General features: G+C 32.1%; 12 protein-coding genes, 2 long non-coding RNA genes and 1 pseudogene across 16 annotated transcripts; 10 read left to right on the top strand and 5 right to left on the bottom strand.

Annotated features, from left to right (window-relative positions):
- Positions 1-6,942: 6,942 nt before the first annotated feature.
- On the bottom strand, positions 6,943-10,314 carry LOC122606341. 2 transcript variants are annotated; one of them, XR_006324859.1, is made up of 4 exons: positions 10,156-10,314; positions 10,010-10,057; positions 9,805-9,893; positions 6,943-7,138 (listed from the first exon to the last, which is right to left on the bottom strand). It is a non-coding gene; the product is annotated as an uncharacterized LOC122606341 (long non-coding RNA). The 2 variants fall into 2 exon arrangements; XR_006324860.1 differs by lacking the exon at positions 6,943-7,138 and adding an exon at positions 8,805-8,833.
- A 548-nt stretch (positions 10,315-10,862) lies between these two features.
- On the top strand, positions 10,863-15,031 carry LOC122604916 (glycosylinositol phosphorylceramide mannosyl transferase 1-like). Its single transcript, XM_043777775.1, has 7 exons — positions 10,863-11,005; positions 11,565-11,627; positions 11,720-11,856; positions 13,820-14,083; positions 14,198-14,331; positions 14,439-14,509; positions 14,584-15,031. The coding sequence occupies exons 1-7, from the start codon at positions 10,999-11,001 to the stop codon at positions 14,736-14,738; spliced, it is 831 nt and encodes a 276-aa protein (XP_043633710.1). The 5' UTR covers positions 10,863-10,998; the 3' UTR covers positions 14,739-15,031.
- Positions 12,110-13,413, bottom strand: LOC122606342. Its single transcript, XR_006324861.1, has 3 exons — positions 13,294-13,413; positions 12,737-12,801; positions 12,110-12,171 (listed from the first exon to the last, which is right to left on the bottom strand). It is a non-coding gene; the product is annotated as an uncharacterized LOC122606342 (long non-coding RNA).
- A 1,634-nt stretch (positions 15,032-16,665) lies between the features above and the next one.
- LOC122603522 (nematode resistance protein-like HSPRO2) lies at positions 16,666-18,425 on the bottom strand. Its single transcript, XM_043776247.1, has one exon. It carries the CDS (start codon positions 18,322-18,324, stop codon positions 16,891-16,893), a length of 1,434 nt encoding a protein of 477 aa, XP_043632182.1. The 5' UTR covers positions 18,325-18,425; the 3' UTR covers positions 16,666-16,890.
- A 20,557-nt stretch (positions 18,426-38,982) lies between these two features.
- On the bottom strand, positions 38,983-41,585 carry LOC122605732 (60S acidic ribosomal protein P0-like). The gene is made up of 5 exons (XM_043778690.1): positions 41,204-41,585; positions 40,991-41,059; positions 39,895-39,993; positions 39,409-39,801; positions 38,983-39,328 (listed from the first exon to the last, which is right to left on the bottom strand). Exons 1-5 carry the CDS (start codon positions 41,294-41,296, stop codon positions 39,194-39,196), a joined length of 789 nt encoding a protein of 262 aa, XP_043634625.1. The 5' UTR covers positions 41,297-41,585; the 3' UTR covers positions 38,983-39,193.
- Positions 41,586-60,855: 19,270 nt separating this feature from the next.
- LOC122602720 lies at positions 60,856-65,076 on the top strand (annotated as a pseudogene).
- Positions 65,077-68,889: 3,813 nt separating this feature from the next.
- Positions 68,890-70,539, top strand: LOC122604915 (receptor-like protein 30). The gene is made up of 2 exons (XM_043777774.1): positions 68,890-69,038; positions 69,088-70,539. The coding sequence occupies exon 2, from the start codon at positions 69,169-69,171 to the stop codon at positions 70,537-70,539; it is 1,371 nt and encodes a 456-aa protein (XP_043633709.1). The 5' UTR covers positions 68,890-69,038; positions 69,088-69,168.
- Positions 70,540-71,380: 841 nt separating this feature from the next.
- On the top strand, positions 71,381-73,613 carry LOC122604914 (receptor-like protein EIX2). The gene is made up of 2 exons (XM_043777773.1): positions 71,381-71,805; positions 73,199-73,613. The coding sequence occupies exons 1-2, from the start codon at positions 71,381-71,383 to the stop codon at positions 73,248-73,250; spliced, it is 477 nt and encodes a 158-aa protein (XP_043633708.1). The 3' UTR covers positions 73,251-73,613.
- A 20,728-nt stretch (positions 73,614-94,341) lies between these two features.
- LOC122602603 (receptor-like protein EIX2) lies at positions 94,342-99,150 on the top strand. Of its 2 annotated transcripts, XM_043775201.1 has the most exons (4): positions 94,342-94,446; positions 94,496-97,209; positions 98,663-98,753; positions 98,878-99,150. In XM_043775201.1, exons 2-3 carry the CDS (start codon positions 94,529-94,531, stop codon positions 98,712-98,714), a joined length of 2,733 nt encoding a protein of 910 aa, XP_043631136.1. In that variant the 5' UTR covers positions 94,342-94,446; positions 94,496-94,528; the 3' UTR covers positions 98,715-98,753; positions 98,878-99,150. The 2 variants fall into 2 exon arrangements, with proteins under 2 accessions (XP_043631136.1, XP_043631135.1); XM_043775200.1 differs by having other exon boundaries at positions 98,663-99,150.
- Positions 99,151-102,724: 3,574 nt separating this feature from the next.
- LOC122606058 (inverted formin-2-like) lies at positions 102,725-105,721 on the top strand. Its single transcript, XM_043779023.1, has 4 exons — positions 102,725-102,793; positions 102,883-102,975; positions 104,660-104,800; positions 104,914-105,721. Exons 1-4 carry the CDS (start codon positions 102,767-102,769, stop codon positions 105,433-105,435), a joined length of 783 nt encoding a protein of 260 aa, XP_043634958.1. The 5' UTR covers positions 102,725-102,766; the 3' UTR covers positions 105,436-105,721.
- Positions 105,722-106,385: 664 nt separating this feature from the next.
- LOC122603901 (30S ribosomal protein S31, chloroplastic) lies at positions 106,386-107,149 on the top strand. Its single transcript, XM_043776748.1, has 3 exons — positions 106,386-106,634; positions 106,717-106,781; positions 106,851-107,149. The coding sequence occupies exons 1-3, from the start codon at positions 106,478-106,480 to the stop codon at positions 106,986-106,988; spliced, it is 360 nt and encodes a 119-aa protein (XP_043632683.1). The 5' UTR covers positions 106,386-106,477; the 3' UTR covers positions 106,989-107,149.
- A 1,689-nt stretch (positions 107,150-108,838) lies between these two features.
- LOC122604053 (pleckstrin homology domain-containing protein 1) lies at positions 108,839-109,582 on the bottom strand. Its single transcript, XM_043776948.1, has one exon. The coding sequence runs from the start codon at positions 109,475-109,477 to the stop codon at positions 109,043-109,045; it is 435 nt and encodes a 144-aa protein (XP_043632883.1). The 5' UTR covers positions 109,478-109,582; the 3' UTR covers positions 108,839-109,042.
- Positions 109,583-112,954: 3,372 nt separating this feature from the next.
- LOC122605386 (UBP1-associated protein 2B-like) lies at positions 112,955-116,676 on the top strand. Its single transcript, XM_043778327.1, has 2 exons — positions 112,955-113,059; positions 114,923-116,676. The coding sequence occupies exon 2, from the start codon at positions 114,966-114,968 to the stop codon at positions 116,523-116,525; it is 1,560 nt and encodes a 519-aa protein (XP_043634262.1). The 5' UTR covers positions 112,955-113,059; positions 114,923-114,965; the 3' UTR covers positions 116,526-116,676.
- Positions 116,677-117,672: 996 nt separating this feature from the next.
- On the top strand, positions 117,673-118,835 carry LOC122604913 (putative receptor-like protein kinase At3g47110). The gene is made up of 2 exons (XM_043777772.1): positions 117,673-118,745; positions 118,832-118,835. The coding sequence occupies exons 1-2, from the start codon at positions 117,673-117,675 to the stop codon at positions 118,833-118,835; spliced, it is 1,077 nt and encodes a 358-aa protein (XP_043633707.1).
- On the top strand, positions 118,765-120,938 carry LOC122605647 (receptor kinase-like protein Xa21). Its single transcript, XM_043778603.1, has 3 exons — positions 118,765-120,262; positions 120,346-120,724; positions 120,894-120,938. Exons 1-2 carry the CDS (start codon positions 118,873-118,875, stop codon positions 120,717-120,719), a joined length of 1,764 nt encoding a protein of 587 aa, XP_043634538.1. The 5' UTR covers positions 118,765-118,872; the 3' UTR covers positions 120,720-120,724; positions 120,894-120,938.
- The last annotated feature ends 2,774 nt before the right edge of the window (positions 120,939-123,712 follow it).

The raw sequence follows: 123,712 nt of genomic DNA, 5'->3' as shown, positions 1-123,712 counted from the left end.
CAAACTATTTAACATATATATATTAAAAAGAAATGTACGGGAAAACGTGTAAAGAATAATAAACTTTTTATTTATTTTATTTTCACCACAATATTTGAACTATTTACACTTTTAGCACAAAACTTTTGTACTTTTTGATTTCTTTTATTTTAACCACAACATTTTAGTCTCTTATACTTTTAGCACTAAACTTTTATACGAATACTTTCTTTCACACAAAAATTTTACTGTTTGTTTTTTAACTGTCGCGTGCAAAGAATAGTACCTTTTTTATTCTTTTTATTTTGACAGTAACATTTTAATCCCTTACACTTTTAACACTAAACTTTTATACTTTTTTATTTTCTTTTATATTCACCAGAACATTTTAGCCTCTTACGTTTTTAGCACTCAACTTATATGCGAACTACTTTTACTTTCATACAAAACTTTCACTGTTTTTTTTACTGTAAAGTGCAAAGAAGGGTAACCTTTTTATTCTTTTTTTTTCACCACAACATTTTAACCCTTACACTTTTAGCACTGGATTTTTGTACTTTTTGTTTTTCTTTTAATTTTACCACAACATTTAAGCCTCTTACACTTTTAGACTAAAATTTTATGCAAACTACTTTTACTCACACAAAACTTTTACTGATCATTTTCTAACTGACAAATATCCATTTTTTTTATTTTTAATTATTTAAATAAAATATGTTTTCTTCAAAAAGTTTGTGGTTTTTTAACCTCGGTCCATGAACGCATACCTATTTGTAACGCATTATCTTTTGAATAATTCTTTTCTATTACGAGTAAATCGTTAACAAATGTAATATCCCGGGACCACTATTGTAAAACTCACCGAGTAGAGCCGAGTACTCTCCGTCTATTTGCTACAAGGTAGGGTGTCGAGTCGGTCGATTACTCCGAGTACTCTCCGACTTGGCCACTTTGACCCCCGAGTAATCACCGCATACACTCGAGTACTCCCAACTTGCTTGTTGACCGACCTGGGAACGATTAGCGACTTTCGTAACCTTGCCCGGGTGACATATCTCGTTTTTTTTTAAGTTAGTTTCGATTCAGACGTGTTGGAGTAATTTTAACCAACAAATCGCTGGACCTCTAACCCTTTCCTCATGGAAAATACCTTAAGATGAAAAACCCAATACTCGAATCTAAGACCTTGGGGAAAACTCGATCACCTCCGGAGCCCACATAGTAGATTTAGAAGATACCCCTGACTAACTCACTTGGTTAATCATATGGATATCTAATGTCTTTTACTAGTACTGGAAAAAAAATAGTTTGTAAAATAATCATTTAAGACATCATATCATAAGTTAAGTGTTAACTACAACGTACTTATTATAATTATATACAAATTAAAAATCGATCAATGTGAAATATACAACTCTGTAAAAAATAAAATAAAATTTTACTTTATCAAATTTTCATTTTCATTTTCACCTTTTAAATTTTTAATCTTTTAATTTTTGTTTTCGGCAAATTTAACTCTATGTATACGACGTATAGCAATCTTTTAACTTTTTAGTTTAACCATAAAGTGTTATCTTTTAGGCATTTAGCTTTTGATCCCTATCAAACTTTTCACTTTCAGTTTTCTTACATCTAACTTTTTGATTGTGATATTTTTATGAAACTAAGTTTTACATATTTACGATTTTATTTATGTACAATTGATTTTGATTATTTTCATCTATATTTCGTATATATATTGTGTTTTAATATATAATAGTTTTTATCATTATTACGATTTATATTTATGTAATATTTAAAACATGACATTATATTACATTATCATCATCATAGTGTCACTATTTGCATTAATATATTCATTATTTTGTTATATGTTTTTCATACATCATATCTTCTTGTGCTTCTTGTTTTTATATGTGATTTTTATTATTTTTACATCTTTTTTTTTTTTTATTAATATAGGTTCAAATACTTGACATAAATATATTTGCATCACACTAATACTATTATGTATTGTTAGTATCCAAAAGTTGTCATGTAAATAACATGTCCTGCATCAACGCGCGGATACAATGGCTATTTCTTTTTTAAACTAAAATCTTAATTAGTAAATGAGTAGAAATAAAATAAGAAATTAAACTAATATGAAAATTGACAGAAAAATTAGTAACTCACAAATTTAATATCACAATGCAACATTCTTGTCTCACGGTGTAATTAAACCTATAAGGCTATAACTTATACAAAACCACTAACAGAATAGTCAACAAGATTAACCTAACAATAAGTGACGAGTATTGTCTAATTGTCGTTGAGTTAGTCTGAATGATTATTGTCGGAAAAAAAAGCCAATATAAGTTTGTAAGAAATTGATCAGTGATTATATATCTGTTTGTTTGAATGATCAACTTAAAAGTGGGTATGATTAAAACACATCAGCACATGATAATTTTATTTAAAATTGAGAAGAAAGAAAATATGTTTAATCTATCTATACTCCCTTATAAAACATTTTGAAATTTTATTTATGGTATGTTTTAAAAAATTAAGCATACTTTTTTTTTTCTTCCAAAAAACCCCTTCACTATATATATGATTCTCAAAATGGTCCTCCGTACACTACAACACTGAATTACCGTATCTATCCTTATAACAAATTGTCACTCCTAAAACAAAATTCCGCCGCAACGTGCGGGTAGTATGCTCGTAAGTTAAGTTGTAAACACCATCATTAATGCATTATAATCATGATATTTGATGAAATTCAAATACTTATTTTACGGGATGTATTTTTAACAGGGGATAATTATCATAAGAAAAATAATTAATTCTTATAATTCATCCTCCTACAAATCCTTTTAAAAATATGATAATTACACATAACACAATAAAAAGATGAGATCAAGAGAGAAAATTAGTAGGTTACTCTTTGACATAAAGTTGATGCAAAAGATTGTTAGGACTTAGGAGGATGAGTTGGGAGGATCAATCAATTTCATTATCATAGTAGTCAAATTTGAAGGTCCATATCCATTTTATGATATTATATTAAAAATGTTAGTTGAAGGTTATATGGGGATAACTTGAATGATGTTAACATTATTTTGGTTGGATGATGTTGCTCTCACAAATCATTAAAATCATGGGGGGCTTTTTGACATGTGTAGAAATTCATTTAAGTGAGTTTGTGAGAGCAACATCATCCAACAAAGATGATGTTAACATCATAAATCATTTTCCCATATATATATATATATATATTAGGGGTGAGTACGGTTCTGTTTGGGTCGGTTTTTGACTAAAACCGAAACCGAACCGTTATAATTCGGTTTTTAAAAACTAATACCATTGGTTTTCGGTTTTTTCGTTTTTGGTTTTTTCGGTTTGAGTTTATTTTGGTTCGGTTTTTCGGTTTTAGTCAGTTTTTAACCACTTGTGGTTTGGGTCAAATTGAGCTTGAAAAGTTTACAAGTTTATACCCTATAATTACACCATAATTAGTTTCAACAAATTTTCAAAGCAATATTAGCAACAATAACACTACAACAATGACAACAAATCCATAAAAATAAGTTGTACAAACTTCAAACGAATTTTATATATAACTATTTATATCTTTTACGCGTTGTTTAATTATACATTTATTAAACTAAATCAATCTTGTTGTGTATTTTCACTTAAACATATAAATGATGTTATTATATACACCTAAAAATGCGAATATATTAACATATTTACTACAAATTAATAATAAAATGATATAAATATAAAATAAAATAAACAATATATATTTTTGGCTCGGTTTGGTTTTTATGTTTCGGTTTTTCATTACAAACCAAAACCGAACCATACCTTTCGGTTTTTAGAAAACTAAAACCAATGATTTTCGGTTTTCAGTTTTTTCGGTTCGGATTTTTCGATTTTTATGCTTTTTTCGGTTTTCGGTTCGGTTTTTGCTCACCCATAATATATATATATATATATATGGGGGAAGGGAATATGAGGCTGTTAGACACCCAAGTTGGGTGAAAAACCCCTCACATACCTTTTTTTAAAAGGTAAAAATCATGGGGGGCCATGTATTTATTTAAAATATTAAAATATTAGTATGTGAGGAGTTTTTTACCCAAGTTGTGTGCATAACAGCCTCATACTCACTTTTCCCTATATATATATATATATGTTAGTAAATAGATTTTAAAAGTTTTTAATCAGATAAATTGAGAAATATCAAACCTTTTGAGTTTTGAGTTTTGAAACTGTACAATAGTAATAAGCTATTTAAAGTTTTTTTTTTTTAAATTTAAAAGGCTTTTTAACAAAAATGTTTTTTCTTATCAAAGGTGAGATTAAACATAAACCGTATCATATATAGTACAAAAAAGTGTGAGTGACTTTATTGTTCTCCGGGATGAAATATGATTATTTGAGTAAATCACAAGGACGGAGTTGTGTCAATAACTCTTTGCCTTGTATTAATTTTTGTTTTATAAAATAAAAAACCAAAACCTATATATATCTCACCGAAGAGCCGCCTGCAATCAATTGTGAGAAAGGAAGGAAATAAACCCTAGGAGCGATGTCGTGGTCATCAGATACGGAAGAAGTTCCCAAGTGGTTATCTTTAGATCTTATCAAGCAAGTTCCCAAAGCCAATCAATGAACTAACCCTTGATGAACGACGTACTTACTGTGAGCTTCATAACATCGAATTGATCGATCCACATGCTATTACTCGTAACCGTACGTACTACTAATCCATCGCTATATCTCTTTATATATATATATTAGTATTAATACTCGTACGATGTACGAATTGATTATAAAAATAATGATTTGGTCTTTCAAATGTTAATGTAATTATGTAACATTGAAAAACATTTTAGTTTGATTAAAAATTGATATATGATTAATGTAACATTGAAAAACATTTTAGTTAGATTAAAAATTGATATATGATTAAACTTGATTTATAAATTTTTCAATAACCAATTAAGTTAAACTCAAGGTTTGTGATTTCAAATAATTATAATAAAAAATAAAGTTGTCTACCCTATTCTTACGATGTGCACATAAAAAGTATGATTTACACGTCTAGCCGATATCAATATTCCATACCGAAAGATTAAAAGTTGTCATTGTGTATCTTTAGATAACATATATACTTGAAATAAACGATTAAATAAAATACGATTTGAATGTATAACATAAGAGAATAAAAACTATATATAAGGATATAACAAATACACATATCAACAAAATGTATGTGTGTTTCACATTAGTATTATAACTATAATGTAAATGTAAATAGTTGGATTGTTAGACATTATATGTTTAAATATTAAAATTATATATCACTTATATAACTAAGAGAGGATATGTTTTTGCTTAGTTGGTATTATAAGAACATGCCATGTAGGATTTTTTATGAGTTGTCATTTTTTTATTAATTTCCTAATTTTAAGGTGTCATATGTTTATCTATGTACTTTAAATTATTATTAATCATTCATCCTAATCATCATTATAATTATTAAAAATAACTTCTTATGTTACTTGTTATTCACGTGAAGTCGGCTGCATCATATCATAAACCTACAAAACTAATATATAATAAGTTGCACAAATACTGAATCAGTAAATTAGTATATAATAAGTCGGTTGCAAACCTTTATCATTTTGAATCAAATTAATGCTATCATATAAGTTCTCTTAAATCTGTCATTAAGATATATTAAATTTTAGTAATTATTCAAATTTAAATCTTTATATATAACTAAAAAAAATTATATATTTTTAGGTGTCATCTTTGCATATGATTTATAAATATTTACGTTTTATTAGTCATGTTTTAACATATTTGATATATATCATATAATTATAAATTATAATTTTATTATTTGCATCAGTTGTAATTTAACTAAATATTTATATTATCATAAATCATGAATAAAAATGTATTTATCTGTTATCTTTAAATTACACTTTTAGTCAGCCCTACACAATGTGCGGGTTTAATCTAGTAATAAATAAATTTATACATAATAAAACTAAAACAAATATGAATTTGAACTATGCATACCTGTAAACGCTCTGAATGTGACCATTTAGTTATGTGAATTTGTCGACTACAAAAATCTAATTGTAAGGTATAAAATCCCAATATGGAGAGGCATATATAGTTGAATAGATAAATTAACAATCCTTTACTAATATTAATTCATATTATAATGTTTTACACATATCTTAAATTATTATTTTAAATTATCACGAGTTGTTAGTTTATAAGTATATATGGTATAACTATAACTATTTGATAAAAAAAGATATTTATATTTAATATATCAACTAATTAAGAGTTTTAATTATTATTATTTATGATATCTAAAAGAATAAAATAAATTAGAATTAAAAGGACATATGTTGTTTGAATAAAGCATCATGTGTCGATAAAGGAATACGTCAATCCTATTTTAGTTATATATATATATATATATAGGGGTTAGGTATTGTAAAACAAGTATTAAAGTAAAACAAATAAGACAAAATCTTGACCTTTTGATCATGATTAAATTGATGCACGAAGATTCACAAAGCAATTGATGCACGATGATTTTCAGTGAAGAGAATCCTATTGTTTTATTTGTTTTACTTTAATATTTGTTTTATTTTACCTAAAACCTATATATATATACTAGGTATTTTACCCCGCGCGATCCGCGAGTTGTTATAATCTTTGTCTAAAAATGTATAAAAAAGGCAACATATATTAAATAATAATATATGGATGATATATTATATTATAAATATTGCACAATGGAGATTTTTGTTGCCAAAATTTACACATAATAAAATGAATACAAATGAATGACGTTGTGAAGAAAACTGTCATACCCCACCTTAGGCGGAAACGTAGAATATGACGAAAAGATATAGCAATAATACATGGACTTTATAATAGAGTCATACTAAATGAAATTCAAATAATTGTGATTCCCACAAGCGGGATATGTCTAGACAACACGCCTCAAATAGCAAAAGAAATGTAGCAAGTAACAAATAGCGTTCAATGTTCAAATGCAAACTAGGAGTCCATGAAGGATCTCTTTATTGGTCTTCCTAAAGCCCATATGCTCAGTCTTCTTAAGCATTATTATTACCTGAAAATGAATGCTCGAAAATGTCAACATAATGTTAGTGAGTTCGTAGGTTTAAAGGAATACAAATGAATTTGTTGTGCATGATAAATGAGGTTTGAACAATAGTGTAAATATAAACATGTAGTAGCATGTATGCATACCAAATACTGATCATTGCCATCATAGCTATCCAACCACATAAACTCACAACTTCTTGCCAACAACTCAATCACATCACTTGCCAACAACTCAATCACACATTGTTATACCAACAAACTACCAGCTGGAGTATAAAGTTGGTTATTTGTTATCATTGTTATCCATTGCCATAAATTGTCTTAAATAGATATCGACAGACATCTATTGCATCATAAAATCACGCAAACAAGCTAACATACACATTTCATAAGTACACGTATATGTCCAATAAAGCAAACTAGTTTTCGCACAGCTGGTAAAGAAATAAAAAATGTTTTGAGCATCATTTTTTCCCAAAGAAATAATATAAAAAGGGGCCACGAAACTCACCTCAACAAGCAAGTAGTTATGCAAAGTCCAACAAGGTCGCTAGAATCTACACAACATATATATGAACAAGTTACAATTATGGACATGGTCAAAAACCGTCCATTGTAACCCGTATTTGATGATATATATATATATATATATATATGGATACTTTGAAAATATTCTCAACTGATTTGTCATATATTATTAAGTTACAAGTCACATAACTTAATATAGAGTATTTGTTTTAATGATTTATGATTTAATTCTACAAGCTCTTATTCACTGAAATTTTTGCTAACTTTATCTATTTTTTATTAGGATGAGACGAACAATTCAAGTTTTCAAATATTAACTACTGTAACCTTAGAGTGTTATAAACTTACATGATTTTTTACTCAATTTATTTCGCACGTTAACTATTTTTAAAAATTCCATAATCACAGACTAGTCAGAAAATTCACTATTTGCGCACAGAAAAGTTTTATAAAAGTTAAGGGTCTTCGAAGCTTCAAAAAAAATCCAAATTTTTATTGTACACTCGTAACATCTTAGAATGTTTTTGTAAAAAAAATAATCTTTCAGTTCATAAAATCGACTAAGATATGACTATTTGAATTCGACCTAAATCTGTTCGGAAAACTTAGCTTTGTGCAGTTTTGTTATAAAATTCGTTTGACAACCTTAAACTTCATATTTTGACACGAAACTACTTCCACCAGAAAGTAGACTTCCTGAAAATAATTTTAGACACCAAAAACGTGACTTAACCATCTTCCATGACCAAGATACGACCTTTCAAAGTTAACAAACCGAATCTGTCCAGATTCTGAAATAACCCAAACTTATTGTTTTAAGGACTACTACAACTAATATTCATATATAAACTTTCAAATCTTTCCAACACCTATTTACATCTGTTATTATGATTTTCATGCCTTCATAATTGAATTTCTCTAATTACATTAATTATTATGCTGCAATAAATACGTAAACTTTTAACATTAATATGATTTATACTTCAAGCTTTTGATTTAACCTTAAAAAAAACCCTTTCATTCATTATTATAAATTTGCCATAATATATATTCATCAAATAGGCTACTTATAATAAAAGATCAATAAATAAAATATATATATATGTAGTTATATATATGAAAAGAAAAGATAAGTAATTTACCTTAAGATTGAAGATCACTCCTTAGATACCTTGACAAAATAAAAAAATAAAATATAATCTATAAGCTAGGATTTTAATATAAATTGTATTTTAAATAAAAAAAAAATTCATAAGGATCATATTATTCTTACCAAAGCTTACTTTGACAATGTTGATTACAGAAAAGTTGATTTTGTGATGGTGTTTTGTGTTTTGTATTCGACGGCAGAGGAAAGCACAGAATTTGTGTTTTGGAATTTGTTTTGATGACTAATGGTACATTTATTTTATATGTGTAGAGATAAGGGTTGGAGTTAGTTTACAACTAAACTTGATGCATCATAAGGATTTTAGTAGAATTCGAATTCCTTCTGACCGACCTCTCCATTGTGTTCTCATTGATTATATAATTCTTATTTTTAGTTTAGTATGTGCACCTTAAGGATACTAAGTTATTCCGTAAATTTACTTAATGAAAATTATTATTGTCGTTATTATTGTATCATGAACTAAAATGAGGATTTAAGTTTCCTAGTTGGCCAAACCAACTAACAGGAGGTTATCCTCCATATTTATATATAGTATTATTTTTTTTCTATTATATAATCTTGTTAGTCTTAGATAATTTTTTTTATATAATAATTTAGTATTATCATTATTATTAATTCACCACATATAGTTATTGTAATTCACTCGGATGTTCATAGACTTCATCGCACTATTAAGTAGTATATAACGATTTATTAATGTCTAGAAATAAATATGACTAACAACTACACATCTAGAAATTATGGGGATAGTTTTAGTCATCTACGTTTAGGAAGATCAAATATCTAAATCCTAAACTATTGGAATTCAAGTAATAGAAATACCATGTTGGAAATGATCACCACATTTCTATGCTTGTTATACTATATAGGCACATTGACTAGTCAAGAAATTTGGAATGTAAGTTAGAGACTAAAATAAATTACCAGTTTTGTTGACGGATGTCACAAAAACTTACTGATGAGAAATTTACCATGTTTTTGAGTTAACTCCGTGAATAACAGATAACTACTATATGAACTCCATATGCATCAAAGTCTCCGCCACCTTCCATGTAAGTTTCTGCATATTTAATGACAACCCAAGGTGTTAGAATGTTTGTAGTTGCAATATATTGCAACTTGTTTAAAATCTGTTTAACTTGTATAGTAAAGGCATGAAAGAAATTAAATACTTACTAATGTTGAAAGCATGATAACGTGAGCTACCTCTGCCCATTTTTATACCTTAAAACGTTAAAGGTTTGAAAATATTCAAATTATCACATCAATCAATTTTATCTAATTGAGCTTATACTATAAGAATGTACTTAAAACTTAAATACCTCGCCATGGCTTCTTCGAATCATGGTATAGTGGCCCTTTCAATTTTCTTCTCAATTTGATCCAAAAACCTTGTTTTACTAATAAACATCCCATGATTATTTTATTAAAAACAAAGATAGAAACAATTAAGATTAAAATGATTAAGCATGACAACATCCAATATATAAAACAAAAATAGGTATGAATGTGAAGAAAGAATCATATATACCTCAAATAAAATAATGATATAGGAAAGAATATAAGCAATTTCATATAAACTTGAAATATTGTTGAAATAAAACGGCAAAGCTACGACATAAAGAGATGATTTACTACCAAGAGGAAGAAAATGTAAACAAAAAAAAAAAAAAAACCAAAGCACAATACACAAGATTCAAACAACATAGGGACACATTAGCTAGGTGAACAAAAATTACATGTATATTGAATGGAATTGTATTAGTATAAGATATGATAATATCCGTATAAAAAATCTTTGCCAATTAAATTTAAATGTAATGGATCAACCTCTCCATATACGGTTTTTATTTTGATACGATATTTTTTTAATAATTTTGTATAGATTATATATATAAATATCTTTAAGTCACGTAAGATAAATCTTATATGACAAATTTATAAAATAGGCTTGAGTTTTAGAAGCTCTAAAATCGATAGGTTTCCTACTGTTGTAATAATTATATATATATATACATAGATATATAAATATTATACTGTATGTATTTATTCCTCCTGCTAGCTCTTTGTTATTGATTAGTTTTATTGGTTTAATTTATCTTTGGCGCACACCAGAAGAGAATGAAGCAATCCGTATATTTAATCAAGAAGTGTTGATCCCGCGTATGGAAGGTAATTTCCTTTACTCTTTTTCTTTTCCGCATCAGCTTCAATTCAGTTATATATAATTCTTTATAGTTTCTTTGTTAGATTTTGCCGTTTCTTCATCCAAGTTTCGTTCAATTAATTACTTTCCTTAAAAAGCAAATTAATTAATAGATTATATTGGAACCTTTGAAATAAGAACAGAAATATAGATTTCCATAATCATGTAGTCATAGATTAAGATTAATTTTGTGAAAGACTTGGCCTGGTTCCATCCATATGGATAGAAAGAAATTACTAGTAGGAAGTGTCATGGCCGGCTTTCAAGAGTTTTTTTTTTTTTTTTTTATTATCTGTTACAGTACGTGTCAAGAGGTTTGTTTTTTTTTTAAGAGTTTAAAAATCTCTTTAATGGACGGACTTTGATCATAAGCGAGTTACCTCTACTAAAACCTTGCTGATCAATAACCTCCTGCAACCTCACTTATATTCTTCAATAAGGCATGGGGTACGTTCTCTAGGACCTATGTGATCTATCACTTATATCCTTTTATCTCATCTTTGTGCGTGTTGTTTGCATTACTAGCTTATAAACAAAAATGGGAAGAAGAAATTACTGCTCGCGCTGCTGCTGCTGATATCCATCAATGTAGTTTCTTAACATCAAATTGCATATCTTTTTTATCCATTCCCACTTTGCACTTCTCCGCCTGACCAATTAATTTGAATTCTTGATGATAGGTACCGATGCTGATGTGATCGAAGGATATCTTCTCAAGTACTCCCGTGGCGACTCAACTCCAAAGCCTGAAGAAGAGGAAGTAGCATCATTCCCCTTTTCTCCTGACAACATTTATATCCCCAGTCAGCTGGGTATGGTATGGACTCCATTAAATTATCATGTTATTACCTCTATGTAAGAATTCAATTTTAGGATGTTATTGTCACTACTTTGATGTGGTTTATCTAAGTGACTGCAATATTAGGATTTTATTATCATGTATGTGCTTTGATGTGGTTTATCCAAGTGAATGGGAACTTATATGATGATTTTCTTGTCTGGTCTCTCATTCTTAAGCCTCTTCCTCCTCCACCGGGCTGCTTTTGATTTTATTAGCTTCAATCTCGTCATGTCATGTGTCACATAGATCGTGTTTCTTTTCTTTTTTGAATAATCAATATGAAAATACACCCTGTCCAAAATATACGTTACTTGGCGCAATAAGATAATATCATTGTGATTTACTATAGCATTTCCCGTAAACAGCATGGCCTGTTAAATTAGTATGTACTTCATTTAAACAGCTCAATTATAGGGTTAAATCCGGAGATTGCAAGTCTTTGGTTTGAGGGATTTCAAGGGCCTTCAAAATTGGAATCCCATCAAATTTTATGTTTGGTTGGCTTGATAAAAGGGATTCAAGTCCCCCTCAAAAGTCCCTTGAATGTGTGATTTTAAAATTCATTTGGGAAAAGGGTGACGGAATTAGGACCTAACGCTAGCGGGAATTCTTAGTTTATGTTATGCACTAGTGTTCAAGTCATCTTGGTTTCATTTAAAGTCAGCATCATATTTTCCCAAAGCCATCTTAGTTATGAATTTACAACAGACATTGTTTATATTCCTAGAGTAAACCACAAACTGAGAAGATTATCAGAGGCAAAATAATTAAACCTGAAAACCTATGACTAAATGTAGCTAGAAAATATTATAAATACCGAAATGTTGTGTAAGTGTGTATATAACATGGTGTTCACCTTAAGGATAGTAGAAGCCATAAGGAATTCTTGTTTTCTAACATCTCCAGTACCATGTGCATTACCTGCAAACAATATATAACAGCATAAAACATTGAACTTATGGTACATTGGCAGCCCATTGGAGTAGGAACATTCTGAGATGAAAATTACACCCTACTACTAAAGAGATATGTACATTGAATCACCAGAATGGCAGAATGTGGTATTTTAAAAACAATTGGAATTGCAAGCTCCATCTATAGACAAGACATCAAATGAGACGTACTAGGGTGTCAAAGAAAGCTAATTTTTGGTTTATTGTTTTCTCTAGTTTTTTTTAGTGTTGTGAAACGGGTCTTTTGGGCAAGCTTATTTATAACAGCGTATGCATTTTCACGAACAAGCTTTTGAACTTAAACATAATATTCAAATAAGCTCCTCAAATGAGCCAACCCTTCCGAATGTATATGCGTGGACAAGAGCCGGTTTGCGGTCCTTTAACTGGTGGTATTATACTGATATCTAAAAAGTTCATTAACCTGAAGCAAATAAAAAGTTTCAGGAAAAAAAATAACCATATGATGTCGCTTAAGAGCTTCATGATCAACCTCTTTTACTTGATAAACGACTCTATTGCTTGAGACTGCAAAAAAAAAAATACGAAATGAGCATCCAAAGATACTCATTCCACCCTTTTATCCCCTACACTAAGCAACAACGTCTAGAACATATTTAATGAAAGTATCTCGTAGCAGAACAAAACAATGAGAGCAACAAACAGTGTTGACAATTTTTTTCATCTGAATGTTACTTTGCGTCAATTATCTCTTTACTCATTTTATTTTTTGTTTAGAACCAAAAACTTGTTTGATACACATTGCACATGACATTATACTCGAGTCTTCGTGTGGCTTTATGCGTATTTAAACTTTACATGTTTACTGAAAATGTTATACATTGCTGATAAATACATGGAAACGATATGATCTTCTCAAGCAATCCATTTCTCATTATGCATCATGTCCTGGACTAGACTCCATTCACATAGTATGGAGCGAGCCTAATCCTCCTTCGGATACTCTTGTGAATTTTCTGAATCAGGCTGTAATGTCAAACGCTAAAGATGGTCGATATGTAGAGTTGGCTTTCGAGATAAACAAGGAACATAGTCTGAACAACATATTTAAAGAAAGCAAGGATCTAATTACAGATCCTGTTTTTTCAATTGATGATGATATTACATTTTCTTGCTCTTCCGTTGAATTTGCTTTTAGTGTTTGGCAAAGTGCACCAGCTACTATGATGGGATGTGTACCTCGAATCCATCTGATTAATCGATCGGCATGTCTTTGGTATATATCATTCGTTTAGTTACAACTTCTATAATTATAATATGTATTGCTTTGTTAAAAAGGTTTTGTGTAGGGAACTTTCCTGGAATTAATTATGATTTGTTATTGTATTAACAGATATGCTTAGTTTATCATATTTGCAGAAAGTGAACACAATTCCTATATATATGGTGGATGGTGGACTGGTACATACAGTATGATTCTCTCAAGGCATCCTTGCGTATGTAGACTAACGAAATGCTCGCATCACTCCTGGAATATGTAAAGAGGAACCTTTAACCTTTCAGATTATTTGTAATTGTAATTGTCATTTTTTTCTATTTTCAACTTTGTAGATATCACCAAGTTATAATGATTTAATTAAACAGGAATTGTGAGGACATTGCAATGTCGTTTTTGGTTGCTAATGCAACAGGTGCTTCTCCTATATGGGCAAAAGGTAATATCATAAGTTCATTGTCATTCTAAGCTATAAACTACTATCCTTCACTAATACCTCTTGCCTAATTGTAGCCAAGATCTATGAAATCAGGTCGACTGGGATCAGTAGTCTGGAAGGTGATAGCAGTAAAAGGACAGAATGTGTGAATAGATTAGTATCTGAGTTGGGCAGGATGCCGTTGGTCAATGTGAAGGCCGTGGATAGTCGTGGCACGTGGTTCTGGTGATTCTTTCTAACTTTCACAGTTTGTATTATTTGCCCATTTTAACGCTACCACGTAATCCCCTCTTTACATCAAATGCATATCATTGTAGAACAAGACCATGTGGCTTATTTGTTGTATCAATACAGTTCCTGTTACGTTTCCAGATTATACAAAACGAATGCTCATTCCTTTTCAAGTTTATATTCATCTGATAGAGGCAGGGTGCGTTGTACATGGGTTTTCTGTTATACTTTTTAATTGATTGCTGTATATGTAACAAAGATAGAGAAGAATACATATCCATTTAATAGTTAGGCTATATGACCATACCTGAAACTAAGATGGGATTGGAACTTATCTGTTGGGGACTTGTGTGATTGAGTAGGTTTTGGTACCATCCAACCTCCATACCCAATTAATCTTATTTTTTGTGTTTTTGTTTTGTTTCTTTATGACTTGTTTATATGCAAATTGCTGCTGTTGCCAAAAACATGCCTCCTTCAAAGATTTTGTTGCATGTCATGCTCCATATTTTCATTTTCTTGTGGGATATGTTTTGATATATTTTAAGAGTATTATAATATTATTTAAGGATAAAATGGTGATAAGATCAAGCCCAGTTGTAGCTTATCTTCATTCGTTTCACACCAAGGTCAGTAAATGTAGGAAGAAAACTGGGGCAAAGCATCACACCATATTTTGAATTTGAATTGTTGTCTTCTAAAAGTAAAACAGTCTAGCTACATTGATTGTAATTATCTTTTATCTTATTTTGATAAGTGATAACAACAAACAATTCTGTCTTCATCGACTAAGACGTTTTCTTCACACTTCAAAATGGGTCTGAAAGGCTTTTTGAAGAGTTACCTTAGCTCAAACAATCACTGTTAGATTTTACAATTCGTACGTTCTGCTAGTTACCTGGAACTTTTTTAATAAAAATGTTGCGATCATGTGACTATTAATCAGAAAACTTCGTTGGACTACTTGTTAAAAAGTTGAAACTTGGTATGTAAATTCAATTTGAAAGGAAAAACGCAAAGATGATTAGCAATTAGTTAATTCAATAGCATGAGGTATTTTGTACCCAAGATTCTTCAAAGAGCTCTCATGTCTTATTGCTTCAAATTCATAACAGAAGACAAATATAATAAACAATTAAAAGACATAAGCCTGCAATTACATCATCTTATGACGGGTCACGCAAAACAATTGAAAGAATAAAAAACAGAACGTTGTTACTGTGACAGGCCACCGAAATTTCATTTACTTGATTTGATAGGAAGAATGTATATAAAAAGCTAAGGTGAGAACTTAAATACTTCCTGAAAATCTTAAATATGTTATATGAGTGGATAACAATCGAAAACTGTTGAATACAACAACCATCTAGTACAAGAGGAGGAGGATAGTTTCAATATATTACTTTCAAGCATATCCAACTCATTTGCTTTATAATTAATTGGTTTGGTGTGCACCACCAATGAATTTTATTTATTGTTACCTAAACAATGACTATAACTACAAAAAGGAACAAACGTTATTAAACAATTTAAGTAGATAGCGACACAAATGGATAGCTTGCCTTAGTTTCTTTTGTAACTTATCTTCTTTTTTAGGTACAAGAATTGAACATTCTACTTTGTTAGTCTTTATTTACATTATAAAATTGCTATTATAATATAAAGTATTTATTATTATCTTATGAATGTTGCCTAATACGAGTATAACACCTTGGGTATATAGAATGTTAAAATAAATTAAACAGTGACATTTTTATAGTCATCATATATACTGTATTTTTTACGGAGAAATGTATAAAGTCTATATGATTTTGGCTATCAAAACGAAAATTAATTGTTAAAATATTTCAAATATATGTTACTCCGTATGTCATATCATAGTTTCTTGGATGTTCTACACGTAAAGACGAAGAAACCAAAACATCTTTCTATAAATAAATCAGAATATATATATCGAATTTTGAATGGAACACATGAAGAATTTTAGTACAGTATACAACAAACATCAACTTTGACCTTATCCACCAATTATCTTCCTACCGTTACTTTGACTTTCCAATTCTTTTCAAAATTCCGCCAAACTAATCCTGTCTGTAAAACACGAACGAGTCTCAACTCACTGCACCGAGTCAAACCCGTCAACAACCTGTCTACATGGAACCTTTTCCTCTATTTTTCCAATAATCACCCAGAAACGTCTTGGCACCATCCAAACTCGGAAAATAAGTCGGTTCCAGAAAGATCGGAGCCAACGAATCGTTCGAGTCAACATTGACAACACCCAACCCGCCTTTGGCCTCCACACTTCCCATAACCATCACCAACAACTGTTTATACGAATAATAGAATTTCTTCACCGCTCCTTCTACCGCTTGCAATCCTTGTAACAAATGTATTTTGGCAACATCGTGTTTTTTGTTATATAGCTTCATTGCGGCTTCTTGAACCCGTGGCCCGCCCATTGGATCCACTTCCACATCCAAAATGTACGGCACCTTATGTCTTAAATTTTTGGATCGTTTTGTAATTTCGACCAACGCTATTGATCTAAAACATAACGGTTCCGATGCGGATGTCGTTTTGATATCCAGCTGGTGTTTCAGCTTCAAGAAATCATCAGGGTCCATTAGTAGATGCAGATCTTGTATTTCTGTTAACAGCTTCCATATCTTTTCCATAATGTAAATATCATTTGAAGCTTTCTCAAACTGATTTGAATCGATCTCCAGCTCGACTCGTTTAAGAAGCTCGTGCCCGACACGAATCCATGACTCAAGGATCTGGTGCGTCGCGAAAAGTGTCTTGTTCTCGTAATTGTTGACGTTAGCATGATCGGGTGGCGTTTTTGTAAGGGAATGAAGCTCGGCTGGCTTGCAAACGGCGTCGAAATTAAGGCTAGGCTTACCGTTTAAATTCGGTTCGCCTAGTCCTAATGTGTACGGACATCGTCTCATGTGGCATTCGATGGTGTACATAATCTTGTCCGCTACATCTTCGGATTTCCTCCACGTGGCAAGCCGAGGCAGTAAGCTCTCCTCGCTAATTTGCGTGACTAAAACATTCGTTTCTTCACGTTCGCTCAGCTTCCATATTTCAGCGGAACTTCCTTCCCGTGTCAAAACGCCGCCGTTTTGGCCTATATCAACAAGAGGAACTTTTTCAATCTCATTATCATCTTCACAGAACATCGAAATAAGCTCGATTTGGGTTGTGGCCAACGACTCGAGCCTTCGTTTCCATTCCTTCTGATTCGTATACGGTCTTGGATCAGATAAGACAACTGAAACAAACCGAAAGGTGAACTCTAGCGCGTGTAAAGCCGGTTTTAACACAACTTCATTTTTCCAGTCTAGAAACTCGTTTCTGTTCCATAACTCGGTCATCTCGGGAAGGCGTATGTAATTCTCGTATGCAGAGCAGTCGGATTCAGGCGCGGGCGATGGTGAAACTACGGAAACATTAGTCGTCGATGGTTTGTTAGAATTACTTGTAGGAGGCCTTGGTGATCTGTTTGGCATGTTATCTGTAGCAGGTGATACGATATTTGATTTACAGTTTAAATCGACCATTTTCTTTGAATACATATATATATTTATAACAGGTAAAATTGAATTTGAATATTGATTTGATTTTTGTTGAGAAGTTGTAGTTTGAAATGAAGATTGTAGTTGTAGTTTGGGATCTATATAATGGATGAGGTATTTATAATAAAGGGGGGTTATGCATATGGTAAAGGGATATGGGTAATGCACAGCTAGAAATAAACGCGTGTTGAAACGAGGGACATAGAATTTGAAAGTCGTTGTAGATTAATGAGATTAATATTACACATTTTTAATCTAATTTTCGTAAAAATAAATTGGAATACATTATATCACGGCTTTACAATAGTTAATTACTATATTTTAGACCCGAGTCCAACACTAGACACAGGATTTACGATATTAATAATATTAGATCTTCATACATTTAAGTCATAAAAGTTTACAATTTTAAAAAAACACGGTTTTATGTATTATATTTTGCAAGTTGTAGTACAATAATAAAGGTTCCTCACTGTCATTATTAGCCTAGACATATTGATGGAATTTTTTGTCGTAGTCATTCCACAAGACACATGTTATATATAATAATTTCTCCATTATAGAATATTTTGAAACAGATGTACTCATAATGTGATATTATTAGGAAAAATAACGAAGAATTAAAATATAAACATATTTGTGATCTTGTACTTGACATTCAAGTATATGTATTTAATCATGATGCGCGTTCATAACATGCATATGTTTATTTTCAATCGCTTGTTCTATGATAATATGATAACAATTAATATTATTATATATTTTTTGATAACAATTAGGACCCTTTTAATATTTGTTAATAGGTAATTAGGTTGTCAAATTATTTTTTTAAAAAAATATTTCATATGTTAAATTTTTTTTTATTTAATTAAATGATTATAAATTAAAAAAATTCTCTCAAATTGATGGCTAAAAATAAAAAAAAAATGAAGTATTCAGGGTTAAAAAGGGTAAATTATTGATAGAAAACAAAAAAAGTATAAATTAATGATAATTTTTCTACAAATTAATATAAATATTAATATAATAATATATTTGGATAATGATTATTAGGATTTTTAATTTATAGTTTATCTAAATAATTACATCATCAAAAGTCAATTTAATGAAATCGAACGATGTGATTGGTTAATTAATCATTAATTCAACTTTCTTATAGTATATATTAAAATTAAGATATTACATTTAATATTTTATTATTACGTGGAAATGAAAACTATATTTAGTAGTACCGACTGAGAAATCTCAAGTAAACCGTTTTATTATAAAAACTAAATAAATTTTTTAATTTTTTGTTTTTGTGTTTACTTTATGCTTTAAATAAGCAACTTAATTGTTTAGAATTGTTTGTAGAGAAAATTACATTTTTGGTATCCCAACTTGACAACTTTTGCACTTTTAGTATCCAACTCAAAAAATTACAGTTTTCATACCTAAAGTTTTGTGTTTTTTTTCAGTTTTGGTACCATGTTCATACGGCGTTAAATTTTGTCGTTAACTCCCTCACATACGGTCATACGGGTATTTTAGTCTTTTGACCCTTTTTTTTTATAGAAAAATTACAGTTTTGATATCTCAAGTTGTCAGTTTTTTCACTTTTGGTACCTCAAGTAGACAACATTTTTTATAACACATTAACAATTTATAATTTTCATATCACACATTAGCATCTATCAAACATCACACACTTAGAAATCAACAAAATCACCCGTAATTACAACAATAACATATAATATTAGGGGTGAGAAGATTCAGATCTCTTATACGAATCATATACCACCAGAGAGAATTTTCCAGCGACATGAGTTTTTTCTGGCCATCGATCCACCAATGCAATCAGTTCATCCACAATCACCCGAATTACACCAACAATATATAATATTTCAAGAATAGATACACACCATTGGGTATTTTTTTAGAAGCCGTAAAAAAAATTAAAAAAATCATGTTCGTTGATTTTTGAGTGTATGTTCTTTGATAGATGTTAATGTCTGAGATGAAAACTGGCGAGTAAAATAAAAATATGTTGTTTGCTTGAGGTACCAAAAGTGAAATGACAACTTGAGGTATCAAAACTGTAATTTTTCTCAAAAAAAAAAGTCAAAAGACTAAAATATCCCTCACGTGCTTGTCACATGAGGGCGTTAACGGCAATATTTAACGCCGTATGAACATGGTACCAAAACTGAAAAAAAAACACAAAACTTTAGGTATGAAAACTGCAATTTTTTGAGTTAGAGACTAAAAGTGCAAAAATTGCCAAATTAAGATACCAAAAATGTAATTTTCTCTTATTTGTATTGTTGCATCCAAAAAAAGTTTCATTCGTTTTATTTATATTTAAATTCTTACTAATATCAATGATTCATACAATTTTTTCCCAATCCAATTCACATTTTTTTTATTGTTTTCATTATATTTTATACCTTCTACCATATTTGACATTTTGTATAAATAAAAGTTCATTTTGTGGTAAACTTTTTTAACAAAAAGTAAGTTAGTTTGATTCAACATCATGTCAAAGGTATAATTTTTTATCAAAATGATGATTTTTGTCAAATTAGTGAGTAATTATTAAGATTTTTATAACTTATGTTCTATAGGCACCCGTTACAATGTTATGAGCTTAGGGGGGAGGGAGCCGAAAGGTTCAACCCTCCCATCTCCCTTTAAATACCCAATCAAATTATTCCACCTCATTCCAACCCTCCAACCTTTTTTCAATCTTTTTTTAGTGGCAACCGAAACTCCCAACCTTTCTTCACACTTTAATAATTCATCTTTAACATTTATAACCTTTACATAACTAACCCTTTTTTTAATTTATATGTTTTATTAAAAACAAAACACATTACATAATACTTAAAACACATTATATATTAAAAGTAAAACATGACATAATTAAAAAAAAGTTTATATTATGCCAAAAAAAATGTTGGAAAAAAAAGAAAAAAAATTATGTTAAAATTTCATTTTGTTAAAGAAATTAAGAAAGTAAAAGGTTAGGGGAAAAAACAAAACAAAAAAAAAACAAAAAATGCAAACAACAGCTTAAAAAAAAAACTTTCAGCATAATTGCAATTTGGTCCCTGCTCTTTTTTCCTTCCCCTTTCTGGTCCTCCAACGGTCATACCCCAAGTTTGATGGGTTGACACTTCCGGTCCCTTTCCCCTTCAACCTTCCGCGAGTTCTGAACTCGCTCCCCCTTTCTCACTGCCATCTCCCTTCCGTGGGGGCCGAAGCTCGCCGATCTCCCTGCAGCTCGCTCCATCTCGTCGGCCAACTCGCCTTCGGCTTCCTCCCCCTTACTTAGATCAAAGCTATTTTATTTTCTTTTGATTATCGGCAGGTATCCTTAAGAAGAAAGGCTAAAAATGAAAAAAAAAGTAAAAATATATATAGCTTATTTAATGTTTATTAATTTAGAACTTAAAATTATAAATAAAAAACATTAAGATTAGTTAGTAATGTTTAACAACTATAGATACTTTTTAAGTGTCCGGCCACAAGACACATATTAAGATCATTAAATAAATTAAAAACTTGTATAAATAAATCTTACTACATTTAATAGTTATTAATAAAGTATAATTCAAATTTACTATTTCAAAATGAAACTTTTGTATTTTCAAAAATATTAACTTTGTTAAATGGCACAAGCACATATCAAAACCCTTATTATTGACTCAACATAGTTCTTTATCTCTTTTAGTTAAATAATGGTAGTTTAAATGGTACGCCGTATTATAAATTGATTAATGGATGAAGTAGTCGGTACTCGGTAATAGTTAGAACTGAAAAGCATGGAAGAAGAGAGTAAAGCTTATCCATAAACGGATAACATTGATTGGAACGGGTCGGACTCACGTTAATTTTCCTCCATTGGATCTGAAGGCTTCCTAACTAGGAACATTCGTCATGCTTCATGCGTTGAAAAATTTTAATTTATATATTGGTCCCTGTATTCTAATATCGCTATCAGCCTATCACGCCTTCTAATTTTGGAGATATGTAATATTACTTTTTTTGGTGAATTGTTAATTTTCACCCCGATAAATTTGATATGTTATATTATTATCATGCATATGTATATGTATTTGCATATACCAACAAACTAAAACAGAATTGTAACCTATATTTAACGATATGTGGCACCGTCTTAGAGCGACAAGTGTTCTTTTAGTAAAATAATTTAATTAGAATTTAAAGAATATAATGTTTCCTCATTATGATCTAATTATAGTTATAGCCTACATCTAAGTTATATTTGTTATATTTATTTAAACATATATATCGAATTTGTATCTATATATACTGATATAAGCTACAGAAATACATAATTAAAACCTTTGAGATTTGTTATTATATCTTTCCGAGGAATTAAAATTTGCGATGAGATTTTCAGTTTTGGAAGTTCCGTTCTCGGTTTGCTCTTTATTATTTAACTAGCTAATTAACCCGGGTTCAACCCTGGATTTTTAATAAAAGTTTTACAAGTAATGCTTATTAAAAAATAACTAAAGTTTTTTTTTTTTTATGTTTTATGGAATTTAGCATGAATAATAATGAATCAATGCAATAATAATTGTATATAGTTATATTTTTTTCCTTTAAACTTAAGAAATAATATAATATATTCAGTTATCTATTTAATGAGATATATCTTTCCTAAATTATTTTTAATATATAATGTTTAAGGTTGAATAAAATTATAGAAAGCAAAAAAAATAAATAACAAATATGATGTCATAATTTTTCAAAAGCACTTGTAGGAAGAGATATGAGTTTGCCACATAGGAAAAAAAGTTCTAGAAACAATTCTCTTTTATTAATATAAGAGATTCAATTCAATTTAGTATTTGTGAATTTATTTGATGCACTTCATCATCTATATTATATATTAAAACTAGATTATTGTCCCGCGTAATATGCGAGAAAATATAGTTTTATATATATGTATATATCAAAAATACAATTTTCTTAAGTAATAACTAAAGAATTAATAAAATTTCTATTTCATTTTATTAATATTTGTTTTTTAGACCTTGATAATTTCACAAAAATTTATTGTGTTGTTCATTAAGTCTTACTGATTCAATGCCAAAAGTTATTACTTATTCATGTCATCACAAATATCTCGATGTCATTCGGATTTTCATGTCATATCATAAAAAATATTACACATGACACATTCTTTAGATGGTGCCTAGGCATATAACCTTCTAAACCGAGTTGCAAGATTGTCACCATTAAGCCAATGATCATTCCAGAATCTTGTCTTATTTTCACTCCCAACTATTATCTAATAGCATCTTAAGGGGGCTAGCAATCGAATGTGTCTCACAGAATGAAGAACATATATTTGCCCAAATATTATTACCATTTGTTTACATTTTAAAGTACTAATCCCTTTATTCTATAATAACTTTGCAAAATTTATGAAATATAACCATCAATGGAGTCTGATTCCAATTTTGGTACAATGTAAACTTTTTTAAGGGTATATTAGTAATTTCGTTCCTACAATATTTTAATAAATAAATAATACATTCAAACGTTGACTTTGTTATCATAAGCCTCTTTTTAGAAAGTACATCACTTGTTTGAAAACATTAGTCTTAAGATAAACCTCTTTGTTGGAAAAGTAAAAATTTTGAGTTGTTTTGATTTTATAATAGAATAGGAAAAAAAATAAGAGGTTGGAAAAATATTTTTTATTTTGTTTGTTTGGGTAAATGTAGAGTACATTGAAAATATAGTTGTACGTTAATATGTTATATTTTTTTTTTCAAATTCTTTTATAATAGTAATAAGAATAGTCACGCATATTTACAAGATAAATTATATATCATTAATTTTGATAGTTTATTTCATTTTGTTTAATAAAGTGCAAATTTTCTGTCACCACATTCTCCAAATTTGCATATCAATGTTAAAGGTTGATGTTCTCAAAGTTGTCACTCACATAAGTTAAACTCGGTCTTCTCAACACTATATCACTCTTCCCATATATATTAATATATATATATATATATATATATAATATTGTAGATACTGTGTGTTATGACATATTAATATTCAGTTTTAGTTTATTATGGTTTAAAATATAGCTTAGTATTTTTATCAATAGAAAATTGCTCTATGTATTTTAAATGTAACATATCTTAAATATTTCAATCAAAATATGTTTTTTTTATATGATACTGACTGTTATTCTATTGGATAATATATAAGATAAATAGTATTATTTTATTATCTCAAAATATATATTTAAAAGAAACCTTAATTCATAATTGAATAAGTATGAACCCTTAGAAGAATTTTAACTTTTATTTAGATGCATTAGATCGAAAGATGATGTCATATATCTTATTTAACTTTTATAGATTTAATTTAATTATATTAATTTTAAGTTATTATTACTTTCTTCTTTAAGTTTGTAGACATTAATAATTAACGTATTTAAAGATATAATTATGTAAATTAATATTTTTATATTTTACATATTCTTTTATCTTATAAAAATTATTTTTAATGTTATTGCAATATAATTTTCCTTTTATTAGGTTATACTTTTGTATAGGATTTTTATCATATAACAAATAAGGATTTTTGTATAGGATTATTATCATATAACCCGACAGAGCATTTCCATTATTTCAATTATAGAACCAACTGCTCTCTCTCTTTCCGGCTTAGCCTACCGCTCCGTGGGCTTTTATCCCCCTGGTGTACGAAAGCAGCGAAGGAAGAGGCGGGCGCGCTAGACCCCTCTCTTCTAGCCGAAGTTCTCACGGATTTACAACTTCCCTGTCCGTTTTTATTAAATCAATGTTTTGAAAACTGGACCGGATTCAACCCGTCCTTGTTAATAAAAAACTAAGAAACAAATATGGAGTCTATAGTAAGCTATCACAATTATATATCAGAAAAATATTTGTATAAAAATTGCAATGATATTATGCATAATTTTAAGTTAGATTAACACAACATGCGATATATCGATTGATAATTAAATTGCTTAGCAATTTTAGTGTATGACTAAATTATTCGAGCAAAACGTTAAAACAAAAGTGAAATGACAATGCAGACATATCCGGATGAGTGAAATACATCCAAAAAAATGAAAACCTTACTTAGCGAGACTTCTGATAGATGATGTATCCTTTTTTCAAAACTATGGTTAAATAACGCACAAATTTATATGAGAAAAAATGACTACGGTTTTTTACAAAAGCAAACTTCATGCCTAAAAGCGAACTGTGTGGTCACTGTTAAATGGAATCTAATCAACGACTAATGTAGCTTCATGTGTTTTAGTGGTTTAATTGTTACCTGGTTAAATGTTTGTCAACTTATGATATTATAAAAACTTAAAATGTCACTAAATTATTATTTTTTTGAACGGCATGTCATTAAATATATATGTTTCTAGCGTATTACGCGGGTATTAATCTAGTTAGGATATATATTAGCTATTAATATATTGAATATATAATATTAACTATTATTCTATTAGATATATATATATATATATATATATATATTACAGCTATTATTTTTGATTAAAATTATATATATATATATATATTAGCTACTATTTTTGATTTCTTGATTAAAGTTGATGGGTAAAAAGTGTAAATTTATGATGGAAAACCAAAAAGTATAAATTAAATTTAAAGAGGTATTTTTTGTATAATCATAAAAAGTATAAGTATTAATATTGTCATTTAAGAAAGATGAAATAATTAAATTTGATCTAATGACTCTAAATCAAAGATGAAATTTATCAAAGAGTTCTTGTTTGTTTAGGGATTAATTTAGCACCTTGTTATATATATATTGGTAGATTACAAAGTTGTATGTTATATAATTGTATAAAGTTCAATGACATTGTGTTTTTTTATTGATTTTATTGTTTATTTTATTATGGCTTGATATTGTTAAAAACTATGAATTTACACAATTTATGGATAAAAGACATTACTTGATATGTTGATCCAATTATGTTGTAGGCCTTCGATTATGAGAATTTAGAAACACTATCTTTTTCAAACACATTAATTCATCATGAAGAGATATGTTTTTAATTAATTATTATTATTATTATTTTATTTTTTAGTATTATTTTTATTATAATAATTTTATTGAAACTTCAAAAATTTACAAGAAATTAGTGTGGAGCCGCGATACTATCTAGCCCCCCACTCTTCTAGGTATAGCAAAACCAATCCTACTGAATATATAAGCAGCCGAACGTGTTCCAACGTCTTGAGTTACAGAGAACTTTCGAATCTGCTTCAGGATAGTCACAACATCCTTTTCAAGTTCCCCAAAAGAAAAGAATGAGAAAGGAAGAAATACAAATTATTATTATTATTATTATTATTATTATTATTATTATTGTTAGGTCATTATCGTAATTAGTTTCATTGGAAAATTTGGAGTGTTCAACTTTTTTATTTTAATTTCAAAAAATACCATAAATAATTTTATTTTTAATTAATCAATATAATAGTATAAAACCTTTATGCGATTAAAATTTTAAATTTATATATTTTTATTATTATTATTATATTACTACTACCTAATTATTATATTAAATGTTTATATATAGTATATATCCGTACATCGTGCGGGTATCAGTACTATGTTGTATATATCATTCCTGTTTATTGTAATTTAGTTTTAACCATCGATTTACTTTAAGCATAATTTATTTTATACCCACGAATCATGTATGAGGGAACTCAAATTTATTTATGATACAATATATATATATACCGTACATCGTACGGGTATTAGGACTAGTTTATATACACATCCTAACATCTCTTTATGATTTCCTATTTTTATCTTTACACCAGTTAACCTTTCTAAAATATTTAAACTTATAACAATGAAACGTATGAAAAATAAAAAAAAATTGTGCATATATCTTTAATTTGAAGTAGCTAGCGTAAGATGGTAAAAATAAGTAGAATATTACAAATTTTCATTCATAATTAATTGTACTTTGCATATTGAGTTCTTATGAATTATTATATTTTAATAAGTAAATATGGGATTCTTTCTCATATAAACTTAGTTGAAAAACACTTCACATATTAATTTATTAATTAATTATAAAAATTATAAGGGTCCAAATATTTATAAAAATACAAAAAATATAAAATATTTATATGGGGATAACCCCAAATTCATTTTTACCTATTTCAATTTATAAGTTAGACTTGTAGCTATCTTATCACATATCAAGTATATTTATTAATTACTCGTATAACAAAATTGCTACTCAGACATCCAATGAGTTTTATCAGTTATTAATTTATTATCTACTACATAACATAAAGAAGATAATTAACACGAATTTAACTCGATAATAATGCTCTCTATTTTGGTCTAATTTAATTAAATATTTAAACACAAGATGAAGGAGACAATCCGAATATCAGTAGTGGCTTTGGAAGACCAAATCCGTCATTTTCATCGGTTTCCCATTTTCTTTTCTTTTCTTTTTATATTTAAACATCCTTAAAACGGATATGGATCAAACTATTATTTATACAAAAATATTAAATAAACAGCCCCCCTTAAATCCAGTAATCACGGTATTGGCATTAACGGCGTATGTGTGGGCCACAAGTTTAAACGAACGTGCCCGTGTCTTGTGCGGCGATAGACCATGGCCGAGAGATTGGATTTGACGTTGGTTGGTTTCTATAACTCTTCTCATGTTCATATGTTGTATGTTTGGCACTTTGGGCTTGAGACCATGTGAATATGTAATTTGCGACATCCCTTTCGTCTGTTATAAGCAAAAACTAAAATAACCAATATTTTACCCCTTCATTTTATGTGCAAATTTAGAAAGCTGGTGTGTTTGGTGAAGAGAAATTTGATGAAATGAAATGCATTAGAGAAATGAAATGTAAAGAAATAAAATTGGGTGAGAAATTATTAGAAAGGCTGAGAAATTGATTTTTTCGTGTCCTACTATTTTACCTTGAAAAACTACCTTGAAATTGATTTTTCTATGTCCTACTATTTTACCTTGAAAAACTCATTTCTTCTCAAAAGGTGAAAAAATCATGGAACATGTATTTAGATATCTCTGAAAAAGCATATCTCTGTGTCCTAATTTCCTACCATCCACCAAACAAGAGAATGAGAGAAATGAAATTATTTATATTTTTTTAGTTTCATTTCTTTCAACCAAACATACCCAAAACTATACTATCAATTTCGTTCAACTGCAAAATATATGAAAGTATCAATATGAACGATGACATTGGTTTTGATTAGTTGTTGGTAGCCCTAGTCAGTTATTACTGCTGCAGTTATTTTTTTTATCGTTTATCTTAAAATCTGTTAATATGTACCTAATACAGCTTTCGTTTTAAAACTTTGTAAGAAAGCTACACATAACATCCGTACAGTTAATCGTTCGTACTTCAAAAATACAAGTAGATTTATTTTCATCTATAAGATTGTCTTGTCGTAATATATGTGCCACGATATCCTAAAAACCATTAAAATGATCAGTACCATACTTTGTTAATAAATTGCTATCAAGTTATCAATGACGTTGTTTGAGCTTGACATCGTTTAAAATGACTTTGTTTTAGGCGTAGGTCCGTTTGATCAGTTAATGTTGTATGTTTTTGTCCAATTTGAATCACATAACTTTCGCAGGAGTGTTGTCGGTCACTTTCAATTTGGGCTACTTCTATAATTTGTTTGGATTTTGTAACAACCTCAACAATTCTAAATTCGGACACAATTCAATCAGTTACATATCAATGACAACATGTTTAAAAACCACTTTATTAAATTCCTTATCCAATAAAGTTATATGAGGTTAATTTTTTACAAGGTTAAATGAATTTTTTAGATAGTTTCCTGCTTAATCTTTAGATACAAGGTTAAATGAATTTTTTACTAGCTTAATACTGCGCATAAATTTATATATCTTGAATAAAAAGGGTATATGAGGTGTAATAGGGATAATTAAAAGTAAACGATATATATATCTATATATGGAAGATTAATTCATCAATTATTGTATTTAAAGTTATAGATGTTGATAAGTTTATGTGAAAGAGTAGTAAGAAAAAAGTTACTTAATTAACAAGCCTAATTAATAAGGGTTAAAAAAGCAGCGATATAGTTGTCCTAAGTGGTTTGCTAAATACAGCCCTTAGGGCTATATTTAAGGTGCATAAATTGTTTGTACATTTAACATGAAAATCAGGAGGCAGACTTTTAATATGGAAGGTACAAATTTTTTTTTGCACGTTAAATACAACCCTTAGGACTGTATTTAGCATTTCCCTTGTCCTAATACTGTTTCAATACTTCATATTACGTACTACTCGATATATATGCTTCACGTTTTATGTTTTATTTATAGGAATATGGATATGAATATGATCACTTGATTAGATAAGGTTTGGTATGTATGTTGCCTACCATTTAAGTTCATCAAAGGTATGAGTCGACATCAATTTAGTTTCTTCTTTTATTATCAATAATTAGCAAATCCCTAAATATCATTGTGGTCTTAAAAAGTTAACCTAAAACCTCGTCACATATAGTAGTGATTCACCTAACAACCTCCTCCTATCTAATCATAAGAAGCTTTTTCTTAAAATATTTAAAACATATTAGGGGCTGCATTACGTAAGACTCGTCTTCATGGGGACTAGTTCTAATCAGAGTCACATCAACAAAAACCATCCAAGGACTAATCTTCCTAAACCAACCTTGTACCAAGACCTAGTCTTGGACCCTCCTTTTAATTACTTATACACTCACAAATCTAAAAGAAAAGAAAAGAAGCTTAACAACTCATCCCTAAGGGAACGAGTAATGATAGACAAATTCAAGGACGAATTGAACCCCGTGGTGTTCATTCGTTCTTGGACGAAGGACGAACGGAAAACTAATCCTGAACGGGGGTATAAAACTACCACTTACAAGCAGATTTGGGCATTTGGCATACTGTAACAACTGCTAGTGACATTTGAATTCCCCCCACCCCCGCGCCCAAAATATCACCACAAGTCATTTTGGGTTTTTAATATAGCTTTTAGTTTACTATAAAATCTATGTTATATCATACAGAAAATAACTTTTATGTTTAATATTTTAAGTTTTAAATTTCTATCAAAATCAAATTATACCAATAACTTACATTATTCGCGCCGCCTCCACCTCCACCATCAATCGCCGCCGTCGCTAGCAACAATCTCCACCGCTGTTACCGTTATCAACGCAACCGCCGACATTACATCACCACCACCGCTAATACTGCCACACGCCACCACTACCACCACCGTCATGACAGCGTCGTATTGCGCGGTTACCGTTCTATTTATAATAATGTGTTCATTGATATTTCTTAATTTCTTATATATTAGAACTCTAATATTATTATTAATGTATTGAGAAAAATTACTCCTAAAGACTAAAAAATATATTTATATAAATTATTGGAGCGTAAAGTTATATTCATATCTGATTAATTTCATAATTCTTACATGCTTATTAACTCTTGATCTGAACCAGGGGTCTTCGAAAATAAAAACCAAAACAAGGATCACATATAATATTGATTCTGAGTTGTCTTCAAAGGTGGAAAGTTCTATTACAAAACAACTAAATCTTTTGAGAAATAACTCTAACATCAAAATCAAAATATACTAATATTGTACTTACAATAAATGTAGGATAACATATTTTATAGAAATTTGAAAGCATTTATATTATCTTAAAAATGTAACCCATCAAATTCCCCATATATGGAGAGCATGTTCGTTTGCATATGTTTCGTGTAGGGATGAGCACGGGTCGAAACCCGGCCCAACCCGTGACCCGCGAGAGCATGAAAACGTGAACCGTGACCCGGCGCGTGAAGACACGGTTCGGTTCGGGCGTCACGGCTTTCCTTCACACTTTTTCGGTTTTTTGCCTTCACCCGACCCGTCCAACTCTTGACCCGCGAGAACACCAAAAGCTTGACCCGTGACCTGGCTCGTTAGGGCTTCGGGGAGGTTCCGGGTCGGTTCTGGATTGGGCGTGGGTCAACGATTTTTTTGCTCATCCCTAGTTTCGTGTATGGTGACTTGTTTTTCTCTAATCCCCAATGATATTTTTCAAGGATAATGATAAATCAACCTAATTGGTATGCCTAAAGATGTGCATAATTGTAAAATGATGACATGTGGAAAAATCAGGAGGCAAGATTCGGAATGAGATTTAGTGGAATCCACATGTCAAATTCTTAAAGTTTTAGACACACCAATTAAGTTGATTAATCATTTTTCATTTTTCAATGAATTAATGTTTGAGTAAACAATCTTATGGGAATAATTTTATTCCATATAATACCCCAACATTATGATATATTTTCCATATAATACCCAGAATATTGTGATATATTTTCCGTTTGATCATGTCACACATTCATTCATATTGGAAGGGTATAATATATTTATCGTATTTTACGATTTATCCATTATTAACTTGTATAATATGTTATAAAAATGTGTATTATGGTTTAAAATTCAAAGTTAAAGATTCTTGGTCGAACAAAGTTTTGGCTACAGCAAAAGTATAAATGAAGAGCATGAAGTGATAGATTGTGTTTATATAGATTGAAAAGATAAAAGTAAACATTTTAGAAAATGTAGCCAATGCAATGCCAATTTTGGTGCTATCAATTACATCTACGATCTATCAAATATCAGAGGTGTACTATCTTGTCTCTCATAATAAAATATATATGAACTATAGTAATTCTACTTGTCGTGCTACGGCGATATACGCAATGCTAAATTTACGCCAATTCTTTTTTGCATCCATCAGATGCAACGTAAAAACACTGATCTTCTTGGAATTTGTTATATGAAAGGAAAAGATGAGAGAGAAAAATTTTCTAAATTTTTTTTTTAAAGTAAAGTATGTATAAATAAGGTGGCCAACACAAATGATCTACCAAAATTTTCTCTTACTATGTTGTCGTGCTTTTGAGCGGACTATTAGAGTGTTTTCCTCATATTAGGTATTGGATGAAGAAGCTCTATAGCATGGTGGTCAAAATCAAAAGCACCAAAGATTTATTGTATGTAACCGGACTTTATTTGTGATATTAATAAAGTTATTTCCAAAATTTAAAATACGTGAAAAAGATTAAAATGTTGTATTTATTAATTAAAGTAATATAATCTATTACCTATATACTAAAAAGTTATATGTCTTTTACAAATACTTATGCATAAAATACAATTTACATATGTTTATGCATGTTATACAACTTCATTATAAACATTACTCTTTATTTGTTTTTAGTTTTCATTTACATATGTTTATGCATATTATATAACTTCATTATATACAGAAATATCTAGATTATTCTTTAGTTATTTTTAATTTTTTATTAGGTCTTCTCTTTTCTCTTGCATCTTCTTTTGTCATTTTCTTCGGATAATATTTCTTCCTTAAAACTATATCACTCTCCAATCTATTACTAATAGTGGTTTAAGTTCAAGGTATGTTCCTATTACATGTTACTTCCTCTAAAGTGTAAACACCCGTGCATTTTGTTACGTGATGTCGTGATATATGAATTTCTGTCATTGTTGTATAATCTATTAAAAAGTTTAAAACTAATAAGAAAAGAAAAACAAAGAAAAAAACAGCAGAGTGGGATTGAAGCCCACGCGTTCTCCACTACACTTTTATTACCGCCACATTTGGACACCGTGTTGCACCGCCATTGGATTAATTGCTCTTATCTATGTCCAGCTAAGCATTCACTTTTAACCAGCTAATCACGCGGACCCCTCACGTGACTTGCTTCAAAAGCCAAGCCATATAATACGTCCTTCGACACGTCTCATGATAGTCACGTGACCCTCACGCCCACTAATTTTGAACTCTGCTAACGTGTTCACTTTTCATTGGGTGGGCGGTGCCATGTCACCGATATTGCACGTTGCCCACATAGTGGTTAAACAGTTGAACATCCCAACCGTAATTTGGCTTGTACGTTCAGATCAAATTTACTTGTTTATGTTATCCTTTACAGCCAAATACCAAACCCATGTCTTCTTTTATTTGCATTAGTATTCGTTCAAAACTGAATAAATATCATCCATCTAGTTAATTAGTTCTTAAAGTCCATGTAGATTTTTAAAACTTTACCTTTAATTTCAAATAGTAAAAGGTTTTTTTTTGTGACAACTAAATGATACCATATTAATAAAATTTCGATAAGATGCCTAAGTAAGATAAGAGATTAAATCTTAATAAAATTTCAGCAAGATGCACAAGTAAGATAAGAGATTACATCAAGTATGAGGGACTAATATGTGTAAAGAACATGACAACTTAATTTTGTTACAACGAGATAATAACCATAAAAAATTAAATGAATAATTGAATTAAAAACTTCTTGTTATTGTCTCCCTCTCAAAAACTATGTTGTTCCGATATTTCCATAACGGCCACCACCAAATAATAAAAGTTACAATTACCTGAGTGACATGTGGGAAAAATTAAATTTACCCAGGTAGACAATGAAATACTGTAATAAACTACTATTTGCACTTTTAAACGAATGTTATTACGAGTACTATTTTTAATCGTTTGAATAGAAGTTGTATGAAAATACAATTGATAATGTGGCCTTTCTTTACATGTCAATTAGGGGATGTTGGTTTTTCTTTTCATGTCAATTTATGATATAAAATCCTCCTTTATTTCAATCCATTCATCATAAGAATGTGATTTGATTCACCAAATTGAAAGACTGGTTCGTTCTAGCTAAGCTTTAAGCTGAATGGTAATAAATCGGCTCAATATACAAACAACATATTATAGTTTGGGACCTATACAAATGACATAGAATAGATATATAACATAAGTTTGACTTTCTCGAATGAATCGAGGCATGACTAGCCCCGCCCCTGTTTAGCAAGCATTATATTGCTTCCGTTAAAAAATTACACTAGTTACATTGATAAATAAAATGTTGTTCAATAGATTAAACTGTACCAATGTACCATCTCGAATGTATGTAATTCCGTCTCTGCTTACCAAGCTAGTTTATTAATGATTAATAGTAAAGTAAAAAAAATTAATTAACATATTATTAGCCCATTATAAAAAGTAATCTGAATTAAGGTGGTTGGATAACAGGCAAGGTTTTTGAGTCGAAAGACATGCCGAAAAGAAGCATGTTTGTGGGTCGCATGTTTCGTCTTTATTGTTTGAAAGTTTGACTTTTATTTTCATTCATTTCATGCTAAGGTTATCCAAAGTCTTGACACGTCAAATCATCCAAATTTCTCACAATATTTTATATCTTCTTTTTCCTACAATATATAAAGACTAGTGACTAACACATAATTTTAATACGAGTAGCATAATTACAGATATACTATTTGCTGTTAGTTGTTAGGGTAAAATAATATGTAGCTTTTTCACTAGTGGGGATTGCCAGGTTTTCACATCTTGTCGGTATAAAAGTTAATAATTAATGATATGATTATTTGTATAGATGAATATATATATATATATATATATATATATATATATATATATATCAAATGAAAACGAAGTTAAAATAAGAACAAATAAGAACATTTAAAAACTATATTTTGATGCATTAAAAGTCCATAAAACTGACATAATGAATAACTAATTATCATTATTTAAGTGTTTAACAACACATTGATCCGTCTAAATAAAAAAAATCTCGTTTTTTGTTGGATGCATCATATTGATTAATATACATCCAAGATGGATGCACAAAAAAACGTAATTTTTTCGATTTTGACGGATCAATGTGTTGTTAAACACTTAAATAATGATAATTAGTTAAGCACTATGTTAGTTTTATGGACTTTTAATGCATCAAATAATGTTTTTAAGTGTTCTTACCGTTCTTATTTTAAAATTGTTTTCACCAAAGTATTACCATATATATATATCGTTTTTGTAGTGATGGTTGTTAAGGAATGAAACAAAGAGATAGTCTCAAAAAACATAAACGACATTTCGTACGCAGTTAATTGTTTTTCATATATTTAAAAAAATAATAATAAATTAAAAAGCATATTACTTGATAAACTAGTTAATATCAAAATGGAGGATGAGAGAATTACATATAGTCTTTTATTATCAGATTATACAGGATTTGATAAACAATTTGTTAGAGATTAGTTATTATCTTTTAAAAGTTATTACAAATTAGTCATCAAATGAATATGAATTAGGTATCATATAACTTATTGGTTGTATTAATGGGCTTACACACTGAAATCGGTATTATCAAGATTAATTTATATGAATATATAGATATAATAACTTGTTACGAGTTACAGGACTTGAAATGACAAGCACTAATTTTAAATAATTAACTTATATATATACCGTATATACGTACATTTGATTATGTATTGTTTGCTATTTTCAAAATGACTGTTATTTAAGTTGAAAGATGCCAATTCAATAATATTTCAGAAAAAAAATAAGTTGAAAGATACCAAATGCACAAGACTGGTGAGATTCAATTAATCAATTTATTAGTAGTCAACACCTTATCCGTAACAAGTATTGGTTGTAACACCAACTAATTCGATCCATAATTTTCAAGAGCTGATATATTTGTGGTTCTGTCTTTTCGATGGAGATTGTAGTAAATTAGGAGACCAAGATATATAATAGGATATTAGGATTAAACAACCATATCTTTAAACTATCAAATAAATTTTTTTAATGGAAATAGGAAAAGCTTTTGTATATATCATGATAAATCATAATAGTACAATACAACCTTTTTTACATATTTTTTTTTTCAAATATATAATAAACAATATACACGTGCAGAGGCGGTATCAGAAAAAAATCTTAGAAGGGGCAAAATTAAAAAATCCGTGAAATATAAATATAAAAGGGGTCAAAATGTTAAAAACCTATACGAAATTTTTTAAAATCGATGAAAAATTTGAAAATACATGACAAAATCTAAATTTTGAGGGGAGCAATTGCCCCCTTTGCCCCCCATGTGGTACCGCCCATGTACACGTGTATAAATTTAATATGTATACAATACTTGGACATAACACAATTACACAATAATTCAAACCATTAATGTTATTTGTGGGATTGAAACCAAATATGTATTGATTGCTTTGTTGGGCTACCTCAAGTACGATAAGGCTACAACATACAATAATACCGTTTATAATAGGTGTCTATTTTATTATTTTTGTTTACTAACAACTAACGGTATTTAATCCTAGCAAAACGGATTATGAGGAGGTAAAAATAGACATCGCTATATCTATCTAAAGGTAGACAGACTGCTACAAAAAGGCTTCCGGCCTAAGACTTTATCCTTGAAAAAAATCTCAACAGTAAAACAAAAACAAAGCCTAATAGGAAAACACATGAGTTTCTGAATCTCAGATCTTGAGAGAAAAAAACAAAAAACTATCTCCCTATTAAAAGAAAACAAAAACTCAAATTTTATTACTTTTATTTGTTTTAACATGAGTGTTGATTTCTTATATCTAATTAACTAATTAAAAAAAGGAGTAAATTTAACATTTTATTGATTGACAAACACGTTTATTTTGATTATATAAAACAACTCCACTGTTACAATTGTTTTTATAGTGGATTGAGCCCCTTGGGAAGAGGAGGGGTACCGGTTGGCACACCGCACCGATCCCCCGGTACCGGTAGGGTGGGGAGCATTTTGGTGACCACCGTGCCGGTTTTCACTGTTGATTAATGAGCGTTATATTTGACCGTTGCTTTTGTTTTTTTTTTGTTAACTAGCTGCCATTTATATGTATATATACATATACATATTTTATATCTATATGTTGCAGACTTGAAGGGGAAAGAAGACAGAAGCACAACCACGTATCCATCTATTTATATATTATTAGTTAAATTCAGTTTTACAACTTATACCCCTAAAGTTTAAACTATTTATAATATTAGTTCAAATTTTTTTGTTTTGTTTTCTATACATTATATTATTATTATTATTATTATTATTATTACTACTACTAATTTATTATTTAAAAATAGTTTTAATTATTATTTAGAATAAAAATAAATAGATTGTAAATTAAAAAGAAAAGGTGGGGTGGGGAGGGGAAGGAATGGGTGGTGAGGCATTTTTAGTATTAGGCAACGAACGGAAAAAAGAAACAAAACCGGGGAGGGGAGGGGGTGGCGAGCACCCTTAGTAATACCAATTATCTACAAACTTGTTTGGTTGGTTTTCACTTATTCTATGTTGTTCCAACTTTCAACGTCTCATGCTTCTAATTTGGACTTGGTCATAGTATGTTAATTTCTAGAAGAAGTTAATTATCATTTTTATTGTACCAAAGAAACTCATTAATTCATCTAAAAGCCACCAATCAAGCTTTACTATTTGTCATGTAATTGACATCATCTAACGTTGAAATTCTAAAAAAGAAGGCAAAGATTTGTATCGACAAGGAAGCACCTTTGACCCATGTCGACAAAATTAAAATAAAATTACAGTGTTCCAAACAAACATGAGCATCATCTTGTCTAAAGATCCATCAACATCATCATCTTTGGCAGAAAACTCCAAAAACTTCGAATACCCCCTCTTCCACAAGCCAAGTAAAAAGGGGGACTAAATAGAAACGTATAGTAGTTTATCGCATCAATTATTTGTCACCCTATATATTTTAGAATTTGTGATATTTGGTCAGTAATTTGTTGCAAATGGCATGGAAGAGACTAAACGTTAAATCATCTATTGTTGATGCTTTATAGTAGGTGTGGAACACGTTATATATGTATAGATATAGATGTAAGATAAGACATGTGTTTATGGTGAATTGCTTGCAAGAAAAGATCACAACTTTCACGATTCAGAATCAACAATTAAGTGCTCAAACGGAACATGCTAGCGATTGATTGATATGATAACTTTCAACAACATGGGCTCCACGAGACCGGTAGTATCCAAAGAAATTATTCAATGAATTTTCTAATGAAACTGTATATGTTAATCCAATTTGTATTAAATCAATAATCTAAAGCCCTACTACTATTGATACCTAAAGAAACTGGAATTGAAAACTCATGATTTTAAGCTTGAGTATACTACCAGCTACTGAATGATAGTACTAGTAAATTTGGTTTGACAAACTTGAGTTTTCGTTCAAACAATTGAGTCAAAATAGGTGGAAAAGGTGCCAAGCTCAAGATTAACTGGATATTAGATTAAGTCCAGATATAGTACCACTTCACCTCACCTTCAACTTTGATCATCAGTTTTGGTGTAACAAGTATAGTATATATGACTCTCAGACAGCAATATTAACATAGTAATAAAAGTATCTGCACGAACAGTACAATTAGTATCCCAAGCTAGTTACCCAGATCAAGTCTGTTTTCAATATCTTTTGCTATCTATTTTATAGATGGAACTCTGTTGTTTTACCAAGATAATCAGGTAGTAACAAATGGGATTCCAACTAACGTACTGTTAAAAACTCTGTTGTTTTAATAAAAAGACCAAAACATGCGAAAGCCTCTACAAAGATGGACAGATAAGCCTCTGGAAAACGCAATGTATAAATCTCACCATCATAATAGAATAATAGAAAATGCATAAACATGGACGATGAAAATATCATGCACCAAAGATACTAATGTTATGATTCATAAAGTAGTAAATCAAGCTTGTAATAGTAACAAACTGACATTAATAGTAGTAGCAAATCGAAAGCTAATATTAATACTAAACCTGCAGGCTGATATACTAGTAGCAAAAGCCAATGTATTAACTAGAAAAGACCAATTACTCATCATCAAACAAGGTAAAAGGCATATCATCATCTGATTCTTCAGCCAGCTCTTCTTCAACAGGGGCAGCTTCTGCAGCAGGTCCACCTCCAGCAACAACAGGTGCCGCGGCTACAAACTTGTTTGGATTCTGCAATGGTTTATTTTACATGTCACATTATTAGAATAGTTAAATTGTAAGATCCATACCTCAATAGAACAAACAATTACCTCAAGGTATTCCTTCATCATGTCTGCCAACCGGAAAGAGAAATTAGTCTCCACAGCAATTGCAAGAAGATTCTTGTAGCCATTGATGAGAATGTGAGGAGCAGCTGCCAGGGTTGGATAATGGATAGCCAAAGCCAAGGAAGTAACCATGGACACCCCCATGGCAAACTTGTCAACAAGGTCATCCTCAGTCAAATCAAGCACATCCGGGCTAAAAACAGACCCTTTCTCATAAACAGAGACAACAACAAGACCAAAAGAGAATGGCCTAATGCCAAGTTTTGCCAACAGAGCAGCCTCGGATGAACCCACCTTGTCCCCCTTCTTGATAAGGTCAACAGGAGTGACGATTTCAACAGTACCCTTGTTAATCTTGGTGGGAATGTTAAGAACCTAAAGTGTCATACATTAGGATTAGAAGTCTAAGCAATCATCAAACTAACAAGTAACAATAGTTGGAATGATAAACCTTTAAAATGTACTAACCTGGAAGAAAGAGGTCTGAGATGGGTCAAGCCCAGTATTGCCAGGGGGAACAACCACATCCATTGGAGCAATTAGACCAACACGAGCTGGAGCTCCGACCTACATAAAAGAACGACAAAATGCTGTTATACAGCAATACGTAACATATACAGACTAATTTGGTAGCTAAAACAACTACCAAGAAGCTACATTGTTAATACATATCACGCCACATTCACAAACCAATGATTACTTACTTTTAAGCACATGAAAAATTAAGAACAAAGTCTTTGGATACAAGGTAAGCAATAAATCTACTGCTACTTTTTGAGTCACATTTTAATGTTAGTAGTTATTGTTGTAAATAGTGTTTATTGTAGGACTCTACTGTGATTTGCATACAGATAGAAGACTAAGTACTTTACATCTTAGATGTAGCAAGTATTAGGCCACAAACTAAAATTATTTTTGTAAAAACATTTTCTATAACCATATAAGTTTACTATATATCTAATACAGATAAAATTCAACAAAGTAGACAAAAAACTGAGAAAATGCGAAAGACTAAACAATACCACCAATTGGCACCCACAATACCGAATTTTATGATTTTATCAAAAACTGTCATACTCAACACGAGAGTAGAAGGACATAACAATTGAAACATAACAATAAAATCCAAAATATAGAATAAAAACAAACAATCCCAGGTAAATCCAAACAAATATGTAAAACTATTCATTAAACAATTCCATATACACAAAGTTCCCTATCCAAACATAAATTCAATTATATATCTCAATGACACAAACAATGAAACAAATTCACCTATTACTTTATGAATACAAAACAAATACTCGTATTAGGCTTTGTGGTACAAGGCGTTACCAAGTACGCCTAGAAGTGGTCCCACACATAACACGCCTCCTTCATCCGTCCATTTTATCATGCCCATTCAGTTTTTTTTCAAAGAAAACCCCTCGGGGCACTGTTATGAGCGTTTCCGGGGTTCCAAGGGAGAAAAAGTGAAATTGAAGGAGAAGAAACGCCTTGCTCCGTTCAGCCTTATATACCACATAGGGTAAAAAATATTCGTATAAATAATAATTAAACTAACCTTATACTTGGCAACTTCCTCTTTAACTTCCTTCAAATCACCCTTTGTAAATATCAGTCCAACATTACCCTTCAACAATTAAAAAATAAACTAAACATTAAGATATAATCAATTCCAACATAAATTATTTTTGTTAAAATCCACCAGCATTATAACACAAACTAAATTAAAATAAATAAATATAACTAAAAACATATTATACAAAATACTTACAACAAGAAGAGGGATGAGATTAAGGATCTCCTTATTTCCAGAGTTATCAGCATGGATCCTAATAGTCCGTTTCATCATAGTATTCTTCCCCATCAGAATAACAGAATCGCCCCTCAAACCCTACCTGATGTTCTGCAACTGATTTGATCCAACATTGTCAGCCGCCACCACAAGAACCTGAGTATACTCATTTAGAAACCGGCACAGCTTTGCATCATACGCAATTTTCTTATCAGCTTTCGACACCTTTCCAACCATTTTTCCTATCCTATATATATATATATACAGCTAGCTGAAAGTATATGTTATATGTTAGATATATATTTATCTATAAAACTGACTGAACGAGCGAGAGGTAGTTGAGGGCCAAACGTAGCAAAGGAATGCTATGCAAGGGTTTTAACCTCTCTGACAAATTATGGGGAAACAAAATGATCCTATTTATAGGTTTGTAAAAATGGCTTGATTACAAAACCCTAGGTAGATCGACGGCTGAGATTGAAGCTATTATTGGGCCTGGGCTATTTTTATTATCATAGGCTTATTCTTGTTTCGATGTTCTCTCTCTTTTTTTTTCCGGCCCAGCTATTTGTTTTCAGTTTTATTCCCACATATTTTAAGGTGACATGAGAATAGGCGGACCCAAAAGGTGTCCCAGATATAGGTGAACAAGACAAAATAAAATTTATAACAAAAGTTATTTATTTATTAACATCGGGGAACAAATACAAAGTAGAACTAAACAATCCGATCGACACTAAAATTGTAAACACAAAAGTTATTTATTATACCAGCGTATGTAATTATACTACTTTTTTTTTTTTTTTATTATTATCAAAAAGTAACATTAATCACAGGCCAGATTTTTTTAAATATATCATCTATCCATAGCATTAAGAAATAATCTTAATATATACTATAAGACAGTTGAACTAATGACTAATTAACCAATCATATCGTTCGATTTCATCAAATTGACTTTTGATGATGTCACCATTTAGATAAACTACAAATTAAAAATCTTAATAATCATTATCCAAATATATTATTATATTAATATTTATATTAATTTATAGAAAAAGTCTCATTAATTTACACTTTTTTGTTTTCCATCAATAATTTACACTTTTTAGCCCTGAATACTTAATTTATATATATTTTTAGTATTTATATTAATTTGTAGAAAAGTCTTATTAATTTACACTTTTTTGTTTTGCATCAATAATTTACACTTTTTAGCCATGAACACTTATTTTATATATTTTTAGCCATCAACTTGAGAGAATTTTTTAAAATTTACAATCATTTAGTTAAATAAAAAAAATTTAACATATGAAATATTTTCTACAAAAAAGTTATTTGAAAACCTAATGACTTATTAACAAATATTAGATAGTCCTAATTGTTATCAAAAAATATAATAACAATCCTAATTGTTATCATATTATCATAGAACAAGTGATTGAAAATAAACATATGCGTGTTATGAACGCGCATCATGATTAAATACATATACTTGAATGTCAAGTTCGGGATCACCAATATGTTTATATTTTAATTCTTAATTATTTTTCCTAATAATATCACATTATGAGTACATCTGTTTCAAAATATATTATAATGGAGAAATTATTATATATAGTAATAATGACAGTGAGAAACCTATGATTATTGTACTACAACTTGCAAAATATAACACTTAAAACCGTGTTTTTTTTTAAATTGTAAGCTTTTATGACTTAAATGTATGAAGATCTGATATTGTTAATATTGTAAATCCCGTGTCCAGTGTTGGACACGGGTCTAAAATCTAGTGTTTCATTTATAACTTTTTGGAAAACTGAATACAATAGAAACTCTATAAATTGATACACTATAAATTGATAATTTCGATAAACTAATAGTTTGTCCGGTCACAACCTGGGACCAATACAAAATTAGACCCGAATCGGTAAAATGATAAGATAATTACTTTTTATAAATCACGATATATTTATATTGTTCTCACCAAAACTATAAATTAATAATTACTAAAAACTTTTAAATTTTAGTAGAAAATGATGTATAGCCAATTGTGTTTTTTTTTTTTACTTTAAAACTAAGTTTATCATTAAATCTCATCATTGGACTCTTATCATTTATTTCCCCTATCACATTTAAAAAAAAAAAAAACTTAAGAATGCATAAGAGTTTGGGCAATGTATACTCGTATTGCAATAATAAGTTGTAAAGAGTTCTATCCCTAAATCATCTTCAACTTTGTTATCAATCATATTTTGAAAGGTATACGTCTGTTTTGTGTTGATAATGCATACTCACAAATGGTTTTTTCAAAATTCACATCATAAAATCTTTTTAAACGAATAAATTATTAATTTATTGATATAATAATATTTCGTTAAATTAATATAATGTGTTAGTCATAACATTATTATTTTATAGAGGTTTCAATAATTACTCAAAAGGGTAGAATGTTTAAAAACAAAGTAAGTTGCATATATTTTTTTATTTTTTTTTGTAATGTGTGCTATTTTAGAGGATAAAGTATCGTTACCATATTGGTGTCTTTTTCACCATGTGATCAAAGAGTTGGACTAAACATACAAGTTTACCATTGTCTTCCACCCATGGTGCATACGGTTGGCATATTGGCTCCAAGATTTTAAGATTCAATCTTCTTGTCAAGTCACCGGCTGCTGGGTGGGATTAGTGACTATTAGATTTATCCAGGACCACACCTATATCTTCATGGGTCCATTCCTCAAGTACACAATGACTAGCATTATATTAGTATTATTTAACTATTGATTGATTGGTAAAAGATCGTTTTAAAGTTGGGTTAATTCAAAAGAGTTTTAACTAGCATTTTGTAGGTTTGACCTCTTTTTTAATAAAGCCCGTTTTTATCCTGGCTTTTAACTCAAAAGAGTTTCATGGCATTTTCCTTCGTAACTTTCCTAGCAAATCATGTATCTTTATTCTGAGCACGCTCAAACACTTGTGAGGTTGTAGGGTCGCTAAAAGATCACACCTACCCATTAAACAAATGCAAATCGAAATCAAAAGTGAAAATTTCCCCCTTTGCTTTTTTTTAAAGTTCGATTTTTGCAGCTGAATTTAGTCAAACTAAATGGAAACCATAATCTATCATATGTTGCCAACGCCTATATATAACGTATTGGCAACAAAGTCTTTGTTCATATCCACTATCACTAAAAGTCTTGATCTTTTCCACACTTTACTGTAAGTGTGAAAATGGTTGTGAACCTAACCTTTAAAATTACTGGTGCATGGTCAAATGTGTTTAGCAACCGTAGCCCAGTCCTGTCGCTGTTGATTTACGACACCAAAAGAAACTTTCTCGGTTGCAAAGCTTAACGATTTATGACATGTATGTTTATTCACATAAAGTGTTTACATATACTAATATAGATTTTATTACAAAAAGAAAAATGTTGAAACATATGTAAATATATTTAGGATAACATTAAGATTCTGAAAGATTTAGTTGAATCGCATCTCTAATTATTGTTGGGCATCATTTCTTCTTTAAGAAGAATATAAGAAAGTTTGAAAGAGAGATCAATTCAAGGAGAACTATTTAATTTGGAGTGCTACCATGTCGATTGTCACATCCCATTATTCCCCATTTGGGGTGCATTCCATTGATTTCCTACCTAATAATAATCATCAATCATACTATACAAGGTGTTAGTGACATAAACATGACGATTTAATTATATTTTGTATATATCTACTTCTTTTATACTACTAAAATTCTAATTAATAATACATGGCGAAACTATATATACAAAACTGAATGAATGAATCACATGAGTATCGATGCAAAATGTTTAATCGTACATGACCTTCACAAGATATTCTACCTTGAATGTATTTTTTTGGAAAGAAATAACATAGCATATATATCTTACTAATTTAAGTGTACAGTACAATTACTAACTTATTGTGTTATATATTACTAGCTTATTTTTTTACAAATTAAGGATAGTGTTTATGTATGCTTTTGTAAAAGCTACACCTGAAGGAAAAAACGCAATAACAACTATGTTTGTCGTATATGATAGGCTTTAAGCGTCTTTCATTAATTGGTATATATTCCCAGCTATACAAACAAACAACATTTTTATCCAAACTATGTTAGGATTGTAAACAAACTAAACGTTTGAAAAAGAGTTTATAAACCGTTTGGAAAAGAAATCATAACATATAGATTGTATTCGAGACAAAATAGGTTACCATATTGTTTTTCGAACATTCAGTCAGAACACTACATCAAAGAAACCTCACCGTATAATGGTGAAGCCTTGCACGTACACTAGACAACGAGATATTGACCATGAGCCGTTACAAATATTCAGAGGGAAAACCCCAAAGCTTGTCATCCATTAGGATCGAATTCAAGACCTTAGGTAAAACCGGAAATGTCTTTGACCAACTGTGATGGCCATCGTCGTTTCTCCTTTTACGATATTAATTGGTTCAGTACCGAAGACCATTATAAAAGCCAGGTTCAATTAACACCAACTAAAACGGAGTAATTTGTTTATCAGATAACCAATATTGATCTTTTATAATCACTTTAACCATTTTTATAATTTTGATGATATAAGTGGACAATATAATATGGATTCCTCATACCTGAATATATTTTAGCTTTAACCACTTGCTAGATTGGTGTCCGCACGATGCGGCGGGAATATCGTTATTGGCGGAGAAAGGTAGTTATAGCAAGAGCGAGCAGTGGTGATTAGCGGTGGTGTTGATTGATGGTGATGGCTTGGCGGCCGTATAAAAAAGTGGAGGGTATGTGCAGATGGTGAGAGAGAAATAGAAGCTAGAATGAGAGGGCGTGTGTTTGTTTGATGACGAGATGAGGATGACATTAATTTTAGGTATAATTTTGATAGAATTCGAGTAGATTAAAAATTAGAAAAAAAAGGAGATATTTTAGGGATAAAAAAAAAAGTAATTAAATTTTTAAGGGAAGTAGTTCTTTTTATAAAGTATCATAGGATATAAACGTGATTGTGTGTTTGTGTTTTGATGTGTTATGAGTGATTAGAGATTTTGGTAATATTAAAAACTAGGTGAAACCCGTGCGTTGCACTGGACTAGTTAGTTATCTACGTGATTCATAGAAAATGACCTACATATAATTAAGCACATTTTGTTAGAAAAACGAGCTACATATAATTAAGAACGATCTTATACGTGACAACCAAATGTTCAACAAATTCAACCTGTATGACTATTCTTAATTAGCTATAGCTCTAAGTACGTATTTATCAAACATCATTTTCCACTAATTGCGAACCTCTAAGATAAAATACTTCACAGCTAGTGTACACAAGGACGTAGCATGATAGCAATATCCAATAACAATTTAAAACACCAAGAGGTTTATTTAATCCAATTAGAAATAACGATAATCAAAAGCCTCAAAAGTCTGCAAGTATCTGATGTCAAAACATAACATCAAAACCGAGGCAGATAAAAACAAAATTCAAGTTTAAATGGCAAACAAACTGCATTATTTGATAAGCTAAGTACTCCAGGGCTGCTAACAACTCCTCCATCTATACTACCCTTCATCACTCTCAATGGTTAGTCACCTCCGTATCTTGTTTGTCGAAGACCTGCCGGATTCAGGGGCAACATCAGTTTCATTTTGAACTTCAGAATCTGGATGGGGGCGCTTACAATGTGGACTATCCGTGCGTTGCACCGGTCTATTTTGTTTTCACGTAATTTATCGTAAAATTTTTGTTGTTTGATTTCCGATCTCATATCAAAGAAACTTCTTAAGTACACACTTTCCGTTTCAACTTTGGGAAATGTAAATGTAAGCCCGTAAACTTAAACTTTATAATACAATTTTCAACTAAATGTAAGTACTACCCTACGGTTGCTCCAGACAACAGATTAGACAAACGAAACGGATCCGTATTGAAGGTGACTGTAGTGAAACAAATCCTCACTTTGGTATGTTGTTTAGCTTCTCTGAACTAACAACGCATCTCTAAATTTAGATTTATTTGATGTATTAAAACTCACATATACAATAAAATTCCCACTATAATTTAGCTCTATACAGCACGTGAGCATGGTCCCAAAATTCTACCTATGAGGCTATGACACCAGTCAATTAAACATCACATTTACATTAAAAGTTTTAGACTAAAACTGAAACTCGAACCGATATTTTTGGTTTTTGAGTTGGATCGGTTTTCATTCAATTCGGTTTATCGGTTTATTCGTTCAGTTTGAGTCGGTTTTCGGTTTCTAATGTCCTTATATCAATATACATATCTAGACATATTTATTTACATCAATGAGGCATATGTACGTTTGTATTATTGTATATCTAAATACTGTACATATAGACATTCATGTGTATATGCATAAAAATAGTTGTGTATTCTGTACATACCCTATAATTACAAATACTACCGTAAATGGACATTGAAGGTGCCAACTATTCCTAATCAAAAATGTGAGATTTTTTAATGCGGCATTTATGCAAAGTTTGGTTTTTTGAACATCATTCTTTTACATTCTAATATTCTGTACATTAGTCAAATTTTATATACATAGACACTATATTCATGGTTACGCTAAACAAATGCTAATAATAGATAGAATATAGGATGATAGGTTCAGTTCGGTTTTGGCTGTCGGTTTTTACATATAAAACCAAAACCCGAACTGATTTATTCGGTTTTTGAAAAACAAAAACCAAACCAATCCGTTGGGTTTGGTTTTCGGTTTTTTGGGTTCAGTTTTGTCGGGGTTTTTCGGTTTTTCGGTTCGGGTTTTGCTCACCCCTATATATAATATATATATATATATAAACAGTTGTCATGATTTTTATTCAAAAACATACAAATAAAGATTGATTAAACTAAAATACATTGAAAGGATCAAATAATCTAACCTGGATGAAAGGATCAATTATCATGAATTTGACAGTGCATATACAAAAGTTAGAATGTTGAAAGGATCTGATATATATAGATATAGATATGGAGATTGATTTTGATATTGATATAGCCATTTAATTTAAAACCTTAATCCCTAATGTTTACGGATTTGAGGTTATCTTTAAGAAAAAATAGAAAACTATTTGAGGAAGTTTGTGGTTACACTGATGGTACGATCTGAGATAATTATTTTTTTAATTTGTGTAGTGAGGAATGATGACTTATTAATTGTGATTATCCCAATAATAAACAAAACCAATCTTGGTTCAATTGGTAAATGTGCGTTGACGATATCCAGAAGGTCTTTGGTTCGAAACCTGACTATGTTTTTTTTAAATAAAGGCTAATAAATGGCTTAAATCTGCTTATGTGGAACTCCATCTGATAGATTGTCTACGTGGCTGCTGACGTGTCAACCAGATTATTCTGGTGACGCCACGTAAGAAATTGCTGACATGACGGGTTAAGAGAGCGCCACGTGAGCGCTTCTCGATAGCCTTTTATATAGAGATAGAGAATTGCTTAAAGTGGGGAGCTAGTTTTTTTTAATAGAGACTAGATTTAGTATGACTAAATGAAAGTATTATGCATAATTTTTAAGAGTATATATATAACCATTTGAATTGAAAAAATAATGAAAACTCTAAATTATAACTGGATATTTATATATGGATATATAAGTGAACAATTCGTTCATATATGAACAAATCATGTTATATTTGATAATAATTATGTTCATTTGTCAACGTTCATAAGTGAACAAACGTTCATACATGAACGTTACCTTATGTGTATATATGTATTGTATTACTTATATTGAACAAAGTAAGCTTGATCTTGTTTTGTATGTTTGACTCTTGAAAGTTACCTTCACGGTGGCCTAGTAACAAAAAATTATGTGATTTTTTAGAAGAGCTCTTGGGAACGAAAGTTTATTAAATAAACTTTTGATTAATGTGACCAGAAAATGGTGGGAAATGTACACAACACATAAAAATATCTCATTTAGACCGCGTATGTTTGAAAAGAACATCATGGTCTGAGCAAAGAAAACGCGGTCCATTTATTCTTAAAGGAAAGGAAAGTAAAAATGTACATTTGTAGGCTTGTAGCTTACATACCACATATAACGAAGTAAGTTTTATTTGCAGTCAATAAAATGTGAATTTAAGTGACAAAACAATGTAAAGAAAAGGATAAGAAAAGTAAATATGGCAGTGGAGGTGTCCCGTCAAAAGGACCGATGATATATGAGAATGAGATTATGATATATGAGATGGCGGATGGGATGTAATTTGTAACCTATGCAATGTAATGTACATATAAGAATCTCCTTTTAAATCTTATTTTACTCGCCCTCTATACTTCTAAGTTTCTGGTTCGCCCTCACAGAATCTCACTATATTCATATGCATAGAAAGTAAGTAATTGCTTAGTACTGCCTTCTGTAGTTTTTGAGCCCCAATACTTTAACGGTATATGGAGGAGGTTAAGATGTAGACAGACCTTACCTCTATCTAAGTAGAGAGGCTGCTCTTTGTATATATCTTGTAAACACTATTTTAAGCCGTTAAACATAACTTTTCTCTTTTTTAAAAGCAAATAATCTAATATCTATATACACGTATTTACAATTGATCTTGAAAGTCAAAAACAAAATTTTGAGTAGAAGGTTTAATCACAATTTTGAAAGTCAAAAACACAATTTAAAAAGTCATTAACTAAAACTAAGTTGGTTTTGGGCCCCACAATACGGGTCGTCAATTCGTGTTGATATGGTGAGAACGGGCAAAATCCAAAATCCGAGCGATGGAATGGGATGGTGTTAAAAATAACAAAGAAAAAGCTCAATCAAACGGGGTGTGACAAACCAAACGGTGGAACGATGTCTTGACACCAAGAAGGAACAAAATTGTGTAACAACCAAAAAAAAAAAAATTGAAGGGAAAAAACCAAAAAAAAAAAAAAAAAAAAGTGAATCCTGAGCAATGAAACAGATGCAATGTGACCGAATGAAAACTTGTCACGTTGCATGTACTATTCATTCCCTCAATAAATATAGAAGATAATAATGTATTTTTAAGAGCATGTTGCATGTAAAAAAAAAAATTATGTATCATAACCGTTTCTCAATATTGGAAGTAACTTTTATCATCTTAAAAACTTAAATTCAACTGAATTTCACTAACTACAAATAATAGTTTTACTCTTAGGTTAAACAAAGTTAATTATTATTTTCTTTGTACATTTTACCAAAGTGATCTAGGACTACCAAACAATCAATCTTATTCAATATTCTTTTATTCTTAATATATTACATTTTACAAAATTATATTTATTTTCATAGAATTAATCTTTTAAGCTCACAAGTTTCATCACTACCTTCGATTCATTTCCTAACATAAGGATGAGGGGAGTGTCTTTTGTCTCTCCATTTTTCCTAATCTCCTCCACATTCTTATGTATTTACAAAGATTTTCTCATCACCACTATCTCCTCGTTCTTCCACCACCCACACACACTCACCCCCATCCACCAATTTTCCTTGAATTTGGTAAAGGCTACAACAATCACATGAGGTAGTGATCGAAACTTAATTAGGTTGCAGTCCCCATATTATTCCCCGCCCAAGTAGTACCCAAGGTTCCAAACTGGTACCCACTTGGTCACGTACCGAGGCACTCTAACGCCATAAGAAATATTAGCCCTAAAGTAAAACTCGTACTTAAAATTGATTTTACAAAGTTATACTCTTCCTACCATATTAAGTATTAACCCTAAAGTAATAGAGCATTACAAAATACAAATAAGGAGTAGTAGGCCTTGAACATGCTTTATGACTTTTATCTAGTACTATTATGCAAATAAACTAATCACAAGCCTAAGGCTATGGGACTATTTAAAACAGCCTAAAAAGGTTCTACTTTGTTTTATATGCAAATCAAGTACAAGCGGGTATGCTTCCCTAATGATTCTGATACCCATCATAAGCATAATAATATTTCACAAAGAATCATTATTCATTAACTTTGACGTTTGTCAGTATATTTTTCTGGTTTGTTGCTGTAATAACAAAAATGCAAGGAAACTAGTAGCTTTGTACATATAACATATGTAGCAAAAAGCATATCATTCCGAATGCCAAAAGCCCAAAACTATCGCTTCGATCTTCTTAATGTTGGATAAATAAATCCAAATTAGTAATCCCCAAAGTAATTTCCTCGTGGCTTTTCATGTTCATGAAACACTCCGAAGGTCAGCTTAATAAGGTCTAATGAAAACATAATCACAAGATAAGATTGTTTTGATAGATTTGGGAAAAAAGGGGGGAAAATCATCATTATCTTGGAATTTAAGATATTTAACTAACTAAATATTCTTTTATTTTTGTGGGTACTAAGGATTCCTTCTAATCATCATTTCATGGACCCTATTACTTATCATTGTTGAGTGTGGGAAACAAAATCCACTCATCCCACAATTGGTATTCATCATCCTTCCATCCTAATTAGTGTTTGGTATGGTCCATTTCTTTCATGTTTAGGGGCCAAATATGAGATTTCTAATTGTTAAACTTGCAGATTACAAAATCTCGAGATGGTTGTTGGTTTATACAATAAGATCATTGGTTTCTAACCTACTTTCTTTATAAGCAATTTTTAAACTTGCATATCACAAAAAAGCCTATCACAAAATACTGAAATTGTTATAATAATTATACATAACCATGACAAATTGATGTCCATATCATGCAATGGGATATGGTGATTATTAAAGGATTTACAAAAACTTATTTTACACTGATTAATATATATTGGGAAATGCTAAATACAGCCCTAAGGGTTGTATTTAACGTGCATAAAAAAATTTGTACCTTTCGTATTAAAAGTCCGCATCCTGATTTTCATGATAAATGTACAAACAATTTATGCACCTTAAACACAGCCCTTATGCAAACCCCATATATATTATTACAATAAGCATTGAATTAACATGTTTAATTTTCTTTATCTATCTAAGCATGTGATCGATATTTTGTCAAATTGTCAAAATGTATATATAATAGTTGGATAAATCTTGTGCATGCGTAAACAACGATTTTCTTTCTTTGTCTATTTACTACTATAAATTTTCTTAAAAAATGCATAAACAAATAGCTTAGCTAGCTGGATAGGACGTATATTTTATATTTTTATTTATAGATATGTATATGTATATTTAAATAATGTGATGATACACAAAGGAGAAAGTTGTCTCAAGTCTCAACTCTCAAGTATGGGCCATAAAACTTTAAACCAAGAGCAATGCATATAGTATAGATTATTAATATAATAAAAGAGTTTGAAGGTGGTAATCTTGGATTCTATGTTAGAATGGCCATGAAATAAAGAGGTTATTCATGCCTAAACCCTACTTAATACTCTCCTATCATTTAATCATTTGGTCTCCCACTAATTACAAAATTCAAGAAACTTGTTTTAGTAACTACTTTAATAAAAAGCCGAATTCAAACACATCATGACTTGAATGGATGGCTACCTTAATTGTGACCTATACCAGTACCAATCTTTAATCAACATATATAGGCATGGCAAAGAGTGTATGAAGTGTTATGATTGTAAATCATTTATGCACTTCAAAAAAATGCAGTGACTTCTATAAACACAAACTGCAACATCTAGCAGGCTTTGCCTAAAATTGTGTACTCTTGGTAAATATTTAAAATATATACTCAATAAATCATGTTCTTGTAACATATATAGTGAGTAATTAAATGTTAAAAATTTGAATTGTTTAGCTTTTTAAATTATTGAAGGCACGCTCTATAGTGTGAAAACTGTTTATGTTAAGAGAAATAACATGTATAGAAATCAGAAGTGAGAACACCAAATATAGAGTACATGGTAAAAAAACGTGAATTTGTATGTTCTGTTAATTTAAGCAAATAAAGAAAAAGAACCATGTTCCATTCCTATAACTTAGTTTTAAGCAAGGACCATTGACTGAGTACTTTCAAAAGTAAGTGTACATTTTAAGATCTTGCTTAATATAGTTCTAAAAGTTTTGTAAAAATACAATGAAATGTTCTAGTTTCTAAAAGTAAGTTATCGAGTATCATGTATAATATTTTATTACATATTAAGTTATTAACCAAAAGGTTGTTCAAAAAAAAAAAGTTATTAACCAAAAACTTAAGAATTTACAAATTTTAGAGTTTAAAATAATGAGTTAGGTGACCCATAATCAGTCGAAAAAATTAAATTTAAATGACTTGGACGGGTCAGGAAACAAAGATCTCTATCTCTTATTAAAATTTCGAACTTTTCTATGATGATTAACATTATAAACTTTATTAAAATTTTGTTCCCTTAGAGAAAATAATCTCGAATGGAGTTCGAGTTTCCTACTTTACTCACGGGCTCACGGCCTTAACTAACTGATGCCATCCCAAAGGAAAGAGCGAAAATAGAAAAGACAAAAGGGTTAAATAGGAAAATCCCTGATAACATGGAATAGAAGAAGTATTTTTAATTCCAGGTAGTGGTGGTAGTCAATAGTCAAAAGAGACAAAGGATGAGGGGGGAGTATGAAATTACGGAAAAGTTGAGCAAAATTTTGGTGGTAAGTGAGATGGAGGCCCCCTTCCCACACTCACCAAACAACATTACTTGTATTCATCATGTCTAACTTCACTATCATTGTCTTTTCATTCAAAACTATATTTCCCAAGGTTTCTCATATTACAAAATTTTTTGTATGTATTCTACTACCGAACTTGAAAATTTATAAAAATTAAGTCCTTAAAAGATCCATACTTAATAAAAAGTATTAATGTTTGAAAATACTTTCTTACACCAAAATCCCATATCAACAACTTATTACATGTACGAAATGGGAATACTATCATTTTAAACATCATCTCTTAATATTTTCTAATTATAATTGTCATCATGTTCATACATTTAATCGGTTATTAGTGCCAATACTTAGACCATGTCGAGCTTGCATTTTAACTTGTCAAACTTAATTTTGGTCCTTTTAGATTACCGTTGGGCTACTATAAATTTAATTTTTGATAACTTAAATGAAGTAGTACTGAAAATTCATAACCAGTAGGCATGTATTCGTATTGGTCAAATATTTAAAACAAATATATAAATATCGATGGGTTTACTATATTTGACCAAGCATATATATTGTTAAAAGAATTAATTTATTGTAGGCAATGGCATGCAATGCAGCAATGGCAGTCATAAATTAATACAAAGTATATCTCACATTTAAAATCACTGTCTAGAATTAAGAATATCTACTCTCTGTATAAATTTAATAACATGCTTAGCATGTACAGGGAGCATTCAATAGCCACGTCTATTGCAAAAAGTAATGGATTCTATGGGTAAGGTTTTAAGTAATGCTTTTATATATAGACTTGTACTCGTATTTAATGTGTGAAGTTCTAACACGTTACCGTTTCACGAGTTTCTTAAACCATTTTTTGATTTTTTCCTCTTTGAGTAAGTAATTAATACAGAGTGCCGTTTATACATTCGATAAATCGATATTGCCATATTTTTGGTTGCTTATATAGTCCTTTACATAAGACAAATTACGTTATTTTTGGTTGATTAAAAATTGATGTTCAACATATAATATCTATACTATATTATAAATCAAATCTAGTTTGAAATTTCAACTTTTCAACATTCAATTTCAACAATATACACATAATAATGCATGATGTACAATACATCCATACATACAACTTTCTCTCTCCTCCATAAATCAATTTATTCCCCTAATTCTTTCAAAATATTTTATCTTAAAAAACGTACATCGATAAATTATAAAAATTATATGGATGTTCTTAAAATTCATGTTCTTTCATTAAAAATGTCATTCGATATACTTTCGAATAGTTTTTAAATCCGAGGACGGAGCCCGTACGGCTAAGACATTTGGCTATGACACTCTATGACATATCACCTCCTATGACTTATCACACTCTATGACCTATCACCCTCATCATTTTACCGCATTAACGCACGGGTACTTGCTCTCGTTATGATATAATATATCAGATCAAAAAACGGTTCATTTACTTTTATATATCATTTTGAACTCGATTTAGTTCAGTTTGTGAAAAAACTCAATATGCTTCCGCAAAAAATCATTCAAAATCAAAAAAGATTTTATGCATGTAATAACATATTAATAATAGCCTTAAAAGTTGTCATCATAAAAAATCTTATATATATATATATATATATATATTTTTTTTAAGACCACCTCTTATTTTAGGACCAACTAAGACCATTGATTTTTGTACACCATCATGATCTACAACAATATACAAGACTTTTTTGTAAAAACACTAAAATTTTTCAGCGACGGGCCCACAGAAAAATCTTACACATGATTTTTCTATGGGTCCGTCGCTGGAAAGTCTTAGTGTTTTTACAAAAAACTTACACATGATTTTTCTGTGGGCCCGTCGCTGGAAAGTCTTAGTGTTTTTACAAAAAAATCTTGTATATCATAGTAGATCATGATGGTGGTGTGTAACTTACGAAAATCAATGGTCCTTTTTTAGACTTTTTTTAGTTGGTCTCAAATTATCTTTCTCATATATATATATATATATGATCTACTTGGCAGGGGATGGTACAAGTAACAATGGCAGAATACCCTGCCTAATTTTTTTTTTTGAACGGCAAAAAGTTTGGACCATTTTCCGTAGAGATTTATGCATGTCATTTTTACGGAGGGGTTATGTTAATCTTCTCTGTATTGCCTAATTTTAACCTACATGCATGTATCTTTTTGTGAAGCTAATGTAATGAACATTTCCAAATTCTTTTAAATAATAAATACTACTAAGAATTAATATGTAGGTACGACAATGATATACATGTATAATAATCATATACAAAAGTATGTCTAATTATGCGATTAATATATATATATATATATATATATATATAAGATAAATGAGTAAGAACTCTCTGGTCTTATGTAGTATTTTGATATCCAGAAAGCACACCACATAGAACTCATGTTTGGTAAGTCGTTATCATCACACAGTTTTGAAGATGTGATATCTAGCTTTCATTTGTAAACCATGTGATCACATGATGACGGTGTCATACAACATAACATAATCTGATAGGAAAATTTGAAATAAGTGTATTCATGTTATATATATATATATAGGATGACTATCAAATGAGAATGAACTTAAAATGAGAACACTTAAAAACTACATTTTGATGCATTAAAAGTCCATAAAACTGATATAGTGCTTAACTAATTATCATTATTTAAGTGTTTAACAACACATTGATCCGTCAAAATCGAAAAAATCACGTTTTTTGTTGGATGCATCATTTTGATGAATATGCATCCAAGATGGATGCACAAAACAAAAAACGTGATTTTTTTGATTTTGACGGATCAATGTGTTGTTAAACACTTAAATAATGATAATTAGTTAAGCACTATGTAGTTTTATGGACTTTTAATGCATCAAAATGATGTTTTTGAGTGTTCTCACCGTTCTTATTTTAAAAGTGTTCTCACCGGAGTGTTATCCTATATATATATATATATATATATATATATATATATTAAGAGTTTATAATTTCACATCACGCAACTTTATTATAAGCTTTGTTTGATATATAAAAAATTTTAAGATTTTTATGAAAAGAAAAAGTATTTAATCATAAGTTACTTCAAATGGTTTTTGAAAATATTTGAATATTTGGGAACAAATATAATACATATTCAACTCCTACTAATCTTGTACATTAATTTAAACACATAACACATGCAAATGAGATGAGAAACTTACTCATCTAATACATAAGAGCAAATCTTTTAGGGCGTTACTAGGAGTTGAAACGGTGTAGACGCATTTGTGTAGAGGGTATTAGTCATTTACCTATTGTTACCTTTAAAAAAAATAAATTAAATTATACAAAACATAAGCTTTAGCTATAAGTTTTATTTGACAATGTTTTGTGATCATGGAAGAACTGATAGATAGGCAAGCACGTTCGTACTTTTCCTAGTATTAAACTATGAGGTTTGCTAAATACAATCCTTAGGGCTATGTTTAAGGTGTATAAATTATTTGTACATTTATCATGAAAATCAGGGGGTGGACTTTTAATATGGAAGGTACAAGTTGTTTTATGTACGTTAAATACAATCCATAGGGTCGTGTTTTGCATTTCCCTTAAACTATTAATAGAGAAAAGTTCGGAAAGCAACAACATTAAACTTGGTAAGTTTTAACAAGAAGATTAAATTACCAATTATATTATACTACGACCAAAAAAAGTTGATAGTTTTTCAGCCAAATACTACTTCAAATGGAACAAAAAAGGCAACGTTACCGTTAAATTAACACTACTGAGCTAACCAGAAAGTAATTAACGACAATATTAAGCAACAAATATACATAAACAATAACAATATAAGTATATAGCAATAACCCCAAAAAATGGGTCGCAGGAAAACTTGAAGAATATGACCGATAATTAAAAGATATCCCCCAAACAAAGATAGGACCATAGTTATTGACTCGTAAATCTCGATTCGACTCGAAATCTGATTTTTCGACTCGTGACTCGAATCGTAAGAGTCAGGATATTTGAAAATAGGGAAAATTTCATAAAAAGGTAACCTATTTACATGAAATTTCTATTAAAGGTAACCTATTTTGTTTTCGTCTATTTAAAGGATCCTATTTTCAAAAATTTCTAATAAAGGGTATATCGTTAGTTTTTGACAGATGGAGTTCGTTAAGTGTCACATCATCGATGCCACGTCATCAGTTGATGATGTGGCACTTGACTTTGACCGGCCTAATTTCAATACATATATATATATATATATATATATATATATATATATATATGATTCGGTCAAAGTCAAGTGACATGCCATCAAAACTGATGACGTGGCATCGGTGATGTGGCACTTAACGAGCTTCGTCTGTCAAAAACTAACGATATACCCTTTATTAGGAATTTTTTAAAAATAGGATCCTTTAAATAGACGAAAACAAAATAGGTTACCTTTAATAGGAATTTCGTGTAAATAGGTTACCTTTTTATGGAATAAACCCTTTTAATAGTATTTTTATAATTATATGCAAATATTCATTGTAGACATATTGTAATGTATTAACGTATTGAGCTAAAAATAGAAGAAACTATTAAAATCAAAACAAATTTAAAAACATATAAAAGAGTTATGTTTAAAAAAAATTAAAAAATTAAAAAAATTATTTTGGGACTCATGACTCGACTCGTGACTCAGACCGACTCGCATCACAAAATACGAGTCATGTTACGAGTCTGGAGTAAATCGACTCATCCCATCGAGTCGCCTCGTTTTTCCTTTGTTTTGACTCTACTCGTACGAGTTTGACAACTATGGAGAGGACAATGCAAACACCTATAAAAAGAGTATACATATGAACCCGGAAACGTGAGTGCCTTGAAAACCTCCAAGCTGATAAAACAAGACTCACTGGAAAAGTCAAGGAGGTCCAGATTTTGTTGGAATAAAGTTGAAAATTGGAGAGCATTGGTCAGCGGGTACAATTACGGCTATAAAAATCCATGAAAACACAAATTAGCCTCAATTTATAAGATAGGTTTCCGGCGAATAATGCGGTGGACCACACAAAAAAATGGTCACACACCACGCTCCCAATGTAAACAAATATTGGCACCATGGGGCCGATATATATATATATATATAACTAAAACCGTGTGCTAAATTTTGTTGGCAATTCGAAAGGAGAGAAATCACTAGCCGATGAAAAAACCGAAAAAATAAATCCCAACGTAAACAAATATTGGCACCATGGGGCTACACACACATATATAACCGAAACCGTGTGCTAACTTTTGTCAGTAAGTAGAAAGGAGAGAAACCACTAGCCGATGAAAAAACCAAAAAAATAAAATTGAGTACATAAGTAACTCAAATGATTGAGTTTTAACTTAGAGTTTGTATACTGGTAATTATATTTTACTATTTAAATTTCACTCAATGATTTATCTGGATATCAATTTTTTTATTTTTTTTTAAGGAAATGTTCTATTTATTATTTTTTATCTTATAATTATATATTCATGATATAAATATCTATCTATTGTATAAATAAAACAAAATTTTGATGACATAATTATTTTTTAAAAACATCTGCATCTTCATAATTTTGTTTTAATAATTGTTTCTTTCATTAATTGTTTCATGACATCATATTCTAATTTTTTATTTTTAATCATTTTACTATGAAATTTTTCTAAAACGTAACTAACCCTAATGTAAAACAACATTTTTATCGAACCATATGTCAAATTTTATCAATAACATCTTACTAATTCTATTAATTTTTTTTTTAAACTTAATCATTACCATTTCTTACAATTTAAGTATAAATTCAAAAAACACGTGACACATTATTGATAATATCCAATTTGTTTTTGTTTTCACAATTCTACTTCGTTATTATCGTTTATTAGTATGAGTTCATTAATAACAGTTATACATGTATATAGTTAACGAAATAATATGTAGAATTACGATCAATCTGGTTAACACTTTTTATTTTTTTTGTTACGTAAATACATTTTTGCCCAAGTGATGGTCACTTTGAAAAAAGTTTCAATTATAGCATGTCTAGAGTCGTATATTTTTTTATTTTTTATTTTTATCATCACTTTTTATAAATATGTAAGTAGTGTTATTTTTTATGTTTGTCTTTTTTTATCTCATAATTAAAATATGTTTACTATGTCGGGGTATCACCATTTATTATTTTTATCTTATAATTATATTTTCATGATATGAATATTATTTTATTAAAAAAGATTTTACGTTTACCAAATACAGTCACAAGTTTCAGCCAACAAATTCATCTTATTTACTAAATATATGAAAATAATGAATTAAAAATGATTTTAGATATAGTAAGTAACTGCTCAGTGCCGTCTTCTGCGGGTTTTGAGCCCTAATACCTCGACGGTGTATGGGGGAGGTTAAGATGTAGGCAGACCTTACCTCTACCTAAGTAGAGAGGTTGCTTCCAGTTTCCACCTAAATGGTAGAAAAGGCCCTCCAACCTTTGCATGGAATGAGGATTGAATCCATGACCTCTGTCTCCAAAGGCAAAGGTAATTACCACTGATCTAATCATGCTGCTTTATTTTAGATATATGTATGATAACTTGTTAGGTATTTCCATATCACATGTATAACATTTTTAACAGACAAACAATGATTATTTTACCAAACAAACAAACTTTTTTTTTTTTTTTTTGCTTTCCTGAAAGAAAAAACAGTGTATAATTTTTTATTTTATTATTCTTTGTTGGACAAACAGGTAAAAAAATTATGTAACGTCTGTATCAATTAAAAACTTTAAACCAAAAGAAGTGAAAAAGGAAAATGTTTTTTAGACTTTTTTTTTTTATTTATACTAGTAACATTTAACAACTGTATAAGATTCTGTCTGTGAAGACAGTAGCTATAATAACAGAAAATTTTTTTTTTACAGAGACAAAGAAACACAAATAAGTAGTGTGAGTGAGTGAGTGATAAATTGCGCCTTCACTTTTCTCCCCTGCAAAAAAGCCACTCACATTTGTTTCTCTCTTTAAAAACCTCTTCACTGCTTCTTCATTTTTCTTCATTCTTTCTTCAACAATTCTAGTTAGAGAAACTAGTAACAAAAAGAATAACAAAACTCACTCTTCTTTCTTTGGTATGTTGTTTTTCTTTTACCCCCCACTAGTAATTTTTGTAGAAGGATTATAAATTTCAAAAATCCATTTGAATATAATATCTTGTGGCAAATGGGTATGTGAATCATACCAAAAGTTTGGATTTTTAGTTGTGTTTAAAATTCTTTTTACAGTTTTTGTGAAGGGATTTTTAGAATTTAAATGTTTTTTTTTTTTGGATTTTGAATGATACACAAAGTTAAGTACTCCGTATTATTATGAAAATAGCCACTGGTTAAAAATAATTGATTGAAAATGTTAATGCTATAGTTTGCAATTCTACATATTTTTTAGTTGAAAGTTGGCAATATTGGGAAATTGATATAATCATCAGCACCTATTCAGAGCAATTTATGTTTTTTGGATAAATTGAAAGTCAAGACAATTTGTAGTAAAGTTTTGCTTTTTTGCATCACTTTAATGCTAAAAATCACTTTTTTATTCAGATTTTATGGACATATGTATATGTTTGAGGATACATGTATATGTAATTTCAGTTACTTTATTTGTTTATTTATTTATTGATTGATTACTTGCATTGATTTACATACATCTTGCCACCAAACCAAAATAATTGCAAGGGTGGAACCTTTTCTGCTGTTTTTAATGAAGTGTGTTGTATGTATTTTCAGTTTTAGGTCTCTATATAAGTGAAATATTTTTGAAGAAGTAACAAAACAGAGCAAAAATGGCTGATAATAACAGTAGTCAAGCTGAAGAAGCTATAGTTCCTGGTGAAATGAAGAGTGGAAATGAACAAGAACTTGGAGAAGGGGAAGCAGGGGTAGATCAGTCAATGTCTGGTTTTAAGAGCTTCCTTTGGCATGGTGGTTCTGTTTATGATGCTTGGTTCAGTTGTGCTTCAAACCAGGTAATTTACTAAAACACCCATTAGACTTTATGAACCACCTCTAAGGTGGACCCTAGCTAGTTGGCCGGTTGGCCCGGTGTTCACGCGAGCCGATATCCTAACGGGCCGGGGAAAGAGTTCAGAAACTGACCACTCGGATAACTCAGTGGGCCATGCACATCTGGTTAAATAGTCACCCTCCCCTGACCCGTTTACTGGTTTACCCATGAGGTTTTATGCTTTCTTTGTTAATAAAAATTGAATCTTTTTTGTAATTTTGTATTGGGATTTCAGGTGGCTCAAGTGCTCTTGACTTTGCCATATTCTTTCTCTCAATTAGGAATGCTTTCAGGAATCATATTACAAGTGTTTTATGGAATTCTTGGAAGTTGGACTGCTTATCTCATCAGTGTTCTCTATGTGGAGTATAGAGCCAGAAAAGAGAAAGAGAATGTCAGCTTCAAGAACCATGTTATTCAGGTTAAAAAAATCCATTCTTTTTTAACAATTTTAAGAAATATATATAAAATATTTGATTAGGGCCTTGTTTAGAATCAAGGAAAAACTTAATAAAATAATCTGAACCAATGAAGTTTGTTAATTGTTATTAATGATTAGGAATTAAGAATTCATAGAGAACATAGATTTTGTTCTTTTGTGTAGTTAAAATCCCAAATCTAACAACTTTTTTTTGACTTCTTGTAACATGTGTTTGTAAATTTGGATTATGATTCTTGACAAATATCTTAAATTAAACATTATTTGATACATGTGATATATGCCCTGCAATTACCCTACCTGATGCATTTTCGCATAACATTTACATGCCATACATACTAATGTACATAAGTTTTATGCAGTGGTTTGAAGTGCTAGATGGTCTGTTAGGCCCACATTGGAAAGCTGTGGGGTTAGCCTTTAACTGCACCTTTCTTCTTTTTGGCTCTGTCATACAACTCATAGCTTGTGCAAGGTCAGCTTAGATCAAAATCTTTAAAGTTATGAATTAAAACATGCATAAGTCTTCAGAATTTGATGTTATATTTTGTGTGAAATATGCAGTAATATATACTACATAAATGATCATTTGGACAAGAGGACATGGACATACATATTTGGAGCTTGTTGTGCTACTACCGTTTTCATACCATCTTTCCATAACTATAGAATTTGGTCTTTTCTTGGCCTTGGCATGACCACCTACACCGCTTGGTACTTGACCATTGCAGCTTTGGTCCAGGGCCAAGTTGAGGGAGTAGTTCATTCTGGCCCTAAAAAGCTGGTTTTGTACTTCACTGGAGCCACAAACATTCTCTACACTTTCGGCGGCCACGCTGTCACAGTGTAAGTGAATCGATCCCTGGTTTGAATGAACTTTGTTTTTTCTTATTCGAGTATAATAATGATTCGAGTTGCATATATTTTGCAGAGAAATAATGCACGCGATGTGGAAGCCACAGAAATTTAAGTACATATATCTGTTTGCTACTCTATATGTATTCACACTAACACTTCCATCAGCGACTGCAATGTATTGGGCCTTTGGTGATCAACTTTTGACCCATTCCAATGCTTTTTCACTGCTGCCAAAAACTCGTTTTCGCGATGCAGCTGTTATCCTCATGCTCATTCATCAGGTTTGGTTTTTGCAACAGTATATTGACTTACTAAAGTTGTTACTCCGTGCATTGATTGCTTTACATGTGTGGCTTTTGGTTTATTTTTGCAGTTTATAACATTTGGTTTTGCGTGTACACCCTTGTATTTTGTGTGGGAGAAAGTGGTTGGGATGCACGATACAAAGAGCATATGTTTACGGGCATTGGCTAGATTGCCTGTAGTGATACCAATCTGGTTCCTCGCTATCATCTTCCCATTTTTTGGCCCCATCAATTCGGCTGTTGGAGCTCTGTTGGTTAGCTTCACTGTTTACATTATTCCTGCTCTTGCGCACATGCTTACTTACCGAAAAGCTTCTGCTCGACAGGTAATCGGTTCACACAGGCTATAAAGCTCTGTTTCTAGTACCACTAACAGAAAAATCCGAAGGATAGAGGTGTCAATTCTGACCGATATACTTATGAATGGGTTGATTTAGGCTGTTTTTTATTTTAAATAGGCCAAATTTAAGTTTTTAGCTAAATGGGAATTGGGAAATGGGTCAAATGGTGGAATGTGTCAAATGAGTTATAAGCTTCCCACAGTCCAATTTAAATGCAAAGGATCTTCTATAGAGTTTTTCATTCACATACTTTAACATTTTGTTGGAAGAATCATGATTTTGTAATTGTACTTATTATTTCTATAACCATATGAGGAAAGGTGCATGCGATAAATCCCAATGTGGCCTAACCCATTTTGACCCATACAAAAAGTGAGCCGTTGCAACCTGGAACACCATTTTGGGTTGTTACACTCCACCTCTACCAAAAATCATTTAACCATATTGACACTTAAATCGGTAGCTCAATGAAAATGGCAGTTTGGTTATGATGGGACACAAGTTTATGTATAGGCTACGTGTACCAATTAACAGCTATTTAAGACCAAATTATTAGAACCCTTCACATGATTAGTTTTAAGATAATGAAATGTACCTTGCATTCATAACTTCAAATATAAGGAGTAGAAGATGGAAGGCGACAAGGTTTGGTGATATTTCGTTATCATTAATTTCTAAGCTTAGATGCATCAATCAAACTGTTGCTATTTTTGCACCTAATAAATCTTAACATTGAGCTGGCTCACTGACCCCCTAATTCTACAAATGTAATCTTAACACTATTGGCTTACCTTAACTTTTGAATCCTGTTGCTTGCAGAATGCGGCGGAGAAGCCACCGTTCTTTCTACCGAGCTGGACAGCCATGTACATAGTTAACATATTCATTGTGGTTTTGGGTTTTGGTGGTTGGGTTTGGGTTCGGAGGATGGGCCAGCATGACAAACTTTATCAAGCAAGTTGATACCTTCGGTTTATTTGCAAAGTGCTACCAATGCAAGCCTCCTCCACCGCTGCCTCATAACCATTGAGTTTGATGTGTTTTTGGTTGGTTGGTTGTTTTTCGTCGACATGGTGTTGGTTTTAGTCTAGTGATAATATATGATGTAGTGTGAAAAATGGTTGAAGATGAATTTAGTCATGGTTTAAATATAGCATAGGCTTGATTTTTCTTTATTGTTTTGACAAATTATGAATATATCGCCTTCAACTGATTTTTATATTTTGGTTGTTTATTGGTAAATTTGCATGTGTTAGAATACATGAATTTTTCAACATATGTAAAAACAAATTAAGATATTCAAAAAATAGAGGTTTATAAAGTTAATGGGTTTTACTAAACATAGTCATAAAGCTGCCTTTAAGTAGTCGTGACATGCATAAATTTCTCATATATTATCAAAACCCAAAATTAGTCCTAATAGTTATAGGGTAAGCAAAATTATTTTACCATCGAAAATTAGTCCTAATGGAGTTTTTTTTTTAAAGAATGAAGACCGTACCTCATTTATTTACCATCGAAAATTATTTTACACTGTCCATTTTTCGGTGTTGGACATGCCAAAGTAACTACTAAATTAACCTTGAACGTCAATAAACAAAAAAACGATACTAATCACTCAACAATACAACACAATCACTATAACAAATCAAGCTATGCTATAAATATATCTACTACAACAAACACAGTAGCAGCCAGCAGCCTAATACACTCAATAACCTGCGAACCACTTCCATCGAACATATGAGCCAACACTGCCTCTAACTGATACTTGCACCCGCAAATTTTATCAAAAAAAAAAAAAAAAGCATCTGACATATATAGTCAACACAAAACCTGCACCTGCTTTTGATTCATCCCAACCACACTTAAATTGATCCAACAATAATTGTCTTCAGCTCATTACATTTTCCTTTTAGCTCATCATAAGCTCTACATTTTTTAAACTTCAACTTCAGCAACCTACACTTTATATATTACTACTAAGTTGTTTTTATATACTCATATATATATATATATATATATATATATATATATATATATTATTATTCACTTGTTTTTATTATTGTAAGTCAACTAACTCAATAATACATACATTTTCTTAGCCCAAGGAAGGGGTTATTGTTAGAATATGACATATATAAACACATATAATCACGAGTATGCGCAATGGAATAATCGAAACATATATGCAATCAAATTAATTAACAAAGAATAGAATTGAGACGTGTACCTTATGCAAAACTCCAATAAATAATAATGGTATTATTATTATGATGAATTAGGGTTTAAAGTAAAACTCCTCTACAATCGCACACTAGACACCCTTATACCGTATGCTAGTACCCGAATCACGAACTTCACAACTCTTTGTGTAATACTCCCTTAAATCGAAAATCCCATGAATTGAAAGTTATAGTAGTCGACTAAAAACTAAAGATCCTATAACTAATTCATGGCATTAATTATACATACATGTCATATGGATTTCGAATGTTGCAAACCGAACAACTCTTAGAAGAATTAGGAGAGAGGAGAGAATTGCTTGCGTGAAGTTATGAAAAACCCTTAGAATTAGCCTTCTATATATAGGCTTAATTATTAGGGATTTCAACTTGATGGACAAGTAATCTTTAAGGCTTTCAAGCCTTTGAAATTTTCGGCCCTATGGTGGAAATTAGGAAGTTTCCATAATTCCGAATTTTCACTTCAATCCTACTCTTTTAATTAATTAAACATTATTAACCTCTTAATATATTTTAATTATTTATTTCATGATTACATTAATTAATATATTACTTTAATATACTAATTAATAGTATAGAGTTACCGTGTCATTTTGTGTAACCCCGTAAGCTTAAATTATTTATGGACATGCGATTTATTATAACATGATCACACTCTAACATGATCCCAACCACACTTAAATTGATCGAACAATTATCTTCAGTTCATTCCATTTTCCATTTTCCTTTTAGTTCATCATAAGCTCTACATTTTTTAAACTTCAACTTCAACAACCTACACTTTATATATTACTACTAGGTTGTTTTTATATCTATATAATTATTAAAACAGTAGGAATTTGAACGATTCTAAAGCTTTTAAAAATTCAAACTATCTTATGATATTGCCACATAAACTTTAATCATATGTGGCATTTTTATAATTTTTTGCCAATAATTTAATTATGTTCTTCTTATAAATATAGATACATATAGAAAACATTTTAAATAAAATTAAAAACTCAAGATATTAATTAACATGGGATATTCTTTTTCTTTGGCAAATATTTTGTTTACATGCTTATCTAATTATATCAATATTAGTATTAATATGAATCATATAAAATAGATATAGATATATTCATATATACATCTCATATATTCATTTACCCAAAAAGTCACATGAATGTTCATTCTCTTCATTTACAGTGTATTATAATTAAATTCGTAAATTTTTATGAATTGCTTTTTGATGCAAATATTTATTATTATTCATACTTTTTTTTTTAGCTTTGATGAGATGGGAAATACAGCATACAAAATTTATCCTTGATTTTACCATGAATGATGTCGATGTCACTTTGTCAAATTTTTATCATCAATCTATTTAAATGTGCACTTCTTTTTATCTGCATAATCTTGATAAATCATCGAATCAACCTTTAGCAATATTTCGTCATTCTTTTTGACTTTTAGTTTGATTTTTCTCATACTTTTTAGCTAACGTATTTAATCTTATGTTCTATCACTCACATATGGACGCAATGTTAAATAAACTAAATGATGAATCTTCACAGTAATAATATATATATTTTTTCATTACTTCATTTTGTTCAAAATTAGGATCGGTTAACTTTCTGTTTGGGTTTCATCAATTTCAAATGGATACAATGTTAAATAATAAATGAATGACAGATCTTTATGGTAATAATTATTATTTTTTTTTTACTTCATCAAATATTTGTTTTTCAAATTATATATGTTTAACTTTTATTACTTTAGATCTTGGGCTTTATCAATTACAAATGGATATAATGCTAACAAAATGAATGTCAAATTTTATGGTAATAATTTGTATTATTTTGTTTTCTTACTTCATTGTATATTATGTTTTTGCAAAATTAAGATCGGATTACATGCAATTTGTTTCTTTTGATCTTGGGTTACATTCCGCTTATGTTTTCTACATTTTTATTAGTTCAAGTGTTAATTTTTACAAAATTGGCAAATCTTCTTATATTTTTACAAATTGTTTCGGTTACTTAATTTGTTACAAGGATTATTTATATTTACATGTGTTTGTATTGAGTAACTATGACAAAATTTGATTATTAGAACTTCAAATATGTTTAATTAAGTTTATTTATGTTGCTCACTATAATTTTAGTCAATATTAATGGCACTCTAGGTTTTAAAGATTGAAACAACCGCGATTTATTAATAATTATTGACGTCTATAATGTAAACTTTACCAACATTTAATTTAATTATATTTTTAAATAACTGCACATCGTGCGGGTAAAAGACCACCTATATACATATATATTATTATTCACTTGTTTTTATTATTGTAACTTTGTAAGTCAACTAACTCAATAATACATACATTTTCTTAACCCAAGGAAGGGGTTATATATATACATATATTTTCTTATTTCATTTATGTTTCATGTTTCGAAATCCCCAGTGATATTTGGCGAATCTGGCTCTTCCACTTATATTTTCCTAACTTAAGGCCTACGTACAATTGATTTTTCTTGGTCGTTATGCTATGACACATTTTGTTCTTTTGTCATCGTTATTTAGTTATTTTACACAATATGCCCTTTTTTTTTTTCATTAAAGGACCACTTTGTTCAACGATTTTCTTCGTTGTTACGTCGGTTGTGGATCCTACTTTTGTCTTATGCATTAGTAGCGTGTTGGAAATGTTCCATAGTAAGGCAGTAAGCTGGCTTTTTCTACAACTAAGATAAGCCTTGCTCTTTGGATAACAAATTAGAAGACTACATGAAAAGAGTTGGGTGCATGTCTATATATACATATTATGTAGTAAAGCAAATTAAAACTACTCTTAAAAATCTCGGGTGATATACCAATTGTCTTCACTGGTCCTGTTGCTTAACGTACACTTCATTGCTACTGGTCTTGATCAATCAACACCTGAAGTAAGTTAATTAGCTCCTTTTAGTTTCTTATTTAGTACATAATATGAAGTCTATTCTTGTGTTTTTGCTGCTATGTATAATACTTGTGAATGGAAGAGTTTTTACTCTTGGGCTCAAAGAAGATGCCAACATGTCTGGGTCCTGCATTGAGAAGGAGAGGCAAGCGCTGTTGATCCTTAAAAGCCACCTTGATTTGTTTGGATCTCTGGATGATTGGGGAAGCGAAGAAGACAAGACAGATTGCTGTCAATGGGTGGGCGTTCATTGTAACAACGACACTGGGCATGTGATCAGACTTGATCTTCATGATAAAGGGTTAAACGGATCCGTGTCTCTTTCCCTTGGAGATTTGACTTCTCTTACACATTTAGACCTCTCTAGTAACAATATAACTGGAAATTTGCCCAATACTGTGTTTCAACTTTCAAATCTTTTTTATCTTAATGTTAGTGACAACTCTTTGAACGGAAGCATTCCCGAGTTGACAGGATGTTCATCCGTGTCAACCTTAGACCTCTCTAGTAATAATTTTACTGGAGATTTGCCCAGCAGTGTGGCTCAGCTTTTATATCTTGATTATCTTGATGTTAGTCACAATTCTTTCAGCGGAAGCATACCTGACTTCACTCGAAGTCCATCCCTATCGATCTTGGACCTCTCAAGTAATTGTTTTACTGGAGATTTGCCCTACAATGTGGGCCAACTTACACATCTTTATTATCTTGATATCAGTCACAATTTTGTAAACGGAAACATTCCTGACTTCACGGGATGTCCATCGATGTCAACCTTAGACCTGTCTCATAATAACCTAAGTGGACACTTTCCCATCAGTGTCGGTCATCTTTTAAATATTAGTTATCTTGATGTTTCATCCAATAATATTACTGGAGTTTTGCCCAGCAGTGTGGGTCAGCTTTTATATCTCGATTATCTTGATGTTTCATCCAACTCCCTTAATGGTGTAATCTCTGACCTTCATTTTCAAAATCTCACCCAGTTAACTTATTTGGATTTGTCTTTCAATTCTTTTTCACTTGATCAGTTGAGTGCCATTCCTTCTCAATTGGAGACAATTAGATTGCAATCCTGCACTTTGGGGCGCATTTTCCCTTCCTGGCTCAAAACTCAAAAAAGTTATAGATATCTTGATATTTCAAGTGCCGGAATATCAGATAACATTCCTTCATGGTTCTGGGATCAGCTACCATCTGGATTGAGATTTCTGAACATCTCTTCAAATGATATAAAAGGTGTGCTACCAGATATAGTGACAGACTTTGACGAGCATCCTGGAATGGATTTGAGTGACAATCAATTTGAAGGTAGAGTACCACGGTTGCCTTCTAAACTCGCAGCAATAAACCTTTCTGGAAACAAGCTCTCTGGAAACCTCTCTTTCTTGTGTAGAATTGATAAGGAAATAAGTTTGATCCAACTCTCGAACAATGTATTCACAGGGAGCCTTCCAGATTGTTGGTCGAATTTCCAAAAAACCTAACAATTCTTAATCTATCTGATAATAATCTGTATGGAAAAATACCTTCTTCTTTCGGGAACTTATCTCACCTCGAGGCATTGTACTTGCGGAACAACAAATTTGTTGGAGGTCTTCCAATGTCCTTGAGTAACTGCAAAAAGCTAAGGTTTGTTGATCTTGGGGAAAACAATTTATCTGGCATGATACCTACATGGATAGGGGAAAGACTACCGGAGTTATATGTTCTTGTTCTACGATCCAATCAATTCTCGGGTACTGTACCTAGGCAAGTATGTTGGTTGTATAATCTTCAACTTCTTGACCTTTCTAAGAACAAATTCTCAGGCAACATTCCTAGTTGTGTTGGTAACCTCACAGCTATGGTGATCACGAACCCGTTGGGAGATAATATAGCCAACCATCATTATTCATCTTATGCTGTGACTGTCTGTGGGTATAATAATGCTATGTATGATGTAGCTGGAAGAAAGTGTAAAATTAAGAATTATAAGTGCAAAAATACGTATACAGTACGCCGGAAACTAACTACTAAATCGATTCATATCACAACTCAGAGTCTTGATAGAACTACAGCCTGCTTAGAAGCTATTACAGAAGGTCTATTCACTGACATGGCATTGGTTGCATGGAAAGGAAAGGTTCACGAGTTTGGAAGAAGTACTCTTAAGCTACTCAAGAGCATTGATCTTTCAAACAACAACTTTTTCTGGAATACTTCCCAATAATATCACTAGTCTTGTTGATTTGAAATCTTTAAACTTGTCCAGCAATAAACTTCACGGAGAAGTCCCAATAGATATCGGGCAGTTAAAATCTCTTGATTTTCTCGACTTGTCACGAAATGAACTTTCTGGAAGTATTCCCCTGGAGCTTGTCATCCGTAAATTCTTTAGGTGTTCTTAACCTCTCAAACAATAACTTCTCAGGGAAAATACCCGTTGGGAATGGGGGTAAACTACAACAATTCGATTCTTCCTCCTACAGCGGTAACCCTCTACTCTACGGACCTCCACTTACGCAAGAAGGCAGGGTTGTACCTCGTCCGCCTGTCGATGGAAAGGAAGATGACGACGAAGATGAAGAAGAAAGTCAAGTTTGGAAGTCGTATTACATGGGCATGGGTGTTGGATTTGGTGTTGGATTTTGGGGAATTTGCAGTGCTATATTTCTCATTCGTGGATGCAGACATTTCTTGTTTGCATCATTGAGTCACGTCAAGGATTGGATATACGTAACAACGGCTGTGTATCTTCGGAAATTCAAAAGGTAAACGCGTCTATCTTTCATTATTTCCATTCCAGTTACATAGAAAATTTATGGAACAGGATTTTGCCATGGATAAAAGAGGCCTTTAATTAAGATACATAAAAATATTACGAGTAGCATATGTATAACAGCTACAGATATTCAAACAAATAAAGATTTGTCTTTAAAAGCTTGTGCTTAGATAGTTTTTTGACTTGCATAAAATAAAAATTATATATTTATATAAATAACCCAAAATTAGTTCTAATACTAGTTAGCTAGTACAATATTATTTACCCTTTGTCCCATTTTGAATTTTCAAAGTATTCATTTATAAACTTTGATCCTAAATATTTTGATTTGGGTTATATGATATTTGATGAATATTAAACCAATAAAATATATATTTAAAACTCAGTCAATTCATATAACTTTTATTAAATATTATATAACAAAAATTAAAATATTTAAGGTCAAAGTTTATAAAGAATTTTAAAAATTCAAAATATGACACATTTAGTGAGACAGGAGGAGCAATATATTTATACTTATATTATAAAGCATATTTTTTTCATTTATAAAGTTGATAACTTCTCTTTTGTGCACTAATTTATGCACTAATTTAGATATCTTCACTTAATATACATATAATACTTTTAATGAAATTATTTACAACATAAATCTCTCAATCCTTAAAATAACTATACTACTCCAATTTACATTAATTAATTTTACATTAATAACCATCGCCGCCACTTATTTCACCATTACCTTTACAACGTCGTACCTCGCGAACATGCGTCTAATTAATGGAGAGTGATATTTTGTCATCCACAAAAAATGTACACGTTATACTATACAGTGTATAATTGTATAAAACATGGATTATTTATTTGTTGTGAATGACAAAAAGTTATTGTAATAATTAATATATATGTAAAAGATTTAACTATAATAAATAAATTAACTAATTAAGAGCGAAAAAGAAAATAAAATAAAAAATCAAAAGAGTAGGGGAGTCTTTAACAACTAACGAGTAATATGATTATTGAAAGAAAAAAAAAACACTTTTCAAATGACACGTATTACGTATGTTTTCAACTTTTTATTTACCCAAACTTAAATAATCTAATACTAAAATGAACTTTTGGTCCTTTACCCGCTTATGCGGGCCCAAAACCAATCTTGTTACTGGACCGAAAGACATACTTTCCTTGGACAAGGATCTTTTAAGTCATTTTGCATTTTATTGGTAAAGTTGAAACAACTTAAATTATTGGATTAAAATAAATTGTTAAGATTAAAAATTCAAGTTTGAATTCTGACCATTGATTTTAATCCAGTGGTTTAAATTATTCTAAAGTTGATTTAACTTTGGAAAATTCTTATCTTTTTTGCTTTCATCTACTTTTAGGGGTTCACATTGGTTGCGGCAAGCATGGGAGGTTTCCCACACTGCGGAGTGACAACGTCGCAAACGGTGTGGGGTTGGCATAAGATCCAAAGTGAGGAAAGTTTACCACGATTTTAAAAGTGGAAAATCGCTTCACCTTTTGTCTTTTTATGGGTTGTTTTCTGTATATTCGTTGAATTGTTTATATATGAGGTATAATGTGGTGTTATGTATAGGTGAAAGATGGGTTACCAACATAGTAGTGGAATGTGGTATGAGTGAGGTAAAGATGAGGTGCTGGAAAGAAATTGGTTGAGAGTGAGAGATGAGAAAAATGAAAGGTCCAATGGTAGCCCCTTAGTTAACAACGTGTGACATTCATATGCAATTTAATAGGGTTGTTTTATTATGAATTGTTTTTATTATTTTGTTTGCATGTGTTGGGGTTGCACTAGATTGATAAGGATTTTATACCTTATAATTTATGAGACTATAGTGGATCAAATTATCATATTGTAGTTAAAAACTGAAGTATTGCATTTGATCTATTTAGAGATTGTTTCTTACTATTAAAACTATGAAGGTTTTATTTTCTTGCATAAAACTCAATCACAAATTAATGTTCTTTCTTTTAAGGTTATTATACTTATTTTTACATGCTGCAACGGTATTTCTTGAATAATTGTTATATTTGGTCACTAAATCTTTAAGTATACGCATCATATCCATATGTAATTTGAATTTGTAAGAAAGACAAATGATATCCTAACTGACCAATGTTTGAAAATCAATCATATAGATTATAAATATCAAATTGAAACCATGAGTGTCAAAGCGACATTCTCATTTTCAACAACAATCTATAGTTCATATTCTCAAATCACTTCCGGCTCCTATAACATGAAAATGCCTATATGTTCATACAAGTCACTGAAAAAGATACATATATGCCCATACATATGTACACTGAACAAACGAGCCATTATATCCTACAGATTGTATGATGGCATGGTTAATGCTCCCAAACAAACTAAAAAGTAGAGACACCCTGATTTGATCACATGGTTACATCATTTGGGCTTCGAATAATGTGTTGTAGTATCTTTACCTTACTGGTGGATGATAGTTCTGAGTATTCAAATTATAAATATATGTTTATATTTATAAAATTTGACTTTATGTAATCTCAATAATTGATGGTTAGTTAAAGTAATAATTTTATTGGCGATTTACCAACCAGTGTGAGCCAACATACTTCTAAAAGTTTATTATCTGGACGGTAGTGACAATTCTTAAAATGGAAACATTCCTGACTTCACAGGATGTCCATCGGCGTCGACCTTAGACTTGTCTGGTAATAACGTACTTAACTGGATACTTGCCCATCAGTGTTGGCCGGCTTGTAAATCTTAGATATCTTGTTGTTTGACCCAACTCTAGGGATGAGCAAATGAACCGAAAACCCGTGACCCGACTCAAACCCGCCCAAACCCGGCCCGACTCCCTTAATGGTGTAATGTCTTTCCTTCATTTTCAAAATCTCACCCAATTAAGTTATTTGGATTTGTCTTTCAATTCGTTTTCATTTGAATTGAGCTCTATTCATTCTCAACTGTAGTCAATTGAAAACCTAACTGATTTGTTGGAATGCAATTTAAAAGCAAAAACATGGCAATGATGGATCCAGACTCCTGACTACAATTTAACGACTAAATTATTTCGAAATTTGAAACATTGGCTCTAATCAATATTTTTGTATCCTTGTAGGCTTGTAGCTTGGAAAACCCATCATTTTATTATAACTCCAATTCCAATTAACCATAAAAAAAAAATCATTCATTTGTGTGCTAAAAATTACTAATAAAATCCATTTGTAACAAAATTCATAGGTTTTTTCAACATGCATATAGGAGTGTGTTTAATGTACATCACAAATTGAAAAAAGGTAACAAGTAACAAAAATCTTTTCGAAAATTGAAAAATAAATTTTTTAGAAGAATTTAGTCATCTTTTTCAATTTTTGAGGTACAATGTATTCTTACATGTCCGTTTAGACTACATGTATCATTTCAGGTTGTTTTTCTCATAATCAAAACTAACGTGTCGTGCCACGTGAACTCTTTCATGTATTATTTCTACTAACATTTATTGGCCAACGACAATAGTATTTATATTTTGGAAAATACTAGGGCTTTATTTAACATGTATAAAAAAAAACTTGTACCTTCCATATTAAAAGTCCATTCCCTGATTTTCATGGTAATGTACAAACAATTTATGCATCTTAAATACAGCCCTAAGGGCTGTATTTAGCAAACCCCTTATATTTTTTCATAAACAGCTAAATAATATATACATACTATTCATATACATACATACACACAACCCATCCATCATTGTCGAAGACTATGTTGGAACCTATAACTCTAAGGAGTAGAAAATGGAAGGCGACAAGGTTTGGTGATATTTCGTTATCATTAATTTCTAAGCTTAGATGCATCAATCAAACTGTTGCTATTTTTGCACTTAATAAATCTTAACATTGAGCTGGCTCACTGACCCCCTAATTCTACAAATGTAATCTTAACACTATTGGCTTACCTTAACTTTTGAATCCTGTTGCTTGCAGAATGCGGCGGAGAAGCCACCGTTCTTTCTACCGAGCTGGACAACCATGTACATAGTTAACATATTCATTGTGGTTTGGGTTTTGGTGGTTGGGTTTGGGTTTGGAGGATGGGCCAGCATGACAAACTTTATCAAGCAAGTTGATACCTTCGGTTTATTTGCAAAGTGCTACCAATGCAAGCCTCCTCCACCGCTGCCTCATAACCATTGAGTTTGATGTTTTTGGTTGGTTGGTTGTTTTTCGTCGACATGGTGTTGGTTTTAGTCTAGTGATAATATATGATGTAGTGTGAAAAATGGTTGATGAATTTAGTCATGGTTTAAATATAGCATAGGCTTGATTTTTCTTTATTGTTTTGACAAATTATGAATATATCGCCTTCAACTGATTTTTATATTTTGGTTGTTTATTGGTAAATTTGCATGTGTTAGAATACATGAATTTTTCAACATATGTAAAAACAAATTAAGATATTCAAAAAATAGAGGTTTATAAAGTTAATGGGTTTTACTAAACATAGTCATAAAGCTGCCTTTAAGTAGTCGTGACATGCATAAATTTCTCATATATTATCAAAACCCAAAATTAGTCCTAATAGTTATAGGGTAAGCAAATTTATTTTACCATCGAAAATTATTTACCATCGAAAATTAGTCCTAATGGAGTATTTTTTTTTTTAAAGAATGAAGACCGTACCTCATTTATTTACCATCGAAAATTATTTTACACTGTCCATTTTCCGGTGTTGGACATGCCAAAATTCGGTGTTGGACATGCCAAAATTCGATTCTTCCTCCTACAGCGGTAACCCTCTACTCTACGGACCTCCACTTACGCAAGAAGGCAGGGTTGTACCTCGTCCGCCTGTCGATGGAAAGGAAGATGACGACGAAGATGAAGAAGAAAGTCAAGTTTGGAAGTCGTATTACATGGGCATGGGTGTTGGATTTGGTGTTGGATTTTGGGGAATTTGCAGTGCTATATTTCTCATTCGTGGATGCAGACATTTCTTGTTTGCATCATTGAGTCACGTCAAGGATTGGATATACGTAACAGCGGCTGTGTATCTTCGGAAATTCAAAAGGTAAACGCGTCTATCTTTCATTATTTCCATTCCAGTTACATAGAAAATTTATGGAACAGGATTTTGCCATGGATGAAAGAGCCCTTTAAGATACATAAAAATATTACGAGTAGCATATGTATAACAACTACAGATATTCAAACAAATAAAGATTTGTCTTTAAAAGCTTGTGCTTAGATAGTTTTTTGACTTGCATAAAATAAAAATTATATATTTATATAAATAACCCAAAATTAGTTCTAATACTAGTTAGCTAGTACAATATTATTTAATGCTCCCTTTTTCCCATTTTAAATTTTCAAAAGTATTCATTTATAAACTTTGATCCGAAATATTTTGATTTGGGTTATATGATATTTGATGAATATTAAACCAATAAAATATATATTTAAAACTCAATCAATTAATATAACTTTCATTAAATATTATATAACAAAAATCAAAATATTCAAGGTCAAAATTTATAAAGAAAGATTTTAAAAAATTCAAAATATGACATATTTAGTGAGACGGAGGAGTAATATATTTATACTTATATTATAAAGCATATTTTTTTCATTTATAAAGTTGATAACCTGGTAATGTTCTCTCTTTTGTGCACTAATTTAGATATCTTCACCTAATATACATATAATACTTTTAATGAAATTATTTACAACATACATCTCTCAATCCTTAAAATAACTATACTACTCCAATTTACATTAATTAATTTTACATTAATAACCATCGCCGCCACTCATTTCACCATTACCTTTACAGCGTCGTACCTCGCGAACATGAGTCTAATTAATAGGGAGTGATATATGTACAACATTTTTTTGCCATCCACAAAAAATGTACATGTTATACTATACAGTGTATAATTGTATAAAGCATGGATTGTCGATTTGTTGTGAATGACAAAAAGTTGTAATTATATCACTTCCCCTAATTAATATATATGTAAAAGATTTAACTATAATAAATAAATTAACTAATTAAGAGCGACAAAGAAAATAAAATAAAAAATCAAAAGAGTAAGGGAGTCTCTAACAACTAACAAGTAATATGATTATTGAAGAAAAAAAAAACTCTTTTTAAATGACACGTATGTTTTCAACTTTTTATTTACCCAAACTTAAATAATCTAATACTGAAATGAACTTTTGGTCCTTTACCCGCTTATGCGGGCCCAAAACCAATCTTGTTACTGGACCGAAAGACATACTTTCCTTGGACAAGGATCTTTTAAGTCATTTTAAATTTTATTAGTAAAGTTGAAACAACTTAAATTATTGGATTAAAATAAATTTTTAAGATTAAAAATTCAATTTTGAATTTGGACAATTGATTTTAATCCAATGGTTCAAATTATTCTAACTTTACCTATAAAGTTGAAGTAACTTTGGAAAATTCTTATCTTTTTTGCTTTCATTTACTTTTAGGGGTTCACATTGGTTGCGGCAAGCATGGGAGATTTCCCACACTGCGCAGTGACAACGTCGCAAACGGTGTGGGGTTGGCATAAGATCCAAAGTGAGGAAAGTTTACCACGATTTTAAAAGTGGAAAATTGTTTCACCTTTTGTCTTTTTATGGGTTGTTTTCTGTATATTCGTTCAAATTGTTTATATATGAGGTATAATGTGGTGTTATGTATAGGTGAAAGATGGGTTACCAACATAGTAGTGGAATGTGGTATGAGTGAGGTAAAGATGAGGTGCTGGAAAGAAATTGGTTGAGAGTGAGAGATGAGAAAAACGAAAGGTCCAATGGTAGCCCCTTAGTTAACAACGTGTTACATTCATATGCAATTTAATAGGGTTGTTTTATTATGAATTGTTTTTATTATTTTTTTTTGCATGTGTTGGGGTTGCACTAGATTGATAAGGAATTTTATACCTTATAATTTATGAGACTATAGTGGATCAAATTATCATATTGTAGTTAAAAACTGAAGTATTGTATTTGATCTATTTAGAGATTGTTTCTTACTATAAATCACAAATTAATGTTCTTTCTTTTAAGGTTATTATACTTATTTTTACATGCTGCAACGGTATTTCTTGAATAATTGTTATATTTGGTCACTAAATCTTTAAGTATACGCATCATATCCATATGTAATTTGAATTTGTAAGAAAGACAAATGATATCCTAACTGACCAATGTTTGAAAATCAATCATATAGATTATAAATATCAAATTGAAACCATGCGTGTCAAAGCGACATTCTCATTTTCAACAACAATCTATAGTTCATATTCTCAAATCACTTCCGGCTCCTATAACATGAAAATGCCTATATGTTCATAGAAGTAACTGAAAAAGATACATATATGCCCATACATATGTACACTGAACAAACGAGCCATTATACCCTACAGATTGTATGATGGCATGGTTAATGCTCCCAAACAAACTAAAAAGTAGAGACACCCTGATTTGATCACATGGTTACATCATTTGGGCTTCGAATAATGTGTTTGTAGTATCTTTACCTTACTGGTGGATGATAGTTCTGAGTATTCAAATTATAAATATATGTTTATATTATAAAATTTGACTTTATGTAATCTCAATAATTGATGGTTAGTTAAAGTAATAATTTTATTGGCGATTTACCCACCAGTGTGAGCCAACATACTTCTAAAAGTTTATTATCTGGACGGTAGTGACAATTCTTAAAATGGAAACATTCCTGACTTCACAGGATGTCCATCGGCGTCGACCTTAGACTTGTCTGGTAATAACGTACTTAACTGGATACTTGCCTATCAGTGTTGGCCGGCTTGTAAATCTTAGATATCTTGTTGTTTGACCCAACTCTAGGGATGAGCAAATGAACCGAAAACCCGTGACCCGACTCAAACCCGCCCAAACCCGGCCCGACTCCCTTAATGGTGTAATGTCTTTCCTTCATTTTCAAAATCTCACCCAATTAAGTTATTTGGATTTGTCTTTCAATTCGTTTTCATTTGAATTGAGCTCTATTCATTCTCAACTGTAGTCAATTGAAAACCTAACTGATTTGTTGGAATGCAATTTAAAAGCAAAAACATGGCAATGATGGATCCAGACTCCTGACTACAATTTAACGACTAAATTATTTCGAAATTTGAAACATTGGCTCTAATCAATATTTTTGTATCCTTGTAGGCTTGTAGCTTGGAAAACCCATCATTTTATTATAACTCCAATTCCAATTAACCATAAAAAAAAAATCATTCATTTGTGTGCTAAAAATTACTAATAAAATCCATTTGTAACAAAATTCATAGGCTTTTTCAACATGCATAGGTTCTTACATGTCCGTTTAGACTACATGTATCATTTCAGGTTGTTTTTCTCATAATCAAAACTAACGTGTCGTGCCATGTGAACTCTTTCATGTATTATTTCTACTAACATTTATTGGCCAACGACAATAGTATTTATATTTTGGAAAATACTAGGGCTTTATTTAACATGTATAAAAAAAAACTTGTACCTTCCATATTAAAAGTCCATTCCTTGATTTTCATGGTAATGTACAAACAATTTATGCATCTTAAATACAGCCCTAAGGGCTGTATTTAGCAAACCCCTTATATTTTTTCATAAACAGCTAAATAATATATACATACTATTCATATACATACATACACACAAACACCATCCATCATTGTCGAAGACTATATTGGAACCTATAACTCTAAGGAGTAGAAGATGGAAGGCGACAAGGTTTGGTGATATTTGGTTATCATTAATTTCTAAGCTTAGATGCATCAATCAAACTGTTGCTATTTTTTCACTTAATAAATCTTAACATTGAGCTGGCTCACTGACCCCCTAATTCTACAAATGTAATCTTAACACTATTGGCTTACCTTAACTTTTGAATCCTGTTGCTTGCAGAATGCGACGGAGAAGCCACCGTTCTTTCTACCGAGCGGGACAGTGTTAAGTCTGGGATTCGCTGAAGGAGACTTGAAAATTGACATATGTCGTCAGCAAGTCTCCTAACAAGTTGTCAGCAGATGAAGAGACGTCTTCAGCGGGATGCATGCTGACCTAAGGTTGTCTTGGCGGGAAATATTCAAATTACGTAAAGACAAAAAGGTCACATGGTGGTTAACTAACTGTAATTTGCCCAGAATGGTAAATGTACATGTTGGGACCAAAACAAGAGTTCTCTCTCTCTCTTACCCGTTTTGGTATAGAAGACAATAGGCACATGATTCAAGTACCATGAGCCAATTGGAAGTCGACAACCACCATCAAGTCACAATCAAAGCAGGCTGTGTTGATTCAAGTCTTCCCCTATATAAAGCAACACAGCCACATTGTGTCAAGCGCGTCTGGCCGTCTAAAAGTGTGTATCACTTGTAATTGCTTAAGTTTTTCTTATCTGTCTAGACTTGGCAATTATCTTTGTTCTTTTGTATTCGTGTAAGTCAAGTGTAAGATCAACCATGTATTCATCGTTTAATCAATGATACATATGATTATCCTTGCATTGATGTATTACAATTGAACTGAACATTGTTCTTGTTATTTACTTACCTTCTTGTTTACTTTCTTTCTCGAATACTAAAGTAAGACATTAGTTGTGCATTCGTGGACCATCAAGTGGTATCAGAGACACCGTTCCTAATTCAGTGGAACAAGATCTGTTTGCCCTCTTTTGTTTACATTTAAACAAAAAAAAAAAAAAAAAAACAAAATTTTTTTTTGTTCTCTCTTAAATTACTTTTTAACAAGAACTATGTCTTCTGTTCCCAGACTTGTGAATACACGTGACTTTGGTTACGTGTCAACACCTCCTAAATTCGAGCCCAAAGATTTTGGGTCTTGGAAGGAGAGAATGCTTCTTCATATCGCTGGTGTGGAGCCCTATTTAATGACCATATTAAATGAGGGCCCATATGTGCCGATGTACGTCCAAAGGACTCCAGGAGCTACACCTGAAGCTCCTGAAATTGTCACTGACCTGGTTAAACCAGAGGTTCAATGGACTGATGAAGAAAGAAAGCTGGTAAATCTTGATGCCAGACTTAAAAACATGATTATAGTGACTCTTCCTACTGAAATCATGAAACTGGTCATCAAGTATCCCTCCTCAAAGGAAGTTTGGGATAGACTGGTCAGCACCTATGAAGGCTCTGCTGACCTCATTAAAATCAAGAAAATTGATTTAAAAAGAGCTTATGAAAATTTCTTCTCTCTTCCCGATGAAAGTCTTGAGAGCACCTACACTCGCTTTAAAGGGTTGCTCAATGATATGACAAATGTTGGCATTACCCATGATAACTTTGAGGTATGTCACAAATTCATTGATTCTCTTCCTCTTAAGTGGCAAAACTTAAGACAAACTCTTCGTACAACGAAGAAAATCCAAGACTTTGATCTTGAAGAACTTTTGGTACTCTTCAATTTGAAGAAAGAGCATTGGCTCAAAATATTCGAGCTTCTGCTGATGCCAAAAGGCATGCTGGCTCTTCCTCTTCTACAGTCAGTATTCCTTCTCATCCTATTTCTGACCCTGTTGCTCTCGTCTCTACTGAACCCATCGATCTCTATGATGGTGCCAGTGCCTCTAATCTTCCAGCATCAATTCAGACTCTCATTAGTGAGCTGGATGATGAAGAAAAACAAGAAATGTTTAATGACTTCATGGGCTTTGCCCTGGTTGCTGGAAGAAAATACTCTAAAAGGTGGAATAATCGAAAAATGATTACTCCCCTCAAAACTCCTGTTGATAAATCACAGGAAGAATGCTGGAGGTGTGGCAGGAAAGGTCACTATCAGAAGGAGTGTAGAGTCTCCCTGCCCAATTCTGCTGCCTCCAAAACTAATCCTCCCAAATCTGCTGATGATTATAGGAACAAATATTATCAGCTGAAGGCCAAGGTTGCTGAAACAGAGGATAAAGTCCCAGCAAAAGGACTGATTGCTGAGGAACATGATTGGGCTGATTCAGATGATTCTGATGACGATTATGTTGATGCTATGTGCCTTATGGCACTTGCTGACAGTGACGCTCTGACCAAGGATCAAGTCTCCTCAAGTCAGTGGGTGAACGTCACTGTTAAAAAGGTACACTCTCTTCTCTCCTCTTCAAATCAAGACAAGACCAAAATCATCGAGTCTTTCTCTTGCGATCTTCAGTTCGTAGAAAGTCTACGTGCTGAACTTCAATCGAAACTTAACTCTGCTGGAGCAGAGTTGAGTGAAAAATCTGAAAAACTTATGAAGTTGAAAAATGTTCATGTTGAACTTCAATCTCATGAGTTGATGACTCAAAAACTTCAACTTGAGAATGAATCTCTCAAGGCTGAAGTTTCAAATCTAAAGAAAATTGTGACCTCCTGGTCAAAGGCTTCAAAATTTCATCATCAATGCTTGAGCGAACAAGTTCCTGCTCAAGTACAAGCAGTTATTGGTGGCAATTTTGATGTTGCTGCCTCCATTGCTGACTCCTTTAAAGATGATGTAAAACCTGAAGTATCCCTTCCTCCACCTTGTTCGACTTCCAACTCACTGGATGAAATGAAGAAGTATTTTGTCAAAGGACAAAATGACTATCACTCTGAGATAGACACCAATACTTCAGCATCCCCAAGGGAGTCCCATCTTCTCGCTGTCAAACGTATCTTCAAATATCTCAAAGGAACCTCCTCTCTAGGTCTCTGGTATCCCAAGGAGTCTTCCTTTGACCTAGTTGCATACTCTGACTCTGACTATGTTGGTTGCATGTTAGATAGGATAAGTACCAGTGGAGGATGTCAACTGTTGGGGGGAAGGCTGACTAGTTGGTCTAGTAAGAAACAGCATACAGTTTCCATCTCCACTGCTGAAGCAGAGTATGTGTCTGCAGCAAGTTGTTGTGCACAAGTCCTCTGGATGAAAAACCAATTTGCTGACTATGACCTAAATTTTTCTAAAATCCCCATTATGTGTGATAACACAAGTGCTATTGCTATCACACATAATCCTGTTCAGCATTCCAAAACTAAACACATTGACGTTAGGTATCACTTCATTCGTGATCATGTCATGAAAGGGGATGTTGAAATTTACTTCATCCCCACTGATGATCAACTTGCTGACATCTTCACTAAACCTCTAGATGAAAAGAGATTCAAGGATCTAGTCAGCAGGTTGGGTATGTTAAATGGTGATTTTACAAATTCAACATGATCACTCATGTTTTGCTGCCCATATTCCTCTAATGAAAATGAGCAGCGACTTCTTAAGTCAAAGTTATCAGCGAGCTCTTCATTCTACTCGCTGATCCATGTTGCTTTGGGAAAAAGCAAAATAAAGGCAATGGAAAGCCAAAAGTTTCCATCTAGTCCAGCAGCAAACGGCTGCTGGTAAAGACATCTAAAATCCGTTGATCCCTGATGCTTTGGGAAAAAGCATAACAAAAGTAATAGGGTGCTGAAAGTCCCTATCTAGTCCAACAGCAAACGGCTGCTGGTAAAGACGTCTAAAATCCGTTGATGGCTGACAATTTGCCAAAAATTGTTTAATGCTCTTCAGCGTCTACCTTTTTCTTGCAAAGGTGCTGATTAAAACTTGGTAACCAATTTTTTTTTTCAACCTTTTAGTGGATACCTCTAGATGTCTGAGTGTATTCCACTACGTATTTTTATCAATATTAAATTATATAAAACCCAATTGGTTGCCTCGATTTACTCCCAAATGGGCTACTTGTACACTATGTACGCCGTATGAACTCGAGTATGGTTGAAATCGTGGTTCATCTGGTCACATCATACATCTCATACGTATATAGGTACAGTGTCCTTTTTATTTCAAAATAATATTTTTTGTTGCCACGTATGAAAGAGAGTACACACGATAACTCACTTTTTGCAGTCATGGGACCCATATCCATGCCATATATATGCAAATCGCTTCCACTTCACCCTCTCTCACGTTCATTTCTTCCTACTAATCTTTCGTATTTTCCTAAACTCTTCATATTCTCTCAAATCTTTTTTCCCTTACAACATTCATTCTTCTAATCTTTCATCACTTTCATCGAAAATGACTTCTTCATCTGCACAACAAAACATTTCTTTTCTCAACTCCAAGGTATATGATAATGAAGGCATAAATCCTTCTAATCAAGTATCCTTCCAAGCATCTAAACTGGTCATCAAGGCCAATAACTATCTGGGATCTGTAGAGATCCCATCAAAAATAAAAGGGTACTTCTCCATGTTGGATTTCATCATGGGATGCCCAGCCAGAAAGGCCATTTACTCAGACCCAAAGGAAATGTGTGTCCACCTTCTTAGAGAATTTTGGTGGACATGTGATTACAAGGTTGCCAGTAGCACCATCACTGGTACGGTACTGAAAGGAGAACATACTATCTCCATCTCGGTAGAATCGTTGAGAGATGCTCTTCGTCTTCCCAAACAATCGGAAGAGCATCCATATGTGGAGTTGGTCCCCGTTGGAGTATGGAAGGAATGGTTGTTGACCATTGGGTTTGGGACCAATACTGAACCTGCACAGCATGTGCACAGCAACCCGCAGAAGAAATATCTGCCTGGTGTTTGGAGGCTGCTGTTCACCCATGTAATTCAGTGTCTGGGTGGGAACAGTGGCTCTTTTGATCAGGCCACTGCTGCTCAAATGCAGATGATTTACGCGTTGGCAAATGGTCGCAACATTGACTTTGCCAGCGTAATTTTTGAAGATTTAAAAGGGAAGGTCACCATCAAGAACAGATCAAACTCTGTCCCCTTCACTCGCTTTCTCTCACTGATTTTCAAAAGGGAGCTGAAGGAAAAGTATCTCCCTGAAGGGGCACAATTCATTCTCTCTCCCAGGGTTGCAAGCTTTGTATATAAGATTCCTGCTTGTGATCCTGAACAATTTGACTCCAAGTACGCTGTGCTCTCCCCTCAAATGAAACAGGTACTTTATTCTGTATACCCTAATGTATATAGACCCAACCCTGCTGGAGCTGGTATGCTGATAATCCCCCCAGCAACCTCCAAAGCTCCAAAGAAAACCAAAACAATCTCTTCTTCTTCCGCTTCACCTCCTGCTGTCCCAAAACAGCAGCAGCGAGTATCAAAGGGCAAAACTACTAAGGTTAAGAAGTCCTCACTGCCCAAGGACAATAGAGACCCAGCCAGCCCATCAGCAGCCTCAAAAAAAGGCTGCTGACGAGAAAAAGGGTAACCGCAAGCAGCCACCTCAAACTTCTGTAGGCGAGGTTGGTGAAGATCAAGGGCCACCCCAGCCCATTAGAGTTGAGTCAACCGAATTAATCATTCCCTCTTCTTCTCTACCCTCTGAGTCGTTGTCAGCAGCCATACCACAGGTGATGCTAGAGACAACAAAATCTACGGCCGATGATGCTTTGGTGACACAACACACTGAAGCTGAGGCACCCGGTTCCCCTACCCCCTTAATTATTTCTGAAGGGTTGGCTATCGATGGTGGTGCTGGTGTAGAGGAAGGTGAAAATGTTGGGGTTGTCGGTGGTAGTGCTGGTATAGAGGAAGATGAAAATGCTGGAGATGATAATGATGAGAGTGATCTGGACTTGGGAGAATTTGTGGCGGATGAGTTCCAGCTGGATTCCTCCATCCAGGCTGATGAAATAGAAGCAAGTGATATGGAGGTGGATGAAGAGGCTGCTGCTGCTGATGGTGAAGAAGCAGCAGCCGTAAATGAAAATGTAGAAGAAGCTGCTGCTGATGATAATGCAGCAACTAATACTGAAGTAATTGAGGTGCAACCTCAAGTCATGTCTGTCGATTCTCAAATCGTTGACAGACTGACTAGAGTTGAACATCAACTGAACGATCTCACCAAGGCTGCCACAATCGCCGTACAACTCAAAACTCATGAAGATGACAGATTGGTGAAGATCTTGGAGAACTGGTACAGCAAGCAGAATGAAAACACTGCCAGCATTGAGACAATAAAAGATAAATCTATATCTATGGCTGCTGATCAAGAAAAACTTCGCACCTATACAAACTCTATAAAAAAGGTTCAGCAGGTCATTCGTGGGCTCTCTCGATCGCTGTGCAAAATGGGACCTGCTGTACGGTTCTCAGCACAAAAGGCAAGCAGCAGTAGTGATTCAGCTGCTGCTGAAGTAAAAACAGTGGCCAACCTGGTTTCTCGTCTTACCTCACAGGTTGAAGAAAACACTAAGGCTATCAAGGCCCTGGAAACCACTGTGGCCAGTCTTCCTCCTCCTCAAGTTTCATTTACTGAGGAAGATCGTAAGTGCCAACAAAACTTGTAGCAAGAAGTTGGGGACATCAAGAAGATGCTGTCCCAACTTCTTCAGCAGCAGGCTGCTCCAGCAGCAAAGGTGGAGGTAGTAGTTAATGATACTACCTCCAAGGGGGAGAAAGTAGATGCTGCTGTTTTGGCACTTGTCAGTGAAGCAGTAAATAAAGCTGTTAATGACATTTACGAAGCTTCAGCTGACAAGATTGTGAATGAAGAAAAGGTGGATTCTCCCCCTACTGGTACTGAAGGGGAGACAAGGGCTGATGCTCTCCCTGCTAGTGTTGAAGGGGAGACTGTTGTAGAAGCATTTGCTGAGGGGGAGCAACAACTGATAGTTGCTGAAGCTCCCCAAGCTGAAGAAGAGGAGATGAGTCCTCGTGCAGTCAGGGCAGCCTGGGAAACCGGTTTTGCACAAGAAATGGCTAGGGACACATCTAGGGAAGTGCTCAATATTTTCCATCCTCGCTTCCTTGGAAATGCTGAAGTGTCTAGAATAACAGCAGCTCAGAGAAAGCAGCTGACTGATACCGGTTTCTTCCATCCTTCGCCGCTGACTGCACAGAATACATCCATCACATCCCCAGCAGGAAATCAATTTCAAGTCATTGATGTCTTATCAATCACTGCTGAGGGAAAAACTCAAGAGGAGGCCTTGAAAGAGCTGGACAGGCTGAAAGCTGCAAAGGAAAATGAAAAGAAAAGCCTTGAATATATCAAGCAGCTGGCCCTCTTGGAGAAGGATGAAATGGATGGAAAGCAGAGAATGCTGCTAACCACTGGTGGGCCTGAAGCTCTTTACAGACAAAAGCAAGCTGATGTAGAGCAGCTACTAAAAGAAAAAAAAAAAGAGAAATTTGAAGAAGAAAAGAACAGGTGGTTGAAAATAATGAATGATAGGAAGAGGCCAGGGAGGATTACAGCAGTTGAAGTTCACAAAGCTGCCTTGGGAACGAAAATCAATCTGAAGTTCCTAAGAGAAGGACACAGTGCCCCAACTAAGATAGAAGATGTAAAAGTGACCAACTTGGGGGCTTCAGAATGGTATGAAATCTATACAATCATCAAGGATAAAAAGGCTGCCAGTTATGAACAACTTCAGGAGATGCTGAAAAGTTACTTTGAAAAGGCACTGAAGTATGAAACGAAGTTCAAGGCAGACCTTCCCATGCTGAGGGCAGTCTTCGGATCTCCAGCAGCTGTATCCTCCTCAGCAGGCAGGCGTATCCCAAAAAGAAAGCTTGCTGTACAACCCCTGCTTGCTGACCTTCCTCCTATCTCTGGTGATGCAGCATTAAATCTAAGGCTTCCTCCCAGGAGTTCTTTTGAAGAAGGGAAAATCCTTGAAGAACCTGCTGGCATTTTCTTCCAAAACTTCAGAAATGATCAACTCTTCTTCAGGCTAGCAGAAATTGAGCGAGCATCCACTGGTTTCCTGATCAGCATCAGAAGAAGATTCGCTAAAATGATCAGTGCTCGCCCAATAATCAGCAGGATTGATGAGGAATTAATGAAGCCAGCAAGAAGAGATGATCCAGCACTTAGAATTGCCAAGCAGGAAGATGCCTGGGAGATAGAGGCTGCTAATCTTTAAATGTCTATTTTTGTAAAAGCTCTATGCTCAACTTGTAATTCATTTCATGATATATAAAGACATCTTCAGCTCATATTCACTTTCTTATCTAAAAATAATTGTCATCTAGCAAGTCTCCTCAGCAAATAGGGGGAGATTGTTAAGTCTGGGATTCGCTGAAGGAGACTTGAAAATTGACATATGTCGTCAGCAAGTCTCCTAACAAGTTGTCAGCAGATGAAGAGACGTCTTCAGCGGGATGCATGCTGACCTAAGGTTGTCTTGGCGGGAAATATTCAAACTACGTAAAGACAAAAAGGTCACATGGTGGTTAACTAACTGTAATTTGCCCAGAATGGTAAATGTACATGTTGGGACCAAAACAAGAGTTCTCTCTCTCTCTTACCCGTTTTGGTATAGAAGACAATAGGCACATGATTCAAGTACCATGAGCCAATTGGAAGTCGACAACCACCATCAAGTCACAATCAAAACAGGCTGTGTTGATTCAAGTCTTCCCCTATATAAAGCAACACAGCCACATTGTGTCAAGCGCGTCTGGCCGTCTAAAAGTGTGTATCACTTGTAATTGCTTAAGTTTTTCTTATCTGTCTAGACTTGGCAATTATCTTTGTTCTTTTGTATTCGTGTAAGTCAAGTGTAAGATCAACCATGTATTCATCGTTTAATCAATGATACATATGATTATCCTTGCATTGATGTATTACAATTGAACTGAACATTGTTCTTGTTATTTACTTACCTTCTTGTTTACTTTCTTTCTCGAATACTAAAGTAAGACATTAGTTGTGCATTCGTGGACCATCAGACAGCCATGTACATAGTTAACATATTCATTGTGGTTTGGGTTTTGGTGGTTGGTTTGGGTTCGGAGGATGGGCCAGCATGACAAACTTTATCAAGAAGTTGATACCTTCGGTTTATTTGCAAAGTGCTACCAATGCAAGCCTCCTTCACCGCTGCCTCATAACCATTGAGTTTGATGTTTTTGGTTGGTTGGTTGTTTTTCGTCGACATGGTGTTGGTTTTAGTCTAGTGATAATATATGATGTAGTGTGAAAAATGGTTGAAGATGAATTTAGTCATGGTTTAAATATAGCATAGGCTTGATTTTTCTTTATTGTTTTGACAAATTATGAATATATCGCCTTCAACTCATTTTTATATTTTGGTTGTTTATTGGTAAATTTGCATGTGTTAGAATACATAAATTTTTCAACATATGTAAAAAAAATTAAGATATTAAAAAAATAGAGGTTTATAAAGTTAATGGGTTTTACTAAACATAGTCATAAAGCTGCCTTTAAGTAGTCGTGACATGCATAAATTTCTCATATATTATCAAAACCCAAAATTAGTCCTAATAGTTATAGGGTAAGCAAAATTATTTTACCATCGAAAATTATTTACCATCGAAAATTAGTCCTAATGGAGTATTTTTATTTTTTAAAGAATGAAGACCGTACCTCATTTATTTACCATCGAAAATTATTTTACACTGTCCATTTTTCGGTGCTGGACATGCCAAAGTAACTACTAAATTAACCTTGAACGTCAATAAACAAAAAAACTATACTAATCACTCAACAATACAACACAATCACTATAACAAATCAAGCTATGCTATAAATATATATCTACTACAACAAACACAGTAGCAACCAGCATCCTAATACACTCAATAACCTGCGAACCACTTCCATCGAACATATGAGCCAACACTGCCTCTAACTGATACTTGCACCCGCAATTTTTATCAAAAAAAAAACAAAAAACAAAAAAGCATCTGACATATATAGTCAACACAAAACCTGCACCTGCTTTTGATTCATCCCAACCACACTTAAATTGATCCAACAATAATTGTCTTCAGCTCATTACATTTTCCTTTTAGCTCATCATAAGCTCTACATTTTTTAAACTTCAACTTCAGCAACCTACACTTTATATATTACTACTCAGTTGTTTTTATATATACAGATATATATATATATATATTATTCACTTGTTTTTATTATTGTTAAGTCAACTAACTCAATAATACATACATTTTCTTAGCCCAAGGAAGGGGTTATTGTTAGAATATGACATATATAAACACATATAATCACGAGTATGCGCAACGGAATAATCGAAACATATATACAATCAAATTAATTAACAAAGAATAGAATTGAGACGTGTACCTTATGCATGCAAAACTCCAATAAATAATAATGATATTATTATTATGATGAATTAGGGTTTAAAGTAAAACTACTCTACAATCGCACACTAGACACCCTTATACCGTATGCTAGTACCCGAATCACGAACTTCACAACTCTTTGTGTAATACTCCCTTAAATCGAAAATCCCATGAATTGAAAGTTATAGTAGTCGACTAAAAACTAAAGATCCTATAACTAATTCATGGCATTAATTATACATACATGTCATATAGATTTCGAATGTTGCAAACCGAACAACTCTTAGAAGAATTAGGAGAAAGGAGAGAATTGCTTGCGTGAAGTTATGAAAAAACCCTTAGAATTAGCCTTCTATATATAGGCTTAATTATTAGGGATTTCAACTTGATGGACAAGTAATCTTTAAAGCTTTCAAGCCTTTGAAATTTTCGGCCCTATGGTGGAAATTAGGAAGTTTCCATAATTCCGAATTTTCACTTCAATCCTATTCTTTTAATTAATTAAACATTATTAACCTCTTAATATATTTTAATTATTTATTTCGTGATTACATTAATTAATATATTACTTTAATATACTAATTAATAGTATAGAGTTACCGTGTCATTTTGTGTAACCCCGTAGGCTTAAATTATTTATGGACATACGATTTATTATAACATGATCACACTCCAACATCATCCCAACCACATTTAAATTGATCCAACAATTATCTTCGGTTCATTCCATTTTCCATTTTCCTTTTAGTTCATCATAAGCTCTACATTTTTTAAACTTCAACTTCAACAACCTACACTTTATATATTACTACTCGGTTGTTTTTATATCTATATAATTATTAAAACAGTAGGAATTTGAACGATTCTAAAGCCTCTAAAAATTCAAACTATCTTATGATATTGCCACATAAACTTTAATCATATGTGACATTTTTATAATTTTTTGCCAATAATTTAATTATGTTCTTCTTATAAATATAGATACATATAGAAAACATTTTAAATAAAATTAAAAACTCAAGATATTAATTAACATGGGATATTCTTTTTCTTTGGTAAATATTTTTTTTACATGCTTATCTAATTATATCAATATTAGTATTAATATGAATCATATAAAATAGATATAGATATATTCATATATACATCCCATATATTCATTTACCCAAAAAGTCACATGAATGTTCATTCTCTTCATTTACTGTGCATTATAATTAAATCCGTAAGTTTTTATGAATTGTTTTTTGATGCAAATATTTATTATTATTCATACTTTTTTTTAGATTTGATGAGATGGGAAATACAGCATACAAAATTTATCCTTAATTTTACCATGAATGATGTCGATGTCACTTTGTCAAATTTTTATCATCAATCTATTTAAATGTACACTTCTTTTTATCTGCATAAACTTGATAAATCATCGAATCAACCTTTAGCAATATTTCGTCATTCTTTTTGACTTTTAGTTTGATTTTTCTCATACTTTTTAGTTAACGTATTTAATCTTATGTTCTATCACTCACATATGGACGCAATGTTAAATAAACTAAATGATGAATCTTCACAGTAATAATATATATATATTTTCATTACTTCATTTTGTTCAAAATTAGGATCGGTTAACTTTCTGTTTGGGTTTCATCAATTTCAAATGGATACAATGTTAAATAATAAAATGAATGACAGATCTTTATGGTAATAATTGTTATTTTTTTTTACTTCATCATATATTTTGTTTTTCAAAATTAATATATGTTTAACTTTTTGTTACTTTAGATCTTGGGCTTTATCAATTACAAATGGATATAATGCTAACAAAATGAATGTCAAATTTTTATGGTAATAATTTGTATTATTTTTGTTTTCTTACTTCATTGTATATTATGTTTTTGCAAAATTAAGATCGGATTACATGCAATTTGTTTCTTTTGATCTTGGGTTACATTCCGCTTATGTTTTCTACATTTTTATTAGTTCAAGTTGTTAATTTTTACAAAATTGGCAAATCTTCTTATATTTTTACAAAACTTGTTTCGGTTACTTAATTTGTTACAAGGATTTATTTATATTTACATGTGTTTGTATTGAGTAACTATGACAAAATTTGATTATTAGAACTTCAAATATGTTTAATTAAGTTTATTTATGTTGCTCACTATAATTTTAGTCAATATTAATGGCACTCTAGGTTTTAAAGATTGAAACAACCGCGATTTATTAATAATTATTGACGTCTATAATGTAAACTTTACCAACATTTAATTTAATTATATTTTTAAATAACCGCCAGTCGTGCGGGTAAAAGACTACCTATATACATATATATTATTATTCACTTGTTTTTATTATTGTAACTTTGTAAGTCAACTAACTCAATAATACATACATTTTCTTAACCCAAGGAAGGGGTTATATATATACATATATTTTCTTATTTCATTTATGTTTCATGTTTCGAAATCCCCAGTGATATTTGGCGAATCTGGCTCTTCCACTTATATCTATATCTATACTCCCTTATAAAGCAAACTGGCTGTAAGGGAGTAAGAACCTGAAATGTCCAATCTACCCTCCAACTTATTACATGTATACTTCCATTAAGAACTGTTACGAACTGCTTAGACAAATATGCCCTGGCTAATACTAAAAAAAAAACCCTCTGTAGAACTACTTATTTTCACAATTGTATATTCAAAAATATCTAAAATGTTTAAAAGTAACTTTGTTTTTCTCGGTAAGATACCAATGGATATAAAGAGGCTGTCAATAGATATACAAAAATGAAAGCGAGGTTCCATGATGATGCAACTAAACCAAAATAAGATTGTCGATAGTTGGTTGATTATTTAGCTTTGTATATAATAACTTACAATTCATTTTTTTTTTGAAATACGGGTAGACAAGTTTGTTTACATGTTGATAAATAAAGAAAAGTGGGTGACTTTTTATTGTTGTGTTTACATATTGGTATTGATAACCCATCTTATTCGTCGTCACATCACCCGTTGCCTCTACCGTCACACCGCTATCATCATCGCCGCCGCATCGCACGGGCATCCATCTAGTTTTCCTAACTTAAGGCCTACGTACAATTGATTTTTCTTGGTCGTTATGCTATGACACATTTTGTTCTTTTATCATCGTTATTTAGTTATTTTACACAATATGCCCTTTTTTTTTTCATTAAAGGACCACTTTGTTCAACGATTTTCTTCGTTGTTACGTCGGTTGTGGATCCTACTTTTGTCTTATGCATTAGTAGCGTGTTGGAAATGTTCCATAGTAAGGCAGTAAGCTGGCTTTTTCTACAACTAAGATAAGCCTTGCTCTTTGGATAACAAATTAGAAGACTACATGAAAAGAGTTGGGTGCATGTCTATATATACATATACACATGCCATATATCCGTATTATGTAGTAAAGCAAATTAAAACTACTCTTAAAAATCTCGGGTGATATACCAATTGTCTTCACTGGTCCTGTTGCTTAACGTACACTTCATTGCTACTGGTCTTGATCAATCAACACCTGAAGTAAGTTAATTAGCTCCTTTTAGTTTCTTATTTAGTACATAATATGAAGTCTATTCTTGTGTTTTTGCTATGTATAATACTTATGAATGGAAGAGTTTTTACTCTTGGGCTCAAAGAAGATGCCAACATGTCTGGGTCCTGCATTGAGAAGGAGCGGCAAGCGCTGTTGATCCTTAAAAGCCACCTTGATTTGTTTGGATCTCTGGATGATTGGGGAAGCGAAGAAGACAAGACAGATTGCTGTCAATGGGTGGGCGTTCATTGTAACGACGACACTGGGCATGTGATCAGACTTGATCTTCATGGTAGAGGGTTAAACGGATCCGTGTCTCTTTCCCTTGGAGATTTGACTTCTCTTACACATTTAGACCTCTCTAGTAACAATATAACTGGAAATTTGCCCAATACTGTGTTTCAACTTTCAAATCTTTTTTATCTTAATGTTAGTGACAACTCTTTGAACGGAAGCATTCCCGAGTTGACAGGATGTTCATCCGTGTCAACCTTAGACCTCTCTAGTAATAATTTTACTGGAGATTTGCCCAGCAGTGTGGCTCAGCTTTTATATCTTGATTATCTTGATGTTAGTCACAATTCTTTCAGCGGAAGCATACCTGACTTCACTCGAAGTCCATCCCTATCGATCTTGGACCTCTCAAGTAATTGTTTTACTGGAGATTTGCCCTACAATGTGGGCCAACTTACACATCTTTATTATCTTGATATCAGTCACAATTTTGTAAACGGAAACATTCCTGACTTCACGGGATGTCCATCGATGTCAACCTTAGACCTGTCTCATAATAACCTAAGTGGACACTTTCCCATCAGTGTCGGTCATCTTTTAAATATTAGTTATCTTGATGTTTCATCCAATAATATTACTGGAGTTTTGCCCAGCAGTGTGGGTCAGCTTTTATCTCTCGATTATCTTGATGTTTCATCCAACTCCCTTAATGGTGTAATCTCTGACCTTCATTTTCAAAATCTCACCCAGTTAACTTATTTGGATTTGTCTTTCAATTCTTTTTCACTTGATCAGTTGAGTGCCATTCCTTCTCAATTGGAGACAATTAGATTGCAATCCTGCACTTTGGGGCGCATTTTCCCTTCCTGGCTCAAAACTCAAAAAAGTTATAGATATCTTGATATTTCAAGTGCCGGAATATCAGATAACATTCCTTCATGGTTCTGGGATCAGCTACCATCTGGATTGAGATTTCTGAACATCTCTTCAAATGATATAAAAGGTGTGCTACCAGATATAGTGACAGACTTTGACGAGCATCCTGGAATGGATTTGAGTGACAATCAATTTGAAGGTAGAGTACCACGGTTGCCTTCTAAACTCGCAGCAATAAACCTTTCTGGAAACAAGCTCTCTGGAAACCTCTCTTTCTTGTGTAGAATTGATAAGGAAATAAGTTTGATCCAACTCTCGAACAATGTATTCACAGGGAGCCTTCCAGATTGTTGGTCGAATTTCCAAAAAAACCTAACAATTCTTAATCTATCTGATAATAATCTGTATGGAAAAATACCTTCTTCTTTCGGGAACTTATCTCACCTCGAGGCATTGTACTTGCGGAACAACAAATTTGTTGGAGGTCTTCCAATGTCCTTGAGTAACTGCAAAAAGCTAAGGTTTGTTGATCTTGGGGAAAACAATTTATCTGGCATGATACCTACATGGATAGGGGAAAGACTACCGGAGTTATATGTTCTTGTTCTACGATCCAATCAATTCTCGGGTACTGTACCTAGGCAAGTATGTTGGTTGTATAATCTTCAACTTCTTGACCTTTCTAAGAACAAATTCTCAGGCAACATTCCTAGTTGTGTTGGTAACCTCACAGCTATGGTGATCACGAACCCGTTGGGAGATAATATAGCCAACCATCATTATTCATCTTATGCTGTGACTGTCTGTGGGTATAATAATGCTATGTATGATGTAGCTGGAAGAAAGTGTAATGTGAATAATTTTAAGTGCACAAGTAGGTATACAGTACGCCGGAAACTAACTACTAAATCGATTCATATCACATATCAGAGTCTTGATAGAACTACAGCCTGCTTAGAAGCTATTACAGAAGGTCTATTCACTGACATGGCATTGGTTGCATGGAAAGGAAAGGTTCACGAGTTTGGAAGAATTAATCTTGAGCTACTTAAGAGCATTGATCTTTCAAACAACAACTTTTCTGGAATACTTCCCAATAATATCACTAGTCTTGTTGATTTGAAATCTTTAAACTTGTCCAGCAATAAACTTCACGGAGAAGTCCCAATAGATATCGGGCAGTTAAAATCTCTTGATTTTCTCGACTTGTCACGAAATGAACTTTCTGGAAGTATTCCCTGGAGCTTGTCATCCGTAAATTCTTTAGGTGTTCTTAACCTCTCAAACAATAACTTCTCAGGGAAAATACCCGTTGGGAATGGGGGTAAACTACAACAATTCGATTCTTCCTCCTACAGCGGTAACCCTCTACTCTACGGACCTCCACTTACGCAAGAAGGCAGGGTTGTACCTCGTCCGCCTGTCGATGGAAAGGAAGATGACGACGAAGATGAAGAAGAAAGTCAAGTTTGGAAGTCGTATTACATGGGCATGGGTGTTGGATTTGGTGTTGGATTTTGGGGAATTTGCAGTGCTATATTTCTCATTCGTGGATGCAGACATTTCTTGTTTGCATCATTGAGTCACGTCAAGGATTGGATATACGTAACAACGGCTGTGTATCTTCGGAAATTTAAAAGGTAAACGCGTCTATCTTTCATTATTTCCATTCCAGTTACATAGAAAATTTATGGAACAGGATTTTGCCATGGATAAAAGAGGCCTTTAATTAAGATACATAAAAATATTACGAGTAGCATATGTATAACAGCTACAGATATTCAAACAAATAAAGATTTGTCTTTAAAAGCTTGTGCTTAGATAGTTTTTTGACTTGCATAAAATAAAAATTATATATTTATATAAATAACCCAAAATTAGTTCTAATACTAGTTAGCTAGTACAATATTATTTACCCTTTGTCCCATTTTGAATTTTCAAAGTATTCACAATATTATTTACCCTTTGTCCCATTTTGAATTTTCAAAGTATTCATTTATAAACTTTGATCCTAAATATTTTGATTTAGGTTAATATTTAATGAATATTAAACCAATAAAATATATATTTAAAACTCAATCAATTCATATAACTTTCATTAAATATTATATAACAAAATTAAAATATTCAAGGTCAAAGTTTATAAAGAATTTTAAAAATTCAAAATATGACACATTTAGTGAGACAGGAGGAGTAATATATTTATACTTATATTATAAAGCATATTTTTTTCATTTATAAAGTTGATAACTTCTCTTTTGTGCACTAATTTAGATATCTTCACCTAATATACATATAATACTTTTAATGAAATTATTTACAACATACATCTCTCAATCCTTAAAATAACTATACTACTCCAATTTACATTAATTAATTTTACATTAATAACCATCGCCGCCACTTATTTCACCATTACCTTTACAGCGTCGTACCTCGCGAACATGCGTCTAATTAATGGGGAGTGATATATGTACAACATTTTTTTGTCATCCACAAAAAATGTACACGTTATACTATACAGTGTATAATTGTATAAAACATGGATTGTTTATTTGTTGTGAATGACAAAAAAGTTATTGTAATAATTAATATATATGTAAAAGATTTAACTATAATAAATAAATTAACTAATTAAGAGCGAAAAAGAAAATAAAATAAAAAATCAAAAGAGTAGGGGAGTCTCTAACAACTAACAAGTAATATGATTATTGAAAGAAAAAAAAAAAAAACTCTTTTCAAATGACACGTATCACGTATGTTTTCAACTTTTTATTTACCCAAACTTAAATAATCTAATACTAAAATGAACTTTTGGTCCTTTACCCGCTTATGCGGGCCCAAAACCAATCTTGTTACTGGACCGAAAGACATACTTTCCTTGGACAAGGATCTTTTAAGTCATTTTAAATTTTATTGGTAAAGTTGAAGAAACTTAAATTATTGGATTAAAATAAATTGTTAAGATTAAAAATTCAATTTTGAATTTGGACCATTGATTTTAATCCAATGGTTCAAATTATTCTAACTTTATCTATAAAGTTGAAGTAACTTTGAAAAATTCTTATCTTTTTTGCTTTCATCTACTTTCAGGGGTTCACATTGGTTGCGGCAAGCATGGGAGATTTCCCACACTGCGCAGTGACAACGTCGCAAACGGTGTGGGGTTGGCATAAGATCCAAAGTGAGGAAAGTTTACCACGATTTTAAAAGTGGAAAATCGTTTTACCTTTTGTCTTTTTATGGGTTGTTTTCTGTATATTCGTTGAATTGTTTATATATGAGGTATAATGTGGTGTTATGTATAGGTGAAAGATGGGTTACCAACATAGTAGCGGAATGTGGAATGAGTGAGGTAAAGATGAAGTGTTGGAAAGAAATTGGTTAAGAGTGAGAGATGAGAAAAATGAAAGGTCCAATGGTAGCCCCTTAGTTAACAACGTATTACATTCATATGCAATTTAATAGGGTTGTTTTATTATGAATTGTTTTTATTATTTTGTTTGCATGTGTTGGGGTTGCACTAGATTGATAAGGAATTTTATACCTTATAATTTATGAGACTATAGTGGATCAAATTATCATATTGTAGTTAAAAACTGAAGTATTGCATTTGATCTATTTAGAGATTGTTTCTTACTATTAAAACTATGAAGGTTTTATTTTCTTGCATAAAAACTCAATCACAAATTAATGTTCTTTCTTTTAAGGTTATTATACTTATTTTTACATGCTGCAACGGTATTTCTTGAATAATTGTTATATTTGGTCACTAATCTTTAAGTATACGCATCATATCCATATGTAATTTGAATTTGTAAGAAAGACAAATGATATTCTAACTGACCAATGCTTGAAAATCAATCATATAGATTATAAAGATCAAATTGAAACCATGCGTGTCAAAGCGACATTCTCATTTTCAAAAACAATCTATAGTTTCATATTCTCAAATCACTTCGGGCTCCTATAACATGAAAATGCCTATATGTTCATACAAGTCACTGAAAAAGATACATATATGCCCATACATATGTACACTGAACAAACGAGCCATTATATCCTACAGATTGTATGATGGCATGGTTAATGCTCCCAAACAAACTAAAAAGTAGAGACACCCTGATTTGATCACATGGTTACATCATTTGGGCTTCGAATAATGTGTTTGTAGTATCTTTACCTTACTGGTGGATGATAGTTCTGAGTATTCAAATTATAAATATATGTTTATATTTATAAAATTTGACTTTATGTAATCTCAATAATTGATGGTTAGTTAAAGTAATAATTTTATTGGCGATTTACCCACCAGTGTGAGCCAACATACTTCTAAAAGTTTATTATCTGGACGGTAGTGACAATTCTTAAAATGGAAACATTCCTGACTTCACAGGATGTCCATCGGCGTCGACCTTAGACTTGTCTGGTAATAACGTACTTAACTGGATACTTGCCCATCAGTGTTGGCCGGCTTATAAATCTTAGATATCTTGTTGTTTCACCCAACTCTAGGGATGAGCAAATGAACCGAAAACCCGTGACCCGACTCAAACCCGCCCAAACCCGACCCAACTCTTTCCTTCATTTTCAAAATCTCACCCAATTAAGTTATTTGGATTTGTCTTTCAATTCGTTTTCATTTGAATTGAGCTCTATTCATTCTCAACTGTAGTCAATTGAAAACCTAACTGATTTGTTGGAATGCAATTTAAAAGCAAAAACATGGCAATGATGGATCCAGACTCCTGACTACAATTTAACGACTAAATTAATTCGAAATTTGAAACATTGGCTCTAATCAATATTTTTGTATCCTTGTAGGCTTGTAGCTTGGAAAACCCATCATTTTATTATAACTCCAATTCCAATTAACCATAAAAAAAAAAAATCATTCATTTGTGTGCTAAAAATTACTAATAAAATCCATTTGTAACAAAATTCATAGGTTTTTCAACATGCATATAGGAGTGTGTTTAATGTACATCACAAATTGAAAAAAGGTAACAAGTAACAAAAATCTTTTCGAAAATTGAAAAATAAATTTTTTAGAAGAATTTAGTCATCTTTTTCAATTTTTGAGGTACATAAAATGTATTCTTACATGTCCGTTTAGACTACATGTATCATTTCAGGTTGTTTTTCTCATAATCAAAACTAACGTGTCGTGCCACGTGAACTCTTTCATGTATTATTTCTACTAACATTTATTGGCCAACGACAATAGTATTTATATTTTGGAAAATGCTAGGGCTTTATTTAACGTGTATAAAAAAAAACTTGTACCTTCCATATTAAAAGTCCGTTCCCTGATTTTCATGGTAATGTACAAACAATTTATGCATCTTAAATACAGCCCTAAAGGCTGTATTTAGCAAACCCCTTATATTTTTTCATAAACAGCTAAATAATATATACATACTATTCATATACATACACACACACAAACACCATCCATCATTGTCGAAAACTATATTGGAACCTATAACTCCGTAGAAGAAAGTATAAAAGTTACCTACTTATACAAACACCATCCCTCATCATCTTTTCCACATACACCTAAAGATATATATCTCTGCCCCTACAACAATATACTTCCTTCAAAACTTTCATGTCATCTTTTTATCTCTATGGAACTTTACATTATGTTCTCGTGTTTTATTTAGAAGAGAAAAGAAAAGAAGTTATAAAATTTTAAAATAAGTTAGTTTTCTTGAGTTTTTATTTAAGAAAAAAAAGAAAGAAAAGAAATGAAATGATATAAAGCGATTGTCTAGTTATAGTTTGTCATACTTCTTTTCTCCCAAATATGAGATGATTAGAAAGAATCAACACTTATCTTGAGTTTTTATTTAAGGGATAAGGGAAAAAAAATTACAAGAAACTTTATTATTTGTATTTTTAAGTTTTTCTTAAAGGAAAAAAAAAAGAAAGAATTGGATAGAATAAATTAGGCCTTTTTTTCTTCAAAATTTTCTAGCCAAATATGGTCTCATTTAGAAGGAAAAGTTTATAGACCATCAACCTCTTTATTTTCTTTAGTTTTAATTTCAACTCGAGAATGTTTATTTTGTATAAAAAAAAATCTTTTTTTTCCTCTCATATCCAATTCCCTCTTTTTTTTCCATTTAATTTAAACTCGAGAATGTAGTGAAAATGATTATTTTTTCATTTCTTTTTTTTTTCTTTTCTTTTATGTTCCTATCTTAACATTTTTATTTAAAAATAAACTCGAGAACATAACGTTTTATATTGATGTTAAAGCATTAGCGAACTATTTGAAAAGTAATTCTACCTAATAATATTGAGGCTAAAAGAAGGTTACTGTGTAAAATAAAATGTTAATCGCAATCTTTAGAGTTACATTTAATATATATAGGGGACAATCAAATAAGAACAGTCTTAAAATAAGAACGGTGTGAACACTTCAAAAACATCATTTTGATGCATTAAAAGTCCATAAAACTAACATAGTGCATAACTAATTATTATTATTTAAGTGTATAGCAACACATTGGTCTGTCCAAATCAAGAAAATAATGTTTTTTGTTTTGTGCATCCATCTTGGATGCATATTCTTCAAAATGATGCATCCACCAAAAAACGTGATTTTTTCGATTTTGACGGATCAATGTGTTGTTAAACACTTAAATGATGATAATTAGTTCTGCACTATGTTACTTTTATGGACTTTTAATGTATCAAAATGATGTTTTTGAAGTGTTCTCACCGTTCTTATTTTAAGACTGTTCTCATCGAAGTATTACCCATATATATATATATATATATATATAAATTTGTACGTTTCATATTAAAAACCAATCTTTCTAAAATTTTAAGTATTTAGCTAAACCCTTTGTGGAAATTAAAAAGAAAGTGTATACTAAAAAAGCCCAAAGTGTAATAGAATCCATTTGGGTAAAAGTGCTCAGTCTTTCCCCCGCCTTAAAATAGAAAACAAACGATTCCATTTCTTGTACCTCTGTGTGTGCGCACTGCACACCTCAATACACGCATTCTCGTTTTGGGTTAGTGTGTGTTTTTTGTGTGTTCTGTGTGTGTTTTATCACGTTGTCTCCAATCTCTTTCCAACTTTTCCCCATTTCATTATTTTCTTTTAAGTTTATTTGTTTGCACTTCAAAAAAATAAAAAGAAAACACATACTACAACAAGGTTTTCTTGAAAAAGAAAAAGAAATGGCACCAAGAGGAAGACCTCGAAAGGTTTGATTTTTACATTTTTGATGAAGCTTTTATGAATCTTTATGGTGTTATAAGATGACCCATTTGTTTTAATTGAAATGATTTTGTAGCGCGATAGTCGAATGTCTGCAGCCGTTGATGCAATGGCGCCGTTTGGGTTTAGTGAAAAGGTGGTCGTAGATAAGATGAAAGAGCTTCTTAAGGTATTCTACTTGTTCCTCTGTTTGTACTATATTGGTATCATCATCATAAAGTTTTGCCTTTTTTCTACAACAACAATGTCTGAAGCTGTCAAGATGGGTTATGATGATGGGGAATGTACATAGTCCCCCCAACGAAAGTTCTGCCCTTTTTCTATCTCTGTTTAATTTTCTTTATTTACTTTTGGGGTTTTTCAAGATATCTGGTTTGAAGTTAGGTTGGTTTTCAATATTGGGTTTGGTCAACAAATTCTTTTGTTTTCTTTCTGTTTTTATGGTTTTCCACTTTCCTTATTTGTTTTATATGATTTAGTGTTTGTCTTGGCTTGTTAAAAACAGCTTATTTTTTCAGCAAATGTTTTTTTTTTTAAACCACTATTTCTCAAGAATAAGCCAATGAACACTTGATAGGTGTTTGGGTAAGCTTATTGTATTTCGATAATGCAAAAAGTTGGTAAGCACAGTGAAATCTTTAATAAGCTATGATAAATACTTTGTTGGTGGATAAATGTATATGGTTATCATGCATAGAGCTAAATGATGAGTCCAACAATGGAAAGTATTTTAAGGAAAACAATAGTACCCAAATATAGCGAATAGACCGATCCTTCTCCTGTCTGAACGGACTAAATTTGACAGGTTTTTGTAATATTCATTTCTAAGAGCTACTTCTTTTAGTTGAATACAAGAACCAAATTTTATGAACAACTATATTAATGATGTTGTATTTTAATAAATAAATGAATGAAGATCTTTAGCTATACTTTTTTCAGTTGTATCCCAATTTGACGCATTGAATATGGAAGAGTTTTCCGACTTGAGTACTGTATTTTTTTAAAGTCATTGAGTTTTGTGGCTGCATTGTAGATTATGTGTTTGAAACGTGATAAGGATCGGCAATCCCTTTGCTGACCAAGTTAGTTAACTTGTTGACAGCTATTCGGGACAAAAGCCAAGACTTGTCGACTGAGAGTTATTTGTCTACATCTTTATGGTCCATTTATAGTCCGGTTTTGACTTGTGACCCAGGCATGTGGCAGGCGTGGAGCCAACATAATTTTGCTGTGGCTTTGACCCAATTTTGTTTGATTTTTGCTGTGTGTTTGATATTCACTAACCTGACCCATTTGACTCCAATATACATATATTAGTTTTGCCTGACTCCCTTTGACCCGTTTATGAAGTAACCCAGCCACCTGACCCATTGTTTCCAGCCTCTACGACACATAGCACAATAAGTGTATTATTAAAGGGACCGATAATTTAGAACAAGTTCTATGTAAATGGTAATGGTTTAAGTTTCTGAAAACCAAAACAAGCTTTTTTCATAAACATGTTATTTGGATTTAGTTTACAAAACGAGCTTCTCAAGAAAATCCCACATTATGGCTAACCTATTTCCTGCAATTGATTTACATATGGCTAGGACATATAACATGATAACAAGTTATTGATCGAAGGAAAAACTAGAGAAACAAAGATGCTCATATACACATATCCTGATAGGAATTTAAGTATTGGTATGAAGCATATTGGATACACATTTTGGTAGCATAGTATGTAAATGGAAAATATATTGCTCAAGTTTCTGCAGTCACAACATTGTCATGAATGTATATTTTGTATCTGTTGTATATTCATCTTTCATATATTATATATGAGTAATTGTTTGTTGATTTTTATTTAGGTATACTCCGGGGAATATATGTTCATTGAATCTGATGCCTATTCTGTGCTACTGGAAGCCCTTATTGCTGATCAAGGTAATGAGAACCATCATGAGCAAAAACAAAAAGAAATTGCACAAGGAAAGGCATCAACAAAGATGGTAATGAACTAGTTTCTTTTATACACGAGGCACTATTTTTTTCTCATTGGGTTCGCAAAGTAAAAAGGAAGAAAAAAAATGGCAGATTACATTTTGTTCATGTATTATTGCAGAATGAGATCATTGAGAGCAAAAGCGAGAAAGAAGGCCTTGTGATTTCACCCCCTACTGGGTTTGTCGACATTCAAGTATGTTCATCCACTCCTGTTCCTGCCCTTCCACCACCATTGTCACCTAAACCCTTGGTTGCCCCTATACCACCATCACCACTGCCACTGCCTGTTCTGGATGCTGTTCTACCTCTGCCGCCGCCACCATTACCACCATCATTACCACTACCACCTCCACCTCCACCACCTGTCATGACTGCCACCTTTCCAACTTCTGAAACTACTCAACCACGAAGAAGAAAACCATATCATGGTTGGATTGGCAGAGATGATGACGATGATGATGATGGGAAAGATGATTGGAAGTTTATAAACCTACAATCATCATTCGGCCATCTGATTTCACCACCAAGAACACCACCAGAATCACCACTAACACAAGAGGCACTTCCAAAGTTTATCAGTTGGAGTAAGAACTCACGAAAGCGCAGATCAAGGTGGGATGTGAAGCCTGAAGACCTTTAGTTATCATCTCTTCCATTGGCAAGGTTTAAATTTTGTTCACCAACCAAACAGTGTTTAGTGCAGCAGATATTGATAGACAGAGCAGTTAAATATTTGAACTTAACAGATATCTGCAGAACTGTTGAAACTGCAGAAATTTTGATGTGTTCACAATTTGTAAATGTCCAATCTGGGTATAGCTGGTGATGTAGTTCAGAGTTTGCTACCAGTTGTTCTTCTGAGACTATTTCGATTCTATGTTTCTTTTTGAAAGTATCGATTTAGGTATGCTGATTTGTAAATTGTATTCCCAAAATATATGCTTTTGGCTTATAATTTTCTTCTTTTGGCCCAAAATCTACCCGTTAATAAAGCATGACTTTTAAGCAATATAATATAACTAGACGATATTCGATAAGGTATTAAAATTCAAAACCGATAAAAAACAACATTGGGTGTTTACTACACTTGTATTTCTAAATAAATCATGTATTTTATTACTCAAACTTAATCATTAAAAGAAACCAATCATCAATAGATGGATGGATGAATTGGTATTTGATGGTACATAAAGACCTTAATGTGTTAAAAGGTTCAAATTTTAGTGTGAGCAAAATGTTTTCAAAATATAAACGTGAGTTTTTCTCATAATGAGTTTCCTTTGAAATTATATTTAATTGGATATATAAAAGGACATGTCGAACTGCTCAACTTTACCGTAAAAAAAAATCGTCAATACAAAAATAAACTTATGGTTGTGTTTCAGATTTTAAAGGGAGGACAAAAAGAGCGAAACATTGTAAAATTTGAAAAATACGTTATTTTGATATAAAATTTAATTTTTGATTTTATTTAAAGTTAAAAAATGAAAAAGATAAAGTGGATATAATCTTCTGGTCAATTGACTAGTTAATACGACGTCGTATTACAGTATAATAATCAAATTTTGGGGATAAAATTTATGAAGTGGTGAATAAAGGCAACAGAACAAAACCTCTTTCTTTCTTATCTTCTTCTTCATTGAAGCTCAAACTCATATATACTGCTTTCCTTTCCGCTGATAATGGCGTCAATGGCGCTCGCCGTTACATCGATTCCGATCACTCCTTCAAACTCTCTTTCATTCTCCCGCTCACCATCCGTAACCGCCGTCCCTCTTTCTCTCTCACCTTCTTCAATTTCCCTCTCTTCCTCTGATTCCACCCCAATCTCACCCCTCAGTAAGTAAACCCTACTTTTATCTATATTTATTATGATATAATTATCTAACAATATTCAATTTTTGTTTTTTTTGAAATTCAGTTTATTGTGGAAGAGGTGATAAGAAGACTGCTAAAGGAAAGCGATTCAATCACTCCTTTGGAAATGTGAGTACTAATTTAATTTAATTTAGTTTATTGTGGTTTTGTGATGAAAATGTGTGAATTGATATACAGGCGAGGCCAAGGAACAAGAAGAAGGGGAGAGGACCACCGAGAGTGCCGGTCCCACCTGCACCGCCTCGAAAGGATAAATACGATGACGGTGAAGTTGTCAAGATTGAGATAGATGAGTCTCTTTTTTCAAACTCATGAGCATCTTACTAGTTGTATGAGTTGGTTAGATTTCAAATGTTGTATGTTTTGATTTATTCCATGTTTGGAGATAATGCCTAATATCATGTTTTGCTACTTGAACACAGAATTTGTGTATTTTGAATCCCATCCACAATATCCCAAGTGTGTTCCTCTTTTTAGATGGCTCGTATTTAGCATCCCTTTTGTCTAATTTATGCATTTTTCTGTTGAAACAGAGCGTTTTTAGCTATGTGCTGCGACTTTTTTTTCAAAATTTTCTACTAGAGATTGATACAATAATGTATTAATGTGATGTTGATTTCCTGTGTGATTTTGCGTGTGGGACTGTGGGGAAGGACCCAAAGCAGGTGTAAGAAGTAACTTCCAAGTTAGATGCAGTAACCATATTTCCACACAAGACGGTTATTAAATCAGCAAAATGACCTACGTACGACATAACTAGCTTGATATCAAATGATTGTTACTCATGATGAGACTTGAGAGCATACTTTAGATTAGAGGATTATAAAGGTTGTATTAATTATCATAGCGGTATTCATATGTTTTCTTGCTCTAATTCTCCAACCTGCAAGCACATTTCACAGTTGACTCTAGTGTATGTTCCCTCCTTTAGTTGCACCAAAATGGACCATATGGTCTGAGTTTGAGTGGTGCGCCAGAGGAGACGCTGCATGTAGAGTTGCTGTGCAACTAGTGGTTGGAACTCTACTAGCATTACAGACTAGACCAAATGGTCTAGGAGGTCGTACTAACACAGCATGGAATGAATGAGAAAGTGTGATCTCGCCACTGTTTATTCAACGGATGGTTGGCCTGGTTATTCAGAGGCATCGAATGGCAAGAAGATGAAATAACTGGATGACATGTTTTCACTTTTCACTGGGGCCGGGCATAATTGCAACTGAAATGCTATCGGCTATAAGCTAAACAGGGAACTACAAGAGTACAAGTAATTAACAGAGAAACATTTTAGCATCATATTAGCTCTTGTCATGTGTTCTATATTCCATTTTTCTTATCTGAGTTAGAAATTGACCCGTAAAATCTTAACAAGATAGCCGACCCAATGGATGTATGGCCTAGGATGTCGTACTAACACGGCACGGAATGAGAGTGAATGATCTCACTATCTATACAGTACTTTTCATTCAACGGATGGTTGGTGTTGGCCTGGTTAGTCAGAGATGTTAGATGGCAAGAAGATGAACTAACTCAATGACATGTTTTCACTGCAGGCGAGTATAGTTGCAAATTGAACACTATCTGCTACAAGTTTTTAACTGCTAAACAAGGAACTACAGGAGTATAAGTTGAAAACTGAGAAACATTTAGCATCATATTAGCTCTTATTATCAGGATCATAGTATGATACTCGATTATTCTCATCGGAGTTAAAATTGATCAGTAAAATCTTAACATGATAGACAACCCAATTGATGTATGTTTGTAGTCGCCTATAAGGCAGCATTTTGCAGATTTCTAATCTACATGTGCAGGCGCAGGACTGTGTAAAGTTCCAAGAACCAACAAAACCAAATGATATCGAGTGTCATAGCCAGGAAGTTACATCAGGTCTAAAGAAAGTTGTGTAAATCACATCATTATACAACTAAATCTTGTATAAATGTTGGTAAACAACTAAAGATAACTGAGCGAGGTATACTGTTGGTGTCTATATACTGTACATGGTCATGACTTGATAACAGTAACTCTGCAATTTGTATCCAAGTTTCCAGATTACTTACTGAAGTGAACGGTTATCGCATAGTCTGTCTGCCTGCAAAATGGCTACCATATAAGGTGATGCTTAAACAAACAATGTTTGAAGGTTTCAATAATCACAAAGATGAGAAAATGAAGCAACTTCCATTACTTGTAGTCTTATACCGAAAGTAATGAACAAAACATGTTTAAAAGCTACCACACAACTACAAACTAGTCACAATATATAAAAGAAACAATCAATAAAAGTGCAATTTCGATGCAGATTCAGTAGGCCATATTGAATTATTTAAGGGATACATCGAAAATAGTTACACAGATGATGATGATCATCTATTACTATCATAATCAACAATCTCCTTATCAGTAACAGATCTCGAAAGCTGAACAATGGACCGTCCGATCGAATTAATCCAGTCTTCTTTCTCCTTATCAGAATCAGCTATAAAATACATGGTATCAGATCGGGTGGATAGTTCGAAAGCAAAGGGCTTGTTGAGGACATCTTCAGCTCCTTTGACAGTAAGACAAGCAGCCACTGGGATCACGCCACGTGGACGAGATCCACGGCTGACAATTGATTCCTTGAACCAGAAAAGCTTTCCTTGTTTCAAAACGAACCAACGGCGACGCCAGGTCTTGATGTACTCGCCTTGCTTTGTGAGCCACCCCGTGCGTTCCGGGTTTGACCAGTACTCCACGCCATCGTATTCGTCGGGATTTGGGGGTGATTCGCCCATCACGGCTCTCCAAAGGCTGGCCATGTGGTGGTGTTGATGAGGGTTTTGATTTGCTTTGGGGATGATTGTGGCGTGTGTGATGGAGATGAAAGGTGTGTGTGTGTATGTGTGACGGAGATATCTACCAAAATTATATGTATATCGTATATCTTTATTTTTCACTCGTATTTTTTAATTGTGATAAATAAAAAGAAATACCAATAATTATGGATGATATTTTTTTTTAACGCCAACTAATACGATGTCGGGTATATCATATGCGACGTCGACTATTTGGTGCCACTGTCTTTAACCTTCCCCGATCCGGGACCACCAAATAAGATAAAAGGGTAATGGTATATCTACAATAATTATTAGACATTCACAATAATGTATGTTTTAAACATGTATATTTGTTGTATATATCTAATAATTGTTGTAGATTTATCACTTCCCAAGACAAAAACCTCAAACTACATTCTTATCTTTATTGATGAATCATCTAAAATTGTCACACAAACATGCTCACTTGAGCTGAGTTCATGATAGCTCAGGGCTTTATTCGTATTAATAAAGCTACATACTAACTGATCCAACCCAGAAAGACAGAGCTTGTAGCTCACTTTAACCCCGCATTCTGAAGAAAATTTACTAACTCGTTTGCCCGTATACTTGAATCTGAGTCTCGTCACACATCAAACATTCATTGTTTGATTCTTATCATAACCAATCTTTTGTAAAGAAATTGGCAATTAATGATAAGATCTATCATATCATTACTTTAAAAAAGTATAAATAAAATTATTTTGTAGGGGGTTTTAATGTTGTTTCTAAGTTCATACATGTTCATGCAATGTTGTAAATATCGTATATGACAGCCGATATATTGGTGATATAACGGTCTTTGACAATTTATTATTATAAGATTTCTATTATTTAAAAATATCGGTCTTGATTAATATCGGTTATAAAACTGTCAATATCAGTGATATATGGGTCACAAAGACTGACTTTTTTTTTAGATTAAAAATAATAATAATAATAATAATAAAAAGCATAAGAACTAGGTGTATCAAGTTAGAGCTTATGCTTTTATTCAAAGTTTATTAATAGATTTATATATTTCATGGTTATCTACTTATTTTGTTAGGATATTGATAATCGTTATTGTTTAAAAGTTTAAATTCCTCCATTATTTATGGCTCCCTATATATCACTGATATAACTCAAACGAATATCGATTTATCCTTACATCTTTAACTTTATATTTTGATTAAAACAACTATTTATGATAAAATATTGAACTTTCTTTAAAGCCGTTGTCAAGCCGGCATTGAGTTGACGGGTTGAAGATCCTAGTCCTAACCCGACCCATTCAAGTCGAAAATCTCAACCTAAATCCATCTCGAGCCGATGTGGGTTTTGGCACAATTAAGTTTAATATTATAATTTTTAAAAGCATGATTAATGACAAATTAGTTCAAATTATTAATTATATTCAACAAATTAACTAATAATAAACTTATTTATTAGTGACAAACTTATATAACAAATTAACAATGTTTATAATGTTATTTGAAAAACTAAATACTTATTTTATATATTATTAAAAAACTAGTAAATAATAGTATAATACAATAACCATTATTATGTTTGTACAATGTTAAAAAAACAATTTTTGTTATAATTGATGATTAAAGAATAGTTTCTTTTATGATGTCATATAGTGTACAGATATATTTTATGAAAATACTAGGTTAAAAATTCAACCCGAAACTGACCAAAGTGAAAATTATTTTGATAAATCCATAGGTTGACAAGCTAAAAATACACAAATCTAACTTGTTTTTTTTCCAAATCAATTTCAAGTCGCATTTCAAGATCGGTCGAGTATTGAGTATTTTTTTTTTGTTTGACAAGTGAGTATTGAGTATTGGCTATACTACTTTCTTTTGATAAACGAGCATGGTATTCGCGCAATGCGGCGGCGGTGATGGGGAAGACGATCTAATGGTGTCGGTGATGATACTATTGGTGGTGGTGGCAGTGTCAAGTGGTGTAGGTTGATGTAATTGTGATGGTAAAAATATTTAGAAGATAAAGACTTAAAGTATTAGTTATTAAAATAAAAGTTTAGAGTGTAAATTATAATTTATTAGGAGCAAAAAATAAAAAAGCCAAGAATAATTTTGGTAATTCAAAATTTCAAAGATAGACCTAAAATAAAGATAAAGATCGTATGATTTATTAATATATATATATATATATATATATATATATTAAAAACAAAGTTACGGAAATACGTGTAAAGAATAGTAACGTGCCGTTTTATTTCTTTGGGCCAATTTTTATTTTTTTAGTGGGCCGTTTTATTTTTTTTGGACCCATCTTATATTCTTAATTTTGGGTTTGACAAATTATGTTTTGATATTTTAAATTGCTTCCAATTTGTTTACAAAAGATCATTTACTTTAATTGCATATTATTATTATTTAAGTTTTTAACATTTTTAAAATTATCTCATCTTAGTACAAGTGAACTAATACATAATATATATACACATAATAATAGGGTATATGTTTTGGATTTATACACTTAACCATCTCCGAAAAATTTGATTGCTATACTTATTAGTTTCAATGTTATTTCGGTTGATGTTTTATTATTATGGATTTTTTTTTCACTTTCTATTTTCAATGATTTAAGAATTTAGCTTTAATTATGTTTTTACTATTAATTTGTTTTTTTATAAATATTCTACTTTCATACTTATTATCTTTTAGAATTTATATAATATCTGTTATAAAATTATATCGTCGATTTTTTCTAATTTATAATTGCTTACCCATTAAAAAATCAATATTAACTCAGGTTTTGAGCTAAATAATGGAACACAATAAATATAATGACTCCCGGGGCATCGCCCGGGTACGAAAATGCGTGTAAAGAATAGTAACGGGTCATTTTTATTTCTTTGGGTCCGTTTTCATTTTCTTAATGGGCCACTTCATTTTCTTTTGGACCCATCTTATATTCTTAATTAGTAATTATGTTTTGATCTTTTAAATTGCTTTTAATTTGTTTACAAAAGATCACTTATTTTAATTGCATATTATTATTTTTAAGTTTGTAACATGTTTAAGATTATCTCATATTATTACAAGTGAACTATTACATAATATATATACACATAACGGTGTGGTGTATGTTTGGAATATATACACATAACCATCTCCGAAAAATTTGTTTGCAATACTTATTAGTTTCAATGTTATTTCGGTTGATGTTTTTATTATTATGAATTATTTTTGTTTCACTTTCTATTTTCAATGATTTAAGAAATTAGCTTTAATTATGTTTTAATTTATTTTTTATTTTAAATATTCTACTTTTATACTTATTATCTTTTAGTATCTATATAATATATTAGTCAAACATGTAATAATTTTTACATAGTACGAAACACAATAAATATAATGTCTCCCGCAGTAACGTATCTCGTGAATTAATAAAATAAAATTTTAAGTAATTACAAAATAAGCTTGAACAAAGTGTAGTTTTATAGATACCCAAGGCAAGCTTCTTCTCCGGTTGGCTAAATCCGTCTGCTACAACCCAATCCACCCGGTAACACCTTCATGATTCGAATACTTGTTTCTATCTATATCAAGCATTTATATCTATATTAATATTAATATTATATATATTTATGACCCCCTTATATGTTTTTATTTATCCCTCTTTTCTATCTAGGGTTTATCTGAATAAAAAAAATCTACAAATAATTATATCATCTACAGATATAATTTGGATACCTAATTTCCCAATTTGTCTACTTTAGTTTGGGGATACAGTTAATTAGGTTATAACTAGGTTAATTAGTTGGAATATATTGTGAATTGAGGGTTATATAGTTTACAATGTATGGGCAAATTAGGGTTAATGAGCTCTCTATAAGAATAAGCTAATAAGAAGAACATATATGGGATTAATTTAATCAAGTTGTTTTAATATGTCAATTGTGTTTTGATGGGTTATGCATTTTCTGTTTTCTAACTTTTACATTCCATCTTGCTAGTGCGAATGTGCGATAGTGTATCCCTTTTTTAATCTACTGAAGCTGCGTGTGAGTGTTTTTATTTTTTAATAACAAAAATGTCAGTTCAGACTTCAGAGGTAGTAACTCTTGTTAACATACTAAAAAAATGTCATTTTGCATATGATGAAATGTTTAATGGGACGTCATTACGTCAAGTGCTTAGCTACTTCTAACATAACCCCCTGGGGCAGGGTATAGGGAACATAAGTGCTTAGCTACTTCTAACATAACCCCCCCGGGGCAGGGTATAGGGAACATAAGTGCTTAGCTACTTCTAGGGACGTGAAGAATTATCTGAAAACATGATGCATTGAGGCTAAAAAGTTTCCTACGCTAATGAACGTATACATTGTAATATTACTTGCCACATCAATGGAAATACGAGATATGCCCAAAAATAGAGAATGCAGCTAGAATATTCAGTTTGATAATTAGTTTTTTTTCCCCGTGAGTTCATAAGTATGTTTTCAGCTTGTTCTGGAATGTATTGTGAATTAAATATTAAACATTTTACACATAGGTGTTCATGAATCCCGTTCGATAACAACCTGTACAATTTACGAGTACTTTTGCTCAATTAGCTCTCTAAAAAGACTTGTATGAATACGTTAATAAGATATATGTGATTAGTTATGTGGAATAGTTTGATATGATATGACAATGTTTTCCCAAGTCGCACTTGTCATCTTGCTAGTGTGAAAGTTTGTTCCCTTTAGGATACACTAGATTAGGATTAAACTGTAAAACGCGATACCGGAGCTGTTTGTGTATGTTTTTAATTAGCTAATAAGCAAGAATGCTAAGTTAGGTAATAAATTTTGCTTAAGTTGTCATCTTGCATATGATAGAACACATTAACACTTTACCCTTTTACGGCTTTTACATCTTCTTGGCCAGAGGTCCTTATGGAAGCAGTCTCTCTACCTTTGGGTAGAGGTAAGACTGTCTACAGCTTACCTCCCCCATACCCCGCTCAGGGATTGGGTACAATTGTTGTTGTTGTTGTATAGAACACATTGCATATGTTTTATATAAGTTATAACTACATGCAGTATGGTCCCGGAGACTATGATGTATATTTGCACTGATGAACATTTAGTACTTGCCACATCTAGGTAAATTATGTGAATTGAAGTATGCCTCTGAAGCGGTCGAGTTATACAAGGATTTATGAATACTGATGATATAATTAACAATCTATAGCATTTTCTTTAAACAGCTTGAAGTTTTTTGGCGGTAACACAAAATTTCCAGGGACTGCCATATATTTTTGCATATGGATATTTCAGCATGAAATAAAAGTCAATTTTTTTTATTGAATTATATGTTAATATGCTTGTGTATATATATTTTCAATAGTGACCTCAGGTACGATTGTATTTTCAATTTAGGTATTCTTGGCGTCCATTCGGTCTTGAGCGTGGTATTGGTCAAATGAAGAAGAGAACAGCAGTATCACTAAAAGTACAAACAAAAGAAAAAAAACCCAAGCTAGTGGTTAAACATGAGACATCTATAGAAGAATCAGAACATGAAGAAGAAACACAAGCAATTGAAGAATCTGAACCTGAGGAAGTAAACGAGGAAGAGGAAGAGGAAGAGGAAGAGGAAGAGGAAGAGGAAGAGGAAGAAGAAGAGGAAGAAGAAGAAGAAGAAGAAGAAGAAGAAGAAGAAGAAGAAGAAGGAGAAGAAGAAGAAGAAGAAGAAGAAGAAGGAGAAGGAGAGGAAGTTGAAGAAGAGGAAGAAGTAGAAGAGGTAGAGGTAGAGGAAGAAGAAGAAGAGGAAGAGGAGGAAGAAGAAGAAGTGTTAGAAGAAGAGGAAGAGGAAGTGGAAGAAGAGGAGGAAGAAGAAGAAGAAGAAGAAGAAGAAGAAGAAGAAGAAGATGATGATGATGAAGAAGAGGAGGATGAAGAAGAGGAAGATGACGAGAGTTCCAAAAAGGAGACTCTTAGGAAGCTTCTGGAACCCTTACCAAAAGATAAGATCGTTGAGCTTCTTAAAGAAGCAGCTATGATTGACCGTTCGGTAGTGACTAGCCTCATCGAAACTGCTGAGGTAGACCCCGCTCATCGTAAGATATTTGTATTCGGCCTTGCTTGGGATGCCACCAGAGACCAAGTACTATCTGCCTTTAAAAAATATGGTGATATCGAAGAGTGTACAGTTGTTACAGATAAAGTAACCGGGAAGGCCAAAGGCTATGGCTTTGTTCTTTTCAAGACCCGAAAAAGTGCAAGTAAGTCCCTTAAACAGACACAAAAGAAGATAGGAAGCCGCATGGCAACTTGCCAGTTAGCTTCTGCAGGACCTGGTGGACCCAGTAACAACCAGAACACTGCTACACAAAATACTATTGGACGAAAGATCTTTGTTGCAAATGTTGGGTCCCATGTGAATCCCAATGCACTTAGGTCCTACTTTGCCAAGTTTGGAGAGATTGAGGAAGGGCCATTGGGGGTTGACAATGCTACTGGAAAGTTCAAAGGGTTTGCCATGTTTGTATACAAGAGAGCTGAAGGGTGCAAGAAGGCTCTAGAAGAACCCAATAAGGTATACGATGGTTGTCAGTTGCAGTGCAGACAAGCTGTTGATGGCCAACGTGGAAATAAAAATGCCAAGAATCTGCCACCAGCTATGTCTGATAATGAGATTGGAAATTTGGGTTATGGTTATGCTGGAATGTACGCTCCTCAGCTTATGAATCCTGCAGCTGGTATTATGGTTGGGCAAAATCCGATGTTGGTGTCTGCTTTGAATCAAAACACCATGTCTTCAACACCCCAGTCATACGGGCTCAGTGGTAGTTATGGAATGAGCACAGTGAGCCCAGGTATGTTGGCCAATTATGGTTCTCAACTTGGGTTACCAGGTATTGGGACATATCAGACGACTCAGATGGGACGCTCTTCAGCTGGCACATCAGATCCGGCAACTAGGGAGCATTCTGGACATGGGTCTTTGGCAGCCAGTTTTTCTTCATACCGTGGCCGCTAGTTCGTTATGAGCTTCCTAATAAGAAATGGTACATGTTTAATGTTTTTTTTTTTTTTTTTTTCAAGTTACATTGTTTAGGTTTGTTTTAAAATGTTCTTATTATTCATGGAAGTATCTGAACAATTATCTTCTATACTTAGTTAAAAACGTATAAGCCTAGAGAATTGTCATCCTATAGGTTTTTTTTTGCATGATATTGGACTACTTCCTTTAATATTATTTTAAGGGAATAACTTGTCGTATTTGAGTTACCATTCATCTCAAAATGTTAATATACGCAGGGTCAAGAGGTCGTTAGGACAGTGTCCCTAGTGGGTTCTAGTGACAAAGCCCAGCTTTATGGCGGACTCAATACAACTGTCATACTCATATATTTATGGAATACTAAACACGATTTTGAAACTTTTGCAACCACGCACGTTCTTGATTTCACAGTTAAAAACTAGAAAATAACGTAAACTACGTTGTTTTTTTTTTTTGAACGAACTACGTATTATCACAAGACAAAATTATGATAATTAAATATCCACTGTATGATTGCATTGTTGTTTTTAATAAGTAGTCACACTGTTAAAGTGTTAATAATGATACCCAATAGTTGAAAACTTAATCCAAAAAACACAAATTCCCCGTTCTGAAAATAGTTTTGCTATAAATCAGTTGTCACAATTGTTTGAAGAATCAGTCCATTGTATTAAAGACATGTAGTTGGAACACACCCCATTAATTAATCTATCTGAATCAGACGTTCCATATATGATGGTTGTTATGGATGAGTACGTACTTGTTTGATCATGTCTTTGGTCAAAGTAAACGACAATTTTGGATGATACTCACGTTAATACAGTATGATGTGGCTTGTCGTCTTCTCCGTTATTACTGTGTTACAACTTACAAGTATTTTTATTATAATCAAATTAACTTTGTTATAGTACTTTTCATTAAGTTTTTCGTACCTTACCGGCTTACGCTTAGAGCAAAACACCAACTTCAATCAATTTGACTTGGTCAAGGTGAATAGGAATACCGAATACGTGGATGGGAATTAATATGGCATTGCATGTCACTTGCAACAACATGCAAAAGCTCCAACATAAAAAGAGAGCGATAGATTATATATCAATGTGATCTAATTAAAACTCCAAAAATGAAGTCAAGGCAATCAATAGTTTGCTTATCATCTTACTCGCATATCACTTTCTTTTCTTATGCTCTTGTGATATTTCTGGCTACCATAACCATCTCGGCTTCCTATAACGAGGAGACTGATTATCAGGTTTTGTTGTCGTTCAAGTCGATGATCACTCACGATCCATTTGGGTCTCTAACCTCATGGAACTCTTCCTTTCATCTATGTGAATGGAGTGGTGTTTCATGTGGGAAGAGGCACAGACGAGTGACTGTTATACAACTGGAGTCGCAAGGCCTGGAAGGTTCTTTGTCTCCTCACTTAGGGAACCTCAGCTTCCTTCATGATTTATCACTTTGGAACAACAGCTTGGAAGGAACCATCCCTCACGAGCTTGGTCATCTATCCAGGCTACGTTACCTCAATCTTGGTAATAATAGGCTAGTTGGAAGCATACCCATGGATTTAAGTTTCCTCTCCAAATTACTTTTGTTAGTAGTTGAAGAAAATAACTTTACAGGTGGAATCCCACGTTTCTTGGGGAACATGACATCACTGGAAGGATTCTCTGCTGCCGGAAATCCATTGGGTGGGATAATTCCAGACACCTTAGGCCATTTGAAAAACTTAAGATTATTTCACTGTGGTGGTTGTAACTTATATGGAACCATTTCAGAATCCATTTTTAACCTCTCCCTCCTGGTTAAATTAACTTTGCCAGATAATCAGCTTACAGGTAGTCTCCCCCAAGCCATAGGTGCAATGTTGCGTCATCTAGTCACACTTCAACTCCGAGATAATCAGCTAAGTGGGCATATCCCTCCGTGGATATCTAATTGTTCAAAATTATTAACTCTTGAAATGGGTACCAACAATTTTTGGGGGGAGCTAATGATCGACTTTACAAAACTAGTAGATATTAGTCTCATAGCCTTATTCAGTAACAACATCTATGGACGTGGAAAAGATTATGAGATGAATTTCATCGATTCTCTGAAAAACTGCAGCAGATTACAATCGTTGGATCTTGGTGAGTGCAAGTTTCAAGGAGTCGTCCCCAATTCAATCGGTAATCTTTCTCAAGAACTTTGGTATCTTTTTTTAGGAGGAAACCAACTATATGGAAACCTCCCTTCTACTATAGGCACTCTAGTTGGGCTGGAGTTGTTACAATTAGGTAAAAACCAATTCACAGGAAAAATCCCCTCTACCATAGGTATGCTTCAAAAGCTACAACTTGTTAGTCTATTTCAAAACCAATTTTCAGGGCAGATTCCAGATACCATAGGGAACTTATCATTGCTGAATAAACTTTATTTAGATTCCAACAGATTGGAAGGGCATATTCCATCAACCTTGGGGAATTGTCGTAATCTATTGAAGTTGTACCTTTATGATAACAAACTTAGCGGCACCATACCTAAACAGCTACTTCAACTTTCATCTCTATCGATAGAATTAGTTCTTTCTCATAACAACCTAAGTGGTTCACTTCCAACTGAGGTCGGAGACCTCACAATGTTGTCTACCTTGGATTTATCCTATAATAATTTGTCTGGAAACATTCCGAGTAGCCTTGGTGGTTGTGCTAGCCTTTCAACTTTATCTCTTAAAGGAAACTTATTTCAAGGCATTATACCAACATCGGTAAGTTCCTTGAGAGGATTGGAGGTACTCGATCTATCTCAAAATAACCTATCAGGCCCCATTCCCCTGTTCTTGGAACAACTTGCTTTACAGTTAGTGAACCTATCCTATAATCAATTTGAGGGTAAGGTACCAGTCCTAGGAGTGTTCTCCAATGCAAGTTCATTCTCAATTTCAGGAAATAAAAAGCTTTGTGGTGGCTTGGTTGAACTTGGGTTACCAAAGTGCAAGGAGGCAGAGAAACATAAGAGAAGGTTCCCACTGTTCTTAATATTGATACTGACTTTCTCCTCACTCTTCGTCATATCATGTTTAATGTATGTCTGGTTCAAAAAGAGAAGCAGGGACCAACTTTGTCACTCATCAATGAATGAAACACGAATTTTGAGACTTTCATACAGTGAACTTCTCAAGGCAACCGATGGTTTTTCTAAACCGAATTTAATTGGAACGGGTGGGTTCAGTTCTGTTTACAAAGGAACCCTGGATCAATATGACAAACCTGTTGCAATCAAAGTTCTACATCTCCAAAATCGAGGAGCTCATAGAAGCTTTATAGCGGAGTGTGAAGCATGGCAGAATATTCGACACCGAAATATATTGAAGATCATAACTTCATGTTCAGGTATTGATTTCAAGGGAAATGATTTCAAGGCTTTGGTATATGAGTTCATGTGCAATGGGAGTTTACATGACTGGTTGCATTCAAGTGCAAGTATATCCAAGCTGAACATTCTTACAAGAATAAATATCCTCGTTGATGTCGCAAACGCACTTGATTATCTTCACAATTACTCCTTAACCACCATTGTCCATGGTGACTTAAAGCCTAGCAACGTTCTACTTGACGATGATATGGTGGCCCATGTTGGAGACTTTGGCTTAACTCGGTTTCTTGGAACAGAATCATACCCAAACAGCTCAGTCGGGATTAGAGGAACGATTGGTTATGCTCCTCCAGGTAAGTTCAATTTATGTCTTCCTATATGTCCATATTTACTTATGGTAATACCATTTTTTTGAAAGAATGCTTATAAGTTTCAGAGTATGGTCTCGGGAATGAGATGACAAATAGTGGGGATGTCTACAGTTACGGAATATTATTATTGGAGGTAATGACGGGGAAAAGTCCGATAGATGACATGTTTAACGAAGACTTTAACCTTCATAAATTTGCTTACATGGCCTTGCCGGACCATGTAAATGATATTATTGATGAGGAGCTTCTAAAGTTTCATCAAGAGGATGCAATTCCTATGAAAAGTATGCCAGCAAATGCAATGAAAATAGAGGAATGTCTGGCTTCAACAGTCAAGATTGGTGTATCATGCTCTGTCGATTCCCCATGCCAGAGGATGGACATAAAAAATGTCATCATCGAGTTGCAACATATTTTGTGCACGCTTCAACATATTTGATTGAGGTACCATGTTCTCTCATTTTACTTATCAACCTAGAAAAACTTCATGTTAGCTTGGCATCACTAGTTTGATTAAATATGACTATACATAGTTTGCATTTCCTCTTTGTTTTGTTTCGGCTCTTAATGATTTCATTTTATTTCATTTTCACTACAAATTTGCACCTCCAAGTTGAAAGACTCCGCAACAAGAAGATGGTGCATCAGGTACTATAGTGTTGGCAATACGAAGTGATGTTACAATCAAGATTTTAATGTTGTTTTTTCCTTCACAATTTGGTGTAATTACTGAAGTTTGATATTATAACCCATTTTACTGGGGTTCAATCATACTAGAAGAAAACATCGTGTTCGCCATGTTTGAATCATTCTGCCTTACATTAAACAGAGCTTAATGGAACTTGTTCACAATACGTGGCACTAACAAAGCTATTTAAGTAGTCATTTTACTACTACTGCTACTAAAACATCACAATGAGGATGGAAAAATCCATTGTAATTAAAGATCTATTAATTAAGATCACATGCAAAGTGATCAAATTTAAGGTTCTACGATACATAGATGGAAAAATCAAGGTCTACAATGAGGATGGAGATCACAGCAAGATCTATTAATTAGGATCACAAAAAAAAAACATCAAATTTATTCAATGAAAAGGCGAAACACATATTCTTTTTAGCCAAACAGACAAAAACGATTGCAACCGAATGCACCAAAGTGTTATCAAGTAATATACTACAACTGCTACTAAAACATCCATTCTAATTAAAGAAAACTAATAGGAATCCATCAATGGAGTTGGATTTCTCGAATTACATATAATTGACTTCCAAAAAAGTATAAAAAAAAGAAAGAAAACCATTATAGATGGAAACGAATTTGATACAGTTTGATGATTTGTAAATTAATTAAAAATAATAATTAGAAAATTATGCATTCATAAAACGTTGAAAAAAGTTCTGTTTTTAATAAGAAAATAGGTGACTTTTAATTTAAATTGAATTAATAAAAAAAATATAAAATTGAAAATGTTAGGACCAGTTTAAGCTAAACTGGAGCTCTCCAGCGACATCAGGAGAGCATGCAGAATTGTCTGAAATATTAAAAGTCCAGTTGCATTGTACAGGTTTAGCAACTGTTGGCTTCCTCCAGTTGAGATCAGAAGACTAGAATCTGAAGACCTTCCAGTTGAAGTCAAAGACAACAAATGGAAGATAGAGATTGGCAATGGCAGCGAAGCCCAGTTGACAATCTACCAGATAAATCAACTAAAGAATCCTCCAGTATAAATGCTCTTACAAAGCTTTACACTGATTACGAGGAGGACCTTTTTACTCTACATCCTTTTAACCGGACAATGATATTGTCTTTGGATAAAGGTGCAAAGATGTAGAGTGGTTGAATAAAGTAACATTTTGTCTTACTTTATTTAGCACACACAAAGGATTATTTAAACAATACTTTTGTGTGCTGTCAACCATATTTGTATGTCGAAGTTGAGATCCCCATGCTCAATCTTCGACTATAAATAGAGGTCCTTGCACAAGCATTTTCAGTAACTTTGCAAATACATATATTCTGCAATATTGGTGAACTTGTGCAATATTCTCTTAATCGCAAAAAGAAACATTTCACAACTCTAAGTGTTTCGATTGTTTAGGAGAATTTCCAAGTTTAGATCAATTGTAATTCATGGGTTGTTAGGATATTTACATTCATGTATTATCTTGGTTCCGCAACAACCTTGTATTTTATTTAAACAATCAATAAATAAAATACACTTGAAAATTATACATTGTCTCACCAGTTTACTTACTTGTTAGTGCATTGTATTAATTTACATATTCAGTCACCTTAATACACTATCTCCAGTTAACCTGGTACTTGATCAATCTAAACTGGTCATATCCAGATTAATTGATCGTGTTGCAAAGTTCACTCACCATCGACATAGAGGTGTCTTCAGCACCCATCTAGTAATAGTTGGGACTTACAAGTGGTATCAGAGCAGGCAGGTTGAATTGTTTCAATTCTATAACCTAGGTCTGCTTCGATGGCTGCTGAAGGTGAGAATGGTTCTGGTCCAAATGAATCTAATCCTAGTATTGCTACTCCTTTAAATACTAACCCTCCTCCTCCTCCTCCAACTCCTGGAGCTAACCACGTTCATGTACATTATTCCAACTCTCCTGTTCCCAAATTCGACGGGAATGGCGAGACATTTGGTACATGGAAGGCTAGAATGCTCTTGCATTTTGGTGGGATAGAGAGGTATATGTTGAAAATTCCTAAGGATGGACCATATATACCCATGTCCAGTGGTGTTAGCCCTCTTCTCGACCCTACTGGGAGAAGAGGCACCAGGGAAAAATCTGAGGAACATTGGTCAGATGAGGATCGCAGATTGGTTGATCTTGATACCAAACTAAAAAACATGATTCTTTCTGCTATACCTGAGGAACTAATTCCTACCCTTGTGCTTTTTCCAAGTGCAAAATCTATGTGGGATGAATTAGTTCTCCAGTTTGAAGGAGGAAATGACACCATTGTCACTAGAAAGGTTGCTCTTAACAAGAAGTATGAATCCTTCTTTGCTCTTCCCAATGAAAGTTTGACTGGTACTTATACCAGATTTACTGGCCTAATTAATCAACTTAGAGGCTTGGGAGTGGAGAAGGATAAGGATATTCTTCTTGAAAAATTCTGTCTACTGAGAATGTCCAGTCACCTTCTATGAAGGAAACGTTAAACAACTTTCTGAACTTTGGCCTGACCACTAATCTCAGTGATGGTTGTGAGGAAACTGACGATGATGATCTGGTAGCCATGATTGCTAAAACCTTTAATAGGTTTAAGCATAAATCTAATCGATTTAATGGGTCCAATAATGCTTCCAGTTCAATCTCTATGGATAAGGCTAATCTTACCTGCTACAAATGTGGTAAGAAAGGCCATTTCATGAAGGAATGCAGATCTAGTCAGATGAACAA

The sequence above is a fragment of the Erigeron canadensis genome, chromosome 6, assembly GCF_010389155.1.
Source record: "Erigeron canadensis isolate Cc75 chromosome 6, C_canadensis_v1, whole genome shotgun sequence".
NCBI lineage: Eukaryota > Viridiplantae > Streptophyta > Magnoliopsida > Asterales > Asteraceae > Erigeron > Erigeron canadensis.
This window is presented reverse-complemented; position numbering and strand designations above follow the sequence as displayed.

What these genes read in the sequence shown, in the direction of transcription:
- LOC122604916 (XM_043777775.1), top strand. An exon ending in TCCCCAGTCAGCTGGGTATG is followed by an intron (nt 11,857 to 13,819) that starts GTATGGACTCCA and finishes TTTCTGAATCAG; the next exon opens with GCTGTAATGTCAAACGCTAA. An exon ending in TTCTCCTATATGGGCAAAAG is followed by an intron (nt 14,510 to 14,583) that starts GTAATATCATAA and finishes GCCTAATTGTAG; the next exon opens with CCAAGATCTATGAAATCAGG.
- LOC122603522 (XM_043776247.1), bottom strand. Translation starts at nt 18,324, where the DNA reads ATGTATTCAAAGAAAATGGTCGATTTAAACTGTAAATCAAATATCGTA.
- LOC122605732 (XM_043778690.1), bottom strand. Translation starts at nt 41,296, where the DNA reads ATGGGGAAGAATACTATGATGAAACGGACTATTAGGATCCATGCTGAT. An exon ending in ATCTCATCCCTCTTCTTGTT is followed by an intron (nt 41,060 to 41,203) that starts GTAAGTATTTTG and finishes TAATTGTTGAAG; the next exon opens with GGTAATGTTGGACTGATATT. An exon ending in CTCAGACCTCTTTCTTCCAG is followed by an intron (nt 39,802 to 39,894) that starts GTTAGTACATTT and finishes ATGACACTTTAG; the next exon opens with GTTCTTAACATTCCCACCAA.
- LOC122604915 (XM_043777774.1), top strand. Translation starts at nt 69,169, where the DNA reads ATGTCTGGGTCCTGCATTGAGAAGGAGAGGCAAGCGCTGTTGATCCTT.
- LOC122604914 (XM_043777773.1), top strand. Translation starts at nt 71,381, where the DNA reads ATGAACTTTCTGGAAGTATTCCCCTGGAGCTTGTCATCCGTAAATTCT. An exon ending in TATCTTCGGAAATTCAAAAG is followed by an intron (nt 71,806 to 73,198) that starts GTAAACGCGTCT and finishes ATCTACTTTTAG; the next exon opens with GGGTTCACATTGGTTGCGGC.
- LOC122602603 (XM_043775201.1), top strand. Translation starts at nt 94,529, where the DNA reads ATGAATGGAAGAGTTTTTACTCTTGGGCTCAAAGAAGATGCCAACATG. An exon ending in TATCTTCGGAAATTTAAAAG is followed by an intron (nt 97,210 to 98,662) that starts GTAAACGCGTCT and finishes ATCTACTTTCAG; the next exon opens with GGGTTCACATTGGTTGCGGC.
- LOC122606058 (XM_043779023.1), top strand. Translation starts at nt 102,767, where the DNA reads ATGGCACCAAGAGGAAGACCTCGAAAG. An exon ending in CAAGAGGAAGACCTCGAAAG is followed by an intron (nt 102,794 to 102,882) that starts GTTTGATTTTTA and finishes ATGATTTTGTAG; the next exon opens with CGCGATAGTCGAATGTCTGC. An exon ending in GAAAGGCATCAACAAAGATG is followed by an intron (nt 104,801 to 104,913) that starts GTAATGAACTAG and finishes GTATTATTGCAG; the next exon opens with AATGAGATCATTGAGAGCAA.
- LOC122603901 (XM_043776748.1), top strand. Translation starts at nt 106,478, where the DNA reads ATGGCGTCAATGGCGCTCGCCGTTACATCGATTCCGATCACTCCTTCA. An exon ending in CACCCCAATCTCACCCCTCA is followed by an intron (nt 106,635 to 106,716) that starts GTAAGTAAACCC and finishes TTTGAAATTCAG; the next exon opens with TTTATTGTGGAAGAGGTGAT. An exon ending in TCAATCACTCCTTTGGAAAT is followed by an intron (nt 106,782 to 106,850) that starts GTGAGTACTAAT and finishes ATTGATATACAG; the next exon opens with GCGAGGCCAAGGAACAAGAA.
- LOC122604053 (XM_043776948.1), bottom strand. Translation starts at nt 109,477, where the DNA reads ATGGCCAGCCTTTGGAGAGCCGTGATGGGCGAATCACCCCCAAATCCC.
- LOC122605386 (XM_043778327.1), top strand. Translation starts at nt 114,966, where the DNA reads ATGAAGAAGAGAACAGCAGTATCACTAAAAGTACAAACAAAAGAAAAA.
- LOC122604913 (XM_043777772.1), top strand. Translation starts at nt 117,673, where the DNA reads ATGAAGTCAAGGCAATCAATAGTTTGCTTATCATCTTACTCGCATATC.
- LOC122605647 (XM_043778603.1), top strand. Translation starts at nt 118,873, where the DNA reads ATGCTTCAAAAGCTACAACTTGTTAGTCTATTTCAAAACCAATTTTCA. An exon ending in GATTGGTTATGCTCCTCCAG is followed by an intron (nt 120,263 to 120,345) that starts GTAAGTTCAATT and finishes TATAAGTTTCAG; the next exon opens with AGTATGGTCTCGGGAATGAG.